The following is a 144179-nucleotide window of genomic DNA, read 5'->3' as shown; positions in this document are numbered from 1 at the left end:
CATACATGAAAGGGAATTGAAGAGAATAGGAGTTGTATGTGGCCACACCTCTTCAGCATGCCGATGTCAGTAGTGGGTGTGGAGCCCGACACCCTCATCTGCACATGGGTATGCCGATACTGCAAATCAATTTAACCCTCAAGCACTCCTTTTGTAAAATTTTTCTGGTTTAATTATGAATCACAGGCTTAAGCCCTGAAGAAGTGGGAGGCTTCCCCCTGAAACATGTTGACTTTATTTGATGCTCTTAATAAGCAACTTATACGACTAACCAGACTAGATGATCATCTTTACTAAGAGCTCTTAGCTCTATATTAGGGAGAAGTGAGGGTGGAGGCAACTCTGGCCTGACAAGTGGATTCTCCATCATGACAATGCTTCTGCACATGATGCGTTTTGCACTTTCCTGGCCCAGAAATCCATTCCCGAAATTCAACCGACCATCTTATTTCCCTGACTTTTGGCTGTTTACAAAATAAAAAGGGCACAGATTTGAGGACATTCTGGGCATCCAGCATGCCGCAGCAATGGTCCTGTGCAGCATTCCGGAAAACTAATTCTATGAATCTTACCAGCAGTGGCACAGTTGGCTAGAAAAGTGTGTCCCTTCAAAAGGAGACTGCTTTTGAAGGTGACAACATCAGCTAGTGTATATGCAAGCAAACATTTTTTTCACAAAACATTTCGGGAAAGAAATTGTCACACCTTGTACAATACAAGGTAGCTGCAGCACTCCTCTTCTTTATTAATCATTTAAGAATAACTAATTTCAATGTTGCTATAATAATATTAATAATAATAATAATAACAATAATAAATAATAATAATAGCAATAATAATTTATTAATTATTATTATTAATATTATTATCATTATTATTATTATTATTATTATTATTTTATTATCACTATTTTATTTCTATTTTATTATTATTATTATTTTTATTATTATTATATAAATATTGTATATTTTTGAATGCGGGTTCCAGTTGACACCATAAGTGTATGAATCACAGATGTATGATGGCATGCCTTTCATTCACATATATTTACTGTATATATATATATATATATATATATATATATATATATATATATACAGTATCCTATGAAAGTGAGTACACCCCTCACATTTTTGTAAATATTTTATTCTATCTTTTCATGTAACAACACTGAAGAAATGACACATAGCTACAATGAGTGTACAGCTTGTATAACAGTGTAAATTTGCTGTCCCCTCAAAATAATTCAACACACAGCCATTAATGTCGAAACCACTGGCAACAAAAGTGAGTACACCCCTAAGTGAACATGTCCAAATTGGGCCCAAAGTGTCAATATTTTGTGTGACCACCATTATTTTCCACCACTGCCTTAACCCTCTTGGGCATGAAGTTCACCAGAACTTCACAGGTTGCCACTGGAGTCCTCTTCCACTCCTCCATGACGACATCGGACCTTGCGCTCCTCCACCTTCCGTTTGAGGATGCCCCACAGATGCTCAATAGGGTTTAGGTCTGGAGACATGCTTGGCCAGTCCATCACCTTTACCCTCAGCTTCTTTAGCAAGGCAGTGGTCATCTTGGAGGTGTGTTTGGAGTTGTTATCATGTTGGAATATTGCCCTGCAGCCCAGTTTTTGAAGGGAGGGGGATCATGCTCTGCTTCAGTATGTCACAGTACATGTTAGCATTCATGGTTCCCTCAATAAACTGTAGCACCCCAGTGCCGGCAGCACTCATGCAGCCCCAGACCATGACACTCCCACCACCATGCTTGACTGTAGGTAAGACGCACTTGTCTTTGTACTCCTCACCTGGTTGCTGCCACACACACTTGACACCATCTGAACCAAATAGGTTTATCTTGGTCTCATCAGACCACAGGACATGGTTGAAGTAAATCCATGTGCTTAGTCTGCTTATCTTCAGCATCATCTTTAGAAGAGGCTTTCTTGTGCATCGTCTTTAGAAGAGGCTTCCTTCTGGGACAACAGCCATGCAGACCAATTTGATGCAAATAAAATATTTTCAAAAATGTGAGGGGTGTACTGGATACTGTATATCCAGTAAAGTGACTGGCCTCATGTGATACAAAGATGAAACAATTCTTCCTACATAAGATGTACCTTTTTATCTGCAGTATTCTCTTCTCTACAGCCATTCAACATCCAGAACACATAAATATACAGTGTGTCTGAGCTTTCAGAAAGCAGGGGGTGGGGAGCTGATGTTACTTTCTGCAGAGCTCAGTGAGAGCAGGGAGAGGGATATGCTTTGTTCATATTTTATGTCTGAGGTTTACAACACACTGGAAACCCACACATCACCTTTGCAAGATGGCTGAAGACTTTCAAAGTATGTCTGTACCAAATCCAAAGAAGCAACAACGGCAGCCATTCACACAGTTTGAAACTGGCAACAGAACTAATGATTCTAGGTGTCAGAGTTAGTCATGGGTTGGAAAAATCATGCATTAAGTGAAATCCTGAGCTACATAATCATCACCGGCTCAGAAAATATGGATAGCAGAAACAGTCAAGCAACCACATTTTTAAAAGGGAGCTAACAGCAATGGCAGCCATCATAGCTTCTTCTATTCACTCCTAGGGTCTACATTTCCTGTATGCTTACCTGGTGCCAGCAGCATAACTAGGCACTTGAGCAGTATGTCTGTGTCCAAGCAGATCGAGATCCAATGAGAGCAATGCAGCACAGTCAGCACACAAGGAGCCTTGCCTGGCTGGCAACACAACAATACCTGTGCACTCCCTATTTATCACATTTCCTTCTATATGTCACTCTTCATCTCACTTCAATGCACACGGCTGCTGCAATGTGCTTTCCTTTTTATACACTCCCCAACATAAAGAAAAACAGTTAGGGCCCTCTCCCAACAATGCTGTAAGCTGACACGTGTTGTATTAAACAGCCCATTCAAACTGAACAGAAGCACATGCAAAAATGGGGCATGCTACATTTGATCACAGAACAATGCACAAAACCGCATTGTGCGTATTTTTAAAAAAAAGCTAGTCCAATGAAAATGCTGGTAGATTCACTCTAGATTTTCCTCTTCAGGTTGAATGCTATTCATTCACAAAATAAATAGAGTGGTTCGGAATAATACCATAGTATGGCCACTAGAAGCATCTGAGGAGGATCATAGGAGCAAGCATCCTATCATCATCAGCTCCATCTAGTGGCCTCAGAGATTAAAATAGAAGTATTCGGCTCTGAAACATGCTGCCACACCCCTTGATCTGCCCGCAGCGTGTGATGTCACCACTGGAGTTTCCCGTGCTGTCATCCATGGTCGACTGCATTGGCAGGGTCTGTACTAGGGATCAACCGATTATTTAGCAAAGCCGATATATCGAGGGCCGATCTGAACTTTCCCCGATATATCAAAATCAGCCCCTGAGATTACCGACATTGCCGATATTTCAGGAAAGTGCTATACTGGAGTGATGCCTGCAGCTAGAGGCATCACCCCAGTACCGGCCTCCTTAGCCGACAGTCGGCTGTCTTGTAATGACAATCGATGCTTCTTAGAAGCCGCTCGGCTGTCATTACAAGGAGCGGGAGGGGACGTCCCCTCCTCCCGCTGTCTTCCGCGGCTCTTCCGGGTCTTCCGTCCCACCGGGAGACCCGGGCATCCTACCTGCACGGCCGCCGAAGAGAAGACCCGATCAAAGCCGCATTTGGCTCTGATTGGGTCTCCTTGTAAAAACCCGGAAGGTACCCGTCACAAAATTTTAAAAATGACAGCATTCAAAACAGCCAAACTTGGTGTTTTGAATGCTTTTAAGTGCAGAGGAGGGGTTTGGGGGTCTTTTAGATGCCCAGATCCCTCCACAACAGTACCTGTAAAAAAAAAAAAAAATGTTTTTAAATGTCCGAAAATATCGGCAGATATTGGCCGTTACCGATATGCGATGACCAAAATATCGGTATTGGCAATAAAAAAACTATATCAGTCGATCACTAGTCTGTACACAGCGTCAGATAAGCCCTAAGGCATGAGAAAGAAACTGTTGGCTTCTAAACACATTGCCACATTCCTTGATCTGCCCACAGTGTGTGATGTCACCAATGGAGTTTCCCATGCTTTCATCCATGCTCCCATGCATTGGCAGGGTCTATACACAGTGCCAGTTAAGCCCCAAAACATAAGAAGGAAACAATTGGCTTTGAAACACACTGTCACACCCCTTGATCTGCCCACAGCATGTAATGTCACCACTGGAATACTCCCTGCTGCCATCCATGCTCCCATGAATCACAAGGGTCTGTACACAGTGCCAGTTAGTGCCAGTTAGGCCCCAATGCATGAGAAAGAAGCCGTTGGCTTCTAAACATGTAGCCACACTCCTTGATCTAGCCACAGCGTGTGATGTCACCATTGGAGTTTCCCATGCTGTCATCCATGCTCCTTTGCATTGGCAGGGTCTGTACACAGTGCCAGTTAAAGCATTTGAAACGCTTAAAAAAACTAAGATCCTGTTCTTTTAAGGCATGAATACCAGCAAAGTGCTGTGCAATTATTCTCTTCCAGACTGGTAATAAACCTGGTTGATCCTGTCAGTTCCTGGGTCCCCCTGCCCCTGTGGACCAGGATAATCATGGCTGCTGAGCCCTGATTACTGTGGTCAGCATACGTGCCTCCGTCATCCGCATTTCTCGTCTCTCCTCTAACAGTCTCTCCCTCTCCCTCCCTGTCAGTATGAGAGAGTTTCTTCCCCTCCCACCACTATTCAGCTGCATAATGCAGCACATATCAATGTACCCCATGCAGATATGCTGCCATCAACAAATGTTTAAGTGAATGTTAGCAATAAAAAGGCTAAATACCATTTCTGACATTGCAGCTGTGCAGTCAAGTGATTCCCCTGTGCTGGCCAGGCCCGATCTATACAAAGAAATGCGAGGGGCAAAGATTCCCTCTACTGGCTGACTGACGCCACAGGGAAATTCCAGCCCCTCCCACTTCTCTCTATAGATGGAGGCTGGCCAGCACATTTAGTCTTTTCATTTCTTACAAACACTTACACTTTCGTTAATGGCAGCATATCTGCATGGGATACATGTAAAATCACATAGTGACTTTAGAAACACTTTAAGTCCCTTGGCATGAGAAAGAAGTTATCAGCTTTGAAACGCGTTGCCTCCATCCCTGATCCACCCACAACATCTGTTTTCCCATACATTTGTGGGGTTTGTAAACAGCACCAGGTCCTTCCACACATTGACAGCTTTACTGAGTGAGACTGGGGAAGACACCTGTTCCAGAAATGGGATTGCATTACATGCACTCCATGTGATTGGCCATTTTTCATTTCGATTTTATAATAAAGTTAACACTACAATATAACTGTGCCCGCTGGCTTATGTTCATCTTGATCTTAGTTGGAAATGTCCCCGATCTCTAAGAGCAGCTAGAGCAAGTGAATTGTAATGGAGCTGAACTAACCCTTGATGTACTGACCAAGGACTTTTATGGGCTTTTCTGTTTGAATATTTCTTAACCCTTCTTTATATCTTTTTGTTTGAGCCTTTAGGTCGTTTCTTGTGTCATTTTCTCATGTTTCATATTCATGGCTATAGAGGATTATATTTAAATAAAAGTTTCCTATGCCTGGAGTTCAGCTTTAATTCTAGTTGTCCTATAATTGTACCTTTATTCTGGTTGTCTTGAGAAAGCCAGTTCTGCTTCATACCTTGGCAATTTTAGATCTCTGTGAAATTACGGTCAGGCTGCCCCGGATATGGCTTATCCATCATTCCTCCTGTCCCTGTGTTGTTTATTTTTTATGTCATTCTGATTCTACTTCCACCTTAAAGTGGTTCTAAACCTCAAACATGAAATATGGACAAAGCATATGACTCTATAGTGTGTACTTTTCTCAATCCAGAGCACTAAAGGCGCTTTTCCACTGCATGGAACCGAACGGTTCGGCTCGCTTTTGTGCTTTTCCACTGCTGATACCGCATGGTACGGTGTAGGAACGGCTCGGTACGGTACAGCGGCGCTTTTCTACTGCATGGAACCGAACGGTACGGCTGTCAAAAACAGTACTACCTCGATTGTGGTTCCAAGAGGTACCATACCCGGTACCATATCCCACAATCCTTTGCATGCAGTCACTACTAGCCACTGATTGGTCAGAGAATCCCACCCACCCCGTTGTTATCCCACCCACTTAACTTTAGTACTACTTTAGTGGAAAAGCAAACCATACCGTACTGTACCGAACCGTTCCAACACCGTACCATGCGGTACCAGCAGTGGAAATGCAAACCGGGCCAAGCAGGGCTGCGTAGAGCCGAGCCGGTACTTGCAGTGGAAAAGTGCCATTAATGTCTTTTTTGTCTGCTGCTTCGTTCCTCTGCTATCAACATGAATCCCTTCTGACAGGTTTTCCTGACACCAAGAGATAAAAAGGTGAAAGGGGAGGGAGCTCCAGCACACAGCCTGTGATTGACAGCTCCAGCTCTGTTTCTGTGTGCTGTATGAAGGGGGGGCTGTCCCTTCCCTACAATCAGCTCTTACTGAACTCTGCAGGGTGTAACCTCAGGCCCCGCCTCTCTTTTCAGACTACAAATAAACATGTACAACTTATGTAGGGGAATTTGTGTCATCTCTGTATATCACCCAAGGCCAGTCATCTTACTGGATATATAGAAGCGTTTACAACCACTTTAAATCCAACAAGAATAATCCTCTTCTGTTCAAAACATAAAGTGACCTTAAAATTGCACTTCACATACATCAGTAGGGCTTATGATTGTATTACTAAAGCACATAATTACTTTAGGGTAGCTGAAGCAAGTTGGATAGAGAAGGTCTTATTTTTTGTCTGGAAGGCATCCAGCGTCACCAAGCCCTTTCCTTCCCAGCCTGACTGTCCCTGGCCATTTAATTCAATGGATTTCAGTTCTTTCAATCATGGAGGCTCAGCATCACTTGTGGGCATATTGATATTTGCATAACTCCTCCCACTGTTGGATTAGGGCAGAGAGTCTTGATAGGAGTACTAAGGAAGGGTGCTGCAATGTTTTCAGGAAGACCTGTACAGCCCCCTTCCAGCACCCCCACCAGCCATGGTCTGCCTCAATTACATAGACATAGGACTTGACAAAGTGGCCTCCACCTTGAAACGGTTTCCAGTTTGTGTACAGTCTGATCACTGGGAAAAAAAGAAACTGAGCAAATATCATCATTTTATTCATTCTACAGGAAATACTACATTTCAAGATACACTGTTTATTTTCGGTCACTGGAAATTGACCCCTTGGCAAGTGAGCTTACAGTCTAAATCTGACCTGCAGTATCTGAAATTATGTATTTACTTCAGGGCCTTATAAAGGATTGATATAATTGGGTGGAGCCGCCTGATGTGACTGAGGTTGTCATAATTAGATTTTATTATTAGGAAATCTTAGAGTATTATTGGAATGCCCCAGACTTGCCGAGTCACATATTTGAAGGAGTTTTATCAATGGAGAGATATTTGGATCATAATATACCATCACCGCCTACTGTATAACAGGTTAGATTAAGCACACGAGATCCTCTGGAACTGAGGCTGTGAAACGTGACTTCCTGCAGACGTGTAAGATATAAAAAACAATAGAACCTGACAGGATCAAATTTAAAGATGCCTTAGAAGACTGGTGGTCAACTTTCATTATATAGTGAGCCTTATGTCATGGACATGCAATAGTGTCTGGCAGCTTACCTTCTCCTTAATGTCTGCATGAGAGGCCAGAGTCTCCTTCTGGCTGCTTTTTATCATCTCTCCTCCCTGTTTGGCTCCACCCCAGGCCATTCCAGGAGGTCTATATTAACCAGTGCACTGCAGGTCTGCTTTGCTGTTCAATAGTATTTGTTAGTTTGTGTTCCTGTCTGCCGTGTGCTTCATCTACCTTTCTGTGTACCGACTTTGGCTCGTCTCTGACCCTCGTCTGCCTGTTGCCCTGACCTCAGCTTACCCATCACTATCCCTTGTGTCCTGAGTGGCTGCTTCCCCTCTCACCCTACGGAGCGTGACCCGGGGGACCCCAGGGGCCGCAACCTGGGCCCAGCTGCAGCCACGTCCATCCTCACCACTAGAGGCTCTGGTGAACACCTGCTGGGTCTTAGACTCCGCGCCCTGGGGAATCTTGGGCTTTAGGCTTCTGTCTATCCGCAGCAGTCAGCTATTGGGTTCACTACCTTGCGGTGCACCCCTGCCTCCAACAGGGTGCAGTTGTCACCTGGCCACAGGTGACCTGACACCTTAAGTGTGATCATTGACATCATCAAAGGGCCGTATAATATATTTAGTAAATATAACGCTACAGGAAGCTGTCGGTTACTGCAAACATACTATAGTAGATTGTCAGAGACTGCAGACATGCTACAGGAGATAGTCAGAGACTGCAGACATGATACAGGAAATGTTTAAAGAATGCAGACATATTGCAAGAGATGTCAGAGACTGCAGACATGCTACAGGAGATGGTCAGAGACTTCAGACATGATAAAAAAGATGTCAGAGACTGCAGGCATAGTACAGGAGATGGCAAGAGACTGCAGGCATAGTACAGGCGATCCTTAGTAGTGACCCTTAAGTGTGGTCAATGACATCATCAAAGGGCCCTATATTATCTTTAGTGAATATAACGCTACAGGAAGCTGCCAGTGACCGCAAACATAGCATAGTAGATGGTCAGAGACTGCAGACATGCTGCAAGAGATGATCAGAGACTGCAGACATGATAAAGGGGATGTCAGAGACTACAGACTTGCTACAGGAGATGGTCAGAGACTGCAAACATGATACCAGAGATGGTCAGAGACGGCAGACATATTGCAGGAGATGGTCAGAGACTCCAGACATATTACAGTAGATGATCAGAGACTGCAGACATATAACAGGAGATACTCAGAAATTGCAGACATGTGATGGTCAGAGACTGCAGACATACTACAGGAAATGATCAAAGATTTCAGACATACTACAGATGTTAAGAGACTGCAGACATATTACAGGAGATGTTAAGAGACTGCAGACATATTACAGGAGATGATCAGAGACTGCAGTCATATTACAGGAGATGGTCAGAGACTGCAGACATACTACAAGAGATCTTCAGAGACTGCAAACATACTACAGGAGATGGTTTGATGCTGCAGACAAGCTAGGGAGGTGGTGAGAGACTGCAGACACACTACAGGAGATGGAGGCGGTAGAGAGATATGTGGTCAGTAGACAGGAAAAAGGTCAGTCCTTGAGGCAGGCATGCAAAATAAACAGAAATAGGGATGGTAAAGAGCTAAAATGTCAGTCCAGGCAGCAGGCATAGATGCGGTTAGTAAACAGGCAAAGGGTCGGTCCAGGAGGCAGACAGAGAAATAAGCAGGAAACAGACAATGGGCCTGTTTAACTTAGGAGCTGACGGAAGGATAGACCTATCAAGGCATTAAGAGAAGCAGGTATGCCTGGCAAAAGAACACTTTTCTTATATTTTTTCCCACTGTGGAGATCTACTTCTAATTCCCACAGTTACAACAGGCTGTGGGCATCATTTAACCTCAAAGGACATCTTGTGGCAAAGAAGAGGTACTGCAAAGGACATATCTAAAGATGAGGGGGTGTCACAACCAGAGCTGCCTCTTTATTATCAATACTAGCATGGGCACCTTTTCTTTTTTATATACAAAAACTTTTTGGGCGGGAGTTGGGCTTTAAAACCATACATTTGGCTAGATGGGAAGTAAGGACTTTTAAAGAAAAAAAAATTTTGAAAAGAAGAAGACATTTATCAATTTTAGATAGTTAATAAACTTGGGTAAAGACAAGGGTCCTTTTATCCAGCCTCCTCTTACAAAATAAGAACCCGAGATTCTTGCCCAACCAGGTTTTTAACCATATTTGCGATAGTTTTTGATACAAAAATGTTATTCCTGGTAATGACAACATCTTCTAAGCTTTTATCTTTGTGATTTGTATCATTTGTGTATAAACACGTTGATCCTGTGATTGCTCTTAGTCCTTCAGGGCGTCGAAAAAACTCTTTAATCTGATGGTTTCTATCCCGCCTGTGAGATAATTGCACACAGATGTGGATGGTTCAGCCTTTCTATAGGATAAAAAAAAATATTTTTGTTGATCACGCCTGGCTTCTGGTTTTGGATGTACACCTTTTCTTTCTAGAACAATGGCAACTCTTGTATTTTGAATACATGGCACAGGAAAAAAATATATATAAGATGCACAGTGCTTTACCAGGGTAAATGTCTCCCAGTTAGAGTATGTATCTATTTTAAGGGGTCTAATAATAAAAAGAATTACTATAACCATTCATCCAGGAAATCTGCACGTCCATTCATTCTGTGTAAATTGGAAAAAAAGCAAATGTTTTTTATGCCATTTTCCCCATCTTGTTCTTTTTATTATGGTAAAACGTATGTTAATTTTATTATTGTAAGTAGTAAAATACTGCAGTATGGCCACTAGATGGAGATGAGCATAGGAAATGCATACAGCATGTCTTTGTAACACGAGATACAATGTAACAATTCTAGAGAGTGCTAAAGATAATTAACATATTGTAACTAAGGGTTATGTTAAATTGTATCTCTTGTTACAAAGGAATATAAACAATATTTCAAATACTCCTCAACTTTATCTAGTGGCCATAATGTGGCATTTTACTACTGCCCATAAGAAACCACATTTGTTCACAATAGAAAATAGCCTAAAAAAATATTATTTTTGCCCAATTCATACATAATAAATGGACATAAAGATCTAATGTACATTTAGACCCCTATGACTCATCATTACAATAATTGCTGTTCCCTTTGGAATACCAATAGTTTTCTTCAGGTGCCCCAGACATTCTGACTGTCAGATATTCTACTGAATGAACATGCAGGTGGTGATATGGGAACCCTTGTTTGTAATGAATGAAAGGAATTCTCAAACACATCCACTGCCTGTGCCATCTAAAGAGCATCATTGGCCCCTGGGCAAAGTAATGCACTGGAGCCACTATCACCCTGCATCAGGTGTCCCCATCACAGTGCCCCCTATTATCATGTTACCCTATCACAGTGCCTGTATGCATCACATTTCCCCCATCACAGTGCCCATATACTGTCCACATCACAATGTCCCGTTACATCATGTTCCCCAAAACAATATCCCCATATATCAGGGGTCATCCATCAATGTCCCATACATCAGGTGTCCTCCATTACAGTGTCCCCATACATCAGGAACCCCCATAACAATGTCCCCATACATCAGGTGTCCTCCATCACAGTGTCCCCATACATCATGTTCCTTCATCACAGTGTCCATATACTGTCCCCATCACAGTGTCCCCTTACATCATGTTCCCCAAAACAATATCCCCATTCATCAGGGGTCATCCATCAGTGTCCCTATACATCAGGTTTCCTCTATTACAGTGTTCCCATACATCAGGAACCCCCATAACAATGTCCCCATACATCAGGTGTCCTCCATCACAATATTCCCATTCATCAGGTGTCCTCCATCACAGTGTCCCCATACACCGGTTGTCTCCATCACAGTATGCCCATACATCAGGGGTCCCCCATTAACACCTCAGGTGTCTCTGTACATTGGGTGTTCCCCATCACAGTGTTCCCATACATCAGGGGTCCCCATCACAGTGTTCCCATATATCAGATATTTCCCATCACAGTGTTCTAGTGTTCTTATAAATCAGGGGTCCCCATCACAGTGTTCCCATACATTTGGGGTCCCCATCACAGTGTTCCCATACATCAGGGGTCCCCATCACAGTGTTCCCATACATCAGGGGTCCCCATCACAGTGTTCCCCTACATCAGGGGTCCCCTATCACAGTGTTCCCATATATCAGGTGTCCCCATTACAGTTTTCCCATACATCAGGGATCCCAAATCACAGTATTCCCATACATCAGGGGTTCCTCTATACATCAGCTGTCCCCTATCACAGTGTCTCCATACATCAGGTGTCTCCATATATCAAGTGTCCCAATCACAGTGTTTCCATGCATCAGGTGTCCCCATCACAGTGTTCCCATACATCAGGTGTCCTTCATCACAGTGTTTCCATACATTAGGTGTCCTTCATCACAGTGTTCCCATACATCAGGTGTCCCCATCACAGTGTTCCCATACTTCAGGGGTCCCCATCACAGTGTTCCCATACATCAGATATTCCCCATCACAGTGTTCCCATACATCAGGGGTCCCCATCACAGTGTTCCCCTACATCAGGGGTTCCCTATCACAGTGTTCCCATATATCAGGTGTCCCCATTACAGTTTTCCCATACATCAGGGGTCCCAAATCACAGTATTCCCATACATCAGGGGTTCCTCTCTACATCAGGTGTCCCCTATCACAGTGTCTCCATACATCAGGTGTCTCCATATATCAAGTGTCCCCATCACAGTGTTCCCATACATCAGGTGTCCCCATCACAGTGTTCCCATACATCAGGTGTCCTTCATCACAGTGTTTCCATACATTAGGTGTCCTTCATCACAGTGTTCCCATACATCAGGTGTCCCCATCACAGTGTTCCCATACTTCAGGGGTCCCCATCACAGTGTTCCCATACATCAGATATTCCCCATCACAGTGTTCCCATACATCAGGGGTCCCCATCACAGTGTTCCCCTACATCAGGGGTTCCCTATCACAGTGTTCCCATATATCAGGTGTCCCCATTACAGTTTTCCCATACATCAGGGGTCCCAAATCACAGTATTCCCATACATCAGGGGTTCCTCTCTACATCAGGTGTCCCCTATCACAGTGTCTCCATACATCAGGTGTCTCCATATATCAAGTGTCCCCATCACAGTGTTCCCATACATCAGGTGTCCCCATCACAGTGTTCCCATACATCAGGTGTCCTTCATCACAGTGTTTCCATACATTAGGTGTCCTTCATCACAGTGTTCCCATACATCAGGTGTCCCCATCACAGTGTTCCTATACATCAGATATTCCCCATCACAGTGTTCCTATACATCAGATATTCCCCATCACAGTGTTCCCATACATCAGGTGTCCCCATCACAGTGTTCCCATACATCAGATATTCCCCATCACAGTGTTCTTATAAATCAGGGGTCCCCATCACAGTGTTCCCATACATCAGGGGTCCCCATCACAGTGTTCCCATACATCAGGGGTCCCCATCACAGTGTTCCCATACATCAGGGGTCCCCATCACAGTGTTCTCCTACATCAGGGGTCCCCTATCACAGTGTTCCCATATATCAGGTGTCACCATAAATCAAGTGTCCCCATCACAGTGTTCCCATACATCAGGTGTCCCCATCACAGTGTTCCCATACATCAGGTGTCCTTCATCACAGTGTTTCCATACATTAGGTGTCCTTCATCACAGTGTCCCCATACATCAGGTGTCCCCATCACAGTGTTCCCATACATCAGGGGTCCCCATCACAGTGTTCCCATACATTAGGTGTCCTTCATCACAGTGTTACTATACATCAGGTGTCCCCCCTCACAGTGTCTCCAATGCATCCACATACCATCCAGTCTGTCATCCTGTACACTACATACATGGTCATATACATGGTCATCCACTGGCCTCAACAGTTAGCAAGAATGTACCTGGGTTCAGTTTAAGGCAGGCTCAGCTAACAATACGAACATTTGGCTGCTGAATCCAAACCATATTGTAGTTAATGGGAGCCGAATGTTAACAAAAAAAAAAAAAAAGCCATGACCATGTTCTAAGCTAATAGGCAAGGGATTGTCAAACAAATGGAGCTGGGCACTGCCATGGGGTACATGTACCAAAGCAAAATTGTTTTTTGATTATTTCATTTCAGTTTGACATTTACAAAAAAAAGTGCCAGTAAAACGACAGTTCCCGGCCTCTTCATTCTGTAAATAAAGCTGCTGGGGATTCCTTTCATTTCTACTAGACTAGAAGGTCTGATAAAATTTTTAATGGGGTAACCCCACAAAAAAAAAAGCAGCATGGGGTCCCCCCTCTAATTATTACCATGCCTTAGGTCTGGTAAAATTTTAAAGGAAACCCCATGGTCCTTTTCTAGGCTAATTGGCAAGGGATTGTCAAACAAATGATATGTGGGGCAGGGGCTGGGTACCTGACTTGGGGGACATGTACTAAAGCAAAAAAATAAATAAAACATTTTTAACTTAATTGTGCTAACATTTGGTATTTTAGTAATGTAGTAATGCTTAGGGTGAAACATTAAAATTGTATAAATCTATGAAATAACACTAACATTTACAAGAAATATGGTGTCAAAATGACATTTCCCGGCTACTTTGTTCCATTTGTAAACAAAGGGGCTGGGGGTTCCATTCATCTTTACTAGACCCTTATCCTATTCGAAGGTATGAATTTAGGGAACCCAATGCAAAAAAAAAAAAAAAACATTAAAAAATGGCATGAGCACCCCCCAATCAATCGTATATTTTGGGAAAGTGACTCTTTGGCCACTAATATTCATTAATTGAACCAATAATTGCAGCAGAATATTTTAAATACAGTTATTTTATTGAAAGCTTAAGCAGAAAAAATATATAAAGTGCAGTTAAATAATATATTGTATTACACAAACAAAAGATGATTTTTTCAGTTATTAGGGTTTGAGCTATTGGAGACTCCAGCAGCCAAAAGGGGTATAAGTAATGCATTGACTGACCTCCCCCTTTGGGGACACAGAATGGGTCTGATGCACTGGCCATTATACATGACGTAGCCCTTATTGCAAACGCAGCCAGGCTGGCACATCTGTGGGCAAGCCCTGCTGGTCTGCAGGTAGTTTTCGCAGGTGTCTTGGCAGTGGGAATTGCAGTCCGCCCACTGAGCGTTGGGGCCGCAGGAATTGCACTGGGTTTCGGGGATACAGGTGTTTGCCGTTGGCGTGGCCAGAACAAAGCCCGGTTTGCAGTAACACTCTGGCTGACAGCTCTTCAGACAGGGGATGGGCTGGTTTCCACAACTTTTTGGACAAGGTTTACATTGGTAAAAAATCTTATTGGGCTCACAGAAGGCATCTGTTCAAAAATGAAAAAGAAAAAACACATAAAATCAAATTGAATATTAGCAACAATAAAAATATTTATTTATTTATTATTTATTTAGTCATATACAAATTGAATTAGATAATGGGCCGTGTCCAGTTTGCTCATGTAGATTTAACATTCTAGTACCTTATATATACTATGACTGTATCACCATTGATGTTACTTTATGCCCATTTCAATCATAAAAACTCTTTTTAAGTTAAAAAAATTCTATATTTATATTGCTGAACACAAATGTACATTTTACATACTGTATATAAATATATGGTATATATATATATATATATATATATATCTCTTTATCTCTATATAGATATATATATATATATATATATATATATATATATATATATATATATATATACACAGTATCTCACAAAAGTGAGTACACCCCTCAAAGTTTTGTAAATATTTTATTCTATCTTTTCATGTGACAACACTGAATAAATGACACTTTGCTACAATGTAAAGTAGTGAGTGTACAGCTTGTATAACAGTGTAAATTTGCTGTCCCCTCAAAATAACTCAACACACAGCCATCTATGTCTAAACCGTTGGCAACAAAAGTGAGTACACCCCTAAGTGAAAATGTCCAGATTGGGACCAAAGTGTCAATATTTTGTGTGGCCACCATTATTTTCCAGCACTGCCTTAACCCCCTTGGTGAAAGAACGGCTGGCGTTTTGATACACTGGGGTACAGCTAATGTGGAAGCAAGATGTCAGGCCAGTACATAGCAAAAAAATGAATGAATATGTGAAGGCATTACCTACATAAGGAGATGTGGGGTAAAGTCCATAAAATGTAAAGAAGATGAGCTGTAGGATGAAAGTATGCACGAAGGGCCGCAGCTACACAGGAGTCAATCTGTAGACAAGGTAAAGCAAAAAAACAAGCGGAGCGCCTCTAAGTGCAATATGTTTAATGAAGAAATAAACATACAGTGTGAAGTAACTCACTAGATAAAAGGAAGTGAAGGCTCAAAAGCAACGTCCTGGGGTCAAGCTGTCCAATGGCTAATGCCGAGAGAGAAGAAGTCAAGATGGTACTATCCGGTGGATGGGATGGCGGGGAGATGCCGGCTCTTGCTTCCCCGGGACCGGACTCTCGAGGCAGGCTGTGACTCAGCGTCGACCGTGTGACGTAGGCAGGGTCAGGGTGCACACGACGCGTTTCAGAGCGTGCGCCAAGCTCGTGGGGAGCATGCACGCTCTTTCCTCAGGTGTAGATCCAGTTCTACACCTGAGGAAAGAGCGCGCATGCTCCCCACGAGCTTGGCGCACGCTCTCTCGGCATTAGCCATTGGACAGCTTGACCCCAGGACGTTGCTTTTGAGCCTTCACTTCCTTTTATCTAGTGAGTTACTTCACACTGTATGTTTATTTCTTCATTAAACGTATTGCACTTAGAGGCGCTCCGCTTGTTTTTTTGCTTAACCCCCTTGGGCATGGAGTTCACCAGAGCTTCACAGGTTGTCACTGGAGTCCTCTTCCACTCCTCCATGATGACATCACAGAGCTGGTGGATGTTAGAGACCTTGTGCTTCTCCACATTTCCTTTAAGGATTCCCCACAGACGATCAATAGGGTTTAGGTCTGGAGACATGCTTGGCCAGTCCATCACCTTTACCCTCAGCTTCTTTAGCAAGGCAGTGGTCATCTTGGAGTTGCGTTGTTGGTCATTATTATGTTGGAATACTGCCCTGCGGCCCAGTCTCTGAAGGGAGGGGATCATGCTCTTCTTCATTATCTCACAGTACACGTTGGCATTTATGGTTCCCTCAATGAACTGTAGCTCCCCAGTGCTGGCAGCACTCATGCAGCCCCAGACCATGACACTGCCACCACCATACTTGACTGTAGGCAAGACACACTTGTCTTTGTGCTCCTCCCCCTGGTTGCCGCCACTCACGCTTGACACCATCTGGACCAAATAAGTTTATCTTGGTCTCATCAGACCACAGGACATGGTTCCAGTAATCCATGTCCTTAGTCTGCTTGTCTTCAGCAAACTGTTTGCAAGCTTTCTTATGCATCATCTTTAGAAGAGGCTTCCTTCTGGGATGACAGCCATGCAGACCAATTTGATGCAGTGTGCGGCGTATGGTCTGAGCACTGACAGGCTGCCCCCCACCCTTTCAACCTCTGCAGCAATGCTGGCAGCACTCATACGTCTATTTCTTAAAGACAACCTCTGGATTAGATGCCGAGCATGTGCATTCAACCTCTTTGGTCGACCATGGTGAGGCCTGTTCTGAATGGAACCTGTTCTGTTAAACCGCTGTATGGTCTTGGCTACCGTGCTGCAGCTCAGTTTCAGGGTCTTGGCAATCTTCCTATACACTAGGCTATCTTTACGTAGAGTAACAATTATTTTTTTCAGATCCTCAGAGAGTTCTTTGCCATGAGGTGCCATGTTGATAACACCAAATTTAACACACCTGCTCCCCATTCAAACCTGAGACCTTGTAACTCTAAAGAGTCCCATGACACCGGGAAGGTAAAATTACTAATTGGCCCAATTTGGACATTTTTACTTAGGAGTGTGCTTACTTTTGTTGCCAGCGGTTTAGACATTAATGGCTGTGTGTTGAGTTATTTTGAGGGGACAGCAAATTTACACTGTTATACAAGCTGTACACTCACTACGTTACATTGTAGCAAAGTGTAATTTCTTCAGTGAAAGAAGAAATGAAAAAGTGAAAAATGTGAGGGGCATACCCCTTTGGGAGATATATATATATATATATATATATATATATATATATATATATATATATATATATATATATATATATAATGCACCTTTAAATACTAACAATTAAAAATAAATGATAATTGAATAAAATTACATTACTTTACAATATATTTTACACGTTGGGTGAAAATGTGAAGCCATTGTAATTGTTACAAAAAATGCACATAAGCTGTACATTTAATTGCTACTTCTATAATAATACTAATAATATAAATTATATTTGTTATGATGATGATTATTATTTGAGTTATTAAATTTTTTTTAAAAATACTGTCATATTAGATTTTAAGAAAAATAGAAAATAACTGAATAAAAATTACTTTACATTACATTATACTTAACGTGTTAGGTAAAAATGCTATTTAACAAAATAATAATAATAAATATATATATTTTTTTTCTACCTGGCTGTAAAGCTGCCGTCTCCTGTGAGGTCACAAACATAACACACATTTCTGAAAAAAGAAAATGTATGTAAATGATCAGTCTAGAACATCTTGTTACATTTTTCTCCTTGTTTCTGTTATAAATCAAAATAGCTTTCCATTTCTTTAACAATGGTTGAAGCTATGTGTTATATTTTAACATACTTCCTCAAATCATTAAGTCTTCTAATAAAAAATTATATATTTTCATTTTGATTTCTTATTTTAAAAAGAAATACTAACATAAGAATTCATTATATAAGATATTAGCAAATCTTTATTATATTATATATTATATTACAGGCATACCCCGCTTTTAAGTACACAATGGGACCAGAGCATGTATGTAAAACGAAAATGTACTTAAAGTGAAGCAATACCTTTTTTAATTTCCTAGGCAAGCTGGCCGGCCACAAATAGGATATGTTGTAGTCCTGGGTCCCTTCACAATGCTCCCTAAGTTTGGTATCCCTGTCACTTATGGTTTGGGAGTAGCGCCATGTCAAGCTGATCAAGATTTCCCATAGACGCCAATGTTAAAAACTGGGAGTAATGCCATGCCAAGCTGACCAGGCTGTGTCCTTACTCGCGAGTGTACGTAAAGTGAGTGTACTTAAAGCGGGGTATGCCTGTATATATTATATTAGCAAATATTGCAAAAAAATATATTTGGCAAAAAAAAAAAAAAAAGAAAAAGAATAATATGCTATAATTTATTCTTGCAAAACAAAATCAAATATTACAGATTTTAACAGTAAATCAAATTAGAAAGGGGTTGATTTACTAAAACTTGTGCAGCTCTGCATAGAAACCAATCAGCTTCCAGGTTTTTTTTTTTTTTGTCAAAACTGAATTGAACAAGCTGATGTTAGTAGCTGATTGGCTCCCATGTATAGCTGTACCAAATTTTGCACTCTCCAGTTTTAGTGAATCAACCCCACCATGTATTTGACACATGCAAATTATTGTTTTTGCATGTATATGGACAGCAATAGAAACTTGATAGAGGTCATAACTATTCTTTGTGTAGAAGAGAATGGAGTTAAGCCCTAACTAGCATGCATGTGGATAAAACATCTCACAAACAACATCCCTGAATACATTTGATGAGTAATGGAAAAACTGGTCCTCAAATTCTGTTACATCTGTCAACTTTGAAATACATTTAGAGATTGGTTTTCTATTACTTAAGTTATTTCCAGTCTTAGTGCACATGCTTTATCTGTCTCAACATGTAGGACAGGAAATTAAATGTTCACATTGACACCAGGTACATGAAATAGTAATTTAAATACATACATAAAAAAAAATAGAAAAAACAAGTTATAAAAAGGTAATTTATTTTTTGGTAAGGTATCTAGTTACTTATGTATCTATTTATTTATTTTTATTATTATTTTTATTTATTTATTTATTTTGCAGCTGGATAATATCCAGAACTATTATTTTTACGTCTCCCAAATAAAAAAATATATATTTAAATTTCAATATTTACAATTCAATATTTACAATATTTACAATATTTACAATTCATGTAATGGTCTATTTTCTATTACAATAATTGTTTTTAGTAGAGTTTAATATCTCTGGACATTTTTAATAATTAAAAAAATGTAAATATTAGACTTTTTAATAAGATTACAAACTATGGTGCAGAAAAGGCCACTGCAATGAAAAACACCTAACTCCCAGAAATTTAAATGCAATATTTTAATAAGATATAATTAAGAGTTAATTTTCTGTAATTAAATGAAATAGTTAATTTCTTTCAAACTATATTCAAAAACATTTTCTTTCCTAATGTATTTCCCCCTATTTTATTTCTTTACACTATGTGTGCTTAATTTTGTAAATACATAACTACATTAGCTTTTAATGATATGAAACTTTATTTCTAATTATAATAGCTGCAATGTTAAATACAATGTCAATGGTGTATTTTCTATTACAATAATTGTTTTTAGTAGAGTTTAATATCTCTGGACATTTTTAATAATTAAAAAAATGTAAATATTAGACTTTTTAATAAGATTACAAACTATAGTGCAGAAAAAGCTACTGCAATGAAAAACACCTAACTCCTAAAAATGTAAATGTAATATTTGAATAAAATATAATTAAGAGCTCATTTTCTGTAATTCGATGAAATAGTTAATTTCTTTCAAACTATATTCAAAAACATTTTCTTTCCTAATTTATTTCCCCCTATTTTACTTCTTTACACTATGTGTGCTTAATTTTGTAAATACATAACTACATTAGCTTTTAATGATATGAAACTTTATTTCTAATTTCTAATTATAATAGCTGTAATGTTAAATACAATGTCAAAAGATGATTTTTTTTTTTAAGCACTATGTTACTTGAATAAATAATTTTTACCCATGTATATGCCATAATTATCACTTGAATGTTTTTATGTATTTAAACATATATTGTTGTCTCAAGTACAAAGTTAGACCTACCAAAACACAGCTAAATAATTCTTATTCATTATATTTTTTATGTACTTACCAAGTGTTAGAAAGAGCTTCACGGCAACTGTTTTCATCATATTGACCTATGGATTGCAAGATTTTTTTTTTTTTTTTTTTAGATCATATGCATGAAAGTCCCAAAGTCTTATATTTTAAATGTAAATATTCCAAAACTCTTACCTTTTGAACGTCAATGTTATCCTCTCTCTCGGTTGTTTGACCTTCTTATGTGTTTTGAAGTGCTTTGAAGGTGAAGGATATTTATATGGTTAGGGAACATAGGTGTGGATCTCAATAAACGAAGGGATTTGTGAACATACGCAGACTGGGTGACATCATCACTGAGATCTATACATTTCTATGGCATCCAGCACTACACATCAAGGTTCTTTAAAAGAAGTCTAGAAAATTCCTGCCCTGCAGAATTTGGGATTCCTAACCACACCTGGTATACAATGAAAAAGTGATGTTAGGTAACTCGTGGATAAGTATTTTTTTTTTTTTTAAGTTTTACATTTATGTGACTGTAAATAGAGTCATTGTTTACAAAGAATATATGATTCTCAATAACTTTGAATAGGAGATTTGTCAGAACTACCAAATCTAAGCTCTTGGAATACATATCACTGTTCCCAACCATCCTGCCTGTATTTATATAGACTTTGGCCCAAAATTGTCCTTGGCCAGGTTATCGACTCGTAGGCTATTACAAGACATTCAAAAAGCCAATATGATTATATACAGTAATTAATAGACTCCTGAGAAGCTTACCTTCAGCTCTATACCATTGTATGCTAGATCATCATACATCCTGGCTGATTGGAGGCTTAAATGGCCTACTGATATATCCATCTTCTTATGGTCTATGACAGTCTTTCTCAACTTTTTTATACCATAGGAACTAGGGATCGACCGATTATCGGCAAAGCCAAATATTATATCGGCAAAGCCGATATATTGAGGGCCGATCTGCACTTTCCCCGATTTATCGGAATCGGCCCCTGAGGTTACCGATATTGCCGATATTTTGGGAAAGTGCTGTACCGGAGTGACGCCTGCAGCTAGAGGCATCACCCCATTACTGGTGTCCATAGCCGACGGTTGGCTGTCTTGTAATGACAACCGATGCGGCTGAGAAGCTGCTCGGCTGTCACTACAAGGAGCGGGAGGGAACCCGGGTCTCCTATCCCACCGGGAGACTCGGGCATCCTACCTGCATGGCCGCCGAAGAGAAGACCCGATCAAAGCCGCATTCGGCTGTGATCGGGTCTCCGAGTAAAAACCTGGAAGTGATGTCATGACATCACTTCAGGGTATTCGGCACCAGATTAAAAAAAAATTATAGCATTCAAAACAGCCAAACCTTGCTGTTTTGAATGCTTTTAAGTGCAGAGGAGGGGTTTGGGGTCTTTTAGATCCCCAGATACCTCCACAACAGTACCTGTCAAGTGAAAAAAAAAAAAACTAATTTTTTTTCAAATGTAAAAAAAAATATCAGCCAATATCAGCCGATACCGATATTTAATGGCCAAAATATCGGTATCGGCAATGAAAATCCGATATCGGTCGATCACTAATAGGAACCCTTCAAACCATTTTATAGGTCAGGTCACAGGGAACCTTTGCTAAAACCAAGTAATTGGTGGTCATTAGTAAAATGGCCCTTACATTGGTGGTCAGTGTGAAGAGTGACCCTCACAGTGGTAATCAGAATGAAGAACCTATAGAAAGCTAATGAGATCATTGGCTTCACACAACTGGCTCTGCCAAGTGGTGTTGGCCCCAGAACTATGCAGGCACCATCAAATGGTAGGTCAATCAACCACTGCCTTTGGAGGAAACCTAGTTGAAAATGGTTGGTATAGGGTGACTCAACCTTGGCTTTATAGGCAGCACTGCTGTTTTTTACAACACTGTGGAGGACTGAAGCTGGCCATTGACAGCAAAGGAGAGTCAGATATGAAACCCACTTGAAGATGTTTTTAGGTCTAGCTTCAAGAATAAACATAAATGCTTGAGTCACATAAGTGTTTGCACAGTGAAGCAAGAAAGAGGGAGCACCACATAGACAACTCCAACCATGGCTTACATTAACCCCTTCCTGCTGACCGTATATGCGGCCTATATGTGGCCTCATCTCATGGAAGTGAGTCTTTTTCCGTGGGGCCACAAATATCCCAGCACAGAGACCGGGCTGTCACCGAGACCCCCGGGTCTCGTACTAATGATCAGGACTTGGGATTTCTGGTTTTCGGTCACCTGATCGCTGTGATAGCCGCTGATTGGCTATGGAAGTGTCAGTCACTGTGAGACAGCCCCTTTGTTTACTTCTTCTTCTGAATAGAGAGGAAAATATTTTGTATCTTTCTCTCTTTGCAGGAGATGAAGCTGTAAATAAAAAAAAAAAAAGGGGGGAAAAATAATAATATTTAAAAAAAATAATAATAATAAAAATTAAGAAAAAAAAATAACAAGATCAAGGTTTGCCAGTTAGTATTAGGGTCAAGATCAGGGGACAAAGGTCAAGGTTTGGGTCAAGGTTAGAGTCAAAGGTCACGGTCAGCATATTTTGGGTACAATATATTTTTCCTTTTTTTTTATTTATTATTATTGTCAGTGTGTTTTTAGCAGGATAAAAACAATTCAAAATACGCACCATTTTTTCTGGGCCCTACTACGGGTGCAAACAGCAACTAATATACACATATGTGGTATTGTTGTGATCGTCAGAAGCAGGAGAATTTATTTTGGGTTGTTCATTGGTGGTAAATGATGGAAATAGTAAGAAATATACAGATACATTTTTTTTTTTTTTTTTAATGATTTTTTTTACTATATTTTTTCTTTGATAATAAAAAAAAAAAAAAACTGGAGATATCTATTACCATCTACCACCAAATGAAAGCCCAACTTGACCTTTGCAGAATTGTGCTTAAGCATTAACATTTGTTTTACTCTTAGGTGGGATGCGGTTAAGGAAAACCATGTAGGTCAGAAAAAGTTTATAACCTGTCAAGTTGCTATTTCCCTGAGACATGGTGACATCTTCAAGCTTCCATAGGCGTGAGATGATTGCTGGATCTGACCAGAGTTGGTTGGAGAAGAAGAAAACCTTGTCTACAAAAGAAAAGGACCCTTTTGCATTTTGACAGTGAGAGGTCATCATAAAATGAATTTTATCACTGGTGTATTTTAAAAAGCATTTCTTGTTACACAGTGGCTAAATGGTTAACTTGGTTATCTTATAATGTCCGTTTAACACATAAAAATGATAAGTTATGAACAAAAATAATATTTTATGGAGCTGAATGGAAAATAATTACAGGACAATAGTTTCTTTTGCCCTAGGTTTAGTTCATATAATGAATTTTAAATTCTTAAGTAATCACATAGAATTTATCTTTTCTCCACTGGATATGTCACATTTTACGCACGGCGGCACAGACACCCGACTTTTAGTGCAAGTGAATGACACAGGTCTAAACCATGTGGAGGATTCATATGTATCATTACATCACCTTCTGTCATTGTATCTAGCACAATCCAGATCCGTCCAGAGGATTCCCTCTGCTGTGAATAAGATGAGGGACAAAGGTGTAAAAAAAAAAAAAAAAAAAAAATCATATAACATTTTTATTTATTAAACTGACTGAGTCCCTCCCCCCCCCCCCCCCAAAAGTAGGCAGCAGCCACTCCCAAGAAATATGCATACAGGAGACTTCTTTTTTTTTTTTTAAACGAAATAATTAAAGAGAGTTTAACACATTTTTCTACCTTACAATAGTGTGCACCAAACTGCATCAAAATGCAGCTTAAACCATTTTTTACAATAAAAAGAACAACTCCTGCACATGCTGATGCACAACATATATATTTTTTATTTTTTTGTAAATAGGCACCTAACATCTCAAGCCTTCTGGATGCAGCCACCCCCACCATACTTACCTGAGTCTGATTTTGATCCAGAGCTTTGCATAAGAGCAGAGGCTTTCTCTGCTCTCTCCCTCCTCATAGGCTCAGAGGCAGTAGCGGGCTATCAGCTCTTGCTGCTGTCAATCACAGCCAACGAGAAGAGAGAGAGCAGATTGCTGCGTAGGCCCTCGGGGGGGGGGGGGGGCGGGACAGGAGGACAACTTTAAAAGCCCCCCAGGTTTAAAGTTAACCGTGAATAATAAGCCTAGAATTATTGCTAACACTTCAGCCTGCATGGAAATAAATAACATGTGATGTTTCCACATGTAGGCACCCCCTACATGTATGTTTACATGCATATGGGCGTGTACAGGGGGTGGGGTGGGCTCACATTTTTTGGTGGAATTTTTAAGTGCTTAGGTATAGCTTGAATGTTTTATAGACATGTTTTTCACTAAAACTTTTTTTATATCACATAGGGGGACAGACATTTTCTTTTTAATGGGACATTGTAGGTCTTTTAGAACCCTGATTTCACACCTGCCCTCCATTGAAGCGAATCAAGGGCAGATCATGCTTCGTTAGCCTTTTCTACAGGCAGGGTGCATTTCAGAAGAAACCAGAATGAGCGTTATACACCAAGATTAGTTATGGATCGACAAACTCCTCATTCATATAGTGATATAGTGATGGTGTCAGGGCCGAGTCTGAACCTGTCTTGCCATGTCTCTTCTTGCTGAACCACCTGGGATGCTAAACCGATCCCTGGACAAACCATTCGATAGTCTTACCTTGTTCCTCATGAACCTTGAACTCTTTGCTCCTCTCATGAACTTCCTACTTAAATCATGTCTTTTCACTTCCTGTTTGCCAGATTATTGTGCTCTCTCCAGCCAATACCACGCTGTTGTCACTCCTGTTGCCATCTGTACGTTCACTACCACTCATTACCGGTCTTTGGCTTGTTCCCTCCACTATGCTTCCGCTTGATTCCACCCTGTAACCACTCGCTACTGACCTTTGGCTTGTTTACTGACTAAGCTTCTGCTTGATCTATACCTGCTATACCTGCTACTGGACCCCGGCTTGCTCACCCCCTGGTTGGACAGTCCTGAGGACCATGACCTGGTACTAACACACAGCAAAACCCATCTGCACCATCAGGAGCTCTAGTGAACACCTGTTAGTGCTTAGATCCTGCACCTCGGGAGAGTATGCCTTATTCGCCAGGGTGACCTGCTTTTATACCAATTCTGCTGGTTGGTGGGAGCCTCTCTACTGCTATAGCTGCTGGTCTCCGAGCCTGACCCCTGACCATGACAGATGTACTATTATCACATCTAATCTTAATAATAATAATAATGCTGTTTTAGGTCCACTAATTTCTGTAAGTGTTCGACTGACTATTATTAGAAACAATAAAGTCAATGTTTTATCATTGAATTTCCAATGCTTTTTTTTTTTTTTTTTTATCCAAATCTCATTTGTTTTGGATACTGATATCAATCTTTTGTCAAATGGTCAACAAGAGGTGATTTATATTATATTAAATTTGATGGTCTCTTTATTTTGAAGACCATGGCACCTATTTACATGTACTCTACTTTAGCTAAAAATAACTATCTTTTCTCAGCCAGAGTCTTCTCTACGTAGAGAAGGTGGACGCCCATTTTAATTATCCTTTACTTTAACATGAGCTGTCCTGTTGTCTTGGCAAGTGATGTAACTGCAACAATCATCTGGAACTCTCTAATTTGTCTCTTGTAAGATCAGGCGGTGGGAAAATGTCCTTTTCTTTTTTTTCAAAAAATTGACAACGATTAGTCGCAACCTACAAGGATTGAATTTAAAGCATATGTAAACCCTAACAGTGAACTTCTCTGATTTCCTCTCTAGTTTGTTAAATGTAACACTGAAAGTATTTCCATAAGATCATGAGATCCTGCCAGAAATCTTGTGAGTTGATAACATCTCCCTAAATGTTATGAAGAAGAGTAGAAGGGGGTGGTATTCTGTTGTCCTTTACCAAGTTGGCAATACGGCTCCTCCATAGACACTGTATACAGTGAGTGAGCATTGTAACCATAGAAAAGGGTAGATGGGGGGGGGGGTGGTATTCTGAGGTCCTTTACCAAGGTGGCAATGCTGCTCCTCCATAGACACTATACAGTGAGTGAGCATTGTCACCAAGGAACAGAATAGAAGGGGGGGGGGGGGGTTGTATTCTGAGGTCCTTTACCAACGTGGCAATGCTGATCCTCCATAGACACTACATAGTAAGTGAGCATTGTCACCATAGAAGGGGGTATGGGGGGGTGGTATTCTGAGGTTCTTTACCAAGGTGGCAATGATTCTTCTCCATATACACTACACAGTAAGTGAGCATTGTCACCATAGAACAGGGTTGAAGGGGGGTGGTATTTGGAGGTCCTTTACTGAGGTGGCAATGCTTCTCCTCCATAGACATTATACAGTGAGTGAGCTTTGTCCCCATAAAACAGGGTAGAGGGGGGGGGGTGGTATTCTGAGGTCCTTTACCAAGGTGGCAAGGCTTCTCCTCCATAGATACTATACAGTGAGTGAGCATTGTCACCATAGAACAGAATAGAAGGGGGGAGGGGTGGTATTCTGAGGTCCTTTACCAAGGTGGCAATGCTGCTCCTCCATAGACATTATACAGTGAGTGATCATTTTCCCCATAGAACAGAGTAGAGGGGGGTGTTGTATTCTGGGGTCCTTTACCAAGGTGGCAATGCTGCTCCTCCATAGACACTATACAGTAAGTGAGCATTGTCACCACAGAACAAGGTAGAAAAGGGGAGTGGCATTCTGAGGTCCTTTACCAAGGTGGCAATGCTTATGCTGCTCCTCCATAGACATCATACAGTGAGTGATCATTGTCCCCATAGAACAGGATAGGGGGGGGGGTGGTATTCTGAGGTCCTTTATCAAGGTGGCAATGTTTCTCCTCCATAGACAGTATACAGTGAGTGAGCATTAATAAAAAACAAAAGAAAGATGCGCTTAGACTTGATAATTAATAAGTTCACTCAATCACTCAGGGTAAGCTGCTAGCACATATGTTGGATAAGACATAAATAACAATATTAAAAGATTTCGAAAGTGCAGCGCTAAATCTGATCAAAAAGTCCACAGAACTCTTGAATATAATAATAGATGGATGTGCGCCCAATCCGGTCAATCAGGCAGAAGAGCAGATGAAACCACCACCAACACCAAACACACTGCCTCTTATCCTATAGCCACATGAAAACGGCATAGAAGTATAGACCAACAAAATGGATATCCACAGGAGTATGAAAGCAACAAGCCTAGCTCCTTAATAGTAATAATCCTCCAAATGCACAGGGTATCCTCGTTGTTATCCAGAAGTGTGGAGATCCTAGGGGTACAAAGAAGGAATACTCATGGGGTAGTACGTTCAAATAGGCACAAATTTATTGTGTAGATCAATGAATACACTGAATACACTTCGTCCCAGAATACGCCTGCACCGGCCCAGCTCATCATGTCCAGTGCAGGCGCGTCATTCCTGCACAGCTTCTGGGCTATATATTTTCTTCTATAACAAGGTAAGTAAACAAAAAAAATTGGGATTATCCATTTCTTTTTCAGGTGACACAGAGCAAGCAGATGGCCCAAAGTGACTTTTGAGGGTGGAACTCCGCTTTAACCACTTGCCTACTGCCGCACGACTATTTACGGCGGCGATCAGCCCCTCACAGGCAAAGCGATGTAGGGCTACATCGCTAGCCTGTGAGGCTCTAGGGAGCAAGCGCGCGCCACCGGAGGCGCGCTCCCGCACGGTCACGGACTCTCCCGCGCGTGTGCCGGCGGACCCGATGTCTGCCAGGCACTCGCGATCGTCCGTTAAATCGGGAGAAAGGCAGGCGGCTAATGTAAACAAAGCCACCTGTCATTCTCCCCCTGTGTAAGAATGGTGATCAAACGGTTCTACTATGTAGGACCGTTGATCACTGTTCTTACACATCAAGCCACAGCCAATCACAGTAAGAAACACGCCCCTAGGGACACACATAGCCCCTCCCTCTCAAAAAAAAAGTTAACCCTTCACTGCCAGTGTAATTTTACAGTAATAGTGCATATGTATAGCACTGATTACTGTAGTAATGTCACTGGTAACCCCAAAAGTGTCAAAAATGTCAGTCAAGGGTCCGATCTGTCCGCCCCAATGTCGCAGACCCGCAAAAAAAATCGCAGATCGCCGTAATTGCGCGTTTAAAAAAAAAACAACAAAAATTACAAAAATGTTTCCCTTTGTTAGTAAACGCAATAGCTTTTGCGCAAACCAATCAAAATGCGCTTTTTGCGATTTTTTTTTACCAAACATATGGTTAAAAAAAAAAATTGGCCTAAAATGTTAAATAATTTTGATTTTTACATTTTTTTGGGGAATTTCATATAAAAAAATGCGAAAAATATTGTTATTTTTGCAAAATTGACGCTCTTTTTTTGTTTATAGCGCATGATAAAAAAATCGCACAGGTGGTCAAATACCACAAAAAGAAAGCTCTGTTTGTGGGAAAAAAAGGACGTCAAATTTGTTTAGGTACAGTGTCGCACAACCGCGCAATTGTCCGTTAAAGTCACGCAGTGCCGAATCGCAAAATAGGCCCTGGTCAGGAAGGGGGTAAAATCTTCCAGGGCTTAAGTGGTTAATGGCTGTGTGTTGAGTTAATTTGAGGGGACAGCAAATTTACACTGTTATACAAACTGTACACTCACTACTTTACATTGTAGCAAAGTGTCATTTCTTCAGTGTTGTCACATGAAAATATAGAATAAAATATTTACAAAAATGTGAGGGGGCGTACTTACTTTTGTGAGATACTGTAGATACATTTTAGGTGAAAAAAAGGCAATAGAGCCTTCCGATTTGTAAATGATGTGAAGAGCTTTTACTTTGCTAAATGTATCTCTATTATATCATAAATCATCCATTAAAGTTTATCCTAACAGATAATAAATGTGGGCATTATCGAAATTTCCGTGTTATTTTTGGTGGTTCAGACTCCCCAGAGGCTTCTGGGAGAAAGAGACCAATGGTTTCTCCAATGGCTGTTTTTGCTTTATATTTGCTTCTTGTGACTCCTGAGCAACTTTAGCTTGCTTCCAAGTTCCCCCAAGTTCCACCCCCCCCCCCTATCTTAGTATCCCTCATTTTTAATGTGAAGTGTCTCCAGATATTTTTTGCCCCTTCATCTCATCAGTCAAAACTGCCAGAAGCTTCCCAAATCATCCTGCGCAAATCTGTCTTGTTTGCTGCATTTTTTTCGAGCGTGGTTCATAAGTGTATTCTCACAAGAGCAAATGGTAACATCAGCATAGAACCGAAGTAGACTCTCAGCTAACGTGTTTCGAGGGACATGCCCCCTTCATCAGAGCATTAGGAAAATATACCTCCCAATCAGGAATTATCCCTGACACTGTTTTTATATGATTTTTTTTTTTTTTTTTTTACCAAAAATAAATATGATTTTGCACTCTTTTATCCAGTTTTGATCTGATGCTCCCTTCTGTATTCCTATGGATTGAAACATGTTATGTAATGGTGCACAACACGTGCACTTAAAATGTTCAATAGACAGACTCCTACAGTCCCACGTGCATGGTGTCACATATCTAACATGTTGCGTGTCTTTTTCCCACGCATTCCAGTAGTAAAATCACACGATGTGTTGCCTTAGATTGCTGTTTTGAGACTCAGTTGCTATGTGTTGTTAAGGCGGATCGGATATGTCATTTTCTTTAATGAAGTGGAACATGTTTTGGCCTGATTCCTGTGTCGTGCTATTCCTGGGTCATAAAAACTCAGAGTTTATTCCTAGACAGAGATTTACTAGTGATGAGTAATCCTACAAAAATCCCGGCAGACTTGTAGGCTAACCCAGTGACTTAGTAAAGAATGGAAACCAGTAGATTAAATTCCATCAACAGCATGAAACGTGCCAGCCGCCATGAGCAAAGTTTTAATCAAAGGACTATTCTTGGTGGATGTTACATAACAATACCTGGATTATGCAGACCTATAAACATGCAGAGGTCAAAAGGATTTGTATTCTGACCATCCAGTCCTAACATTTACACAGCTCTGCAACAGAGTACAGCCCTTGCTGGCAGGAGAGGGGGCTGGATTTTTCTCTGCTGCAGTTAGGTAACCCTTACAGGTCTTGTCCCTCCCCTTGGCTGTGTTTGGACAAATAAAGGAGAAGCAGTGGACTGGTGAGCTCATCTCTTTGTCACCCTGCTCTCTCCACCTATCAACATGTCCCTTGCACTGCAGCACAAGTGCTGCTTCCTACTTACCCAGCCTGAGCTCTGCTGTACAGGGACTGCAAAAAGCTAATACCAAGTCAGATTCAGGTACTTATACTGCTTGAATTATAGATAGACATTTAATGATGTATTAATGAATATGGATCTTGTGAACAGGTAGGTATAATTTGTTCATTAAACAAAAAACATAGTAAGCCTCAGTGGTAAGATTTACCTATTGACTGTGCCTTAAAACATCCATAAAAGTACCTGTGGCAGGAGGGGCAGGGGCAGACCGGCAACTTTCGGCCCAGGGGGCAAGTAAAAACCAGAGGCCCATGGTGCAGCAACTGGGCCCCCTACCATTTTCCCTCACCCCCTCTCCTAATCCTCCTCCTGACCCCCATTCCAAGCTGAAGCCCTGCTCCAGATTCTCTCTACTTACCAGCTAAATTTGGGTTCCCGACCTGGCCAGCAGGGGGAGATTGGGGGAGCTGGGGGATCTTGGTTGGGGCAGAAGAGTCTCCAGTGGGGCATGGAACCGGCCTCTGCTAAGACACAGTTTACACCATCCATGCTGGAGGGGAGGAGGCCTGCGATCTGTCCTTGTCTTCAACCCGCACTCAGTAGGTCAGCAGTGTGGACTTTTTGCTTCTTTTCACCAGGAATCCTTTAGACATGTCTGTGGCAGAAGCAGTGCAGCCTTTTTACAGGGCATCAGAGCAGCCCGGGGGGCAATTGCCCCCCTGCCCCCTGGCCCAGTGCTCCGCTGGGGAGGGGGGAGATAACATGCTCACCCTTTCTCGGGTTCCTCCCTTAGTTTTTAGGCAAGAGTGACATCATCATTTCCTAGATCAAGCATCACTAAATAGCGGACCGAATCTGTTCCAGGACTGAGTGATAGTCCTGTCTGGACCGCCACAGCCACACTATTCACCTGCGGGTGTGTCCTCTTTTCCTCCCGCCACTGCCACTGTTACCATCTGCACAGCAGGGCAGGAGGAGAGATCAGTCTGCATGGAAGGCGGGAGCTGCCCCGCTTTTAAAGTTATCAAGTGGTCAATCGGTTGCTATGACACAGGGTAGTCCTAGCAACCAATCACCCCCTTGTTAACAGGAGAAGCTGGGAAGCTCTCTCCCTTCATCCAGACTGATCGCTCCTCCTGCCCTCTGCTATGAAAAGTTTGACTGGAAGGGGAGGGGGTGGGATGATCACAATGATGTAAAGGTAGAGGGAATATATTGTTAAGGTGGGCTATGTAAAGATTGGAATGCTATAGAAAGGGGGACTGAGATGTAATGGAGGTGTTCCAATGTAATTGGGGTGCTATAATATAATCAGAAATTAAATATGATTGTTACACTCTAAACCAAAAATGGCGGAATAAAACAAAGTAATTTCAGTAGCGCAGGGATGGTGGTACCCCCATCAGCAATTGTAATGTTACAAAAAGCAACAATATGAAACAATGTGACTATCAAATGTCAAAACACTGTTGTTAACACTATGTGAAAAAGTCCATAAATAGTCAATAAAATCAGAACTTGGCTATTAATGCTTGTTATTGATTGGAATGCTCATCCAAGAGGGCAAAAAATTGAGTATTAGAGCATGCACCTTCACTCTCCACCACCAAAGTGCCAATGATAATACAGATGAAATGAAGACTCACCAGAACCATATGCCTACCCACTCTCATGGATAAGGCATCATCAGCATATCATCACAACTCTCTCCCGTCCAATACGCTATCCAGCAAAGACCACTTTTGACCATGTATTTGACCTTTGCTGGATAGCGTATCCTCTTCCGTCTTTCCCTCTCTCAACACAAATCTTCCCCCCAAATCACAACTCTTAGCATCCCCAAAATGTCCCCTCCTAGAACAATTCATACCCCCAGCTGTGCCCCAAATCCCCCCTCCCAACACAAATCCCCTTTACCAAATCTCCTTGTGACACCCCCCCCCCCCATACCACAATGCCCAGGGCAGCTTCCCCTCCTGCCCACCCCTTGTCCCAGCCCTGCGACCTTGCTACTGAGGTCCACTTTAGACACCATCCCATAGCTTTGCCTAGGCTGATATGATGCCATCAGTCCACTGCAAGCAGGAAGAAGCATTTTCTCAGTCTGTACATTGTAACTTTCTAGAAAGTGTTCACAAATGTCTGCAGCAATGGCTGGTCTGTGTCAGGCATTTGTGATCACAGCCGATAACTGAAGAGGCTCAATCATCTACATGACTGTGTCATCTCTAAGCTGGCATTTCGGTTCATGAAGTAGAGGGTGACCCTGGATGAGGCCTGAACAAAGATGGCGCCATCCTTCTGGAGAGAAAAGCAGATGAAGGCATTGTCAGAGGGGCAGTGTAATCTCTGAGAGCTAATAAACTCATATTAAGCATGCCGCATTTGGCATGAAAAGCATTTCTGATGACAGGTAAGCTTTAAGCAGTGATTAGGTGATGCTAAAACATTTGCAATTGCTCATATATCTCCTTACATTGTATTAGAAGAATGTATCAGTGTGATGGAAAGTGTTATGAATCAATGGTGAGTAGGATCCAATAATAACCAGACTTTGTATAATACAAACCCTGAATCCCCCCCGATCATTATGTATCACCGTCTCACTCTCTTTCTCTCTTTACGGATTAGTAAATTGGTGAAGATTTGATTTATATGACATGGAGGTGTATTTTATGGAGGAATATAAAGTGACACAGAGATGTGTGATTGAGAATATTAGATTTAATTAACAAAACACAAACCGCTTCCCTGGGCAACCAGATGATTGTTTTTTTTTTTTTTATGTATCTGCTTAGTTGTTACTTTGAGCCTAATTCACTAAAAGGAAGGAGAAGAAACGCTCGCTCCCCATTTACCTACTCCCATCCAGAGCAATTAGGACCTCAACTAGGCAAACCTGCAAATGTAAAATTACCACTAGATGCAACAGTGAATTCCGATTAGAGTATACCAATTCGCGATCGGGTTTCTATAACCGGAAATTCCTATAATCTGAATGAATATTACAGAGCAATGTCAGCTATTATGATTACATTTATTTTTTATGTATAGTTATGTATCTGTTATGTGTTTTAATCTTTAGATTTCCTATTAGAAGACTACAGAGCTAATTATCAACATTCATTCTTCATTCATCCTAAACTTTCAGGCATCTCTGATTGTACTCAGCACATTAGTGTAGTGGTCTATGCTCATGGACAAAGACTGTTAGGTCGTGAGTTCTAGTCCCAACCATGCTCACACACTGTGTGTTCACTGGTGATTGATTATTATTTAGCCACATAGTAATATCTTGGCTTAATCATTTATAGTTGCATGCACATGGGATAAACATTCATGTAGATGTGGTTATGGTAATTTGGCATTCGCAGCTGACTAAAATCCAAGTAGGTAATGCCTGGGATTTGAACCCATAGTTGCAGTACTAATAATACTAATAAATAGGAGTGCTAACCACTAAACCAGGGGTCCTCAAACTACGGCCCGCTAGGGTCCTGAACCCGGCCCGCCCACCGGGATTGGCATAGAGCTGACTGTCGGTCACTCACTGAAGCTGTAATATGCTTCAGAAAAGGGTGGACCCGGGATGCAGCCCACCCATTTGTGTGACAATAGCGAATGAAAATTTGCTATTGTCACATGGATCCTCCTCCTGGCCAATCAGATTGGCCAAAAGGCGGACCCATGCCATTGGCCGAGGAGGAGGCAGGAGGACTCGAGGAGACGCGGGGGACTGAGGAGAAGCCGCCCGCCACTGCAGGTAAGTGCACTGGTCTCTCTGGCAGTCTCTGCACGCTGGTCACTTTGCATTCAAAGGGGGCACGCTGTGGTCACTGGCATTGAAAGGGGGCATGCTGTGGTCACTGGCATTGAAAGGGAGACACGCTCTGGTCGCTTTGCATTGAAAGGGGGCACACTGTGGTCACTTTGGCATTGAAAGGGGGCACTCTGTGGTAACTGGCATTGAAAGGGGGCACGCTGTGGTCACTCTGGCATTGAAAGGGGGCACGCTGTGGTCACTGGCATTGAAAGGGGGCACGCTGTGGTCACTCTGGCATTGAAAGGGGGCCACGCTGTGGTCACTCTGGCATTGAAAGGGGGCCACGCTGTGGTCACTCTGGCATTGAAAGGGGGCACGCTGTGGTCACTCTGGCATTGAAAGGGGGCACGCTGTGGTCACTCTGGCATTGAAAGGGGGCACGCTGTGGTCACTCTGGCATTGAAAGGGGGCACGCTGTGGTCACTTTGGCATTGAAAGGGGGCACTCTGTGGTAACTGGCATTGAAAGGGGGCACGCTGTGGTCACTCTGGCATTGAAAGGGGGCCACGCTGTGGTCACTCTGGCATTGAAAGGGGGCCACGCTGTGGTCACTCTGGCATTGAAAGGGGGCCACGCTGTGGTCACTCTGGCATTGAAAGGGGGCCACGCTGTGGTCACTCTGGCATTGAAAGGGGGCCACGCTGTGGTCACTCTGGCATTGAAAGGGGGCCACGCTGGGGTCATATATATATATAAATAAAACAATAAGTATTGTTTTTTTTTGTGCACTACAAATTAAATATTTGCATTGGAATTTGTTCATATGTTTTACTATAGTGCAGCCCCCAACAGTGTCTGAGGGACCGTGAACTGGCCCCCTGCTTAAAAAGTTTGAGAGCCCCTGCACTAAACCATTGAGCTGAGCACAATTAAGCTTAGAATATCAGGTAGTACCATGCTTGATTAATTGACAAATCTCGCAAATACTAATAAATATATATATATATATAAATAAAGACAGTATTGAACATGTTTTACTGTGTAGTGTTTGCATTTGTGCAATCGCTTCCAGGATTCACCAGAGCTACATTTAGGTGACTAGTAGCATGAATGGGATTTGAACTTATGACCTAAGTGCTGCTAACCAACAGTGAGTGCCCTTTTACACTGATCATGACATGCAAAATATATATTATATATATATATTGCATGTTCAGTGTAAAAGGGCACTCACTGTTGGTTAGCAGCACTTAATTCAAATCCCATCCATGCTACTAGCCACCTAAATGTAGCTCTGGCGAATCTGTAATCTGTAAGCGCAGGAGCGATTGCACAGATGCAAATAGACAACACTACACAGTAAAACATGTTCAATACTGCCTGATTCAATTTTACAGATAATAATCTGTATAATAAACAGATGATATTCTTGACACCTGAAACTGATGTGGCAGTGGTAACTAGGTATTTGCCTTTTTAAGTATATACTTCATTTTCAAATTTAAGCCTATTGGAGGTGATGCCATCTTTGGGATTTGAACCCATGGTGAGGAGTACTTATAGGTAGGAGTGCTGACCATTAAGCTATCGGGATCAGCATAATTATGCACAATTACACACAACCCACAAGTAGTGGTGGTTTGTGGCCCGCGACAATGTTGCCACACACTGGGCAGCCAGCTGGGGAGGTTATGAACCCATGGTGATTATAGGTAGGAGTGCTGACCATTAAGCTATCTGGATCAGCACAATTACGCACAGTTACACAAGACACACACAAGACACACAACCCACGAGTAGTGGTGGTTTGAGGCCCAAAACAATGTTGCCACACACTGGGCAGCCAGCTGGGGGAGGTGCTGAATCAACACATAGCCACTCCCAATGTTGACCCCCCAAACCAGGAAGACTCCTTCCCCAACACACACACCTGTCCCTTTCTTCTGATTTCACACTCCCCCTTCCAAACATCCTCAAAATCTCCACACCCACTGATTCCCTCCCCACCACACTCCAAATTCACCCGACCCCAACTTCTGACACCCCTCCCCACACATGTACACCCCAGTACAACCCTCCACAATCTTACTTGCACCACACCTCCTTGCAAACCCAGTTTGCCCAGCCCTCCTTCCAAACCCCCTTGCCCAGGCCCCCTCTCACCTATGCTTCCAAGACCCTCAATATGCCCTCCCAACACAAGCCCTCCAAACCCAGCCCCTCACCTTCTCAGCCCTCACAACACAACCCTCTCCGGTCCCTACGCCATCTTCTTTCCCCTCACACCTTCACCAGCAGTGAAAAAAAAAAAAAAAAAAAAAAAAAAAAAAAAAAAAAAAAAAAAAAATCGCAAAAAGCGTATTTTGATTGGTTTGCGCAAAAGTTATCGCGTTTACTAACAAAGGGAAAGATTTGTCATTTTTGGTGTTTTTTTTTTAACGAGTAATGGCGGCGATCTGCGATTTTTTTTGCGGTACTGCGACATTGCGGCGGACAGATCGGACCCTTGACTGACATTTTTGACACTTTTGGGGGTACCAGTGACATTACTGCAGTAATCAGTGCTATATATATGCACTGTTACTGCAAAAATGACACTGGCAGGGAAGGGGTTAACAGTATTGGACAGGGAGGGGTTAAGTGTGTCCTAGGGGCGTGATTCTAACTGTGCAGGGACAGGTCTACTAGTGTAAAAACAAAGATCAACAGTTCTACATAGTAGAACTGTTTGATCTTCACTTTTACACAGGGAGAACTGACAGGTGGCTTGTTTACACAAGCCGCTCTGTCTTTCTCCCGCTGTAGCGGCGATCGTAGTGTGACCGGCGGACATCGGGTCCGCCAGTCACACTCCCGCACTCCTCCGTGAACGAGCCGAGGCGGGCGCGCGCCTCGGCGGGCGCGCGCCTGCCCGCTATTGGCTCTGGAAGGAGTGACAGGCGAGCGACGTAGACCTACGTCACTCTGCCTGGCCGGGGCCGACTGCCGCAGTAAATATACTGTGCGCAGTCGGCAAGCGGTTAAAAAAAAAAAAAAAATAAATAAATAACTTGTGCTTTTTGTCTTGTTAAAAATGCTGGAGAAGAAATGTCCCTGGCTTGGTAATGTAGGCCTTTCTACACAGGTGCTTTTCTGATTGCAAACTCCATTTCTACTCGCTAATCCCAATCCTCACAGAATGAAATCACAAAAGGTGACCCTTCTAAGGCCCCTTTCACACAGGCGGACCATTCAGATCCACCTGTCCCCATTTTTTTGGCGGATCTGAACGGTCACCCAATGCATGTCTATGGGGCATTGGATGTCAGCGGAGACATGTAGGCTGACATCCGATCCGTCAAATCTTGGCGATGGAAACCCTATTTTCCATCTGTCCGGCAGATCGGATGAGAACGGACAGACAGTCCATTCCCATCCGATTCCCCCATAGAGATGCATGGGGACCTGACAGCTGTGTCTCTTTGAATCTATGCTCCTGAAGAAGTGGTGCGTGTGGACCGCAAAACATGTCGGGCAAGGCCTCTGCACAGCTTTTTGGCTCTCTAGACCTATTGGTATAGAGAGATTTTTAATTATATGTGAATATAAAATTGATTGTCATGACAAATAAAAAATCAAGAGAATGTTTACCTCTTATCTATACATTTTTGAACAGGGCCATTAAAGTTCCCGCAGCATCCCCCCCCCCCCCCCTCTTGGGCTTTCTAGTCCCTTTTATATATTCTTGGATTAGTAAATTGGTAAAGATTTCCTTTATACGACGACATTTCATGGAGGAATATAAAAGTGACCCAGCAATGTTTGAGTGAGAATATTTGAACTTTATTAACAAAACAGCTTCCTGAGAAACCAAGATAATTGTTTTTACAATATATTCTAAACAAGTTTAGCAGTTTGCATCTGCTTAATTGCAACAGTGTACCTGTATCTGCTTTTTGCAACATTGTACCTGTTACAGTTAGTTTCAAGTTCCTATATCAATGGCGCCCCCTGCTGTTCAGTCACAGTACAACAAGATTTATTGGTACTTATACAGCTCAGTCAATTTACGTAAATATATTTATAGCAGTCACATCAGTCCCTGCCCCCCAAGGAGCTTACAATTAATGGCCTATATCATATACATACACAGTATATCAAAAGAAGAAAAAAAATATATATTTTTGACACTGCAGAGCCATTTGTGTTAAAAGCTATATTGATACAGAACAATACAAAACATGATCACATAGTCTTCATTGATAACTGACTCAATTTTTAGCTGCCTCCAGAATAGGAATAGATTGGAATAAAGGGGGCCTTTTGTTCCCATGAGCATGAGGCCAGATTGGACATACATACGAATGAATTAATGCAACTACTACAAGTACCAGTCTGCTTTTATCATAGCTTGCTGTAATCTTCTCCATAGCATGTTCTCAGAGGGAGGGTCAGCACTTTAATCTGTAAGGGTTTACTTGCAGGGGACACATTTGGTCTTATTACTCCCTTCCAGAAACGTGAATCCAGGCTTACAGAAACAGCCAATCATACACACCTGTATGCATGCCCGGCGTGGGGCCCTTTTGGCACACATCATGTCACATGGACTTCCACATGCATAATATATTTGATCCGGTGGGCACTCATCGTCACTGTCAGGGACTGAACATGTAAAACAAAAATTAGCATTAATGATGCAAATTTGAATCAGCAAGTTAAAAATAGACACACACTAATATATATATATATATATATATATATATATATATATATATATATATATATATATATATATATATATATATATATATATATATATATATATATATATATATATATATATATATATATTATACACACATACACACACACACACACACACACACACACACACACAGGAAAGTCTTCCTGTCCCCTGGGTTTTTTTTTTATTTTATTTTAAATTTTGTTCTCCAGGCTGCACTTCCCTGTAAATTCCTCTAGATGTCAGTATAGGGAGGGCTGAGCCATAAAATGTCTATAGTAGTGATCGACTTGATATCGTTTTTTCATTGGCGATACCGATATTTTGGTCATCACGTATCGGCCAATATTTTCATACATTTAAAAAAAAAAAAAATATATAATAATAATAAATAAAATTATTATTATTATTATTATCATCATCATCAACTTGACAGATACTCTTTTGGAGGTATCTGGGGGTCTAAAAGACCCCAAACCCCTCCTCTGCACTTCAAAGCATTCAAAATGCCAAGTTTGGCTGTTTTGAATGCTGTCTTTTTTTAATCTGGTGCCAGTACCCAGAAGTGATGTCATGACATCACTTCCGGGTTTTTGCATGGAGACCCGATCAGAGCCGAATGCGGCTTTGATCGGGTCTTCGGCAGCCGTGTAGGCTGGTTGCCTGGGTCTCCCGGTGGGACGGGATACCCAGGCGAGCCGTGGAAGGGGGGGTGGATGTCCCCTCCCGCTCCTTGTAATGACAGCTGAGCGGCTTCTCAGTCGTATCGGTCATCGTTACAGGACAGCCGAAGGTCTGCTATGGACGTCGTTACCGGGGTGATGCCTCTAGCGATCACTCCGGTACAAGATCTTTCCCAAATATCGGCAACCTCTGGGGTCGATTCAGATTTGGGGAAAGTGCATATCGGCCCTCGATATAAAATCGGTCAATCCCTAGTGTGTAGTAATCACAGACCTCTGCACAAGTATTGCATCTCTTATGACATGGTCGATAAAGAATGTGTTCTAACAGCGCAATGAAACATGCGTTTGGCCATAACTACAGCATGGGTTGCATACGATTCGCTTCATCTGCAGTGTGAATGGACAACATGCTGCATCCAAGGAAAAGCAACGCAGGACAAATGTGGCCTCAGAAAACTCACCTACACGGCACCATTAAAGTAGTTGGAAACTGGAAGACATGCATGCAAAAAAATAAAAAACACACGGCTACCAGAGGATTTGTGTGTCTGAAATCCCAAGATTTTACTAAATTAAAATTTTGGTAAATGTTGGTGGCTGCATCTCCACCTCGGCATTCACAGGTCCCCCTATCTGCCATGTGAGCTTTTGTGGCCCCGGGAGGTATTACCTTAATGTTACACACTGCGGCAGACACTACAAATAATCACATGGATACAAGACGATTTAAAAAGTTTAAGATTTCAAAATTTTGGTAAAATTCCAGTGAAGGTTGGCTGGATCTCCACCTGGACATTCACAGGTCCTCCCAATCTGCAGTGAGAGTGTTGGTGGCCCTGGAGTGATTACCTTAATGTTACACCCAGTGCAGACATCAAGGGGCCCCCGTATATTACCAATTTTTGGGCCCCCATTCAACTACTGGCCAAGGAGGAACACTCATCCCCTGTGCATTTATTGACATCTAAACCAGGGTTGCCAGAATCCCGGACAGTCCTGGTTTTGAATCACGTGTCCTGGCGGACTGAAACCCAGAAACAGCGAGACCGGGCTGTGGCTTCCCAAGTAACCAAGATAGCTGCACACAAATCTGTCACCGTCCGGGAGCTGCGGGCCACTGTCTGGGCAGGTTCAGCATCATTGGGGGGGGGGGGGGGGCAGGGCAATGATGTCAGCAAGATCAATTTGTCCACACCCACTGCAGGCTATGCCCCAGGCTGCTAAAGTGTTCGCGGTTTGGCTTGAGGAAAGGGTGGCAACCTTAACCAGATGTGTGCTCCCACCCAGCTGACCCACATCTAGTATAGATGGGGCCCCAAAGTCACAGAGGGCCCTTGTACAGCTATACAGTCTGCCCCGGGTTAAACCATCCTCTTCTTCTATAGAGGGATTGCATTGTCACACATACCTGGTACAGCATTTAGTAGTATGAAGGAGATGCCTGGAAGACAAAAATTTAATTTATGAAATCAATTAAGGAATATATGACCCCTCACCCTTTTAAACATCCCATTCAGTTTAAAACTGAAATGAAATGCAAAATATTTGTTTATAGATAAACCACAACACCCCCCCCCCCTTTTATAAGTAATCACGTTCCCTCTGTTCTGCAAAAGGAGCTCAGAGAGCTGGGGGGAGAGGGGAAACCACAGTACACCATCTTCCCAGTGATTGAATGGCTTTACCGCCAGTGAGTGGGGGGACAAGTCTGATCATTGGAAGAGCAGGCTGAGTTCCCAGCACAGCCAGACCACGCTGAGCTCTCATGCCTAGTGTAGACAGCTTTTAATAGGGAAGCAGAGGGACTGGCAGGAGCACCAGGGATTTTACACAAAGGAAGCAATAGAAAGAGGAGAATTTGCTATACAAGTACATGGTACAGCAGGCACATATCAGGAATAGGAGTTTGGTTGACATATTCCAGAGAATTTTGGATCCAGGAGGCAATAAATCCCAGCTCAGAGGGGGGGGGGGGGGAGGACTGTTGTGTAGAGGGTTTCGGCAACCAGGAAGGAGGGAGGGGTGTTATTTGACCCCAATTCTGAGATGGGGGGGGGTTATCCCCACAGATGCCAGTGGAGATGGGGCATCCATTAATACTCCCAGTAACTCTCACTCCAACACCAATGCCAGGGGAGGAGGGGGGGGGGTGTGATTACCTGACCCCAACACATGGGGAGAAAATGGGCCTTTAATCCCTCTGACCCTAATGCTGGGGGAGGGTTTTTTTTACTCCTGCAGACCCCAAATTCCTGAGGGGGAGGGTGTCTTTTATTACTCCCATTGACATAAATTCCAGGTGAGGGGGTGGCCTTTATTTAATCTACTGACTTTGAATCTGGGGAGGGGGGGGGGGGGACTGTTACCACTCCCACTGACACCAATGCTGAGGGAAGGAGATGTTACTACTCCCACTGACACCAGGGGGGGGGGGGGGAGAGGTTTTTTTATACCAACCGACACCAATGATGGGACGGGGGGGGATTTTTTTACTCCCACCAATATTGAGGTGTGAGGGGTTATTACTCCCAATGACAGCAATGCTGGGGGGGTGGATCTTGTTACTCCCGCTGACACTAATGTTGGGGGGGCATTTTTCTACTCCCACTAACAAGTGGGGTGGGGATTTATTACTCCCCCTGGCTCCAATGCTGGGTGAGGGGGATTTTATTACTCCCACTGACACCAGAGCTGGGTGGAGGGGGTGATTTATTGCTCCCACTGACAACAGGGGGGGGGGGGGAGAAACGATTTTACTACTCCCACCAACACCAGTGTTGGGGGGGGGGGGTTATTACTCCCATCAACACCAATGCTGAGGGGTGGGAATGTTTTACTCCCACTAACCCCAACTTTGGGGGGGGGGGGGGTTTAGACACTTTTTTTTCTTTTCATGCCAAATGACACTAGTGCTGGAGCCTTATTCTGACCACAGACCCATGCTAGTTTTTACTCCTACTGAGGCATTTTTTTCCCCTACTGACCCCTGTCCGACCCCCCCCCCCCCCCAAGCAGTTTGATGGACAGTGAAGTGGCCCTTGGTTTAAAGTTTGGGGCCCCTGGTCTAAAGAGATGACTTGACCATCATAGATAACCAGGATCACACATTTTATCACAAAGAGTGGAGCATTATGCAATAGATCAGTGGTTCTCAAATCCGGTCCTCGGGACCCACTAACAGGCCAGATTTTAAGTATTACCTTGGGGGATGCAGACTAGAATACTGCAATCACTGAGAAGCAAATGAGATCACCTGTGATGTAATTTAGTTATCTTGCAAACCTGGCCTGTTGGTGGGTCCCGAGGAACGGATTTGAGAACCACTGCAATAGATTATGATTAGTTACACCATGGATCTCAGATATACTGAGCCGGCTGATTTCTACTCACCAATTAGAGCCAGCAGGAATGCAGAGGACGACCCCATGATTACCAAAATGTTATCAGTTGTAGAAACAAAGAGAAAGGACGAGCCCTACAAATGAGACAGACATGCATATGAACATCCATACAACATTGGAAATCACACTCTGCAAATAAACCGGGATTCCAATAACTCCCCTTCTCTATAACAAAAAAGAAAAAGGGAGGTTTTGTCCTTAGATGCACTTCCAAATGCACCAATCCTGACCTTCAAATGCACCAATCCTGACCTTTTCTCAACCCTGTGTTACATTGCAGTATCACTGATCTCCTGCAGCCTCTTTGCAACCATTTCCTGCCTACATGGACCCTGACAACGGCCACATGGTGTTTCTCAGTGCAGGTTTCCTGACAGTGACAGCAGTGGACCTTGCCTGGTTAATGTGTGTAGAAAAAGCCTCTTGTAGTCTCCACCAGAAGCCCATGTGCCAGGTAGGGTTGCCCCCTTATCCCTTTAAACCAGGACACCTATGAATTACACAGGTTCGGAGGCTGATATAATGCATATAAAGGCACTGAAGCTGGACATACATGTTCAATTTGTTAGATTTACCAAAATCCATATACAGGCAGAGTTCATTTACCAAAAACCATATACAGGCGGAGGTTATTTACCAAAAACCATATACAGGCGGTCCCCGGGTTACAAACGACTCCTACTTACAAAAGGTAGGGAGACAACGGGAAGGGAGGAGAAATCTCCCCCTAGGAAGGGAAATTCACTCCTTAAGAGGTCATGGGAAAAATGTGTCTCCACTGAAGCTCTATCACCAATCCTTGTTTCCACAACAACCCCAAATCTTCAAATTCTAATTGTCAAAGGGACAGAAAGTGAGGTGAAATCTTCTGAACGGGGCAGAGGTAACTAGAACCTTCAGGGCCCCCGGTGCAAGAAACCATGAAGGCCCCCCCCCCCCCCCCGGACGTCTGGTCGTGGCCCTTCCCTTCAAGCCTAGGGCTCTTCCCACTGATCCTGGGGCCCTTTATTACAGTCCCGCAGTGGGACCCTTTCTCAAGTTCTGCAGTGGGCCCCCCCACAGTGGCGGAATGCCAGGGCCCAGCTGCAAGTGTGACCTTTGCGATCCTGGAAGTTCACCCACTGGTGTCAGTAGTTTAATTGTATTATTTTACAATGTCACTGACTATGACTCTGTCCATTCAGAAAAGGAAGGAGCTGGTAAATTACATATTTACCGACTCTTCCTGGTTCTCTATTGTGACACATCCCCTGCAGGAGGGAGCACAGTGGGGGGTGAAAGCACAGTGGGGAGTGGGGCAGGGGAGCACACAGGGGCCCAGAGCCAGCAGAACACAAGTGAACTGGATAGGAGGTGTGGCGGGGGCAGCATACAGAGGAACCAATCTCCTCCATTTTCCTTCTGCAGCTACAGAAGGACAGTGATTTCTCTACATGCTGCACCCACCGTCCCTCCTATCCAGGTGTAGGGGAGCCGCACAGGGGTACAGGGGTGTTAACCCTTCCCTATGCTATAACAAAAAAAAAAAAAAAAAAAAAAAAAGTTTTTTTTTTTTTTTTTTATTCTTTTGGCTGGGGCTACACATTTTAATTTTTATTTTAAATCTGTTCCAACTTCTGACTTACAAACAAATTAGACTTAAGAACAAACCTTCAGTCCCTATCTTGTTTGTAACCCAGGGACCACCTGTAATATAAGGTCATAGCAAAAACAAAAAAAAAAAAAAAAAAAAACACACACACCACACCACACACACACACACACCTTTCAATTGTATCATATTAGGCAGGCCTCAGTACTACATAGAAGGTAAATGTAAGGAAAAATTGTACAAAAAAAAAAAAAAAAAAATATGTCTAATGGGACAGCCTATGGGAGTTTAATTACCACCTTAGTCAGCCACAGAACCTATGGAATTAATGTGTCCTGGTTTAAAGGGATGAGGTGGCAACCCTAGCTGTCAGGGTGACAACACAGGAGCACAACTGGGAGCCAGGGACATAGCATGGTCATCTCTATACTGAACAAGGCCAACTCAACAGGGATTGTTTTAAACAAAAATCTGCAGATTTAGAAATATTAAAAGTGATGTTTGCCATTGCAAATCATACATTACCATGTTAAAAAAAAAAAAAAAAAACTCCATGATATAAAAAAAAAAAGCTGTAAAATAACACTTAGATAAATATATTTCAGGAATAATAAATTGATGAGTGAAGCCTTTGGCAAGACATTAGGGCACACAGACACCAACACTAACGCTGTGGCACTGACCTGTGTTGTAGTAGTCAGCAGATCCTGTAGCAGGTATGGCCGGGTTCAGGTTTATATAGGATTTGGGGTGGAGGTGTAACCAGAAGATGGGTGTGGCACAGTAATTAGTTCCCTGTTCTCTCCAAAACGTTATCAGTTGTAGAAACAAAGAGAAAGGGTGAGCAGAGAGGAGACACAGACATGCATATGAGCATCCATATTGCAATATATAACATGATTGTAATCAAACTCTGCAAACAAACTAGGATTATAATAATTCCCTATTGTATAAACAAAAGAAAAAAAAGAAAAAAAAAGTTTTGTCTTTAGATATACTTCAAATGCACCCATCTTCACCTTTTTTCATCCACTGATAAACTGCATTGTTGCTTACCTCCCGCAGCCTCTTTGCAGCCACTTCCTGCCTACATGCACCCCAACAATGGACACCGCCTCCGGGTTACGTTATCAGAGAGCCGAACGAAGCCGCATCAGCCGGCGGATGGGAGGGGGGATGGGTGACCCGGGCAGAGTCGCAGAAGGCGGCAGGAGGGGGGGTGTCCCCTCCCGCTCGCTGGGGTAACGATCAAGCGGATCCCGAGCCGCATCGTTTGTTACCGCCTGAAAGCTGGCATCGATGCGCTCTGGAGGTCCGGCGTATCTTGCCGTTATCGCACTCACAGCACCGGAGCTACCGAACCCGGAAGAGACATTGAGGGAAGATGTCAGCTGCCTCAGTGGTGTCCGGGCGACTGTGTCAGGACTTCGTTCTAAGGTAAGTATTTCCTAATGTGCTAGTATGTGATGCACCCTACACATTATGCTGCCATTGTCCTGCAGGGTTTGTTTGTTTTTTTGCCAGGTTGGTTGCCAACCAAAAGAAACCAAGGCACCTTGTTTTCCTTCTATTTCTGTGTGGTTACCTCTGCTCTCTGGGTTCTTCACTTTTAGGAGTCCCTGGAAAGCAGTCGGATAATATCCTAGAGCAAGGGTGTAGGAACCCACACAAATCTGGGGGGGACAGCATTTTTACTCGCCAATGATTGCAGAGTGCCACAGCATTGTACCCCAATGATTGCAGAGTGCCCACAGCATTGTACCCCAATGATTGCAGAGTGCCCACAGCATTGTACCCCAATGATTGCAGAGTGCCACAGCATTGTACCCCAATAATTGCAGAGTGCCCACAGCATTGTACCCCAATGATTGCAGAGTGCCACAGCATTGTACCCCAATGATTGCAGAGTGCCCACAGCATTGTACCCCAATGATTGCAGAGTGCCACACAGCATTGTACCCCAATGATTGCAGAGTGCCACAGCATTGTCAACCAATCAATGCAGAGACCAGCGTGCGTGCTCCCTTCAACCCAATGCACTTACCTGGCGGCGGCGGCTCGGCTATCGGCGGTGGCGGGAAGGTGAGCGGCTTCTCCCTCGTCCTCTTCTGCGGTGGGAACCGGCAGGTGGCCTCTCCTCTTCTCTGCGGCGGGAACCAGCGGGAAGGTGAGCGACGGTGAGTGACTGACACACGCACCGGCACCGCCCCCATTGCGACGTCAGCGATCGGATGTCCTGGATGATGATTGGTCCAGGCTGGAGACTGGACCAATCACAGCCAGGACATCACGAAGGTGGGGGTGGCCAAGCGCTCTTTCCTGCGCCCAGGTAACGCCCCCAGAAGGCAGCCAATCGGCGCCTTTCTGGGTCGTAAAACCCCACCCCCCCTTTAGCCACCACATAGGCCGGCGATGTACTAAACTGGGGGGGATTTCACCATACCTGTCCCCCCCGCATTATTTCCTGGGGGGGGGGATGTTTCCCCCCGTCCCCCCCCCCCCCCGGTTCCTACGCCCATGTCCTAGAGCAGTGTTTCTCAACCTTTTCTCAGTCAAGGCACCCTTTAAACATGATGGACAATCTCGAGGCACCCTTTAAAAATGATGGACAATCTCGAGGCACCCCATTCCAAAATGTAAAAAGCTATTCTAATAGTTTTACATAATGCAGCAACATCCACAAGACCAACTAGGACACCCAACGTTAGAGGTGATTTATTCTTCTAAAGCAAATAAACTTTTGAAAACTGGTACTGACTAGTATCCAAATGTTTCTCTTCTCCCTTGGTTTTTCTCCATCGCTCAGCTAATGTGACTCCAATGCTGATGGAGAGGGGCAGGGGAGGGTCAAACAAGGATGCTATGCAGGCGACCTCCTTATCAACTGATGATGCCATTGGTCATTAGGATGCCAGTGGCTGGTAGGTTGTAATGGTGAACAATGAAAACCTGTGGCTTTGTGTAACTAAAAAGGCAGCCTTCATCAACACGCTGGCTTGTATACAATTTTTGGGCAATTTTTAAGCATTTTGTCAAGGCACCCCTGAAGAAGTCTCAGGGCACCCCAGGGTGTCTGGGCATCCTGTATGGAAAAGGCTGTCCTAAAGGTTGTGCTAATAACCTCTAGTCCTTGTTATTGTAGTTTGACCTACTATATACATACATATTTGCCTATTGCTCAATACTATTGTCCCTGTCTTTTTTTTTTATGCTTCAAGCAAGCTCACAGTAAAGACAAATTCTGTGTTTACTACAATCTGTGTCTAATTGCTGTTTTATGAGTCCTAAAGAGGTGTTGGCAGTGGTGTGCCAGTGGAGAGGTGTGCCAGTGGAGAGGTGTGTCAGTGGAGAGGTGTATCAGTGGAGAGGTGTGTCAGTGGAGAGGTGTGACAGTGGAGAGGTGTATCAGTGGAGAGGTGTGTCAGTGGAGAGGTGTGACAGTGAAGAGGTGTGCCAGTGGAGAGGTGTGCCAGTGGAGAGGTGTATCAGTGGAGAGGTGTGTCAGTGGAGAGGTGTGCCAGTGAAGAGGTGTGCCAGTGGAGAGGTGTGCCAGTGGAGAGGTGTTCCAGGGGAGAGGTGTGCCAGTGAAGAGGTGTGTCAGTGGAGAGGTGTATCAGTGGAGAGGTGTGCCAGTGGAGAGGTGTGTCAGTGGAGAGGTGTATCAGTGGAGAGGTGTGTCAGTGGAGAGGTGTGCCAGTGGAGAGGTGTGTCAGTGGAGAGGTGTATCAGTGGAGAGGTGTGCCAGTGGAGAGGTGTGTCAGTGGAGAGGTGTGCCAGTGGAGAGGTGTGTCAGTGGAGAGGTGTGTCAGTGGAGAGGTGTATCAGTGGAGAGGTGTGTCAGTGGAGAGGTGTGCCAGTGGAGAGGTGTATCAGTGGAGAGGTGTGTCAGTGGAGAGGTGTGCCAGTGAAGAGGTGTGCCAGTGGAGAGGTGTGCCAGTGGAGAGGTGTTCCAGGGGAGAGGTGTGCCAGTGAAGAGGTGTGTCAGTGGAGAGGTGTATCAGTGGAGAGGTGTGCCAGTGGAGAGGTGTGCCAGTGGAGAGGTGTGTCAGTGGAGAGGTGTATCAGTGGAGAGGTGTGCCAGTGGAGAGGTGTGTCAGTGGAGAGGTGTATCAGTGGAGAGGTGTGTCAGTGGAGAGGTGTGCCAGTGAAGAGGTGTGCCAGTGGAGAGGTGTGCCAGTGGAGAGGTGTTCCAGGGGAGAGGTGTGCCAGTGAAGAGGTGTGCCAGTGGAGAGGTGTTCCAGGGGAGAGGTGTGCCAGTGAAGAGGTGTGCCAGTGAGGAGGTGTGCCAGTGAAGAGGTGTGCCAGTGGAGAGGTGTGCCAGTGGAGAGGTGTGTCAGTGGAGAGGTGTGTCAGTGGAGAGGTGTGTCAGTGGAGAGGTGTGCCAGTGAAGAGGTGTGCCAGTGGAGAGGTGTGCCAGTGGAGAGGTGTTCCAGGGGAGAGGTGTGCCAGTGAAGAGGTGTGCCAGTGAAGAGGTGTGCCAGTGGAGAGGTGTTCCAGGGGAGAGGTGTGCCAGTGAAGAGGTGTGCCAGTGAGGAGGTGTGCCAGTGAAGAGGTGTGCCAGTGGAGAGGTGTGCCAGTGGAGAGGTGTGTCAGTGGAGAGGTGTATCAGTGGAGAGGTGTGTCAGTGGAGAGGTGTGCCAGTGAAGAGGTGTGCCAGTGGAGAGGTGTGCCAGTGGAGAGGTGTTCCAGGGGAGAGGTGTGCCAGTGAAGAGGTGTGCCAGTGAAGAGGTGTGCCAGTGGAGAGGTGTTCCAGGGGAGAGGTGTGCCAGTGGAGAGGTGTGCCAGCGGAGAGGTGTGCCAGTGAGGAGGTGTGCCAGTGAAGAGGTGTGCCAGTGGAGAGGTGTGCCAGTGAAGAGGTGTGCCAGTGGAGAGGTGTGCCGGTGAAGAGATGTGCCAGTGGAGAGGTGTGCCAGTAAAGAGGTGTGCCAAAGGCTCCTGCAGGGGTAGCATTAAATAAGAAAGCTGTAAAATAACATTTAACCACTTGCCGACCAGCCCCTGCAGTTATACGGTGGCAGGTTGGCAGGTTCCCACGATTTCCATCGTTGTATCTCATACATAACATCACTTTGTTGTCAGAGTTCCAGATATAAAATGCCAATGAGGATGCCCAGGGCACCAAACACTCAGCTCTGTAATTAGTAGGCTGGCACGCCATGGTGTCTCAATGTCATTTATTTGGGCTCCTCCTTGTCCTTCTACTAATCCAAAGCCTGCAGCTGATTTTCTGCCGTCATCCTCCATTCTATTCCAGCTTTACAAGTCTCCAGGAATAATTTCCCGACATGAAACAATAAGCTGCAACAAGATAATTTTTTCCAAAAATCTCCAACTTTTATCATTAACCACTTCAATACCGGGCACTTTCACCCCCTTACTGCCCAGGCCAATTTTCAGCTTTTAGCGATATTGCGTTTTGAATGACAATTGCACGGTCATGCAACACTGTACCTACACCAAATTTATGTCATTTTTTTCACCACACATAGAGCTTTCTTTTGGTGGTATTTAATCATTGCAAGGTTTTTTCTTTTTTGCTGCACAAATAAAAAAGCCAGAAAAGTTTGAAAAAACAAAAAAGTTTGTTTGTTTATGATATAACAAAATAAATAGATATGTTTTTTCCTGCACTGATGAGCCCGCACTGACAGGCAATGATGAGGAGGCACTGATGGGGTGGCACTAATATGCAGCACTGATGGGCACTGATAGGCGGCACTGATAGGTAGCACTGATATGCAGCATTGGTGGGCACTGATAGGCGGCACTGATGGGCACTGATAGGTGGCACTGATAGGCGGCACTTGTGGGCAATAATGGACACTGGTGGGCGACACTGATAGATTGCAATGATGGGCACTGGTGGGCAGCACTGATAGATGGCAATTATGGGCAGCCCTGATGGGGAGGGCACTGAAAGGGTCCCTGAGCCCTGATTGCCATCCCTGGTGGCCATGAGTGGGCATCCCTGGTGGCCTTGGGTGGGCAATCCCCGGTAGCTCTAGTGGCACCCCCTAAGGGTCTGCACTGGTAATCAATGCTCTGGTTAGCAGCACAGACCCCCCCTGTCAGGAGAGCCACAGATTGGCTCTCCTCTACTCCTGCCTGTCAGACACGAACTAAGGAAAGCCGATCAATGGCTCTTCCTATTTACTATGTGACCAGCTGTGATTGGACAAAGCATGTCACATGGTAAAGAGCCTACGTCAGTAGGCTCTTTACCGAGATCGGGGATGCAGGGTGTCAGTGTGACACACTGCAGCACCGATGCAGAGTGCTGTATCCTGCTGGACGTCATATGACGGCAAGTCAGAATAATACAACCACTTTTGCCGCCGTCAATCTGCTATAGGGCGGGCGGGAAGTGGTTAAAACCGCTTTTGAGCTCCAATCAATGACTTTGTCTTATCTCCTATAGCCCAGTCTGCAGCCCAGGGGTCTCATGAGGTCCTCCGGCACTTTTACTGCAGCCCTGCAGACCATAGGCATGCGCAGGGAACAAACAAAGGAACAGACCCAAATTTAAAGATTGCATAAAGAAAAGAAGAAAAGGCACCACGTCCCAAATAATGCGTAGAAGGAAAAGGAATTGGGAGGGGCGTATGTAGGGGACTTTTTAGCAGGGTGCCAACATGAAACAATGTATTAGAAGCATGTAATATAAAAAATATATATAATTTTTATTGAGAAGACAAATAATTAAAAGATGTAAACTGTATTTCGACAGAGAAATCAGTATTACAGCAGAAATTGGTTTATAAAATCATATGCGTGTTAACATTATAATTGCATAAATACAGTACATTGTATTCTACACAGGGGTCTTTCCATAGCAGTTTGTAGACCCTATTACCAGCCAGAAGAATGTCCTGGTTAGCGTCTGTGTAGAGATGAATGATGCCCAGAACTGTAGCCCGACATGTTTCGCGGCAAAAGGAGGAGGAACCAAAACGGTCCGTAACACGGCCAAATAGGGAAGGTGCCAAAATGGCGTCCTCCGTGGCTGGTGTTGGTGGAAACAGCGTCTCCCGTCTCTGCTGATGCCGAGACGGGAGACGCTGTTTCCACCAACACCAGCCACGGAGGACGCCATTTTGGCACCTTCCCTATTTGGCCGTGTTACGGACCGTTTTGGTTCCTCCTCTGGGAACTTGGTCTCCACTACCCCGATCCCTGCCCTCAAGAGATCATTCCAAGCGACTTAGACTTAGACCTGTTTGAATAACCGCTTTGTTTTTGGTTGGCTCCCGTGCTCGCCCCCGGGGGGGACATACCTACCTTGCGGTCCTGACTCCAGGCTTGCGGTGCAGATAATTGCCTTCTTCTCAGTTATTGTATTGATGTTTGTGCAATCCCTCAACTGCTCCTGAGGAAGCGGCTTTTGCCGCGAAACATGTCGGGCTACAGTTCTGGGCATCATTCATCTCTACACAGACGCTAACCAGGACATTCTTCTGGCTGGTAATAGGGTCTACAAACTGCTATGGAAAGACCCCTGTGTAGAATACAATGTACTGTATTTATGCAATTATAATGTTAACACGCATATGATTTTATAAACCAATTTCTGCTGTAATACTGATTTCTCTGTCGAAATACAGTTTACATCTTTTAATTATTTGTCTTCTCAATACAAATTATATATTTTTTATATTACATGCTTCTAATACATTGTTTCATGTTGGCACCCTGCTAAAAAGTCCCCTACATACGCCCCTCCCAATTCCTTTTCCTTCTAGGCATGCGCAGGGGGTGTGCTGAGTGTGCCTGGGCACAACCTAATCACCCTGTGTGATGCAGAGGATTCTCTTACTGGTATTTCACCAAAGCCTCCCAACTGGGCTCCTAAGGAACCAACCTCTGCCCTACTGACACCAGTTGTTGTTTTTTACATTTATTTATCAGAGTGTGTGGGTAAAATATTGTGTGTGTGTATATATAATATATATATAAATATATATATATATATATATATATATATACACTGCTCAAATAAAATTAAAGAACAACTCGCATCAAGTCAATTAAACTCCTGGGATATTGATCTAGTCCGTTAAGTAGCAGAAGGGGTTGTTAATCAGTTTCAGTTGCTTTGGTGTTTATGAAATTATCAACAGGGCACTAGATGGGCAACAATGAGACAACATACAAAACAGAAAGGGTTTTAGAGGTGGAGGCCACTAAAAAAATTTTCCCTACTCATCTTTTCTGTTTTTCACTAGTTTTGCATTTGGCTAGGGCTGGACCCTATAGAGGTTGCACAGGCAGTCCAACTCCTCCAGAAGGTTTGCTGTGTCTCCCAGCACAGTCTCAGGAGCATGGAGGAGATTCCAGGAGACAGGCAGTTACTCTAGGAGAGCTGGACAGGGCCATAGAAGGTCCTTAACCCATCAGCAGGACCGGTATCTGCTCCTTTGTGCAAGGAGGAACAGGATGAGCACTGCCAGAGCCCTACAAAATGACCTCCAGCAGGACACTGGTGTGAATGTCTCTGACCAAACTATCAGAAACAGACTTCATGAGGGTGGCCTGAGGACCAGACCGTCCTCTAGTGGGCCCTGTGCTCACTGCACAGCACAGTGGAGCTCGAGTGGCATTTGTCACTAAACACCAGAATTGGAAGGTCCACCACTGGCACCCTGTGCTCCTCACAGATGAGAGCAGGGTCACCCTGAGGACATGTGACAGACGTGAAAGGGTCTGGAGAAGTCGTGGAGAACGTTATTCTGCCTGTAACATCGTTCAGCATGACCGGTTTGGTGGTGGGTCAGTGATGGTCTGGGGAGGCAAATCCATGGAGGGACGCACAGAGCTCTACAGGCTAGACAATGACTTCCTGACTGTCATTAGGTATTGGGCCAAAATCCTTGGACCCATTGTCAGACCCTACACTGGTGCAGTGGGTCCTGGGTTCCTCCTGGTGCAGGACAATGCCCAGCCACATGTAGTGAGAGTATACAGCCAGTTCCTGGAGGATGAAGGAATTGATACCATTGAATGGCCCCCCCACTCGCCTGACCTAAATCCAATAGAACACCTCTGGGACATTATGTTTCGGTCCATCTGACGCTGCCGGGTTGCACCTCAGTCTGTTCAGGAGCTCAGTGATGCCCTGGTCCAGATCTGAGAGGAAATACCCCAGGACACCATCCGTCATCTCATTAGGAGCATCCCCCCGACGTTGTCAGGCGTGCATACAAGCATGTGGGGGCCATACACACTACTGAGGACCATTCTGAGTTGCTGCAATGAAATTTCAGCAAAATGGACTCACCTGCTGCATCATTTTTTCACTTTGACTTTCGGGGTGTCTTTGAATTCAGCCCTCTGTAGGGTGATCATTTTAATTTCCATCAAAGGATGTGGCATCCTTTCCTTCCTAACCCATTACCCAGTCCATACCAGTATAGATCCCGACACATTACCCAGTCCATACCAGTATAGATCCTAACACATTACCCAGTCCATACCAGTATAGATCCCGACACATTACCCAGTCCATACCAGTATAGATCCTAACACATTACCCAGTCCATACCAGTATAGATCCTAACACATTACCCAGTCCATACCAGTATAGATCCTAACACATTACCCAGTCCATACCAGTATAGATTCCAACACATTACCCAGTCTATACCAGTATAGATCCTAACACATTTTCCAGTCCATACCAGTATAGATCCTAACACATTACCCAGTCCATACCAGTATAGATCCTTACACATTACCCATTCTATATAAGTATAGATATCCAGCATGATATTTTCCCCCATTGAGATCTGATGTGTTTTCAAAGTGTTCCTTACAGTTTTTTTGAGCAGTGTGTGTATATGTGTGTGTGTGTGTATATATATATATATATATATATACATACACTATATTGACAAAAGTATTGAGACGCCTGCCTATTCAAGCACATGAACATTAATGGCATCCCAGTCTTAGTCCGTAGGGTTCAATTTTGAGTTGGCCCACCCTTTGCAGCTATAACAGCTTCAACTCTTCTGGGAAGGCTGTCCACAAGGTTTAGGAGTGTGTCTATGGGAATGTTTGACCATTCTTCCAGAAGCTCATTTGTGAGGTCAGGCACTGATGTTGGACGAGAAGGCCTGTCTCACAGTCTGCACTCTAATTCATCCCAAAGGTGTTCTATCGGGTTGAGGTCAGGACTCTGTGCAGGCCAGTCAACTTCCTACACCCCAAACTCGCTCATCCATGTCTTTATGGACCTTGCTTTATGGACATGTCACGCTTTAAAATTGCGTACGCACGTGGAATGGCGCCAAACTATGGTACCTAAAAAAATCTCCATAGGTGACCCCTTAAAAGCTTTTACAGGTTACCAGTTTAGAGTTACATAGGAGGTCTTGTGTTAGATTTATTGCTCTCGTTCTGCCGTTCTGCACCTACATGATCCAACCTACTGTCATCTGACTTTAAAGATGTTTACATTAAAGTGAAACTAAACCCAGGAGCCTGCAATCACTATATCTGGTCTCCCCTGGACCCTGCAGTCACTATATCTGGTCTCCCCAGGAGCCTGCAGTCACTATATCTGGTCTCCCCAGGAGCCTGCAGTCACTATATCTGATCTCCCCAGGAGCCTGCAGTCACTATATCTGGTCTCCCCAGGACCCTGCAGTGCAGTCACTATATCTGGTCTCCCCAGGAGCCTGCATTCACTATATGTGGTCTCCCCAAGAGCCTGCATTCTCTATATCTGGTCTCCCACAGTAGACAGTACATGGAAATGCAATTATTTTAGTAAATATAAACTGCTAAATACATTTTCTCATCAGCAGTATATAGCAGTCTTGGGACTTCTAGCAGTGTCTGATTAAAGCTTGTAGGAGGAGTTGTCATTCTCCTCTGACTGTCCTATGAGGCTGCAGGACCCCAGACCCTCTGTCTGGACAGTGCTGATTGGCCCTGTGCTGATCACATGACTTCTCCCAAGAAAAATAAATAAATAAAACTCTCTAGCAATACCCACCAAACTGAGCATGTGCAGAGTGCCCCCAAGGCTCTGCTCTATCAGGAGATTGATTAGGGACTGCGAAAGAAGGGGAGGATCAGAAAAGACAGGGTCAAAAAGCCTTTTTTACACAATGCAGAGGATTAACCCCTTAGGTTCCACAGTGAGTATAACAAGCATACTTTACTGCATATACAGACTGATTTTATTGTTGTGGGTTTAGTAACACTTTAACTTACTGTCACAACACATTGCTTAACAACATTGTTACATTATTATTGTGTGATGTATTTAAAAGTGAAGCAATTGGGTGGACTCCCCATGTTATATGATAATGTAGCAGTGCAGAACACAATGTTCCCATGATATTGGCACATACAGTTTCTCACAGAAGTAAGTACACCCCTTACATTTTTGTAAATATTTTATTCTATCTTTTCATGTGACAACACTGAAGAAATGACACTTTGCTACAATGTAAAGTAGTGAGTGTACAGCTTGTATAACAGTGTAAATTTGCTGTCCCCTCAAAATAACTCAACACACAGCCATTAATGTCTAAACCGCTGGCAACAAAAGTGAGTACACCCCTAAATTAAAATGTCCAAATTGGGTACAAAGTGTCAATATTTCGTGTGACCGCCATTATTTTCCAGCACTGCCTTAACCCTCTTGGGCATGGAGTTCACCAGAGCTTCACAGGTTGCCACCGGAGTCCTCTTCCACTCCTCCATGATGACATCACAGAGCTGGTGGATGTTAGAGACCTTGAGCTCCTCCACCTTCCATTTGAGGATGCCCTACAGATGCTCATTAGGGTTTAGGTCCGGAGACATGCTTGGTCAGTCCATCACCTTTACCCTCAGCTTTTTAGCAAGGCAGTGGTTGTCTTAGAGGTGTGTTTGGGGTCGTTATCATTTCGGAATACTGCCGTGTGACCCAGTCTCTGAAGGGAGGGGATCATGCTCTGCTTCAGTATGTCACAGTACATGTTGGCATTCATGGTTCCCTCAATGAACTGTAGCTCCCCAGTGCTGGCAGCACTCATGCAGCCCCAGACCATGACACTCCCACCACCATGCTTGACTGTAGGGAAGACACACTTGTCTTTGTACTCCTCACCTGGTTGCCGTCACACACGCTTGACACCATCTGAACCAAATAAGTTTATCTTGATCTCATCAGACCACAGGAGATGGTTCCAGTAATCCATGTCCTTAGTCTGCTTGTCTTCAGCAAACTGTTTGCGGGCTTTCTTGTGCATCATCTTTAGAAGAGGCTTCCTTCTGGGATGACAGCCATGCAGACCAATTTGATGCAGTGTGCGGCGTATGGTCTGAGCACTGACAGGCTGACCCCCCACCCCTTCAACCTCTGCAGCAACCAGTATGAAAGAGTGAGAGCAATAACTCCAAATCTAACTCACCTGCTCCCCATTCACACCTGTAACACTAACGAGTCACATGACACCGGGGGGATTACACTTTGGGCCCAATTTGGACATTTTCACTTAGGGGTGTACTCACTTTTGTTTCCAGCGGTTTAGACATTAATGGCTGTGTGTTGAGTTATTTTGAGGGGACAGCAAATTTACACTGTTATACAAGCTGTACACTCACTACTTTACATTGTAGCAAAGTGTCATTTCTTCAGTGTTGTCACATAAAAAGAATAATATTATATTTACAAAAATGTAAGGGGTGTACTCACTTTTGTGAGACACTGTATATAGGGCAATTGAGTATCTATCAGTCAGTTCAGTATAGACCATACACTGATATCTACATATACAGTATCTCACAAAAGTTAGTACACCCTCCCATTTTTGTAAACATTTTATTCTATATTTTCATGTGACAACACTGAAGAAATGACACTTTGCTACAATGTAAAGTAGTGAGTGTACAGCTTGTATAACAGTGTAAATCTGCTGTCCCCTCAAAATAACTCAACACACAGCCATTAATGTCTAAACCGCTGCCAACAAAAGTGAGTACACCCCTAAGTGAATGTGCCCAATTAGCCATTTTTCCTACCCAGTGACATGTGACTCGTTAGTGTTACAAGTTCTCAGGTGTGAATGGGGAGCAGGTGTGGTAAATTTGGTGTTATCGCTCTCACTCTCTCATACTGGTCACTGGAAGTTCAACATGGCACCTCATGGCAAAGAACTCTCTGAGGATCTAAAAAACAAAAGAATCGTTGTTCTACATAAAGATGGCCTAGGCTATAAGAAGAATGCCAAGACCCTGAAACTGAGCTTCAGCACAGTGGCCAAGACCATACAGTAGTTTAACAGGACAGGTTCCACTCAGAACAGGCCTCGCCATGGTCGACCAAAGAAGTGTACTTGTGTTGCCAGCGGTTTGGACATTAATGGCTGTGTGTTGAGTTATTTTGAGGGGACAGCAAATTTAGACTGTTATACAAGCTGTACACTCACTACTTTACATTGTAGCAAAGTGTCATTTCTTCAGTGTTGTCACATGAAAAGATAGAATAAAATATTTACAAAAATGTGAAGGGTAGATACTGTGTACAGTGCATTGCGAAAGTATTCGGCCCCCTTGAACTTTTCGACCTTTTGCCACATTTCAGGCTTCAAACATAAAGATATAAAACTGTAATTTTTTGTGAAGAATCAACAACAAGTGGGACACAATCATGAAGTGGAATGAAATTTATTGGATATTTCAAACTTTGTTAACAAATAAAAAACTGAAAAATTGGGCGTGCAAAATTATTCAGCCCCTTTACTTTCAGTGCAGCAAACTCTCTCCAGAAGTTCAGTGAGGATCTCTGAATGATCCAATGTTGACCTAAATGACTAATGATGATAAATAGAATCCACCTGTGTGTAATCAAGTCTCCGTATAAATGCACCTGCACTGTGATAGTCTTAGAGGTCCATTTAAAGCGCAGAGAGCATCGTGAAGAACAAGGAACACACCAGGCAGGTCCGAGATACTGTTGTGGAGAAGTTTAAAGCTGGATTTGGATACAAAAAGATTTCCCAAGCTTTAAACATCCCAAGGAGCACTGTGCAAGCGATAATATTGAAATGGAAGGAGTATCAGACCACTGCAAATCTACGAAGACCTGGCCGTCCCTCTAAACTTTCAGCTCATACAAGGAGAAGACTGATCAGAGATGCAGCCAAGAGGCCCATGATCACTCTGGATGAACTGCAGAGATCTACAGCTGAGGTGGGAGACTCTGTCCATAGGACAACAATCAGCCGTATACTGCACAAATCTGCCCTTTATGGAAGAGTGGCAAGAAGAAAGCCATTTCTTAAAGATATCCATAAAAAGTGTTGTTTAAAGTTTGCCACAAGCCACCCGGGAGACACCAAACATGTGGAAGAAGGGGCTCTGGTCAGATGAAACAAAAATCAAACTTTTTGGCAACAATGCAAATCAATATGTTTTGCGTAAAAGCAACACAGCTCATCACCCTGAACACACCATCCCCACTGTCACACATGGTGGTGGCAGCATCATGGTTTGGGCCTGCTTTTCTTCAGCAGGGACAGAGAAGATGGTTAAAATTTATGGGAAGATGGATGGAGCCAAATACAGGACCGTTCTGGAAGAAAACCTGATGGAGTCTGCAAAAGACCTGAGACTGGGACGGAGATTTGTCTTCCAACAAGACAATGATCCAAAACATAAAGCAAAATCTACAATGGAATGGTTCACAAATAAACATATCCAGGTGTTAGAATGGCCAAGTCAAAGTCCAGACCTGAATCCAATCGAGAATCTGTGGAAAGAACTGAAAACTGCTGTTCACAAACGCTCTCCATCCAACCTCACTGAGCTCCAGCTGTTTTGCTAGGAGGAATGGGCAAACATTTCAGTCTCTCGATGTGCAAAACTGATAGAGACATACCCCAAGCGACTTACAGCTGTAATCGCAGCAAAAGGTGGCACTACAAAGTATTAACTTAAGGGGGCTGAATAATTTTGCACGCCCAATTTTTCAGATTTTTATTTGTTAAAAAAGTTTGAAATATCCCAAAAATTTTGTTCCACTTCATGATTGTGTCCCACTTGTTGATTCTTCAAAAAAAATTACAGTTTTATATCTTTATGTTTGAAGCCTGAAATGTGGCAAAAGGTCGAAAAGTTCAAGGGGGCCGAATACTTTCGCAATGCACTGTATGTATATTAAGGACACTAGATGGCCATAATACATTTTTTATACATCACGTTTTGTTATACTCTGGAGATAATTGGAATCCTTCCAGTGTCACCTATCTGATCTAATACAGTGTTCTCCACCAGTGGTTTTCAACCACCAGGCCATGGCCCTCCGCCAAGCTGGGCCTCCTTCCTCCTGGTAGGCTTGCCACCTCATTCCTTTAAAACCCAAAACATATTAATTACACAGGTTCTGGGGCTAATTTAATACAAAAAAGGCACTGAGTGAGTTTAATTAACACCTTAATCAGCCACAGAACCTGTGTATATAATAGGCGTTCCGTTTTAAAGGGATGAGATGGTAACCCTACCTCCTGGTCCTCCAGCTAGTTGCAGATCCCAACCTCCCACAGTGCCCCCTAGCTCCCATAGTGGCCCGTAGTGCTCCTCAACCTCTCATAGCACCCCAGGCTCCCTTAGAGCCCTCAGTCCCCACCATGGCCCCTAGTTCTTCTAAATGGTCCCTAGTTTACTGCAGAGCCTCCAGCCCGACCTAGTGCTTCCAACAGGATCCTGAAATGCCTCCCAACCCCTTCCCCCTAGTGCCCTTCAGTCTCCTACATTGCCCCATCTCCCTTCAGAGCCCCCATCCTCCACATTTGCTTCTTCCAGAAACCTCATCCTCTACAGGGCCACCAATCCTGTCGCAGAGTCCCCTAACCCCCTCCAGAACCCCCATCCCCCAACAGTGACACCCAGTCGCATTCCAGATTTTTTATACATATTTTGTATTCCAATCATTTTGTTTTATAAGTGTAACTTTTTTTTTTACTTTTTACTTTTGGGTCATGGAAGGTTTTGAAAGAATTTTTTGAGCCCTGGTGTCAATAAGGTTGATAATCACTGGTTCACTATTAGTTTGCTTTGCTGATGTTACTGCAATTTGCCATTGCAACTGCCATTTTGTTTTGCTGATGCTCAGACTAATAAAGAGTGACCTGATTAGGGTGTGACAGATTACTTAATACCATTGTTACATTATTATTGTGTGATATATTTGAAAGTGAAGAAATCAGGAGAACTTGTTATATGATAATGTAGCAATGCAGAACACAATGTCCCCATGATATTGGCACATAATGTACATATGGAAACTCAGGATGTGTAAGTTCATCACTATGAGATATTATGGGTCAGATTTGTATGTGCAGAAATGTGCAGAAATGAGAATAAATGGGTTTTCTACATATGGGTTTTCTACATATATCAAAAGGCACAAAATAAATCACATTCAAAGGACCCATCACCTAGCAATGATAATACATTAAGGGCTCTTTCACACGGGCGGTCCGATCAGATCCGCCTCTCAGTTTTTTAGGCGGATCTGATCGGATCCTCCATGCAGCTCTATGGGGCAGCGGGTGTCAGCGGAGGTCACCTCCGCTGACACCCGCTGCCATCCGCATCCGATCCTGTGCTGAAATCTGGACGGATGGAAACCCTATTTTTCCATCCGTTCAGTAATTGGATCGGAGGGGATCTGATGAGAGCGGACAAGCAGTCCGCTCTCCTCCGATCCCCCATAGAGGGCAGCGGGTGCTGAGACACCTCCCTCTCCGCTCTGCAAGCGGAGACGGAGCTGCCATCCGCCCGGCTCAGCGGGGATCGCGGATCGATCCCCGCTGAGCAACACGGATCCGCCTGCGGAGGCGGACCGTGTGAAAGAGCCCTAAGAGTTCTATTAAAGCACAATCACAATCTATATTGACAGGAAACGTAATCACGTTTTATTTAGTGATAATTGACTTTAAAACCCAGACAGTAAACTTATTTTGCAATAACACAGCTACCAAGTGTGAGAACAACATAAAACATGACATTAAAACATGTATATATATATACACGCACTGCTTAAAAAAATTAAAGGAACACTTTTTTTTTTTTTCCCCCAAAATTCTTTATTTGAAGGAAATACAAAGGCATACCATAAGCGCCGGTTCACACTACTGCAACGCTACTTCCCGGGGCGACCTCCGAGATCGCAGTGCGAGCAGTGCGCCGCGACCTTGGAGCGGCCACCACGGACTTCATAACATTGAAGTCTATGGCGGTCGCCTCCTGGTCGCCCCAAAGAAGCTCCGGACCCTTTTTCTAAGTCGGAGCGACTTTCTTGTGTCGCTCCTATTAGAACGGGTCCGCAGCTTCCCTATGGGAGGCGACCTACGGCGACCTGTGAGGCGACCAGGTCGCCCTAGTGTGAACCGAGGCTAAACCAACAATAGGTACGACAAAATAACAGGTACAGCGATCCAATAACAGAGTACAGATAGTTCAAACATCATATCCAAAATTAAGTATATAGCACTAACTCGTCTGCAGAACACATCATGGAGAGAATGTAGACCCTCAGTGAAGCCAGCGGCGAAACGTTTTATAGCTGAAGAGAGTGCGGGAAGACTGTAGGACATAGTCAGGGAGACCCCCCCCCCCCCCCCCACCGGCATCTATCTCGTGGCCGGCTACAGGGAAAGGGAGGCATACCCCAAGTGTCCCAGAATGCCGCGGCAATCACCGAAGGGCCCATGGCAGATATGCCCCTCAGGGGGTGTCGCACGTTATCATTCCAGGAAACTGACTAAGCTACATAAGAAGGAGCCAATGATATAATAGCCAATTCCTAGAAAAAATAAAGAGGAGAAGGGATTATATAGAGACGGTATGCTGAGAGCCGAGATAAAGAAGCAGAAGATACGGGAGATAGGAAAAGAAAGAGGGAAAGGGAAAAAAAAGAGGAGAAGGGAGGGGTGGGGGGGGGGGAAGGCAGACCCCACCTCCGCGGTCATCATCGAGCAAGCAACTCTTTGTATTCTGAAGTATACCTGCATTCATGCCAGTAGAACCAGCGTTTCAGAAACTTGTCCCGTGTACCGTGCTCAGTGGCCACTAGATCTTCCATTTCATTGAGGCAGGAAACCTTACGGAGCCACATAGCTACCGTAGGAGGCTGAGTCTGCTGCCAGAGCGGGGGGATGCAGCTTTTAGCCGCCGTGAACAGAATCGGCAGAATTGATTTCCGGTAAGACGCCTGCGGATATTCATGATGGTAAGGAACACTTTTCAATCAGAGTATAGCATCAAGTCAATTAAACCCCTGGAATATTGATTTGGTCAGTTAGGTAGCAAAGGGGGTTGTTAATCAGTTTCAGCTGCTTTGTTGTTAACGAAATTAACAACAGGTGCACTAGATGGGCAACAATGAGATAACCTCCAAAACAGAAATGGTTTTACAGGTGGAGGCTACAGACATTTTATTTTCCCTACTCATCTTTTCTGACTGTTTTTCACTAGTTTTGCATGTGGCTAGGGTCAGTGTCACTACTGGTAGCATGAGGCGATACCTGGACACTATAGAGGTTACACAGGCATTCCAGCTCCTCCAGGATGGCACATCAATACGTGCCATTGCCAGTAGGTCTCAAGAGCATGGAGGAGATTTCAGGAGACAGGCAGTTACTCTAGGAGAGCTGGACAGGGCTTTAGAAGGCCCTTAATCTATCAGCAGGACCGGTATCTGCTCCTTTGTGCAAGGAGGAACAGGATGAGCCAGTGGTGTATTTAGGTTTTGTGCTGCCCTAGGCCTGACTAAACTTGTGCACCCCCTAATTTAAATATGACCCACCCCTTCCTGTAAAGGCCACACCCCTTCCAGTTTCTGACCCGTTTTGTCATCTGTAAACCACAGACCACAACCACAGTGTATCAGTGCCCATCAGCGTAGCCTCATCGGTTCCCATAAGTTCAGCCTCATCAGTGCCCATCAGTGCAGCCTTATCAGTGCCACCTCATTACTTCCCATCAGTACAGCCTCATCAGTGCAGCATATCAGTGAAGCCTCATCAGTGGCCATCAGTGCAGCCTCTCAGTGTTCATTAGTGCAGCCTAAGATATTTGGACTTGTGTTTGCTGCCACTGATTGTAATTATAGGAATATTCCACTTATTTGTATAATGACTAGGATGTCCATAGTCATTATACAAATAAGTGAAATAATCAGTGACAGCAAACACAAGTCCAAATATCTTATAAGATAGGAGTAATCTTACTAACCCAGTGACATATTGCGATAGGACATATGAGATGAGCAGGTCCAAAATATTATTGACATCATGTACAATTAAAAGTCTTAATTGTACATGATGCAATTCAATATGCGAGGAGTGTAGGCGGAGCATTAGGCTGCAATGCCACAATTATTAGCATTGGGGGCCGTCGGGCCAGTTGTATGAAGCGTGGTTGGCGTCCTGCGGTCTGTCTGAATGTCCTCACCCGCTGGTATTAACATACTGGCAGGTAGCAGTGTGAGTGTTTTATGTGGGGGCCAGACTTATTTGCCTCCTGGACCCTGCTCTGTGGCCCAATTCGCCCCATAAGACTGGTACTATACTAAAAGTGTAGCGCAAGCCGGCGGGGACTCTTTTCATGCGAGAGAAGGAAGGAGGCTGGGGGTTTTTTATTCTTGTGCGGGGTGCAGCTTTTTTGCTGCCCCCCTGCAAAGTGCCGCCCTAGGCCTGGGCCTTGTTGGCCTAGGCCAAGATACAGCACTGGGATGAGCACTGCCAGAGCCAAACAGCAGGCCACTGGTGTAAATGTTTCTGAACAAACAATGAGATACAGACTTCATGAGGGTGGTCTAAGAGGCCTTATGTCCTCTAGTGGGCCCTGCGCTCACTGCCGGGCACCATGGAGCTTGATTGGCATGTGCCATTGAAAACCAGAATTGGCAGGTCTGCCACTGGCGCCCTGTGCTTTTCACAGATGAGAGCAGGGCCAACCTGAACACATGTGACAGACGTGAAAGGGTCTGGAGAAGCCATGTAGAACGTTATGATGCCTGTAACATTGTTCAGCATGACCAGTTTGGTTGTGGGTCAGTGATGGTCTGGGGAGGCATATCCATGGAGGGACGCACAGACCTCTACAGGCTAGACAATGGCAACCCGACTGCCATTCTTGGATCCATTGTCAGACCCTACGCTGGTGCAATAGGTCCTTGGTTCCTCCTGGTGCACGACAATGCCCAGCCTCATGTTGTGAGAGTATGCAGCCAGTTTCTGGAGGATGAAGGAATTGATACCATTGAATGGCCCCCCACGCTCACCTGACCTAAACCCAATAGAGAATCCCTGGGACATTCTGTTTCGGCACATCCGACGCTGCCAGGTTGCACCTCAGTCTGTTCAGGAGCTCAGTGATGCTCTGGTCCAGATCTGGGAGGTATTACTCCAGGACACCAACTATTATTTTATTAGGAGCATGCCCCAATGTTGTCAGGCATGCATACAAGCACGTGGGGGTCATACAAACTACCGAGTACCATTTTTAGTTTCTGCAATGAAATGGACTCGCCTGCTGCATCTTTTTTTTTACTTTGATTTTCGGGGTGTCTTTGAATTCAGCCCTCTGTAGGGTGATAATTTTCATTTCCATGAAACTATGTGGCATCTTTAGTTCCTAACACATTACCCAGTCCATACCAGTATAGATCCTAACACATTACCAAGTCCATATCAGTATAGACATCCAGCATGATATGTTTTCCCATTTGAAATATCACGTGCTGGACACACAAAAAGCTGTAGCTAGCGGCCATGTTGTTCAGTTATTATAGGATTATAATATATATAATAGGATATATATTATATATAATCATGACAAACAGCCGTGTCTTGTAGAACACTTACACATTGCAGCAGTGATCTTACCCCCTCCCTCCTCCTTTAATTCTTGGAATGCATAGGTTTTACACTTCAAAAGAGCTGTTATCTCAACTCAGAGACATCAGAAACCAGCGTTTAGGCCTGTAAACAGCTAAAGGAGTCCTGGCAGGATGTCTGGTTCTGCTGTCCAGGCCTATTGTAAAACTATGGCCAAATCGATTAAGAATACATAGCATGCCATAAAGGATACCCAGAACTAATGGGGATCATAAAAGGCAATCAGAGACCTCTGCCCAATCCACACATTCATAAACTCAGATGGGAACATGACACATTAATAATAAGTATATATTTGAATGAGAAATGTCATACTAAACGAATAAGGTCATACATGACCACACTAGCACATACAGAAGGGAAGATAGCTTTCAGATACTCCCTGGGTGACAAGTTTATATGAGCTCATTCTTAATCTTCACGCCATTTTTTGTACACTTTCACTATGGTAGCAGCACCATGATATTTGAAATATAATTACAGATATACCTACATACTTTGATCTACTATATATACTCTTTTTTTTACAGATATCCTCTCTCCTGCTGCTACACATACTACTTTTGGTTATTCCTCCTTACCCACACTCACCAGGTGGGAGACATATCCGGCCCATTCAGCCTGTACTATGTGCCCTCAGCTCCCGTGGGAGACATTTATGGCCATGCCCCATTCCCAGTGCCAGTATCTACTCCATTGCAATGTAAATGTTAGACAGTTGAGGCCAATGCCTCTTTGTTTCTTCTTTCCCCAGTCTTCATTCACCATTTTCTTATATGTTTTTTATAGATCAGACATCTACTCCTGATGAAGTGGTATATTCGGTCCACGATAAGCGTCGAGTTTATTGATGTTGTGACTATATCAAATTACTCCCATCAACATTTATCAATTGTATCCACTGTTGTTGCAATTACTTTTTTTTACTCCTGGAAATTGTTATGTTGGTTTTAATGAATATTGGACCTGAGAACATTAACTAGCCCCCTTTGCAATACTTTGCCAATGTACAATTATTGATTTTGTATGGTTTTTTACCTGTATGTATTTATCAATAAATGTGACTTCTTTTTCTGTAAGCCTTGCCACATCTCTCATTCAAAGTCCCAACCCTTTTCTCTTTGCATGCAAAGTAAATATCTCCTAAACAGTACATGTTTAGGAGATATTTACAGTACCTAGAGGTAAGCCTTATCATAGGCTTACCTATAGGTACAAGTTGTAGAGGAGGGTTTACTTCCTCTTTAAGAGCTGCTTCTCAGCCTTGAAAAACAATTACCGTATATACTCGAGTATAAGCCGAGTTTTTCAGCACATTTTTTTGTGCTGAAAACGTCCCCCTCGGCTTATACTCGAGTCAAGGAGAAAAAAAAAAAAAAAAAAAAAAAATTCCCTGGCCGCTCCGACGGGCTTAAGCTTTAAAAATGGCACCACCCGTCGCCGCTCGGGAATAGCAGAAATTATACGAGCGGCGAGTGCGCAATGACGTGTCGGCGCCGGGCAGCGCCATTTTTAAAATGAAGGCGCCTCTGGAACAGGTAAGTGACACTACCTGCCATTATGCAGGGCTGCGGGCACACTACAAGGGATGTAGTGCTGCGGGCATGGTCCACCTGTACCATGCCCACAGCACTGCATCTCCTGTAGTATGCCCACAACCCCAGATCCTCTTGTACCATGCCAGTACCCTGCATTCTCCTGCACCATGCCTGCCGCCCTGCATTCTCACCCTAGGCTTATACTCGAGTCAATGATTTTTCCCATCTTTTTGTGGTAAAAGTAGGGGCCTCGGCTTATACTCGGGTTGGCTTATACTCTAGTATATACGGTAAGACTTTTCTGAGAAAAACATGACCAAGGAGAGGCTGAATACAGTGGCCATGCTGGCACTGGAAGACTAGTGATTGAGAAGACTGAAATCAACCAGAAGGCGATTGAGGAATTTACAAGCCAGAAAGACAGGAGAGCAAAGTTTTCAAATAGTGCTACTGGCCCCAAAAAAAAAAAAAAAATAAAAAAAAATTATATAATAGCAGCTGAAAACCTATACCTATTCAAATCAATGGATGCTTTCACAGTGGGGTGGTGCGCTGGTGGGGAAAAAAAAAACAACCAAATGCCCCTCTCCATTGAAATGGATGGGCAACATTGTTTTATGGGCAGTTTTCAAGCACCTCAGTGTGAAAATGCTCTTACACACTTTATAAGAAACTGGTCCAGACACATGTGGACTATTCTGTCCAGTTCTGGTCACCAATCATCAGAAGGGATGTGCTGGAACCGGAGAGAGAGTCCAAAGAAGGGCAACTTACCCCAATTAGGGGTTTGGAGGACCTTAATTACGAGGAGCAATTAATTTATTCTCCTTGGAGAAGAGACATGATAGCGATTTACAAATACCTCAATGGCGATCCCAGCTTAGGTAAAAAAAAAAAAAAAAAAAAAAAAAAAAAAACTTTTAGTCTCAAGGATTGCAAGAGGACACGTGGCCACCCAATGAGATTAAAGGAGAGGCGGTTTAACCTTAAGCTGCATAAGGGGGTTCTTCACTGTAAGAGCAGTGAGAATGTGGAACCCTCTTCCACAATTGGTGGTAGAAGTGGGGAGTATGGCTACTTTTAAAAGACTCTTGGATGTGCATCTCCTAGATCACAACATTCAGGGTTATGGGAAATGATCAGGCCACTGACACACACACCCCTGTACAAGTTGAACTGGATGGACTGTTGTCTTTATTCAACCTCAACTACCATGCACAGCATGGGTGTCCAACCTGCAGCCTTCTAGCTATTGGGGGCGGGGGGGGGGGGGGGAACTACAAGTCCCATCATTCCTTTGCCTCTGGGAGCCACGCATGACGCATGCAACTGTCAGCCTTGCAATCTCTCACAAGCCCTGTAGTTCCGCAACAGCTGGAGGACCACAGGTTGGACACCCATGATGTCCAGTGTGTTGAATGATACTTCACTCATAATTATCAGTACTACAATAAAACTGATACCAATATTAAAACCACATTGCACTCAAATTTACTGATTCATGGTACATTTATTGCATTCTTGACTTAACATTTTCAGTATTTCATCTAGTAGTAATGATTCATAATCAGCTGATAAATGGCTACTAACAGTCCTGCATTACTAACAGTCCCATTTTTTTTTTTTTTTTAAGTTTGCACAACCCCCCAGGGCCGGTGCAAGGATTTTTGACACCCTAGGCGAAACTTAATTTTGCCGCCCCCATTGGCTCCGCCCCTGACTCCACCCCTTTGTCAGTGTTAAATGGTTTTATTTAACCCTCTAACTGCTACATCTGCAAGACGGCTTGTTCTTTTAAAAAACGATTGACTTACTAGTAGGATCGGTATGTGAAAACAAAAGCGAGAAAACCTAAAAGCAAGAAAGAAAACTAATGCAGGCACCCATCTAAGAACTAGTAAGCTGCAGTACAATAAATATTTTGCTTTACTTTACCACTTGCCGACCACCCGCCGCAGTTTTACTGCGACAGGCTGGCTAGGCTGCGCAAAACAACATAGCTCTATGTCAATCGTGCGTGTGGTGCTGGGGGCAAGCACGTACTGCCGTTGGTGCACTCCCCTACTAGGCAGCATGGATGCCAATCCACGGGACAGGCGGTCGTGAATGCAGATGGGCACCCGCAATTGTTCCCCACTGAGAGAGAAGAACGGTCGGCTGTTGTAAACACATCTGACCGTTCTTCTCTCTGGAATGATCACAGAGCCCCTGTGATCCTTCTATATAGGATCACATGTCTCTATGGTAATTTCAGAAGCCACCCCCCATACAGTTAGAATCACTTCCCTAGGCTTACATTTAACCCTTTGATCACCCTGGGTTAACCTCTTCCCTGCCAGTCTAATTATTACAGTAACAGTGCATATTTTTAGCACTGATTACTGTAGTAATGTCACGGGTACCCCCAAAAGTGTCAAAAATGTCAGTTAGGGGTCCGATCTGTCCGCCGCAATCTTGCAGTCCCGCTAAAAATCGCAGATCGCCGCCATTGCTAGTAAAAAATATATAAATAAAAATGACATAAATCTTTCCCCTAGTTTGTAGACGCGATAACTTTTGCGTAAACCAATCAGAATTCGCTTATTGCGATTTTCTTTTACCAACAATATGTAGCAGAAAACAAATTGGCCTAAAAGGATCAAAAATTTAGATTTTTAAATTTTTTTTGGGAATGTTATATAGCAGAATGTGAAAAATATTGTTTTTTTTTTCAGAATTGTCGCTCTTTGTTTATAGCACAAAAAAAAAAAAATCGCACAGGTGATCAAATACCACCAAAAGAAAGCTCTGTTTGTGGGAAACAAAGGACATTCATTTTATTTCGGTACAGTGTCGCATGACTGCGCAATTGTCAGTTAAAATAATGCAGTGCCAAATCGCAAAATATGGCCTGGTCATTAAGGGGGCAAATCCTTCTTGTCCAGAAGTGGTTAATATCACTTTAAGTGCTGGTTCACACTTGTGTGATGTCAGACATCGCATGCGATTCACACCACATTGCTGCCCAGGTCACATGCGATGTCTGTGTGATGTGATTTCAGCCATACAAACTGTAAGGCTGAAATCGCATCACATTTGCACCAAAATGGTGCAAGTCTCAATTTTTGGTCCACACTGGAATTGGATCGCATGGATGTTCACACCTATGCGATCTGATTCCTGCACCATTTCACAGTTTGCACTGCGATCTTTGAACCAATCTGGGGGGTGTCATTAACCTTACATTGACATCCCCAGCGATTCACAGATCTCAGTGTGAACCAGTGTGCAATTCTGGTGCAATGTGGGAACCGGCACTGAATCGCAGGGTTTCCTGCATTGTACCAGTGTGAATCGGGACTAAGGTCTGGTTCACATTTGTGCGATGCGGGAACGCTGTGAATATGCAGCCTGTTCCCGCATCGCATCTGCACCTCTGGCAGTTCACACTGCCATATGCGATACGCAGGGGGTGTCAATTAAATGTTAACGACACCCCCAGTTTGATCGCATATCGCAGTATGATCTGACAGTTCACACAGGATCAGATCGCACAACTGTGAACCACTGTGCGATCCGATCCTGAGGCATCTCAAAAAATGCCTCCTGTGCGAGTTTGCTGCGGATCCGCTGCGAATTCAGCCATACAAAGTGTATACAAAGTGCATGGCTGAATTCGCATCCGCACATCAGATCGCATGTAATGAAGGAGCAGTGCGCTCCGAATTACATGCGATCAGCGCATCCGCACAAATGTGAACCAGGGCTTATACATAGGGAGATGATGGGAAGGAGTTTATTAACATTAACAGAAAGGGGTAAAGGGATTTCCAGTACTGGCAAAGACAGAGAGAGAAGGGGGGGGGGGGGGAGGGGTGACAGGTAGAGAGGGGGAGGGTGGAGAAGAGAGAGGGGGGGGGAGAGGGGGGGGAGAAGGGTGACAGGTAGAGAGGGGGGGTGGAGAGGAGAGAGGGGGGGGAGAAGGGTGACAGGTAGAGAGGGGGAGGGTGGAGAAGAGAGAGGGGGGGGGGAGAGAAGGGGGGGGGGAGAAGGGGGGAGAAGGGTGACAGGTAGAGAGGGGGGGGTGGAGAAGGGGGGGGCAAGGTCTGGAGGGTCTGGTCAGTGAAGTGTTACCTCATGTGGAGTGATCCTCGGGCTCTTTCAGCAGTTTCTCAGTGTAAAGTGTCAGCTCGGCTTTTTAATCTTCCCGCCCACCTTCCTTCACAGACGGAGCTCAGCACACAGGAGGGGGAGGGGGGAGAAGAGATGTGTGAAGCCCAGGGCACGCTGCAGCCAGTGAGAGATACACAGAGAGTGACAGACTGTCACCTCTCTCTCTCACTCACTGATGATCATAGAAGCGCGGCACCGGCCGCCTCTGTTCTTCTCGCACATCGCAGACTGTCAGGGACTCGGAGGGGAGACCCTGATCAGTCTGCAGAGCCGAATGGAGAGGAGAGGGACATACTAAGAGGGGGAAATCAGCGGCAAGGCGCCCCACAGGCAGTGCGCTCTAGGCGATTGCCTAACTCGCCTAGTGGTAGCGCCGGCCCTGCAACCCCCCCCCCTCTACCAAAATAATTCAGCACCAGCCACCATTGCTGCCTTATCAGCAGCCCTAAATGTTCACATCCATGAAATACATCTTGCATTCCTCTATCCCAGAATGGAAATTTACATATAAGTGACTGGGCGCAGAATTTTCTACTTTAGTTTCATGCAGCTGAATGCAGTGCAGGAATGCTGAGATTTGTGCAGTTGCATGAACCTAATATATAGAATACGGCTGCATTCAGGTCCGTAAAATACTATGCACTTTTTTGCATCCATGTGCATGAGGCCAAATTGGTATGCCCAAATATTAAAACCCACGCAAATATTATTGCAACTACTACAAGTTTGTCTTCATCATAGCTTCCTATAATCTTCTCAGAGGGAGGGTCAGCACTGGAATGCTTTATTTGCAGGGGACACATTTGGTTTTGTTACTCCCCTCCAAAAATGTGAATCCAGGCTTACAGAAACAGCCAATCATACACATATCGATGCACGCCTCGCCTGGGCCGATTTTTTCACACATAATGGAACAGGGACTTCCACATTCATAATATATTTGATCCGGTGGGCACTCATTGTCAGGGACTGAAAATAAAAAACAGATAAAAAAAAAATGAATGCTGATATTCGGGACCAGTAAGATAAGCTTTGCAAATAGACATACATATAGGAGAGCACTTTAACCTGGAACGGTTGGGTAGCAGGAGACACATTTGGTCTTATTACTCCCTTCCAGAAACTTGAATCCCTTCTTACAGAAACAGCCAGAGATACACTGCTGGGTGCAAATTACATCTGGGTCCCTTTCACCACATGGAGAGTCACAGGCACTTGCACACTCATTATATACTTGATCTGGTGGGCACTCAGGAACTGAAAATGTCAAACAATAAAAAAGTATTAATGAGATTTTGAACCAGCAAGATAAAAGTTTGGAAATAGACACACTAGATTACCAAAAATATTGGGACACCTGCTTTTACACGCACACGAGCTTTAATGACATCCCAGTCTAAAGGCCCGTGCACACGATATGAAAATCGGAAGTAAAATTTCGTTTGACCTGACGATTTTCGGATTATTAGTATAGTGCATTCGACAGCTGATTACAAATTTTCAGATTACAAAAAACTGGATTTGCAGGTTATAAAATTAAAAAACGTCCAATTTTTATTTAATCAGTACAGTTTGTCAGAAAAAAAAAAAAAATCGTAAGAGCAAGACTACGCATGCTCAGAAATGAGAGAACACATACAAAACAATTCAACACGTGACATCACTTCTGAAGTTGAATTTTGTCATACGGGAATTTTCGTATGAAAGTAACCTCTTACTTTTGATACGAGACCAGCATGGAACAAAAAAAAAAAAAAAAATATGGATGAAAGAACGTTCGTTAATCTGATCGTGTAGCTTTAGTCTGTAGGGTTCAATATTGAGTTGGCCCACCCTTTGCAGCTATAACAGCTTCAACTCTTCTGGGAAGGCTGTCCACAAGGTTTAGGAGTGTGTCTATGGGAATGTTTCACCATTCTTCCAGAAGCGCAAATTGTGAGGTCAGGCCCTGATGTTGGACAAGGCCTAGGTCGCAGTCTCCACTGAACTCAATATTGAACCCTACGGACTAAGACGCTAATAAAGTTCTTGTAAAGGCAGGCATCCCAATAATACTTTTGGTAATATAGAGAACCTTCCTGACCCCCATTTGGTTTCCCAAGGCAACTCCTCTAGATGTCAGTATAGTGAGGGCTGAGCCATAAAAAGGTCTATAAGTAAGTTTCGTACTTTCTGTGTGTAGTAATCACTGCCCTTTGCACAATGATTGCGTCTTACGAAAGAATGGTTTTAACACAGCGTAATGAAACATGCAGTTGGCCTCAAAAATAATAGCAGGGATTGCATGCGACTTGCTTCACCTACAATCAGGGCTGGCCCAAGAATGAAATGCTGCCCCCACCCCAAAAAAAAAAAAAAAACCACGCCCACCAAAAGGCCCCCCTCCCAATAGAAGTGCAAGACTCGCCCGAACATTGGCTGCTGGCAGAGTCAGTGGGGGAAGGGATCTTTCATTGCTCTGTCTTCTGTGGCTACACCGCCCAGTGGCATACCAACAGGGGGTGTGGCCCGCCCCGGGTGCTATGCACTTGGGTGTAAGGCTAGTGTCCTGCCCGGCGCCGCCGGGCCGGCTTGCATCTCCGTGTGAAGGCAGCTGCAGTGTCACTGTGGCAGCTCCTTCAGTCCGTGCTGCTCGGGGGGGGGGGGGGGGGCATTCAGCGGCTGCAGAAGGAATAAGGAAAGATCAATTCCTGTATATGCAGCTTCCACATACCCCTCCTATACAACTTTTGTGCTCTCCAACCCCTCCCCCCCCCCCAGTGCTCTCCTGTATCATGTCCGCAGTCTCTGACCATCTCCTTTAGCCTATCTCCAGGGGCCCCTGTATATTCCCAATATTTGGACCCCCCCATTCAACTACTCGCCAAGGAGGAACACTCATCCCCTGTGTATCCATCGACATCTAGACAGAAGTGAACCCACATCTACTATGAAGGGGCCCCCCAAAGTCACAGAGGACCCTTGTAAAGCTGCATAAAGGTTATGCCCCATGGTATGCCCTCCCAGCCTCCCCTCTGGGTTACACCATCGTCCCCTTCTATAAAAGGAATTTATTTTATATACATACCAGGTCTAACACGTGGTCCTGCCTGTGTTCCTATGAAGGAGATGCCTGGAAAATAAAAAGCAATTTAATAACCAAATACAGCGACACTCTAAGCCCCGATTCACACTTATGCGAGTGCCGGGTTCGCATGTAATGTCGGAGCGCACTGCTCCTTCATTACATGCGATCGGCTGTGCGGTGCAAGTCTAGCCATACACTTTGTATGGCTAAATTCGCACCGCAGCCAACATGCACAGGACCCTTTTTGGAAGCCACATCAGGATCGGATCGCACAGCGGTTCACACTTGTGCGATCCGATCCTGTGCGAATTGCACGATCGCACTGCAATCAAACTGGGGGTGTCGTTAAGATTACATTGACACCCCCAGCGTATCGCATATGGCAGTGTGAACTTCCGGGGGTGCGTGTGCGATGCGGGAACAGGCTGCGGATTCGCAGCCTTCCCGCATCGCATAAGTGTGAACCGGACCTAAAGGTTTATTTATACATTTACCTTTGGGCCTTGCAGGCCAACCTATTAGGTACGTTTTTTTTTTTTTGTTCTCTTTTTTTACACCCAAAGTGGGGGGGGGGGGGGAACACCCATTAAAAAAAGTGTGGGGGGGGGGGGGGAACACCCATTATCTATATTTATTCTTTGAAAAGTTTTTTTGTTTTTTTGGGAGGGGCGCAATTCGTAGAGAAGCAGAATGGCAGTCTGCCTATGAAAAACAAGGCAGATCGCTGTTCTGCTAGTAAGGAAGATGGCGATCCCGTATTTCTGCTAAGCTGGAACAGATCTCTGCCTTCCTACAGAGCAACCATCCCCCACACAGTAGTCACTCCCAGGAAACACATTTAACCCTTTGAACCCCCTTCCCTGCCAGTGTCATTAGTACAGTGACAGTGCATTTTAGCACTGATCGCTGTATTGGGGTCAATGGTCCCCAAAAAAAAAAAAAAAAAAATATTGACTTCTATTATGAGAAGTCCTTTGCAAGCCGCGATGAAGTCTTGCTGCATGGGGGACTTAAGTCGCCCAAAGTCGGGGCGACTTTGAGTCGTGGTAGTGTGAACCGGTATAACGTTAGAATTCCATACCCCGTGGAGAAACCATACCCTCGTCACTTCCTGTGGGAAACAGCTGAGCAGCGCAGCAGTGCGCATGCTCAGAGCCCCGGATACCTAATTGACAATCAAAGAATTTGAGAAGTGCGCATGCTCAGAGGTTAGGAAAAACTCACGGCACTCTGTGAAATTTAATACTTGCGGCGGGTACATTAAAACACTTCGGGTGCAACATAAATAAATCATGTCCTCTCCTATCGCTGTAACATCCCTCATCTCCAGTAATAAATATAAAAGCGGCGGCGGGTGTATGAGACGTAAATGTGACGGCGATCGCAGCTCCGTGATCCGCTTTTATATTTATTACCGGAGATGAGGGATGTTACAGCGATAGGAGAGGACATGATTTATGTTGCACCCGAAGTGTTTTAATATACCCGCCGCAAGTTTAACTACCGTGAGAAATCCATACCCTCCGTAGCGGAACCGGAAGTGACGAGGGTATGGTTTTCTCACGGGTATGGGTTTTTCACGGAACACCGGCTCTAAAATCATTTCTACTCACCAATTAGTACCAGCAGGAATGCAGAGGATGGCCCCATGATCTCCAAAACTTTATCAGTTTCCTGAAACAAAGAAAAAATAAAATAAAAAAAAATACAAAATAAAAAGAGAAAGGATTAGCACTACAGAGGAGACACAGACATGTATGTTATTTGGATGTTTATAATCAACAGGATTACGCTTCAAAACAAACTGGGATAATAATAATATTATTGTTAATATCATAATTACATTATTATCCCATGTGACAACAAAAGAGCACAACAGAGCCAGGGAAAGAGCGTTGTCACCCCCATAACAGCAAGTGCCTGAACAAGGCATGCTCAACAGGAATTATTCTAATAAAATCTGCAGATTTGGAGATATTAAGTGATTTTTTTAAAGTCAGTGCCAAACATACATTAACATATTAAAGCATAAAAAAAAAAAAAAAAAGTAAAGGGTTTCCGCGCTAATGGAAAAAATTAAATATATGACTGCAGCCTACCTCAAAATATAGCAAGCTATATTTAACAAATATGGGGGGAGTGGAGGTAAGTGGCGCTGTCTGAAATAGGAAATATAAATATATTGGTGGGTCAATTTATATTGTGTAATAAATAGAATAAAATGTGTTGAAATATTAAATACACAAAGTAAAAAGTGATATACAGTGAATAATTAAAAATATAAAGAGTGTTGAAAATTATTAAATATTTTTGTGAAAGTAAAAGTGTATAAAGTTATTCCAAAATAAGTGTCACAAAAATAAATAAATTCTGTGTGTAACAACCAAATGTGTAAAACTGAGCCACTTATAAATTCAATAAAGGTGATACATTGTTGCATAAATAAATTAAATATTGTTAAATTACAGTGCTCTTATTCAAGTGCATACATCTGCTAGTGATCAGAGGTAATATAGCAATATTTAAATTAGGTGAATCAAATTATAAAAAATCAGATCATATGCAATGTCCCAGCAACTTGCGCAAAAAGTTCAAAAAAATTAAAAAATAAAAATATATAAAATATAAATAGTGCCACAAATACACAATCAGGTGTAAATAAGTCCCAAAATAGAGAGGAGGGAAAAAAAATGTCAGGAGGAAGTGGATTCCAGGGATTCAGAAGTGGTGGGGGTGCTCAATATGGAAATAAGTGCTCCCCTCCTATTGATCCCGCACTCACCACTTTTTTTTTTGAACTTTTTTCGCAAGTTGCTGGGACATTGCATATGATCTGATTTTTTATAATTTGATTCACCTAATTTAAATATTGCTATATTACCTCTGATCACTAGCAGATGTATGCACTTGAATAAGAGCACTGTAATTTAACAATATTTAATTTATGCAACAATGTATCACCTTATTTATTGAATTTATAAGTGTGTTTTATAAGTGGCTCAGTTTTACACATTTGGTTGTTACACACAGAATTTATTTATTTTTGTGACACTTATTTTGGAATAACTTTATACACTTTTACTTTCACAAAAATATTTAATAATTTTCAACACTCTTTATATTTTTAATTATTCACTGTATATCACTTTTTACTTTGTGTATTTAATATTTCAACACATTTTATTCTATTTATTACACAATATAAGTTGACCCACCAATATATTTATATTCCCTATTTCCTATTTCAGACAGCGCCACTTACCTCCACTCCCCCCATATAAAAAAAAAAAAAACCTCATATGATACAAATAAAGCTGTAAAATAACATTTAGATTAATATATCTCAGAAATAATACATTTACCAGTGAAGTCTTTGGTTAGGAGTTAGAAAAATGAAATCATATAGACCCAGCACTAACCTGTGTGGTGTAGCAGTCAGCAGGTCCTGTATCAGGTATGGCCGGGTTCAGGAGGATTCTATAGGATGAGGGGTGGAGGTGTGATTATATAGGAGATGGGTGCGTCACATTAATTAGTTCCCAGCTCTCTGCTTGTGGGATTTGCATTAAGCACCAATGAGAAGCCCAGAGCACCGAACACTCAGCTCTATAATTAAAGGTTGCAGGCTATGATGTCTCAATGTCATTTATTTGGGCTCCTCCTTTTCCTTGCATTCATTAGATAAGAAATTCAGCTGACCTGCTTCTTCCATTCCTAATGGGCCATACACACTATCCAATTTCCTTTGGATTTATTCCTTTAGATTTACCAAAACCATATAATATGAGGTCAAACCTAAACATTTTAAATGTGTATGCAGTCAAGCAGGCCCTCGCACTATATAGTTGAAGGTAAATCTAAAGGAAATCTACCAACAAAAGTTGTATAGTGTGTATCCAGCTTAACTCCATCCTATCTTTACAAACCTCCATAAAGAAATTCTGGCCGTATTTTGCTTAAAGAGGAAGTACAGTAAAGTCCGTAAATTTATTTTATTTTTTTTCCTTAAATGAAAAGTAAAGGCGTAATGTGCTAGTATGCATCCCATACTAGCACATTATGTGACAGTTACCTCCAAACAAAGCCCTCGTCATCCCTCGCTGGGATCTTTGCCCGTCTTCCTTCTGGGTCTGCGGGACTCCAGCTGTGCTACTGGCCAGAGCCACCGGTCATGGAACAGGGCTCTGAAGAAACGGCACGACCGTTCCTTCAGAGCTCATAAGCCGATGACGTCACATACAGTAAATATCTCCTAAACGGTGCAAGTTTAGGAGATATTATTTACAGTACCTATAGGCAAGGCATTTATTTTTCTCAGAGAATAGGTGCAGGAACTCCCCCCTTCTGAGTCACCCCTTGTCTCCATCCACTACCCACCTCTGAGCACTGTTTCTTGGTTCCACCCCCTACCCACCTCCCACACACAACAAAATACCTCACCCAGCAACAAAAGATCCACCCCAGCAACATTTGACCCCCTCCAGTAGCAACTACGGCTCTCCCAGCAACCAGTATCAATAGATAAGCCAAAAATAGACCTCTACCTCAACAACGCAAGACACCCCAGCAACAATAGATCCACCAGCAGCAACAATAGACCCTCACACAATAACAGATCCTTACCAGTCACAATAGATCCCCAAGCAGCCAGCCTCAAGAGACCCTCCAACAAACCCCACACCCCTTGCTATTACATACATTCAGTGCTGGAACTGCGTTGCCCCACATACCTGCCTATAGGTAAGCCTTATTATAGGCACAAACATTATAGGGGGGTTTGCTTTTGATTGTCAGCTCCACCTAGTGGCCATAATGCAGTATTTATACCAAATCATGGAACTGACCTGTCGCCAAATTCGCCAATTAACCAAATTAAAATAACAAAAAAGACATGTATGAGGGGATGTGAAACGATGTGGTCAAACCAACACTGTGCTACTATGTGACATATCCCTATTAACCACTTACTGACCGCTTGCCACATATATACTGCGGCAGGCTGGCTCGGCTGCTCGAATCGCCGTACCTTTACAGCGATCCATGGGAGCACTCCTGGGGGCCAGCGTATGCCGCGTTACCACCCCCCCACTAGGCAGTGGGGATGCCGATCCACGGGACCGGACGGCCGCTGTTGTAAACACAGCTGACCGTTGTTCTCTCTTAAATGATCACAGAGCGCCTGTGATCCTTCTATATAGGATCACAGGTCTCTATGATCATTTCACAAGTCCCTCCCCCCACTGTTAAAAAACACTCCCCTAGGCTCACAATTAACCCTTTGATCACCCCTGGGTTAACCCCTTCCTTGCCAGTGTCATTATTACGGTAACAGTGCATATTTTTTAGCACAGATTAATGTAGTAATGTCACTGGTCCACCCAAAAGTGTCAAAAATTTAAGTTAGGTGGCCAATCTGTCCACCGCAATGTCGCAGTCCCACTAAAAATCGCAGATCGCCGCCACATTACTAGTAAAAGTAAATAAAAATGAAATAACTCTTTCCCCTAAGTTTGTAGACGCAATAACTTTTGCGCAAACCAATCAAAATACGCTTATTGCTAATTTTTTTTACCAAAATTAGGTAGCAGAATACAAATTGGCCTAAAAGGATGAAAAAAATAGATTTTACATTTTTTTTTTTTTTTTTTGGGAATGTTATATAGCATAAAGTGAAAAATGTTGTGATTTTTTTTTTTTAAATTGTTGCTATTATTTTGTTTATAGCACAAAAAATAAAAATCGCATGGGTGATCTAATACCCCCAGAAAAAGCTAAATTTTTTGGAAAAAAAAGGACATCAATTTTAAGTATAGCGTCGCACGACCACGCAATTGTCCGTTAAAATAATGCAGAGTTAAAGAACAAATTGGCCTAAAAGGATGAAAAAAATAGCTTTTTTATCTATTTTTCTAGGAATGTTTTATAGCAGAAAGTGAAAATATTGTTTTTTTTTTTTTCTTTTTCAAAATTGTCGCTATTTTTGTTTATAGCGCAAAAAAAAAAAAAAATTGCACGGGTGATCAAAAAAAGCTCTATTTTTGGGGGAAAAAGGACATCAATTTTATGTACAGCATCGCCAAATCGCAAAAAATGGCCTGGACATTAAGGGTGCAAATCCTTCCGGTGTTCTAAAATTTTCTCGGACCCGTGAAAAAATCGGACCTCGTCACTTCCGGTGATAGGAGTCTCAAGTGCGCATGCGCATAAGACATTATCTTGGTTTGGTAAACTTATAACACATAGCGGGCAGCTGAATGAGAGGAGGCGGGGGTTAAGGTGGGACGGAAGACACCGCCGCGTCATCTGCAGAGCTGAATAGAGGAGGCGGGAGAGGAGGCGGGACGGAGGTGCGGCCGTGTAATAAATGCAGGACTTTAGCGACTCCTTGTTTTATTATCTTTAGCAATTATCGTATTATTTATCCTTAGGATTTCATTACATTTACTATTTATATAATACAAAATAAGAAATACTAAATGTAATGAAATCCTAAGGATAAATAATACGATAATTGCTAAAGATAATAAAACAAGGAGTCGCTAAAGTCCTGCATATATTACACGGCCGCACCTCCGTCCCGCCTCCTCCACCAGCTCTGCATATGTGTCCTCCGTCCTCCGTCGCACCTCAGCCCCGCCTCCTCTCAATCAGCTGTCCGCTCTCTGTTATAATTTTGCCAAACCTCGAAAAATGTCTTCTGCGCATGCGCACGGACGACTCCCATCCGCTGTTTTGTGATGCTCCATCACCGGAAGTGACGAGGTCCGATTTTTTCACGGGTCCGACAAAATTTTACAACACCGGTCCAGAACTGGTTAATAAGTTGGATTTCCTTTTGATTGTCAGCTCCATCTAATGGCCATAATGCAGTATTTATATCCAATCATGGAACTGACCTGACGCCAATTACCCGAATCAAAATAATAAAAAAGACAGCGCTGTATGAGGGGATGTGAAAAGATGTGATCAAACCAACACTGTGCTACTATGTGATAAATCCCTAATAAACCCTTGTGGTGTCTAAACAATCTTACAATGTTACTAATAAACTAGAAGAAACTTTGTATCGTAAATGAAACATAATCATCCAACATTCCAATGTGCAGAGCCTTTAAAAACATGTATCAAAAGTAAAAAAAATATATAAAAGTAAAAATGTTCTCAAAATCATTAACCACTTAAGCCCCGCAAGATTTTACCCCCTTCCTGACCAGGGCCTATTTTGCGATTCGGCACTGCGTGACTTTAACGGACAACGACGCTGTACCCAAACGAATTTGACGTCAATTTTGCAAAAATAACAATATTTTTCACATTTTTATATATGAAATTCCCCCCAAAAAATGTAAAAATCAAAATTTTTTACCATTTTCGGCCAATTTGTTTTATGCTACACATGTTTGGTAAAAAAAATCGCAAAAAATGTATTTTGATTGGTTTGCGCAAAAGTTATTGCGTTTACTAACAAAGGGAAAGGTTTTTGAAATTTTTGTTGTTTTTTTTTAACACGTAATGGCGGCGATCTGCGTTTTTTTTTTTTTGCGGGACTGCGACATTGCGGCGGACAGATCGGACCCTTGACTGACATTTTTGACACTTTTGGGGTTACCAGTGACGTTTCTACAGTAATCAGTGCTATATATATGCACTGTTACTGTAAAATTACACTGGCAGTGAAGGGGTTAACTTTTTTGAGAGGGAGGGGTTATGTGTGCCCCTAGGGGTGTGATTCTAACTGTGATTGGCTGTGACTACTAGTGTAGGAACAGTGATCAACGGTCCTACATAGTAGAACCGTATGATCACTATTCATACACAGGGGAGAATCACAGGCGGCTTGTTTACATTAGCCGCCTGCCTTTCTCCCACTCTAACGGACGATCGCGAGTGACCGGCAGACATCGGGTCCACCGGGCACACGCGCGGGGGGGTACATGACCGCGCGGGAGCGCGCCTCCGGCGGCGCGCGCTCACTCCCCAGAGCCTCACAGGCTAGCGACGTAGCCCTACGTCGCTTTGCCTGTGAGGGGCGGACCACCAACGTAAATAGTCGTGCGGCGGTCGGCAAGTGGTTAATGAGCAGGCCATTTTTTGCGATTCGGCACTGCATGACTTTAACGGACAATTGCATGGTCGTGCGACGCTGTACCCAAATAAAATTGATGTTCTTTTTTTTCCCCACAAATACCGGTAGAGCTTTCTTTTGGTGGTATTTGATCACCTGTGCGATTTTTATTTTTTTGCACTATATACAATTACTTTTTACATTCTGCTATATAACATTCCCCAAAAAAAACAAAAATTTTAAAATCAAAATGTTTTCATCCTTTTAGGCCAATTTGTATACTGCTACATATTTTTGGTAAAAAAATAAAAATAAAAAAAAAATTGCAATAAACGTATTTTAATTCCTTTAAAGTTATCGCGTCTACAAACTAGGGGAAAGATTTGTCATTTTTATTTATTTATTTATTTATTTTTTACCAGTAATGGTGGCGATCAGCGATTGCATCTACTTGCAGAGTGCCCCAAATCGTGGTTAGCGCCGAAAAAATTGTTGGTTCAGTTCCCATTCTGCTGGGTCTAGTTGTCTTCTGCTCAATAAATACACTAGGATATTGTTTGTTCCTTTGATATGGACCACTGTTACTGACAACAGGTAGGTCTCTGCCCAGGATAGAAGAGGGTGAGCAAGCCTCGTCAGAGGTTTTGACCTGGTGCCTCCATGATGATTGATGTAGGCCACTGTGGTGGCATTGTCTGATAAGATCAGGACATGCTTCCTTGATACCAGATCCTTGAAGGGTAAAAATTCTGGATGTACCTATCGGTTCTCTTAGGTTTTAGGAAGCCTCTGATAAACGGAAAATTGATATCAAATACTTACCGTAATTTTCCTTTCCTGATGGACTCCATGGCAGCATACGTTCGGGTAGGCTCCGTCTCCTCTCCTACCTCATAGGACCCCACTCCCATAAATCTTTGCTCCCTTTCAGCATCAGTGTTCTATAACTAGCCTACTCAGGAATTGGGAGGGGACTCCTGCTGCCATGGAGTCCATCAGGAAAGGAAAATTACGGTAAGTATTTGATATCAATTTTCCGTTTTCCTGACAGACTCCATGGCAGCATACGTTCGGGAAATAACTCGCTATACACTCCCGGGTGGGAAGATGCTGAACAAAGAAAACTGAAGATAAGGCAGCAGGTTCAACACAGTAATGTGTAAGAAAGGTATTCACAGATGACCAAGCGGCTGCTTTGCAGATCACATCAGGCGCGACGTGTTTAGAAACTGCCCAGGATGTAGCAATGCTTCTGGTAGAATGAGCTGTAATCGCCTCTGGGGGAGCCAAGCCTTTTGCTCTATATGCCCATTGTATAGCCTGGACAATCCATGCAGCCACCGCTCTTGAAGATGCACGTGAACCTTTCTTATTCCCGTGGAGAAGAACAAACAGGAAATCCGATTGCCGGAAGGAGGATGTGGCCTCCAAGTATTGATTCAGAGTATCTCCCACATCTAAAGGATGGACTAAGGATTCTTCACTTGTTCTGAAGGTGGGCAGAACTATCTCAGAATTTTCGTGGAAGACAGATGTAACTTTAGGGTTTGACTCCAACATAGGGATTAGGACCACCCTGTCCTGAAAAAAGGTCAGAAAAGGCTCTTTGCAGCCCAAATTGTGTATCTCTGAGACCCTCTTGGCAGAGGTGTTAGCCACCAGAAATACCGTCTTCAACGTAAGCTCCCTGATGGACATGAAAGCCACCTCTTTCGAAGCAAAGAAGTCCAGGACCAACGGAAGATCCCATTTCGGGAATCTAGGTTTTCTCTGAGGCCTGAGCCTGACTGCGCCCTTAAAAAACTGTTGGATCAGTTGATGTCTTGCCCACTGAATTCCGGTGAAGGCTGAGATGGCAGAAACTTGCACCCGGAGAGAAGGAACCGAGAGGGACAGATCTAGCCCAGATTGTAGGAAACTCAATACTTGCTGAATGGTAGGTGCCCCTGCTGGACCCAGACTTTGGGCTTGATGACTCAGAAACCTTGCCCAGATTCTCTCATACACTCTGTTGGTGCTAGCCCTCCTAGAGCTCATAAGAGTGAGATTTACCTCTTCTGGACATCCGAGGGCCTCCAGCCTCTCCCTCTCAAGAACCAGACCTTGGGGTGTAGACACGCAGGGCACGGATGTAGAGTAGGCCCCTGCGATAGAAGGTCTGGCCTGAGAGGCAGAGGGATCGGATCCCTGAAGCTGAGAAGGGACAGCAGAGGAAACCAAGGCCTGTTGGGCCAGAAGGGAACTATCGCTATGACCTCTACTTCCTCCATCTTCAGTCTCCGAAGGAATTGGAGTACTATTGGCACCGGTGGAAAGGCATAGGCAACTTGGAAGTTCCAACTGTCCGTGAGGGCATCCACCCCGAAGGCTCGAGGATCTCTGAACCTCGTGTAATACCTCTGAAGTTTTTTGTTGTGTGGACTCGCAAAAAGATCCACCTCCGGTGAGACTCCTAGAGACAGAACCCAATTGAACACCTCCTGTTAGGAATGCTTCCTGAGCACACTGATGTGCTGTCATGATTCTGCAATCCAAAGGGTTAACCTAGAGCAGACTGATTGCAGTAATTGGCAAACAGGCTGCCTTATTTAAACAGCTCAGAAGCACTGTGTCTTCGCTGTCTTGTCTGCAGCTCTTCCTGTGTTCCTGAAGCCTGCTTCCTGTTACCTGTTTGATATCCGTTTGACCTTTGGCTTGTTCCTGACCTTGTTGACCTGCTGCCCGTCCTGACCCCCGGCTTGTTTGACCATTCTCTCGGATCTCCCTTGTCTGCTTATCTGCCTTCGGATCTTGACCGGTTTCTCCCTTGGTGGGGCGACCCTGAGGACTGCGACCTGGTATCCACACGCAGCAAAGTCCATCCTCACCACTAGAGGCCCTGGCGAAAACCGGTGGATACTTAGATTCCGCACCTCAGGTTAGCCTGTGTCACTTACCTTGGGGGGTCCCGTCTAAGCTCCGCCCTCCAGCACCAGTGGGGCCTTCCTCTGCCATCAGGCTACCACTTGTATCCCTAACAGTACAAGACAGCCATGACGGAGCCTGCAAGAGAAGCCTCACCGTTGGAAGAGATCTGCCAACACCTCGCAACCCTGTCTCAAGCCGTAAAGTCGCTTCAAAACGGCTACACACAGCTAGAGGAACGGTTGCGCTCTACTACCCTTCAGGGGGGTCCTCCTGTATTATCTGCTTCCTCTCCTGCTGCAGCACCCTCTGGACCTGCTTCTGGCCCTACCGTAGTGATGCTGCCACCAGAACCTCGAGTTCCTGCTCCAGAAAAATATTCCGGGGATCGCGGTAAATTCCGCGCATTTCGCAACGCCTGCCAGCTGTATTTCTCCCTGCAACCTCAAACCTTTTCTTTGGAGACCACCAAGGTGGGGTTTGTTATCTCCCTTCTCCTAGGCGAACCCCAGTCCTGGGCTCATCGGCTCCTTGAAGAGGGCAGCCCCCATTTAAACTCCTTACGGTCATTTTTTGAGGCCATGGCACAGCTCTATGATGACCCGCAGCGATCCTCCACCGCAGAAACTGCGCTTCATGTTCTTCAGCAGGGTCGCAGGCCCGTAGAAGACTACGTCACTGACTTCCGCCGCCTCAGTTCCGATACGTCCTGGAACGAAGCAGCACTCCGGTATCAGTTCCGTCTCGGTTTGTCGGAAGGACTGAAGGACGAGCTGGCGCGGGTAGGTGTCCCCGACGCCTTGGAAGATTTGATTTCCCAGTCCATTCAAATCGACCGGCGGCTACGGGAACGCAGAGCAGAACGATCTCCGCAGCAGTTCAGACCAGCCTGGACGCTACCAGTTGCTCCTCCTGCATACTTTTCTTCCGCTGGGTCAGCTCCTACCAACCCTGCTCCTGCTGGAGTCGCCTCAGATACGCCCGAACCTATACAACTTGGGATCATACGGCCTGCTTTGTCCCCGGAGGAGAGACGCCGTCGCCAGTTGGGTAACCTGTGCCTGTATTGCGGTGAAGCTGGCCACTATGTGCGCTCCTGCCCGGCAAAATATAATAAGTTCCTGCAGGCCTTACCATCCAGTTCTGTGGCAACTGTTACCAGTTCCTCCCACCTAGCCTTTCCTGTGTCATTACAGCTTCAGGAAGGACCCGTCCCAGTTACAGCAATCATTGACTCGGGAGCCTGCCGTTGTTTCATTGATCGCTCGTTCGCCCTGCAACATGGCGTACCTCTCCGGCTCAAGACCCAGGACCTCACCATCTTCCTGGCTGATGGCTCCCACATCAAATCCGGGCCCGTGACCCAAGAAACTTTTCCCCTTCCTATGGTCTCCTCCTCCGGCCATAAGGAACTGATTATCTTGGATGTTATCAAATCCCCCTTATTTCCCATTATTCTGGGATTACCGTGGTTGCAAGCACATAACCCACAAGTCAATTGGATCACAGGCACCATCCAGTTCCCATCTCTGTACTGCAAGAATTCCTGTCTACCCACTCCTCCTGAATTCCCCAAGACTCTGTTCTGTCTTGAATCTGAACCTGATGTATGTTCTGTGGTGCCCAAAGCATACCATGATTTCCTGGATGTATTCAGCAAACGGGGAGCAGAGACCTTGCCCCCCCACCGTCCATATGACTGCCCCATCAACTTGCTCCCAGGAGCCGAAATCCCGTTCGGCCGGATCTACCCACTTTCTGAACGTGAGCTGGACGTCTTAAAAAACTATGTAGACGAAAGTCTGAAGAAGGGGTTCATCCGTCCCTCTACCTCTCCAGCAGGGGCAGGTATCTTCTTCGTAGAGAAGAAGGATCACACTCTCCGACCATGCATTGATTATAGGGATTTAAATAAAGTTACTATTAAAAACCGTTATCCCCTTCCTCTAGTCCCCGAACTCTTTCAGAGACTCAGATCTGCCGTCTTGTTTACTAAGCTGGATCTTCGTGGGGCGTACAACTTGGTGCGCATCCGGGAGGGCGACGAATGGAAGACTGCTTTCCGCACTAGATTCGGACATTTCGAATACCTGGTAATGCCATTTGGCCTTTGTAATGCTCCTGCCACGTTCCAACACTTTGTGAACGACATCTTCAGGGATTGGTTGGATATCTTCGTCATCGTATACTTGGATGACATCCTAATCTTCTCAACATCCCTAGAGCAGCATCGCGAGCACGTTCGAAATGTCCTCGGTCGCCTTCGCCAGCATGGTCTCTACGCCAAGGCCGAGAAGTGCGTTTTTGAGCAGAACAGTATCCCGTTTCTGGGGTTAATAATTTCCACAGATGGAATAGAGATGGATCCTCAGAAGGTCTCTGCCATTCTGGACTGGCCACCTCCATCAGACAAAAAGGGAGTACAGCGCTTCGTTGGCTTCGCCAATTTTTATAGGAGGTTCATTAAGGGGTTCTCCAACATCATAGCCCCTATTACTCACCTTACTAAGAAGAATGTCCGCTTCCAGTGGACCCCAGAGGCTCAGTCCGCCTTCTCGGTTCTTAAAAAACATTTTACCTCTGGCCCTATCCTGAGTCACCCGGATCCTGCCTTACCCTATCTCCTGGAGGTAGACGCATCGGAAGTTGCGGTCGGGGCAGTCATCTCCCAAAGACAGGGAACTAAAGACTTAACTCACCCAATAGCCTTCTTTTCCCGGAAACTCTCTCCTGCGGAGAAAAATTATGATGTCGGGGACCGGGAACTCCTGGCTATCAAAGCCGCTCTCGAAGAGTGGAGATATCTACTGGAAGGAGCATCACACCCGATTCTTATATTTACCGATCATAAGAACCTTGAATACTTAAGATCTGCAAAACGACTTAGACCCCGCCAGGCCCGATGGGCACTCTTCTTCTCCAGATTCTCGTTCCATATTACCTATCGGCCCGGGTCGAAAAATGTCAAACCGGATGCCCTGTCCCGGATGTTTGATAATCCTAAAGAAGATTTGGTACCTGACACTATCCTGTCAGAGAAAAACTTCCTGCTCCTGCTCACTAGCCTGAAATCCCATCTTGAACAAGCCTCTGCCAACATTTCCGGTCCTCCTGGGATACCCCTGTCACGCAAGGATGGTTTGTTGTGGGCTAAGGACAAAATCTTTGTCCCAGAGGGAGTCAGAGTTTCGGTTCTAGCTGCCTGCCATGACCACCCTCTGGCTGGCCATTTTGGCATTCATAGGACCCTTGACCTTATGCAACGCACCTTCTGGTGGCCTGAAATGGAAAAAGACTGCAGAAGTTATGTGTCTTCCTGTGTTTCTTGCTCCAGGAGTAAAACCACCAGAAGTAAGGCGTGGGGTCTCCTCAGACCACTCCCCATCCCTGACCGGCCCTGGCAAACTATCGCCATGGACTTTATCGTGGAACTTCCACCTTCGGCCGGGTGCTCCGCCATTTTTGTGGTTGTAGACCGGCTTACTAAGATGGCCCACTTTCTACCCCTCAAAGGTACCCCCTCTGCGAAAGAAACTGCAGAAGTCTTTATTAGGGAGATCGTGCGACTCCACGGGGTACCCAAGAACATTATCTCGGACAGAGGGGTACAGTTCACGTCACGCTTTTGGAGGGCCTTGTGTAAGCTACTAAAAATTGAATTATCTATGTCTTCAGCTTACCACCCGCAGACGAACGGGCAAACAGAGAGAACGAACCAGACCCTGGAACAATATCTCCGGTGCTTTACCACCTTCGTCCAGGACGACTGGGTAGCATTACTACCATTTGCGGAATTTGCCTTTAATAATTCACGACATTCTGTCACCGGCCAATCTCCCTTCTTTGCCAATTATGGGTTTCATCCTTCCTTTCTGCCCGACTTCCCATCTGATTCCGGAGTGCCCGCAGTTCAGGTCACCATTGGCTTCTTCACGAGTAACAACAAACTTCTGCAGGTCACCTTGGCCAAGGCTCAGATAGCATCCAAAAGAATCTTTGATGGGAAAAAGAGGGGAGAACTGATTCTCCAACCAGGTGACAAGGTCTTTTTATCCACAGCTAACCTCCGCTTGGCATGCCCATCCAAGAAGTTGGCTCCCAGGTTTATCGGCCCATTCCCTGTTAAAAGAAGACTCAATGCCGTGTCCTATGAGTTATCCTTACCTGATACCCTACGGATCCATCCTGTGTTCCATGTCACTCTTTTAAAACCCGTAGTTCCCGACGCCTTCCCCGGCAGAAGCCCTGGACCTCCGGAACCAGTGATGGTGGATGGCGACATGGAGTACGAAGTTGAGGCTGTACTTGATTGCCGGAAAAGAGGTAACCAGCTTCAGTTCCTTATTAAATGGAAGGGTTATGGGCCGGAAGAGAATTCATGGGAAACTGAGAGTAACATTCATGCCGGAGACCTGATCCAGGCGTTTTTTCTTGCCCATCCTCAGAAAAGCAGTTTGTTGGGCACCCGGAGTTTGCCTTTAAGGGGGGGGCAATGTTAGGAATGCTTCCTGAGCACACTGATGTGCTGTCATGATTCTGCAATCCAAAGGGTTAACCTAGAGCAGACTGATTGCAGTAATTGGCAAACAGGCTGCCTTATTTAAACAGCTCAGAAGCACTGTGTCTTCGCTGTCTTGTCTGCAGCTCTTCCTGTGTTCCTGAAGCCTGCTTCCTGTTACCTGTTTGATATCCGTTTGACCTTTGGCTTGTTCCTGACCTTGTTGACCTGCTGCCCGTCCTGACCCCCGGCTTGTTTGACCATTCTCTCGGATCTCCCTTGTCTGCTTATCTGCCTTCGGATCTTGACCGGTTTCTCCCTTGGTGGGGCGACCCTGAGGACTGCGACCTGGTATCCACACGCAGCAAAGTCCATCCTCACCACTAGAGGCCCTGGCGAAAACCGGTGGATACTTAGATTCCGCACCTCAGGTTAGCCTGTGTCACTTACCTTGGGGGGTCCCGTCTAAGCTCCGCCCTCCAGCACCAGTGGGGCCTTCCTCTGCCATCAGGCTACCACTTGTATCCCTAACACCTCCTGATGGAGGGACCATTCGTTGTTGTCCAACTGGAATCTGGACAGGAAGTCTGCTTGTGTATTCAATACCCCCGGGACAAAGACCGCTGAAAGGTTGGCCAGGTGTTGCTGGGCCCAAGACATAATTGGATCTGTCTCCTGGAGTAGAGACATGCTGCGGGTTCCACCTTGCCTCTTGACGTATGCCACTGCCGTGGTGTTGTCCATTCTGATTAACACTGAGGCCCCTTGAGTCAGATGGTGAAAAGCCTGGAGGGCTTTGAAGGCGGCTCGTAGCTCTAGGATGTTGGACACCACTCTGTGACTGGCAAAATTCCACCTGCCCTGTGCCACTTCTGACTGGCAGTGAGCTCCCCAGCCTGTACTGCTGGCGTCGGAGGTTATCGTCACCCACGAAATTGGAGCAATAGAGTGGCAGTTGGTTAGATTTGCACGGTGTAGCCACCAAGGAAGACACCCCTTCATGAATGGTGTTAGATAAATAATCTGTGACAGGTTCTCTGTCGTCCATTGGTGGAGAAACCCTTTCTGAAAGGGTCTCAGCCTCCACAGAGCCCACTTCACCATGGGTGAGGTAGCCACTAGAGTCCCTACCACCTTTAGACACTGACGAGCAGTGAGCTGGGAGCCAGCGAGGGCGAGAGCCACCCTGCTCTGGACCACTGGAATCTTCTCCTCTGGTAGAGATATGGTGCAATTCACCGTATTGAACAGTGCTCCGAGAAAAACCGGGGACTGCGTGGGCACCAGATGGCTCTTCTCCAGATTGAGAATCCACCCGAACTCTTGAAGAGTACGAATCACCTGCTCCAGATGTAGCAGTAGCTGGGACCTGTCCTGGGACAGAAGAAGGAGATCGTCCAGGTAATGATGTAATCTGATACCTCTGGTTCTGATGAGAGCCACGATTGCCAATAGCGTCTTTGAGAAGGTGCGAGGCGAAGTCGAGAGCCCAAAGGGAAGACATGTAAATTGCATGTGGACATGATTGACAGCAAATTGGAGGAACTGATGGTACTCTTTTGCCACAGGAACGTGGAAGTACGCATCTTTTAGGTCTATTGATGCCAACCAATCTCCTGGGAGAACCGAGTGCTGTATTGTAATTAGGGACTCCATCTTGAACCTCTCTCGACGTATAGATCTGTTGAGATAAGTTAGATCTATTACCGGGCGCCAAGTGCCGTTCTTTTTCTGGACAAGAAAAAGAGGCGAATATACTCCTTGACCCCTTTCCTCTTCGGGAACTAGTACGACAGCTCGTTGATCCAGTAGGGTATCTACATAACTGAGAAGAACCTTCTTCTTTTCTGCTGCAGGAGGAAGGGAAGTTGCTATGAACCTGGGTTTGGGAACGTTGTTGAACTTCCACGAGTGCCCTTGCGACACAACCTTCAGAACCCAGGGATCCTGGATTGAGGCCGCCCAGACGTCCCGAAATTGGAGCAAACCTGGCCCCTACCGGAACAGACTGGACGGAACAAACCACAAAAGGATTTGGTGGCCTCCCGGTCACCGGACGAAGAGCCCTTGGGGCCTTTCTGAAAGGAGGACTGTCTTGACTTCCAGCTTCTCCCATAGGATTTTCCTGGTTTGTAGCTGCGCGCTTCCCTAGAACGATTAGTGTTTTGCCTCCTTGGGAAAGAGCGCTTCTGATTGCTTGGGCGTTTATCCTGGGGAAGGAACCCAGATTTTCCACCCGTGGCCCGGGTTATGGCTGCATCTAGTTTATTCCCAAAGAGGGAAGAGCCCTCAAAGGGAATCCTACACCAAGCCTGTTTAGAGGCAGCATCGGCAACCCAGGGCCTAAGCCAAAGGGCACGTTTGGCCGTAACAGAGGCCAGCATAACCCGGGCCAAAAGGCGAATAGTATCCAAGGAAGCCTCCCCCAAGAAGCCCGCAGCCATCTTCAGCTCCTGTATAGGAGAACTTTGGAGCACTTCCTCCGAAACTCCACCGAGAGTATCTTCGAGAGCATTAACCCAAACCTCCATGGCCTTGGAAATTGTAGCCAAAGCCATTGCTGGCTTACAGGCCATGCCGGCCGATAGGTATGCTCGCTTAAGATCAGCGTCAATCCTCCGATCCAAAGGATCTCTAAATGATGCTGTATCCTCCATTGGGAGAGTGACGTGTTTCGCCAGACGCATCACTGCTGCATCCACACTAGGAGATGACTCCAGATATTTCACCTTTTCCTGTTTAAAAGGATAGAGCTTCGCTACTTTAGTGGTCATGGAATTTTCCCTTTCCACTTTGCTCCATTCTTCCGACATTATGTCTCCCAGTTCCTCTAGAAATGGGAAATTTAAACGCTCTTTGCATAACTGCTTGAAATACTTCTTCTGCTTAGGAGAAGAGACAGCAGGATCCTCCCAGTCAAGGGCCTCTCTCACCGCTTTAACTAACGGAGACACGAGGGAAAATTCGAATCCAGTACCAGAGTCTTCCGAATCGGAATCGGACTCAGACGGGAGGATGGATGTATGGCTGGGTTGGGAGGACTCGAACGGATCCTAAACCGACAACTCTCTGTCAGGAGAGCGTGACGGACCTGCAGAAGTGCTTGGCTTATGCAATTCAGCAAGAGAGTCCTTTAAAACTCTGCGTACCACCTCCTCAATATGTTTGTCCGATTCTTCCCTTTCACCCGTAGCTTGGGTATAACAGGGTTTGCACAAAGAGGAACCATCTGGTATCAGGGTGCGGCAACCCCAGCATTTTTTCCCCTGCGGGCATTCTGAGCTGCCATGGTGCGAGGAGGATTGGTGCTCACGTCCCCTGCTGTGGGAGGAGCTGCGCTTAGACTTAGATGAGGAGCGCTGGTGTTGCGTATTTGCATGACTATGTTCGCTGCGTGAGCGGGGCTGTTGATCAGACCTAAGAGAGCTGAGACAGACATATACAACAAGCCATAAGAAAGATGAAAGGAGAAACAGGGCATTAAACTGTTAAAACCAGCACGTACCTAGAAAGAGCAGGCTGGCCACTGGGGGGCGGCGACGAGTCCATTGCTAGAGTAAACTCAAGATGCACTAGTTAGGAATAGGAATCCTAATAGGAAGGAGGACACTACCATCAGTCCCATTACCCAGAAAAACAAGACCCCCAGGGGAAGAAATACTCTTACCTTAACCACAGGACCGGAGTCTCGGGGAGGCTACCGATATGCCGACCTTCCCACCAGCTCCGGTCTAACCCTAAGTTTAAATAGACCGCCGGACCGTGACACGCCGTATTGCGCAACCGCGCGTGACGTCAGACCGCACCACTGCGCATGCGCGATGACTCTGAAACAAGGAGCGTACTGCGCATGCCCAGAAGCGCCGAACGACCCGGAAGTAGCGGCAAGGACCGTGGCGGCGGCCAAGAAACGCCATAAGTAAGTACTAAGCCACAGAACTAGCGAAACCTGAGCAATACTGACATAAAACACCCTAGACACGAGCATAGACAAGAAAAGCCATTGTAAACAAGAGACAAGCATAAAAATGAGGAAAAAGAAATGGTCCCATATAAGGGCTTACCACCCTCCGATAGCATAACCGAGTCCAGGAGACGCAACACCGGATTGTACCTTCAGGCAATAAAGGGCCACCCGCAGCAGCAGGGCTCTCTAGGCCAAACCACACAGCTCCAGCTGAGGGTCTCTTCCATTGCCCCCTGCATACCCCGCTAAGAGCCAGGGCTTATCGGAGACTCCAAAACTCAGTCTGCCATCGATATACAGGACCAGATAGTAGGAACATCAGACATATGTATGAGGAGGACGAAAAAAGAACACTGATGCTGAAAGGGAGCAAAGATTTATGGGAGTGGGGTCCTATGAGGTAGGAGAGGAGGCGGAGCCTACCCGAACGTATGCTGCCATGGAGTCTGTCAGGAAAGTCTGTTTTCCAGACTCCTTGTCTGACATGTTGGCCTATATGACCTCCCCATCCTGTAGCACTTGCAACCATAGTGATGTGGGTTTGGGTGGGTGGGAGGGAACCAGATTTTGATTGTGTTTCTCATCTGTTCCGACGAAAAAAAAACGTTTTTTCTCCAGTTCCAGCTCAAAGAGCAGGTTGCCATTGAAAAGAATGTTGCATTTTTTTTTTTTTGGAAGCATAATCCCCTTACCCTGTCTTTAGCCAGAAGGCCACCCTGGCTGCATTAACAATCCCCGTTGTGCGTGCCGAGATCCTTACTGCTTCTGCTGAAGCGTCAGCCATGTACGCTACCCCTTTTTCGACAAGAAACATCAAGATGAATGCATCTTCTGTACCTGGTATCTTTTGTAGGTGAGTGCGAAGTTGTTTTAGCCAAAAGGATACAGTTCTGGCAATGCAGGTGTTAGTTAGGGTGAAACCAGGCTGTGCCTGCTTCGTAGGCTCGGCATAGTGGTATGTCTTTTTTCTTGTCCATTTGGTTCTTCAGGAGGCCCACATCCTCGAGGGATAAGTCAGACTTTTTGGAGACCTTAGCCAGCCAGGCATCCAATTTTAGGCATTTGATCTGGACCTTTTGTTGCTCTTCAAATGGGAATCTTCTCTTCGGGACCTTTGGAAAAAAAAGAGTTTGTTTTCTGGGCTTTTCCATTCTTTGTTTATAATATTCTTGATGGTGTGATGGACATAAAATGTTCTGTGTTTATTTTCCTGTAAGCCCCTAAATAGCTGATCTTGTGGCGTATCTGAGGGTGGCGTATCAGAAGTCTGTCCAGGCTGTCCTCTCCCCCCTTGGGATAAGTAAACCAACAGTTCCGGCAGCTTCCCTACAACACAAAGGGGTTTAACTCCTGCACTTTCACTATCCCCCCCCCCCTCATTCCTCCTCCTGTCTTACCGGTAGAGGGCTGGGGCTCCGCAGCTTCTGGTATGGCTTTTTGGTCCTCCCCGATTAGGACCGCCTGGGAGGAGAGGCAGCACGCTGGGTCACACCAAAAACCACCGCCATACTGGCAGGCAGAGCATGTATAAATAAACTAAGGGAGGGCTGTCCCGCCCCATCCTTCCTGAACTCTATCCCCAATCAGTGGCCTCCACCGCCTCCTGTGGTGGAACTGCCCTATTCCAAGATGGCTGCAGCCCAACTTCCTTTCTCTGCACCATCTTGATGAGGTCACTTCCATAGCAACGGTCCTATTCAGTGTGCAGCATGGGGAGAGAAGCCAGCGTACCCAGCGGGATGACAGACAGTCGGGAGTCATCTCCTGAGGACTCCCGTCTCTTCACCTGACCCTCCCAGCACCTCTGTCTAGCAGCAGACTTGATGCAACTACATTATCTTCAGTACACTCTCTAGCATCCCCTTCACTTACACCCGTCCACCGACTCCTCTAGGTGAAGGGATGGCCCCTCTTCAAGATAGGCCCATTGACACAGGTCTGTACTCACTGTATGCAGAATCAGGTCCTTCCAGTGTCTCCCTTCTAGTCAGTTCTGCAGGACATCCAAGCTTCAGTTCCTCTCTGACTCTCCAGCCCTCAGGTTGACCATCTGAGGCCGCAAAGCAAATTCTACAGAGGAGGGCAGCTGCCCCCTCCCTCCGGGACTCCACTCTCCAGCTGAAAGACCTTAAGCACATGTCCCTGGCATTTATACAGTATCCCAGCATGCACCAATGCACTTTCCACTACCAATCACCAGGGCTGTACTAAATGCCTGTGCACTCATTTGTCAGGTTTCCTCCTACTGTACAAAATGCCTCCCTATTGGACAAGTGTGAAACATTCAGACAAGCAAAGTTGCACCTGAGCACACCTCACTAGCAGATCCTCTCTCTGGTAGACAGAGAACAATTACCTGGCAATCTCTGTGGTAAGCAGAAAAGATCCAAAACTATACTCTCTCTCTAGCACCTACCCAGGAGGGTGCTACTGAAGTTTATGGTCCATAATCAGATCCACCAGGGTTGAAGCCCGGGACATCTAGCCATGAGGGACCAACATTTTTCAAATTTTCCCCTACTACCCTTGTGTTGTTATATAAACTTCTCAAGTCTGATTGTGTCCCCCATTTAACCGGTTGCCGACCACCGCACGACTATATATTACTGTGGCGGTCAGCCCCGGCCAGGCAGAGTGACGTAGATCTACGTCACTTGCCTGTCACTTCCTTGTGAGCCAATAGCGGCGAGCGCGCGACCGCCGCAGCTCGTTCACAGGGAAGTCAGTGCGTGTGCACGGCGGACCCGATGTCCGCCGATCACTCGCCGATCGTCGGTGCAGAGGGAGAAAGTCAGGCGGCTGATATAAACAAGCCGCCTGTCATTCTCCCCTGTGTAGAAACAGTGATCATACGGTTCTACTATGTAGGACCGTTGATCACTGTTCCTACACCTCAAGCCACAGCCAATCACAGTAAAAAGCACGCCCCTAGGGACACACTTAACCCCTCCCTCCCAAATAAAGTTAACCCCTTCCCTGCCAGTGTCATTTTACAGTAACAGTGCATATGTATAGCACTGATTACTGCAGTAATGTCACTGGTAACCCCAAAAGTGTCAAAAATGTCAGTCAAGGGTCCGATCTGTCCGCCGCAATGTCGCAGTACGGAAAAAAAAAATAAAAATTGCAGATCGCCGCCATTACGTGTTAAAAAAAAACACCAAAAATGACAGAAATCTTTCCTTTAGTTAGTAAACGCAATAACTTTTGCGCAAACCAATCAAAATACGCTTTTTGCTATTTTTTTTACCAAACATATGTAGCAGAAAACAAATTGGCCAAAAATGTTAAAAAAATTTTGATTTTTACATTTTTTTGGGGGGGAATTTCATATAAAAAAAATGTGAAAAATATTTCTTATTTTTGCAAAATTTACGCTCTTTTTTTTGTTTATAGCGCAAAAAGTAAAAATCGCACAGGTGATCAAATACCACCAAAAGAAAGCTCTGTTTGTGGGAAAAAAAGGATGTCAAATTTGTTTAGGTACAGCGTCGCACGACTGCGCAAATGTCCGTTAAAGTCACGCAGTTAAAAAAATAAATAAAAAATCGCAAAAAAAACCCTGGTCAGGAAGGGGGGTAAAATCTTCCGGGGCTTAAGTGGTTAAGCAATCCATTCCTGCAATGTGGGAGGGTCTGTAGAGACTTCCAAAAGAGTAGATCCTTAAGTTAAGGACATATCTAATTAATAATACAACATTTCTCCCACTGGTTTTGAAACAGGGCGGCTCAAAGGTCCTTAAAAAAGTCTTACATTTTGTTTATATTCTGTAGACACCCTGTGATAGATTTACTATGTGATGTATGTGGGATTAATAAGAAGAATATAAATCTTAAGGTCCTATTTTGTTTATGGAGAACAATCAGTATTTGCAGAGACTGTCACTCTTCTAATGATCCACATGATCACAGCAGAAGCTAAGACCTTGAAAAACCATTAAGGCTTTTCTGGGAAAAACATGACCAAGGAGAGGCTGGATGCATTGGCCATGCTGTCACTGGAAAAGAGACTGGTGATTGAAAAAAACTGAAATCAACCAGAAGGCGATTGAGAAATTTCCAAGCCAGAAAGAAAGGAGAGCAAAGTTTTCAAATAGTGCTACTGGCCAAAAAAAAAAAAAAAAATATATATATATATATATATATATATATATAAAATAGTGTCTGAAAGCCTATTCCTATTAAAATCAATGGATGCTTTAACACTGGATTGGTGCACTGGTAGGGGGGAACCAAACTCCCCTCTCCATTGAAATTAATGAGAAACATTGTTTCATGGGCAGTTTTCCAAGCACCTCAGTGTGAAAAGGCTCTTACACTTTATAAAACACTGGTCCGGCCACACCTGGACTATTCTGTCCAGTTCTATTCGCCAATCCTCAGAAGGGATGTGCTAGAACTGGAGAGAGTCCAAAGAAGGGCAACAATACCAATTAGTGGATTGGAGGACCTTAATTATGAAGAGCGGGGTTTCAAGCGCTTACTTTATTCTCCTTGGAGAAGAGACATGATAGACATGATTTACAAATACCTCAATGGCGATCCCAGCGTAGGTAAAAAACTATTTTGTCTCAAGGATTGCAAGAGGACACGTGGCCACACAATGAGATTAGAGGAGAGGCGGTTTAACCTTAACCACTTTACCCCCAGCCGCCGCAGATGTACTGCGGCAGGCTGGCTCTTCCAGGCAAAGTCCCGTACATGTACAGCGCTCACCTGGGAGGAGCTAGGGGGCGAGCACGCACCGCCGGCAGCGTGCTCCTGCCCCCGCTCGTCAGCGGGGAAGCTGGCGCGAGTGTCAGGCGGTTCTGATGGCCGCCGACCACTCGCGATCTCCCCCCCCGCTGACAGAGAAGGACGGACGGCTGCTGTAAACACAGTCGTCTGTCATTCTCCCTGGGATGCCCAGAAGCTGTGGAGGGATGACGCGCGCGCACCGGAAGTGACGTCGGGGCCGGTGCAGTGCATTGTGGGACCAAAGAAGACGCCGAAGAGGATCGCTCTGGCTTCAAGCTGCCCACACCTGAGATGGCAGCGCTGGAGAATACTTTTTCAAGGTAAGTATTTCTCCTAAAAGGTAAGTGCAACCCGGGACAGATCAGAGGCTAGCCATTGTGGAATGTACTAGCCCTGACTGTCCCGGGGGTATTTTTTTTTTACATTTTATTCCCAGGGTGGAACTCCGCTTTAAGCAGCAAAATCTTCCGGTCTTAAAGTGGTTAAGCTGCGTAAGGGGTTCTTCACTGTCAGGGCGGTGAGAATGTGGAACTCTCTTCCACAATTGGTGGTAGCAGCGGGGAGTATGGCTACTTTTAAAAAGACTCTTGGATGTGCATCTCATAGATCACAATATTCAGGGTTATGGAAAATGATCAGGCCACTGACACACACCTGTACAAGTTGAACTGGATGGACTGTTGTCTTTATTCAACCTCAACTACTATGTAACTATGTACAGTGTGTTAAATGATCACTGAAAGATTGTATTAACATGCCTTATTACATTTCATATATATTTCAGCTTATGCCCATTCTATGATGAAATACGGGCCCTTGCATTTACATAGTAACGAGCTAGACTGACACCCATTCATCCACCCTGGACAGCAGACAGCTATATTTTGCATTTAGACGACATGTTAAACCACCTGTCCATTCATTTGAACACTTGACAGTTGGACATTTTGCATAGAGATTACTGACACCACCCATAAACAATTGACAATTGCTTACATTAACACATGACAACTGAATGCAGACGGGGCGACTCTGCCACAGGACACAGATTCAGATACGGGAACACCTCATATTGACACAGATGCATGGCGAAAGCAAAGGCCCTTTCATGTACTGTTCTGTCCGATATGTGCTATTGTTAAATTGACTGATGAATTGTAAACCAGTTTGGAGCAGTTTTTCCCGCTCAAAACATGCCTTAAATATGAGCGAAACTTGCAATAAAATCAGTTGTGACTGCGCTAAGTTTGAGTGCTATGTGTCGTCATAACTCCCGGCCGGATGAGGGGAAATTCACTATCTATTGGGGGGTTAGCAACTGAAGGGCTGTATATCATCTTGTAATTGCCTCCTGACGAGATATGAGCTAACAATCACTTCACTCAGAATTATCAGTACTACAATAAAACTGATACCAATACTAAAACCACATTGAACTCAAATTCACTGATTCATGGTACATTTATTGCATTCTTTAACAGTTGACTTACATTTTCAATATTTCATCTAGCAGTAATGATACATAATCACCTGATAAAATGGCTATTAACAGTCCAATTTTTTTAGTTTGCGCACCCCCACCCAAATATTTTAGCACCAGCCACCACTGCTGCCTTATCAGCGGCCCTAAATATCCGCATCCATGAAATACATCTTCCTTTATCCCAGGATGACATTTACACATAAGTGACTGACAAGGGGTGCAGAATTTTCTACTTTCGTTTCATGCAGCTGAATGCAGTGCAGGAATGCTGAGATTCATGCAGTTGCATGAACCTTATATATAGAATACGGCTGTATTCAGGTCCATAAAATACGATACACTGTTTGCCACATTTTTTACATCCATGTGCATGAGGCCAAATTGGTACGCCCAAATATTAAAACCCACACATATATTATTGCAACTACTACAAGTATTGTCTTCATCATAGCTTCTTATAATCTTCTCCATAGCAGGTTCCCAGAGGGAGGGTCAGCACTGCAAGGCTTTATTTGCAGGGGGCACATTTGGTCTCGTTACTCCCCGCCAGAAACGTAAATCCAGGCTTACAGAAACAGCCAGTCATACACATATGCATGCAAATCCCATCTGGGCCGAGTTTTTCACACATAATGGAACAGGGACTTCCACATTCATAATAGATTTGATCTGGTGGGCACTCATTGTCAGGGGCTGAAAATAGAAACAAAATGATGAATGATGATATTTGGGACCAGTAAGATGAAACTTTGCAAATAGACATACATATAGGAGGAGCACTTTTTAACCTGTAAGGATTGGGTTGCAGGGGAAACATTTGGTCTTATTACTCCCTTCCAGAAACCTGAATCCAGGTTTACAGAAACAGCCAGAGATACACTGCTGGGTGCAAATCACATCTGGGTTCCTTTCGCCACATGGAGAGTCACAGGCACTTACACACTCCTTATATACTTGATTTGGTGGGCACTCAGGAACTGAAAATATCAAACAATAAAAAAGTATAAATAAAAATATATAAATCGAATATAAGTATATAAGTATATAATATATTATAATATAATATATAATATAAATAAATAAAAAAAGTAATAAAAAGTATTAATGATATTGTGAACCAGCAAGATAAAGTTTGGAAATAGACACACTAGATTACCAAAAGTATTGGGACACCTGCTTTTACACACACATTAGCTTTATGACATCCCAGTCTAAAGGCCCGTACACATGATACGAAAATCAGAAGTAAAATTTAGTCCGACCTGTCGATTTTCGGATTATTAGTATAGTGCTTTCGACAGCTGATTACAAATTTTCGGATGACAAAAAACAAAAAAAAAACTGGATGTGCAGGCTATAAAATGTTTTATTGTACATCAGTCAACACAACATCTGATTTTCATTTAATTAGTACAGTTTTCGTCCAGAAAAACAATAAAATAATCGGACGAGCAAGACTACGCATGCTCAGAAATGAGAGAACACATACAAAACAATTCAACACGTGACATCACTTCTGAAGTTGAATTTGGTCGTACGGGAATTTTCGTATGAAAGTAACCTCTTCACTTTCGATACGAGACTAGCAAGCAAAAAAAAAAAAAAGGGATGAAAGATTGTTCGATAATCTGATCGTGTGTACTTGGCTTTACTTTGTATTGTTCAATATTGAGTTGGCCCACCCTTTGCAGCTATAACAGCTTCAACTCTTCTGGGAAGGCTGTCCACAAGGTTTAGGAGTGTGTCTATGGGAGTGTTTGACCATTCTTCCAGAAGTGCAATGGTGAGGTCGGGCACTGATGTTGGACAAGGCCTGGCTCGCAGTCTCCACTCCAATTCATCCCAAAAGTGTTCTGACCTCAACCCGATAGGACTCCAGGCCAGTCAAGTTCCCCAATGTCTTTATAGACCTTGCTTTGTGCACAATGTTGGAACAGGAAGTGGCCATCCCCAAACTGCTCACTGTGGGGAGGGGGGTTTCGGGGGTGAAAGGTAAGTGCCTGCTGTCACCCTGTGCAGCCTTGTGTTTGTGCTGAATAGGTGGGGGATGGGGCAGCTGCATATAGAGGAATTGATCTTTACATATTCCTTCTGCAGCCGCCGAATGCCTGATTCCCCTCCTCTCCCTCCTGCAGGCATTCAGCGGCTGCAGAAGGAATATGGAAAGATCAATTCCTCTATATGCAGCTGCCACATCCCCTTCCTATACAACTTCTTTTGCTGTCCCCCCAGTGCTCTCCAGCCCCTCCACCATCACTGCTCTTAACAAACCTCCCCCCCCCCCTGTTCTCTCCTGTAGCATGTCCGCAGTCTCTGACCCTCTCCTGTATCATGTCCGCAGTCTCTGACCATCTCCTGTATCATGTCCGCAGTCTCTGACCATCTCCTGTATCATGTCCGCAGTCTCTGACCCTCTCCTGTATCATGTCCGCAGTCTCTGACCCTCTCCTGTATCATGTCCGCAGTCTCTGACCCTCTCCTGTATCATGTCCACAGTCTCTGACCCTCTCCTGTATCATGTCCGCAGTATCTGACCCTCTCCTGTATCATGTCCGCAGTCTCTGACCCTCTCCTGTATCATGTCCGCAGTCTCTGACCCTCTCCTGTATCATGACCGCAGTCTCTGACCCTCTCCTGTAGCATGTATGCAGTCTCTGACCCTCTCCTGTATCATGTCCGCAGTCTCTGACCCTCTCCTGTATCACTCTCTGACCCTCTCCTGTATCATGTCCGCAGTCTCTGACCCTCTCCTGTATCATGTCCGCAGTCTCTGACCCTCTCCTGTATCACTCTCTGACCCTCTCCTGTATCATGTCCACAGTCTCTGACCCTCTCCTGTATCATGTCCACAGTCTCTGACCCTCTCCTGTATCATGTCCACAGTCCCTGACCCTCTCCTGTATCATGTCTGCAGTCTCTGACCCTCTCCTGTATCATGTCTGGAGTCTCAGACTCTCTCCTGTAGCATGTCTGCAGTCTTTGACCCTCTCCTGTATCATGTCTGCAGTCTCTGACCCTCTCGTGTATCATGTCCGCAGTCTCTGACCCTCTCCTGTATCATGTCCGCAGTCTCTGACCCTCTCCTGTATCATGTCCGCAGTCTCTGACCCTCTCCTATATCATGTCCGCAGTCTCAGACCCTCTCCTGTATCATGTCTCCAGGGGCCCCTGTATATTACCAATTTTTTACATAGTTACATAGTTACATAGTTAGTGAGGTTGAAAAAAGACATCAGTCCATCCAGTTCAACCTATGATGTGTGTGTGTGTTTGCTTTTAACCGTACATTGTATACCCCTGTATGTTGTGGTCTTTAAGGTGTCCATCTAATAGTTTTTTGAAACTATCAATGCTCCCTGCTGATACGACTGCTTGTGGAAGAGAATTCCACATCCTTACCGCTCTTACAGTGAAGAACCCCTTACGCACTTTAAGGTTAAACCGCCTTTCCTCAAGTTTTAGTGAGTGGCCACGTGTCTTATTGTATCTCCTCTCTCTGAATAGTTTGTTCCATTTTTGGACCCCCATTCAACTATTGGCCAAGGAGGAATACTCATCCCCTGTGTATTCATCGACATCTAGACAGAAGTGAACCCCCACCCACATCTACTATGAAGGGCCCCCCCCCCAAAGTCACAGAGAACCCTTGTAAAGCTGCATAAAGGTTATGCCCCATGGTATGCCCTCCCAACATCCCCCCTGGGTTACACCATTGTCCCCTTCTATAAAAGGGATTTATTTTATATACATACCAGGTCTAACACATGGTCCTGCCTGTGTTCCTATGAAGGAGATGCCTGGAAAATAAAAAGTAATTTAATAACCAATTAAATACAGCGACGCTCTAAAGCAGGGATCCTCAAACTACGGCCCTCCAGCTGTTGCAGAACTACATATCCCATGAGGAATTGTAAGACTCTGAGATTCACAGACATGACTAGGCATGATGGGAATTGTAGTTCCTGAACAGCTGGAGGGCCATAGCTTGAAGACCCCTGCTCTAAAGGTTTATTTGTATTTTAATTGTCCATTTACACCTTTGGACCTTGCAAGAAAATAAATTGGAGGTCATTCCAACATTTTATGTCACACTGTATTTCAATTGCAATTTTTTTTTCTGGTTCTGGAGTCCAGTGGGGAATGTGGGGAATGCCTGGCTAATAAATAAAACGCCCAAAAAAATGCCCAATAAACACCTACAACAAAAACGCCCAGGTGTAAAAAGGAGAGGAGCCATATCTCTGTGCTACTAAAAATTCTAAGAAAAATTATCTTTTTTTCTGGTTCTGGACAAACAATCTTTTTTTTTATGGTTCTGGAGTCCAGTGGGGAATGCCTGGCTAATAAATAAAACGCCTAAAAGGAGCGGAGCCCTATCCCTGTGCTACTAAAAATTCTAAGAAAAATTATCTTTTTTTTCTGGTTCTGGAGTCCAGTGGGGAATGTGGGGAATTCAAAAAAATTGCAATTGAAATACAGTGTGGAATGACCTCCAATTTATTTTCTAGGGACTCTGCTAATATATATATATATATATACACACACATACATATATCAAAAACTAATAAAAAAGAAATCTTAACTTTATGGTTTAGTGTCTTGTGGGTGGGTGTGTTTTTTTTTTTTTAGTACAAATTGAAAGATGATGTTACACTGAGAATTGTAAAAGAATCGTTTCGGGGGAGGAGTTATAAAATACTCTAAACCAGCTGACTCCATTGCTAGGGGGAAATGTTATCACTCCCACTGACAATGATAGGATGAACTTTCATTACTCCCACTGGGTTTGATTTCTTCCACTGACACCAATGCTGGGGCATCATTTTTATTCCAAATTCTTATGCTGGGGCATCCCCCCATCCCCCCCCCCCCCCCTACTGACCACAATCCAAACCCCCATAGTGTTTGATGGACAGTGAAAGGGCCCTTTGTTTAAGTTAGGGGCCCCTGGTCTAAAAGAAAAAAAATTTCACCATCATAGATAATCCTGATCTCACACACAGTGGAACATTGTGCAATATATCATTATTATTAATGATGAGGTGTGATTGCTGACACCTTGGATCTCAGGCTGAGGAATCGAATATTCTGAGCCAACTTCACTATAAATCATTTCTACTCACCAATTAGTACCAGCAGGAATGCAGAGGATGGCACCATGATTACCAAAACTTTATCAGTTTCCTGAAACAAAGAAAGAAAAAAAATAAATAAATAATATGGATGAGAACAACAGAGGAGACACAGACATGAATGTTATTTGGATGTTTATATGCAACAGGATTACTCTTCAAAACAAACTAGGGTAATATTATTATTATTATTATTAATAAATTATTAATTTATTTAACCTCTATTTATAAAAGTCCATTCACACTGCCGCGACTTGTGTGCCCTCAAGTCGCCCCAAGTCGCTTGACATAACAAAAGCAATGTTAATCAATAAGAGCCGTCTTAATTGGCACTACTGAAGTCGCTCCGACTTCAGAAAAGGGTCCTGTACTACTTTGAGGCGACTTGTATCCGACTTGTCCCATAGACTTCAATGGGAGTCGCCTCCTTATCTTATTTGAAGCGACTTGTGATCCGACTTGCCATGAAGAAGAAGGAAATTTATTAGCCAGGCATTCCCCACTGGACTCCAGAACCAGAAAAAAAAAAGATTGTTTGTCCAGAACCAGAAAAAAAAAAGATTGTCCAGAACCAGAAAAAAAAAAGATAATTTTTCTTAGAATTTTTAGTAGCACAGGGATATGGCTCCTCTCCTTTTACACCTGGGCGTTTTTGTTGTAGGCATTTATTGGGCATTTTTTGGGCATCTTTGGAGGCAGGCATGACATCTGAACTTCTGTATAGGGGTATATATACACACACACACATATATGAAAATGATTTGCAGGCATAGGGCTCCGCTCCTATCACACCTATATGTGTGTAAGTGTATATATACATATATGTGTGTGTGTATATATACCCCTATACAGAAGTTCAGATGTCATGCCTGCCTCCAAAGATGCCCAAAAAATGCCCAATAAACGCCTACAACAAAAACACCCAGGTGTATCCCTGTGCTCCTAAAAATTCTAAGAAAAATTATCTTTTTTTTTCTGGTTCTGGAGTCCAGTGGGGGATGTGGGGAATGCCTGGCTAATAAATAAAACCCCCAAAAAATGCCCAATAAACACCTACAACAAAAACGCCCAGGTGTAAAAAAGAGAGGAGCCATATCCCTGTGCTACTAAAAATTCTAAGAAAATTTATCTTTTTTTTCTGGTTCTGGACAAACAATCTTTTTTTTTCTGGTTCTGGAGTCCAGTGGGGAATGCCTGGCTAATAAATAAAATGCCTAAAAGGAGCGGAGCCCTATCCCTGTGCTACTAAAAATTCTAAGAAAAATTATCTTTTTTTTCTGGTTTTGGAGTCCAGTGGGGAATGTCTGGCTAATAAATAAAACGCCCAAAAAATGCCCAATAAACACCTACAACAAAAACGCCCAGGTGTAAAAAGGAGAGGAGCCATATCTCTGTGCTACTAAAAATTCTAAGAAAAAATATTTTTTTTTTCTGGTTCTGGACAAACAATCTTTTTTTTCTGGTTCTGGAGTCCAGTGGGGAATGCCTGGCTAATAAATAAAATGCCCAAAAAACGCCCAATAAACGCCTACAACAAAAACGCCCAGGTGTAAAAAGGAGAGGAGCCATATCCCTGTGCTACTAAAAATTCTAAGAAAAATTATCTTTTTTTTCTGGTTCTGGACAAACAATCTTTTTTTTCTGGTTCTGGAGTCCAGTGGGGAATGCTTGGCTAATAAATAAAACGCCCAAAAAACGCCCAATAAATGCCTACAACAAAAACGCCCAGGTGTAAAAAGGAGAGGAGCCATATCCCTGTGCTACTAAAAATTCTAAGAAAAATTATCTTTTTTTTCTGGTTCTGGACATGTTACAGAGCTGAAACTTCACAAGTACACTTTTTAGACCCCCCAGACACTAAATCCAAACAAATCTAATTTTTTTTTTTCCAATAATTTTTTCAATAATTGGCTCTCTATCAAAAACGTCAATTTTTAAGAACTTTTTTTTTGTGTGATTGAGCATGACCCAGAACCATCATATTCTGATTGGCCAAATACAAGTCACCCCTTATGAGGCGACTTAGAGGTCGCGGCAGTGTGAACCGACTCTGAGGCTTGTTTGTATATCTTTTTTGAATTTGCTCAATAAAGCACTTTATTGTGAAAAAATAAATAAATAAATATTATCATAATAATATTATTATTGTTATTATTAATAAATTATTGTTAATATGGTCATAATAATTACATAATACCATATTACAATAATAACAACATTATTATTATCCCATGTGACAACAAAAGAGCACAAGGGAGCCAGGGACACAGCGTTTTCACCCCCATAACAGGAAGTGCCTGAACAAGGCATGCTCAACAGGGATTATTCTAATAAAATCTGCAGATTTAGAGCTATTAAGTGATTTTTGTCAGTGCCAAACATACATTACCATGTTAAAGCGTAAAAAAATATATATATATATGTTATATATATATCATATGATACAAATAAAGCTGTAAAAATATCTCAGAAATTAAGTCTTTGGTAAGGGTTAGAAAAATGAAATCATATAGACGCAGCACTAACCTGTGTGGTGTAGTAGCAGTCAGCAGGTTCTGTATCAGGTATGGCCGGGTTCAGGAGGATTCTATAGGATGAGGAGTGGAGGTGTGATTATATAGGAGATGGGTGCGTCACATTAATTAGTTCCCAGCTCTCTGCTTGTGGGATTTGCATGAAGAGCCAATGAGGAAGCCCAGAGCACCGAACACTCAGCTCTATAATTAGAAGGTTGCAGGCTATGATGTCTAAATGGCATTTATTTGGGCTCCTCCTTTTCCTTGTAATAATTAGATAAGAAATCCTGCAGACCTGCTTCTTCCATTCCTAACTCCATCCTATCTTTACAAACCTCCATAAAGAAATTCTGGCCGTATTTTGCTTGAAGAGGAAGTACAGTAAAGTCCGTTGTTTATTTTTTATTTTTTCCTTACCTGAAAAGTAAAGGCATAATGTGCTAGCAGGGCCGTTTTTAAGGCAGGGCAAAAGGGGAAGCTGCCCTGGGCCCCATCATTGTTTGGGGCCCAAAGCAGCTGCCTTATATATGCCAATTATCCCAGTTTAAATTCCTTTGTCCCAGGCTGTATCCCAATATCTCACTGTGAAGTTCTGTTACTAATGCTGCCCAGCTCTGCTCTATTGCCACGTGCAGGGGACTCATCTGCAGACCCTGTGTTTACATATAAATAACCTGCAATGCTATGTAAATTGTGTGGCATTAATATGTAAATAGCCGCGGACCAGCTGCATTGATATGTAAATAGAAGCAGCATTCATATGTATATCATGACCCCCTGAGGTCATATCCACCTTCACTTCTGCTGAATGCTGCCCACTGGGGTGATAAAGGGGCATGCTTGAAAGTCCTACCTACAACTGTGGTCATTAAGCCTACCATCAGCCAGTTCAGCAAAGGTAAGCAAATTGGAATTGGAACCCCTTTTCAAAACACCATGGTGGCACAGCACCGTGAATTTTGGTGGATGTAAATACGTACATCTCAGCAGATGCGTGAGGGTGTCATTAACATTTAATGCCACTGCTATGTACCAGCTAAAGGACAGCATGTTTCTGTGCTGTCAGGAAAGCAATTTTGCATGCATTCCTGACACAAGAAATGTGAATGCAGGCTAAATGTCTCAGTGGTCAGTGTAAATCTCATTACATTGGGGCTTGGTGTACAATCCTTTCATTCACACTAGTGGCCAGTCTGAATATCCCCCTTATATTGGTTGTCACTGATCCTATCTACCCCTCAGTATTGCCACTGATCACAGCCCCCCTCCCCAGCATTGCCACTGATCCCAGGAGTCCTAGTATCCCTATGAGTTTTATATCTATTGATGGGTCCCCTCACCTTCCCAGTCCATGGTGTGCAGGCAAGCAACCAATCAGTGGGCAGTAATGATGTGCACTAACCTCTTGCAACCAATCATTGAGCTGTAAGGATATGCAGTAACCTCTAGCAACCAAGCAGTGATAATGTGCAGTAACCTCTAGCAACCAATTAGTGAGTGTTAAGTATGTCCAGTACCCTCTAGCAACCAATCGGTGAGCAGTATTATTGTACAGTAATCTCTAGAAACCAATCAACAAGCAGAAGTCATGTGCTGTAACCTCAAATAAACAGTGAGCCATAATGTGTGCTATAACTTCTAGCAGCCAGTCAGTGAGTGGTAATGATACACTGTAACCTCTGGCAACCAATCGCAATTGCTGCCTGATCTGATTCATTTAACTCATTTTGTGTGTCTCAGAGCAGGCGGAGAGTGAAATTGCATGGGGGGGCCCAAGAAAATGTTTGCCCAGGGTCCAGTCAATATTAAAGACGGCCCTGTGTGCTAGTATGCAGCGCATACTAGCACATTAAGTGACAGTTACCTCCAAACAAAGCCCTCGTCGTCCCTCGCTGGGATCTTCACCCGTCTTCCTTCTGGGACTGTGGGACTCCAGCTGTGCTACTGGCCGGAGCCACCGGTCATGGCACAGGACTCTGAAGAAATGGCACGGCTGTTCCTTCAGAGCTCATAAGCCGATGACATCATTGGCACGGTATACAGTAAATATCTCCTAAACGGTGCAAGTTTAGGAGATATTATTTACGGTACCTATAGGCAAGGCATTTATTTTCCTCGGAGAATAGGTGCAGGAACTCCCCCCTTCTGAGTCACCCCTTATCTCCACCCACTACCCACCTCTGAGCACTGTTCCTTGGTTTCACCCCCTACCCACCTCCCACGCACAACAAAATACCTCACCCAGCAACAAAAGATCCACCCCAGCAATATTCGACCCCCTCCAGTAGCAACTACGGCCCTCCCAGCAACCAGTATCAATAGATAAGCCAAAAATAGACTTCTACCTCAACAACATAAGAAACCCCAGCAACAATAGATCCACCAGCAGCAACAATAGACCCTCACACAATAACAGATCCTTACCAGTGACAATAGATCCCCAAGCAGCCAGCATCAAGAGACCCTCCAACAAACCCCACACCCCTTGCTATTACATACATTTAGTGCTGGAGGTGCCGGAACTGCGTTCTCCCGCACACCTGCCTATAGGTAAGCCTTATTATAGGCACAAACATTATAGGGGGGTTCACAACCTCTAATAAGTTGATTTCCTTTTGATTGTCAGCTCCATCTAGTGGCCATAATGCAGTATTTATACCAAATCATGGAACTGACCTGTCGCTAATTAACCAAATTAAAATAACAAAAAAGACATGTATGAGGGTATGTGAAACAAAGTGATCAAACCAACACAGTGCTACTATGTGACATATCCCTATTAATCACTTGCCGACCACTTGCCGCATATATACTGTGGCAGGCTGGCTCGACTGCTTGAATCACTGTACCTCTCCAGCTCTCCACGGGAGCACTCCTGAGGGCCAGCGCATGCCACGTTACCACCCCCCACTAGGCAGTGGGGATGCCGATCCATGAGACTGGCGGCAGCAATTGCCGCCGGGCACCCATGATCGCTCCCCTCTGAGAGAGAAGGACGGCCTCTGTTGTAAACACAGCTGACCGTTGTTCTCTCTTAAATGATCACAGAGCACCTGTGATCCTTCTATATAGGATCACAGGTCTCTATGATCATTTCACAAGCCCCTCCCCCCACAGTTAAAAAACACTCCCCTAGGCTCACTATTAACCCTTTGATCACCCCTGGGTTAACCCCTTCCCTGCCAGTGTCATTATCACAGTAACAGTGCATATTTTTTAGCACTGATTACTTTAGTAAGGTCACTGGTCCCCCCAAAAGTGTAAAAAATTTCAGTTAGGTGGCCAATCTGTCCACCGCAATGTCGCAGTCCCACTAAAAATCGCAGATCGCCGCCACATTACTAGTAAAAATAAATAAAAATGAAATAACTATTTCCCCTAAGTTTGTAGACACAATAACTTTTGCGTAAACCAATCAAAATACGCTTATTGATAATTTTTTTTTTTACCAAAAATAGGTAACAGAATACAAATTGGTCTAAAAGGATGAAAAAAGTTGATTTTCTTTTTTTTTTTTTTTTGGTGGGGGGGGGGGGGGGGGTTGGGATTTGAAGAAGCCTCTGATAAGTCTGTTTTCCAGACTCCTTGACTGACATGTTGGCTTATATGTCCTCCTCATCCTGTAGCACTTGCAACCGTGGTGATGCGGGTTTGGGTGGGAGGGAACCAATTTCTGCCCTTGGATAGAGTGTTCTTTCAATTACTTTTTTTACTGTCTGGGGAATGGGAATCTCTTCTTCCAGTTTCCCTGTACGGCCATCCCAATTGTTTAACAGAGGAATATTGAGTGCTCTCATGTGAAGTTGGGCCCACAGAACCACCGGTAGAGATGCTGACGTGAGACCCAAAAGTGACATGACATTCCTCCTCATTTACCTATAGCGCTTGCTGTGATAAATAATGAATAAATATACATAAAATTATATATAACAGTAATCCGTGAAAAAGTCTATAAACGTATAATAAATAAATAGGCGATCAAGTCCATATGTGAGAATAATTATGTGTAAATAAATAACAAATAGTCCAATATAAAATGTCAGAACAGTTAATAAATAGATAAAGTGCCGATATTCCTTCTTGTCTTCTTCCCAATATTTTGTGACCCTTCACCGTGAAGAATAAGTGAAATTCAGACTCACCAGAAGACGTGGGTCCTGTATGCCTTACGGCATCAGGACCTACCTTGCTTTGGAGACAATCTCCAGATACAGGGACGTTCCTCCTGGCGGACCCGGATAACCCTTCCCTGGTACCGATAAACGTTGCTGGCTCACTTCAGGGGGTTCCAGCACAGCTCAGCATATCGGTGATCCTCCTGTGTAGGGGTAGCTCCAGCCACGGGGTATAAGGGACAAAAGAAACTCGGATAGTGCAATATTGTATGTAAAACAGATTTCTGAAGACGTCTAGCCAATGACGAAACGCGTTAGGTGAAACGCACGTTGTGACGTCATACGGCGCTCGGTGGAACGCAATCCAGAAGTACCGCTCTCCACTGTTTAGCCCACGTGTATGACGGCGCGTCTGCATATGCATGGATTGCTTTTTTCGTTGGTTTATTACACCAGTTAGGATTTTATCACCATTTGATCGTTTGTAGTGGCTTTTATTCAACTTATTTTTGGGACTGCATGTATTTTGGAGTGAACCGGGAGTGTGCAATAAAAAATCTGTTTTACATACAATATTGCACTATCCGAGTTTCTTTTGTCCCTTATACACCGTGGCTGGAGCTACCCCTACACAGGAGGATCCCCGATCTGCTGAGCTGTGCTGGAACCCCCTGAAGTGAGCCAGCAACGTTTATCGGTACCAGGGAAGGGTTATCCGGGTCCGCAAGGAGGGACGTCCCTGTATCTGGAGATTGTCTCCAAAGCAAGGTAGGTCCTGATGCCGTAAGGCATACAGGACCCACGTCTTCTGGTGAGTCTGAATTTCACTTATTCTTCACGGTGAAGGGTCACAAAATATTGGGAAGAAGACAAGAAGGAATATCGGCACTTTATCTATTTATTAACTGTTCTGACATTTTATATTGGACTATTTGTTATTTATTTACACATAATTATTCTCACATATGGACTTGATCGCCTATTTATTTATTATACGTTTATAGACTTTTTCACGGATTACTGTTATATATAATTTTATGTATATTTATTCATTATTTATCACAGCAAGCGCTATAGGTAATCGATTTTTATTGATTATTTCTTCCACATTCTGCACTAGCACTTTCTATAGCAGCTGCTACTATAAATATTTAGAACACTTATTTGTTTACAATTTTTTATATATATTTATTTAATATATTGATCAATACTGAGTTATTACACTTTCACTTAATTGAAGTTACAATCTATCACTCACCATATGACTAGGTTCTTACTTATTAGATCCCTCCTTGGCGCAGGTTATATACCTACCTTAGGTATATATATTTTTTCAATTCCTCCTCATTGCTTGATGTGAGGAGATGATTTGGTCTGTAGTGTTGATCAATTTGCTGATCTTGTCTTCCAGTAGGATGGCCTTCTGAATGGTTGTGTCGATAATGTACCCTAGAAAGGTTGCTTTATGAGAGAGGACTCAGTATATTGTAGTGTGTTAGTGCACATTTAACGCAGTATATTTCAGTGCGTTGGTGCAGGTTTACTGCAGTATATTGCAGTACGTTATTGCATGTTTACCGCAGTATATTGCAGTGTGCTATTGCACGTTTACCACAGTATATTGCAGTGCATTATTGCACGTTTACCGCAGTACATTGCAGTGCGTTATTGCACATTTACCACAGTATATTGCAGTGTATTATTGCACGTTTACCGCAGTACATTGCAGTGTGCTATTGCACGTTTACCACAGTATATTGCAGTGCATTATTGCACGTTTACCGCAGTATATTGCAGTGTGCTATTGCACGTTTACCACAGTATATTGCAGTGCATTATTGCACGCTTACGGCAGTATATTGCAGTGCATCTACTTGCAGAGTGCCCCAAAACGTGGTTAGCTCCGAAAAAACTTGTTGGTTCAGTTCCCATTCTGCTGGGTCTAGTTGTCTTCTGCTCAATAAATACACTAGGATATTGTTTGTCCCTTTTATATGGACCACTGTTACTCACAATAGGTAGGTCTCTGCCCAGGAAAGAAGAGGGTGAGCAAGCCTCGTCAGAGGTTTTGACCTGGTGCCTCCATGATGATTGATGTAGGCCACTGTAGTGGCATTGTCTGATAAGATCAGGACATGCTTCCTTGATACCAGATCCTTGGAGGTTAACAATGCCCAATGTACCTCTGTCAGTTCACTAAGGTTTGAAGAAGCCTCTGATAAGTCTGTTTTCCAGACTCCTTGACTGACATGTTGGCTTATATGACCTCCTCATCCTGTAGCACTTGCAACCGTGGTGATGTGGGTTTGGGTGCATGGGAGGGAACCAGATTTTGCCCTCGGATAGAGTGTTCTTCCTCTTCCACCATCTCAACGACTTTTTTACTGTCTGGGGAATGGGAATCTCTTCTTCCAGTTTCCCTGTACGGCCATCCCAGTGTTTAACAGATGAATCTGGAGTGCTCTCATGTGAAGTTGGGCCCACAGAAGCACCGGTAGAGATGCTGATGTGAGACCCAAAAGTGACATGACATTCCTCCACATTGCTTGATGTGAGGTGATGATTTGGTCTGTAGTGTTGATCAATTTGCTGATCTTGTGTTCCAGTAGGATGGCCTTCTGAATGGTCGTGTCGATAATGTACCCTAGAAAGGTTGCTTTTTGAGAGAGGACTCTGTTGGATTTTTCACCCCAGAAAGGTGAGAAATTTTTCATCAGTTCGAAGGTTTGTCAATACTTCCTCTCTTGTTTGACCATAAATCATGAAATCGTCTAGATAAGGTATGATCTGCACCCCCTTCAGCCTGATCCCCTGCATTACTTCCGTCATAATCGTGGTGAATAAACATGGTGCTGATACTATGCCGAAGGGCAGAGCTTAATATTGACTTGCACCTTCCTCGTGGATGGCAATTCTCAGATATTTCTGGTGGTTCGGATGAATCGGAACGTGTAGATATGCATCCTTCACATCCGGTGTTGCTAGGAAGGCCGAGTCTGGTAGAATCGATCTTCTTGAGAATATGGTCCCCATTTAGAATTTTCTACAAACAATAGCTTTGTTTAGGACCTTCAGATTTAAGATTAATCAATGTTTTCCTGATGCCTTGGTTCTAAAGAAAACGTGGGAGTAAAAACCTGATGCCCTCTGCAAAAGACGTACTTCTGTTATGACTTTTACCTCTAGTAGTTTCATGATGGCTTCCAACATGGCCTTCCTTTGTTGAGGGAGTCTCGAGAATTTGGTTGTTAGGAATTTGTTTGGAGATTTTGTAGCAAATTCTATCTCGTATCCTTGACTGCTGATATGCAGATGTAGCACCCTCCTAGGTAGGTGCTAGGTAGGTAAAGCCTAGTGTCTCCATCTGCTTATCAGGGGAGCCTGATTATTAGTTTTGCCTGTTGCATATGTCCATGTGTGAATCATCTGGCCTGAGGGAGTGTCCCCACTGTATCCAATAGGAGAGCCTGTTGAACAGTGGAGGAAACCCAGCCAGTGACACACAGGCTTTTGTAACTATCTCAGTGGTTTGGCACAAACAGTGGTGCATCCTGGGATATGTTATAAAAGCCAAGGGCACATGTGGCAGGGCGTCTTTGGGCAGCAAGCCAGGTCCCAGAAGGAGGGTGAGATTCGCCTCTCCTTCTGCAGCTGTGGATGGTGGTGGATGGTGGTCACAGGCGGTCGGCCTTGTGAGCCAGGAGTGTGGAGCTGAGCCAGGAGGTCCAGGAAAGCTGACTAGTGGAGTTGGAGGCAGATAAACCTTGGGAAAAACAGTGTCCATGAGTACCGGGAAGCTTGACAGGGGTCTGCCCAGGAAGGGGAGAGTCAGAGGACAGGTCAGCACACACACAGCAAGTGAGAAAGGGGGTACCAAGTTAGAACCCTGAAGAGTAATTCAAGCAGGAACACATTATCTTTACTTCAGTGGCAAGGTGAAGCAGCGGCCTTGCCGCACACTACAGCTAGTTGTCCTCAAGATTGTGCATAGTTCATAGTTGGAGTATCCCACTCATTCCTTCTCCTATCCCAGTTCCAAATAAAAACACAAAAACCAACATCCCCTGAATTGATTATTGACTGTGCCAAGGACTTTCAATTCTATTTGTCTGCTATCAGTTGCTAAGGGTAACCCAGGGGAATCCAAAAAGTGTAATTCTCAGCAGTCCTTTAGGGGGCAGTGCTACACAGAATAAATTGGTTTGTGCAGAATTTCTGCCATTGTGGGAAGAAATGTTGAAGTCTTCCTCTCACTTTCCAGTTGGCCTCATTTGGGTTAGCTCATAGTTGAGGTACTGGGGAACAGCACATTAGTTTTACCTCTGTTCTTGTTGAACACCGACTTGCGCTAGGAATGGGATTTCTCATCGATTGTGTTTCTCGTCTGTTCCGACTAAAAAAAAAAGTTTTCTCCAGTTCCGGCTCAAAGAGCAGGTTGCCATCGAAAAGAATGTTGCACATTTTTTATTTTTTTTGAAGCGTAATACCCTAAGACTCCGTACACACTGGTCGCCTGACAGGTCGCCTGACAGGTCGCCGTAGGCGGCGCTGTGCATCCTGGGTCTGCTCTGCTCACGTCACTGGTTGCTAGATGCCAATCGGGCTGGCCTTCGCAACCAGTGTGCACTGCAGTGCAGACTCGAGCCACGGCCGCCGCCGGAGGAGAGGAAGCAATAAGGGGGGGGCCTAGGGCCGACGGATTGAACTGAACAGGGGGGCCCTAGACCACCAGGGACATGCCACCATCCATGTGGGGCCCCTTGGCAAGTGGGGTCCCCAGGCAACCGCCGGGCATGCCCAGTGGAAAAGACGGCCCTGCGCCACCGGCAGCGCGCTCCCGCCCCCGCTCGTCAGTGGGGAAGCTGGCGCGAGTGTCAGACAGCTCCGATGGCCGCCGGCTACTCGCGATCTTTTGATGTAAACACAGCTGTCTGTCCTTCTCCCTGAGATGATCACAGAGACCATGAGATCCTGCTATAAAGGATCGCATGTCTCTATGGTCATCTCACAAGCCCAACCCCCCCACAGTTAGAATCACTCCCCTAGGCTTACATTTAACCCCTTGATCACCCACAGGGTTAACCCCTTCCCTGCCAGTGTCATTATTACATAGTTTGTGAGGTTGAAAAAAGACATCAGTCCATCCAGTTCAACCTATGATGTGTGTGTGTTTGCTGTTAACCGTACATTGTATACCCCTGTATGTTGTACATTGTATACCCCTGTATGTTGTACATTGTATACCCCTGTATGTTGTGGTCTTTAAGGTGCCCATCTAATCGTTTTTTGAAACTATCGATGCTCCCTGCTGATACGACTGCTTGTGGAAGAGAATTCCACATCCTTACTGCTCTGACAATAAAGAACCCCTTACGTATTTTAAGGTTAAACCATTTTTCCTCTAGTTTTAGTGAGTGGCCACGTGTCTTATTGTATTCTCTTTCCCTAAAAATTTTTATTTTTTTTTCCCAAAAAAAAAAGTTTGTTCCTTATGCTAGGGTCCTCACCAGTACAGTATTTGTACATTGATATCATATCCCCTCTCAAGCGTCTCTTCTCCAGAGAGAATACGTTAAATGCCTGTAGTCTTTCCTCATAGCTGATATCCTCCATTCCCTTAATTATCTTTGTTGCTCTTCTCTGGACTCTCTCCAGTTCCAGCACATCCTTTTTTGGATGCACTGTTATTACAGTAACAGTGCATATTTTTTAGCACTGATTACTGTAGTAATGTCACTGGTCCCCCCCAAAAGTGTCAAAAATGTCAGTTAGGGGTCCAATCTGTCCGCCGCAATATTGCAGTCCTGCTAAAAAAAAAAAAAAAAAAAAAAAATCGTAGATCGCTGCCACTACTAGTAAAAAAAAAAAAACAAAAATGACAAAAATCTTTCCCCTTAGTTAGTAAACGTAATAACTTTTGCGCAAACCAATCAAAATACGCTTATTTTATTTACCAAAAATATGTAGCAGAAAACAAATTGGCCTAAAATGTTAAATCATTTTGATTTTTACATTTTTTTTTTGGAATGTTATATAGCAGAATGTGAAAAATATTTCACATTTTTCTGTTTATAGCAGGGGGGGGATGGAATCGCAGAGGTGATCAAATACCACCAAAAGAAAGCTCTATTATTGGGGGGGGGGGGGGACACGTCAATGTTGTTTGGGTACAGCGTTGCACGACTGCGCAATTGTCGATTAAAGTCAGGCAGTGCTGAATTGCAATATAGGGCCTGGTCTTTAAGCAGCAAAAATCTTCCAGTCTTAAAAATGGTTAAGCTGCGCAAGGGGTTCTTCACTGTCAGGGCGGTGAGAATGTGGAACTCTCTCCCACAATTGGTGGTAGCAGCGGGGAGTATGGCTACTTTTAAAAAGACTCTTGGATGTGCATCTCATAGATCACAATATTCAGGGTTATGGGAAACGATCAGGCCACTGACACACACCTGTGCCAGTTGAACTGGATGGACTGTTGTCTTTATTCAACCTTAACTTCTATGTAACTATGTACAGTGTGTTGAATGATTACTTCACTCATAATTATCAGTACTACAATAAAACTGATACCAATTAGGACCTTAATTATGAAGAGCGTCTGTAATTGCTTGATTTATTCTCCCTGGAGAAGAGACGCCTGAGAGGGGACATGATAGCAATTTATAAATATGTCAATGGTGATCTCAGCATAGAAAAAAAAAGCTATTCAGTCGAAAGGATTGCATGAGGACTCGAGGGCATACAATGCGATTAGAGGAGAAGCGTTTTAACCTCAGGCAACGTGGGGGGTTCTTTACTGTTAGGGCAACAAGATTGTGGAATTCTCTACCACAAGAGGTGGTTTCTGCGGGTAGTATGGTGGCTTTCAAAAGACTCTTAGACTTACATCTCAAGGATCAGAACATTCAGGGGTATGAGAGATGATTGCAGCCACACACACCTACACAGGTTGAACTGGATGGACTATTGTCTTTATTCAACCTCACCTACTATGTAATACTAAAACCACATTGAACTCAAATTCACAGATTCATGGTACATTTATTGCATTCTTTAACAGTTGACTTAACATTTTCAATATTTCATCTAGCAGTAATGATACATAATCACCTGATAAAATGGATACTAACAGTCCTGCATTGCCAACAGTCCAATTTTTTTCAGTTTTTGCGCACCCCCCCCCCCCCCCCCCCAAATATTTTAGCACCAGCCACCATTGCTGCCTTATCAGAAGCCCTAAATGTCTGCATCCATGAAATACATCTTGCATTCCTCTATCCCAGAATGACATTTACACATAAGTGACTGTCTAGGGGTGCAGAATTTTCTACTTTAGTTTCATGCAGCTGAATGCAGTGCAGGAATGCTGAGATTTGTGCAGTTGCATGAACCTAATATATAGAATACGGCTGCATTCAGGTCCATAAAATACTTTACACTTTTTGCCACATTTTTTACATCCATGTGCTTGAAGCCAAATTGGTACGCCCAAATATTAAAACCCACACATATATTATTGCAACTACTACAAGTATTGTCTTCATCATAGCTTCCTATAATCTTCTCCATAGCAGGTTCCCAGAGGGAGGGTCAGCACTGGAAGGCTTTATTTGCAGGGGACACATTTGGTTTTGTTACTCCCCGCCAGAAACGTGAATCCAGGCTTACAGAAACAGCCAATCATACACATTTGGATGCACGGCTGGCGTGGGTCACTTTTGGCACACATTATGGAACAGGGACTTCCACATTTATAATATATTTGATCCGGTGGGCACTCATTGTCAGGGACTGAAAAAAAAAAAAAAAAAAAATGAATAATGAAATTTTGGACCAGCTAGATAAACTTTGCATATAGACATACATAAAGGAAAGCACTTTACCCGTAATGGTTGGCTTGCAGGGGACACATTTGGTCTTATTACTCCCTTCCAGAAATGTGAATCCAGGCTTACAGAAACAGCCAGTGATACACTGGTCGGTGCACATCAGGTCTGGGTTCCTTTTGCCACATGGAGAGTCACAGGCACTTCCACACTCCTTATATACTTGATCTGGTGGGCACTCAGTGTCAGGAACTGAAAATGTCAAACAATAAGTATTAATGATATTTTGAACCAGCAAGATATAGTTTGGAAATAGACACACACTATATTGCCAAAAGTATTGGGACGCCTGCCTTTACACACACAAACTTTAATAGCATCCCAGTCTTAACCACTTAAGCCCCGGAAGATTTTACCCCCTTCCTGGCCAGGGGGTATTTTGCGATTCGGCACTGCATGACTTTAATGGACAATTGTGCGGTCGTGCGACGCTGTATCTAAACGAATTTGGCGTCCTTTTTTTCCCACAAAACAGAGCTTTCTTTTGGTGGTATTTGATCACCTGTGCGATTTTTACTTTTTGCGCTATAAACAAAAAAAAGAGCGTAAATTTTGCAAAATTAGCAATATTTTTCACATTTTTTTATATGAAATTCCCCCCAAAAAAATGTAAAAAAAAAAAAATCAAAATTTTAACATTTTCGGCCAATTTGTTTGATGATACATATGTTTGGTAAAAAAAAAAAAAAAAAAAAAAAAAAAATCACAAAAAGCGTATTTTGATTGGTTTGCGCAAAAGTTATCGTGTTTACTAACAAAGGGAAAGATTTGTCATTTTTGTTGTTTTTTTTTTACGCGTAATGGCGGCGATCTGCAATTTTTTTTTGCGACATTGCGGCAGACAGATTGGACCCTTGACTGACATTTTTGACACTTTTGGGGTTACCAGTGACATTGCTACAGTAATCAGTGCTATACATATGCACTGTTACTGTAAAAATACACTGGCAGTGAAGGGGGTTAACTTTTTTTGAGAGGGAGGGGCTATGTGTGTCAATAGGGGCGTGATTCTAACTGTGATTGGCTGTGGCTTGAGATGTATGAACAGTGATCAACGGTTCTACATAGTAGAACCGTATGATCATCATTCGTACACCGGGGAGAATGACAGGCGGCTTGTTTACACTAGTCGCTTGACTTTCTCCCTCTCCCCCGACGATCGCCGAGTGACCGGCGGACATCGGGTCCGCCGGGGGTCCGTGACCGCGCGGGAGCGCGCATCCGGCGGCGCGCGCTCACTCCCCAGAGCCTCACAGGCTAGTGACATTAATATACGTCACTTTGCCTGTGAGGGGCTGACTGCCGCAGTAAATCTACTGACGGCAGTCGGCAAGTGGTTAAGGGCCATACACACTAAGATTTTCTGAAGACTTTTTCCTTCAGATTTACCTTTTCTATGTAGTGCAAGGGCCTGCCAGATTGCATACAAATTGAAAGTGTTTAGGTTTGACCGCATATTATATGGTTTTGGTAAGTATAAAGGAAAAAGTCTTCAGAAAATCTCATAGTGTGTATGGCCCATTAGTCCATAGGGTTCAATATTGAGTTGGCCCACCCTTTGCAGCTATAACAGCTTCAACTCTTCTAGGAAGGCTGTCCACAAGGTTTAGGAGTGTGTCTATGGGAATGTTTGGCCATTCTTCCAGAAGCGTAATAGTTAGGTCAGGCACTGATGTTGGACAAGGCCTGGCTCGCAGTCTCCCAAAGATGTTCTATTGGGTTGAGGTCAGGACTCCAGGCCAGTCAAATTCCCCAACGTCTTTATTGACTATGCTTTGTGCACAATGTTGGAACAGGAAGGGGCCATCCCCAAACTGTTCCTACAAAGTTGGGACCATGAAATGGTCCAAAATATCTTGGTATGCTGATTCCTTAAGGAGGCCCCTTCACTGGAACTAAGGGGCCAGGCCAAACCGCTGAAAAAAAAAAAAAAAAAAAAAACCCTCACCATAATCTCCCCTCTATTACATGATTTGGACCAGTGCACAAAGCAAGGGTCATAAAGACATGGATGAGCAAGTTTGGGGTGGAGGAACTTGGACAGGCCTGCACAGAGTCCTGACAAAACACCTTTGGGATGAATTGGAGCGAGAACTGTGAGCCAGGCCTTCTCATCCAATATCAGTGCCTGACAGGGCCAGCCCTGGAAATAATTTCCGTTATGATCCGATTCTTAGTAGCGTGGAGCTTAGAAGTAGGACACAGATAGACTGACAGACACCACTCATAGCAACAAAGAAGCTGGGGCCCGGGGCATGCTGCACACTGACACTGGCAGGTTACAGAAGGAAGCTCCTCTGTTCTCCTCTGATGGTCAGGGCCTGGGGGTGGGGCAACACAAGCAGTGAGCACTTGATTGGTTGATAGGACGCCCGGCCAGCAGTCCTACCAACCAGCGGGCAGCGGCGGGGGAGGTGAATCAGTGGATGTTTCCTGTAACTGCGCTGCCACTGTGGACCCTGCAAGGACCTCTCACGGTCACAGACACCAGTGTCCGGCAAGGTGTCCAACCATACACGATCGCTGAAAGCGACCCCAGGGCCAGCGGCCTGCCGGGAAATTTCCCGTTATCCCGGTAGGCCAGTCCGGCCCTGGTGCCTGACCTCACAAATGTGCTCCTGGAAGAATGATCAAACATTCACATAGACACACTCCTAAACCTTGTGGACAGCCTTCCCAGAAGAGTTGAAGCTGTTATAGCTGCAAAGGGTGGGCCAACTCAATACTGAACCCAGGCATCCCAATACTTTTGGTAATATAGTGTGTATATAGGAGAACCTTCCTGATCCCAATTTGGTTTCCTCGGGCTGCACTACCCAGGAAACTTCTCTAGATGTCAGTATAGTGAGGGCTGAGAAATAAAAGGTCTATAGGCAAGTTTTGTACTTTCTATTTTCTGTATGTAGTAATCACTGCCCTCTGCAGAATGATTGCGTCTTACGAAAGAATGTGTTTTAATACAGTGCAATGAAACATGCAGTTGGCCTCAAAATAACAGCAGGGGGTTGCATATGACTCGTTTCGCCTACAATCAGGGCTGGCCCAAGAATGAAATGCTGCCCCCATCCCCAAAAAAAAAAAAAAAAAAAACCTACACACACGCCCACCGAAAGCCCCCCCCCCCCCCCGTTCCACCCAATAATAGCGCAAGCCTCGCAAGCTGTGCCTGAACATTGGCTGCTGGCCGAGTCAGTGGGGAAGGGATCTTTCATTGCTCTTTGTCTCCTGTGGACCCCCCCTCCGTTAGCACACACCTGTGCTCTTCGTGTGTGCTCGGGTGTTTAACAGCCAGTGTTAGACTGTGTGCGGGCACCCTCGCGCCCGGCAACTATGAGCGTGCGGGTTGAGGACAGCAGGGCGTTCTTTTTATAAAGGCAGCAGAGTGGCCGCCCCTGGATGACACACAAACTGCTGGAAAAAATGAAAACAGAAAAAAAAAAAATAATTGGGCGCCAATTTGCCGCCCCTCTAAAATGGCTGCCTGGGTCCAATGGACCCATGGTCGGGCCAGCCCTGCCTACAATGCGATTGCATCTCAGTACAACCTGCTTCATCCAAGGAAGAGAAATGCAGAACAAATGCGGCCTCAGAACTCTCATCTACACGGCAACCATTAACCACTTGCCGACCGCCGCAAGTACACATACTGCGGCGGTCAGCCCCTTACAGGCAAAGTGACGTATGGGTACGTCACTAGCCTGTGAGGCTCTGGGGAGCGAGCGCGCGCCGCCGGAGGCACGCTCCTGCGCGGTCACGGACCCCCCCGCACGCGCGTGTAACCGGCGGACCCGATGTCCGCTGGTCACTCGGCGATCATCGGGGGAGAGGGAGAAAGGCAGGTGGCTAGTGTAAACAAAGCCGCCTGTCATTCTCCCCTGTGTAGAAACAGTGATCATACGGTTCTACTATGTAGGACCGTTGATCACTGTTCCTACAGCTCAAGTCACAGCCAATCACAGTTAGAATCACGCCCCTAGGGACACACATAACCCCTCCCTCTCAAAAAAAAGTTAACCCCTTCACTACCAGTGTAATTTTACAGTAACAGTGCATATGTATAGCACTGATTACTGTAGAAATGTCACTGGTAACCCAAAAAGTGTCAAAAATGTCAGTCAAGGGTTCGATCTGTCCGCCCCAATGTCGCAGTCCCGAAAAAAAAAAAAAAAAAAAAAGCAGATCGCCGCCATTACGCGTTAAAAAAAAAAAACACAACAAAAATCTTTCCCTTTGTTAGTAAACGCGATAACTTTTGCGCAAACCAATCAAAATACACTTTTTGCGGTTTTTTTTTTACCAAACATAGGTAGCATAAAACAAATTGGCCGAAAATGTTAAAAAATTATGATTTTTACATTTTTTTTGGGGGGACTTTCAAATTTCAAAATGTGAAAAATATTGTTATTTTTGCAAAATTGACGCTATTTTTTTGTTTATAGCGCGTGAGGGAAAAAAACAAAAAAAAAAACAAAATACCCCCTGGTCAGGAAGGGGGTAAAATCTTCCGAGGCTTAAGTGGTTAAAGTTGTTGGAAAGTAGAAGACATGCATGTGAAATGCAAAAAAAAAATAAAAAATGCATTTATACCAGAGGATTCATTTCCAAAATTAAGATTTCAAAATGTGGTGAATGTTGGTGGCTGGATCTCCACCTCGACATTCCCAGGTCCTCCTATCTGCTGTGAGAGCATTTGTGGCCCCGGAGTTATTACCTTAATGTTACACCCAGTGGCAGCCATCAAGGGGGTTCCTGTATATAACCAATTTTTGGGCTCCCATTCAACTACTCGCCAAGGAGGAACACTCATCCCCTGTGTATCCATTGACATCTAGACAGAAGTGAACCCCCACCCACGTCTACTATGAAGGGGCCCCCCAAAGTCACAGAGGACCCTTGTAAAGCTGCATAAAGGTTATGCCCCATGGCAGGGGTCTTCAAACTATGGCCCTCCAGTTGTTCAGGAACTACAATTCCCATCATGCCTAGTCATGTCTGTGAATGTCAGAGTTTTACAATGCCTCATGGGATGTGTAGTTCCACAACAGCTGGGAGGCCATAGTTTGAGGATCCCTGCCCCATGGTATGCCCTCCCAACCTCCCCCCCTGGGTTAAACCATCGTCCCCTTCTATAAAAGGGATTTATTTTATATACATACCAGGTCTAACATGTGGTCCAGCCTGTGTTCCTATGAAGGAGATGCCTGGAAAATAAGTAATTAACCAATTAAATACAGTGATGCTCTAAAGGTTTATTTGTATTGTAATCTGTACATGTAATGTATTGTACATCTTTGGGTCTTGCCCGCCAACTTATTATATCCACGTCCATTTTTATTATTATTATTTCTTCTTTAAAATGTTTTTTTTTTTGGAGGGGGGGGGGGGGCAATTATTCGCAGAGAGGCAGAATGGCGGTCTGCCTACGTAAACAAGGCAGATTGCCGTTCTGCTAGTAAGGAAGATGGAGATCTTGTGTGTCTGCTAAGCAGGAACAAAGATCTCTGCCTTCCTACAGTGCAACCATCCCCCACACAGTAATCACTCCCATTTAACCCTTTGATCACCCCTGATGTTAACCCCTTCCCTGCCAGTGTCAGTACAGTGACAGTGCATTTTTGTTTTAGCACCAATCACTGTATTGGTGTCACTGGTCCCCAAAAAGTGTCATATTTGTCCGCCGCAATTAAATACAAACACACTAAACAGTAAAGTTAGCATCATTTTTATGGTACAATTGAAGGATGATGTTAAACTGAGAATCATGAGAGAATAGTGGGGGGAGGGGGGAATACTCTAAACCCATTGACTCCAATTCTAGGGGGAAATTTTATCACTTCCACAGACACAATGATAGGAGAACTTTCATAACTCCCACTGGGTTTTTTTTCCCCCACTGACACCAATGCCTGGGCATCATTTGGACCTCCGGAGGTGATCATTTTTACTCCAGCTTCTTATGCTGGGGCATCTTTTTCCCCCCTACTGACCACAATCTGAACCCCCATAGGGTTTGCTAGACAGTGAAATGGCCCTTTGTTTAAGATTGGGATCCCTGGTCTAAAGAAAAGACTTCACCATCATAGACAATTCTGATCACACACAGTGGAGCATTGTGCAATAGATCATGATTATTAATGATGGGTGATTGCTGACACCTTGGATCTCAGTCGGAGGATATACTGAGCCGACTTCACTATAAATCAGACTTTATAAATCACTTCTACTCACCAATTAGTACCAGCAGGAATGAAGAGGATGGCCCCATGATTACCAAAACTTTATCAGGCTCCTGAAACAAAGAAAAAAGGATGAACACCACAGAGGAGACATAGACATGAATATAATATACAGCGTTATTGTAATTACACTCTTCAAAACAAACTAGGGTCTCGGTCCCTCTGTCTCAGTCTCCCTCTCTCTGTTTCGGTCTCTCTCTCTCTATCTCGGTTTCTCTCTTTCTCGGTCTCTCTCTCTCTCCCTCTCTGTCTCGGTCTCTCTCTTGGTTTCTCTCTGTCTCCACCTCGGGCTCTCTCTCTCTCTCTCTCTGTCTCGGTCTCTCTGTCTCGGTCTCTCTGTCTCGGTCTCTCTGTCTCGGTCTCTCTCAGTCTGTCTCGGTCTCTCTCAGTCTGTCTCGGTCTCTCTAGGTCTGTCTCGGTAGGTTTCTCTTGGTCTTTCTCTGTCTCGGTCTCTTTCTGGGTCTCTCTCTCGGTCTCTCTCTCTCTTGGTTTCTCTCTGTCTTTCTCTGTCTCTCTAGGTCTCTCTCTGTCTGTCTCGGTCTCTCTCCGTCTGTCTCGGTCTCTCTCTGTCTTTCTCTGTCTCGGTTTCTTTCTGGGTCTCTCTCTCGGTCTCTCTCTGTCTCTCAGCCTCTCTCTCGGTCTTTCTGGGTCTCTCTCTCTCTCGGTCTCTCTAGGTCTGTCTCGGTCGGTTTCTCTTGGTCTTTCTCTGTCTTGGTTTCTCTCTGGGTCTCTCTCTCGGTCTCGGTCTCTCTCTAGGTCTCGGTTTCTCTCTCGGTCTCTCTTTGTCTCGGTCTCTCTAGGTCTGTCTCGGTCTCTCTAGGTCTGTCTCGGTCGGTTTCTCTCTGTCTTTCTCTGTCTCGGTTTCTCTCTGGGTCTCTCTCTCGGTCTCTCTCTGTCTCGGTCTCTCAGCCTCTCTCTCGGTCTTTCTGGGTCTCTCTCTCTCTGTCTCTCTCGGTCTCGGTCTCTCTAGGTCTGTCTCGGTCGGTTTCTCTTGGTCTTTCTCTGTCTCGGTTTCTCTCTGGGTCTCTTTGTCTCGGTCTCTCTCTAGGTCTCTCTCTAGGTCTCTCTCTAGGTCTCTTTGTTTTTCTCTGTCTCAGTTTCTCTCTGGGTCTCTCTCTTGGTCTCTCTAGGTCTCGGTCTCCCTAGGTCTCGGTCTCTCTCTAGGTCTTTCTCTGTCTTTCTCTGTCTCGGTTTCTCTCTGGGTCTCTGTCTCTCTCTAGGTCTCGGTCTCTCTCTAGGTCTCTCTCTGTCTTTCTCTGTCTCGGTTTCTCTCTGGGTCTCGGCCTCTCTCTAGGTCTCGGCCTCTCTCTAGGTCTCGGCCTCTGTCTCGGTTTCTTTCTGGGTCTCCCTCTGTCTCGGTCTCTCTAGGTCTCTCTCTGTCTCTCTCTCTCTCTCAGTTTCTCTCTGGGTCTCTCTCTGTTTCTGACTCTCTCTGTCTCGCTCTCTCTCTCTCTGTTTCGCTCTCTCTCTGTTTCGGACTCTATCTCTCTGTCTGTCTCGGTCTCTCTCTGTCCGTCTCCCATTACAGTAATGCTGACCCCCTTCCCTGCAGCCTCTTTGCAACCACTTCCTGACCACATGCACCCCAAAAATGCCTGCATGGTATTTCTCAGGGTAGGATTCCTTGCCTCTGTAATGTACAGCAGGAACCCCACACTGAGAAACACATGCTGGGCCTGGCCTGTGTAATGTGTGTAGAAACAGCCACTTCTAGTCTCCATCAGAAGCCCATGTGACAGGGTGACAACATAGGAGCAAACTGGGAGCCAGGGACAGAGCGTTGTCACCCCCATAACAGGAAGAGCCCGAACAAGGCATGCTCAACAGGAATTATTCTAATAAAATCTGCAGATTTAGAGATATTAAGTCACTTTTATGAGTGCAAAACCTGTTAAAGCTTAACAAAAAAAACAAAACAAAATCTCATATGATACAAATAAAGCTGTAAAATAACGTTTAGATTAATATATCTCAGTAATAATAAATTGATGAGTGAAGTCTTTGGTAGGGAGTTAGAAAAATGAGTTAATATCTAGACGCAGCACTAACCTGTGTGGTGTAGTAGCAGTCAGCAGGCTCTGTATCAGGTATGGCCGGGTTCAGGAGGATTCTATAGGATGAGGGGTGGAGGTGTGATTATATAGGAGATGGGTGCGTCACATTAATTAATTAGTTCCCAGCTCTCTGCTTGTGGGATTTGCATGAAGTGACAATGAGGAAGCCCAGAGCACCGAACACTCAGCTCTATAATTAGAAGGTTGCAGGCTATGATGTCTCAATGTCATTTTTTTTGGGCTCCTCTTTTTCCTTGTATTCATTAGGTAAGAAATTCAGCTGACCTGCTTCTTCCATTCCTAGCTCCATCCTATCTTTACAAACCTCCATAAAGAAATTCTGGCCGTATTTTGCTTAACGAGGAAGTACAGTAAAGTCTGTCATTTATTTATTTATTTCCCCTTACCTGAAAAGTAAAGGCATAATGTGCTAGTATGCAGCGCATACTAGCACATTATGTGACACTTACCTCCAAACAAAGCCCTCGTCGTGTCTCGCTGGGATCTTCGCCTTTCTTCCTGCTGGGTCTGCAGGACTCCAGCTGTGCTACTGGCCGGAGCCACCGGTCATGGCACAGGGCTCTGAAGAAACGCCACGGCCGTTCCTTCAGAGTGCATGGGCCGAAGACGTCATTGGCACGGTATACAGTAAATATCTCCCCTAAACGGTTTGAATTTAGAAGATATTTATGGTACCTATAGGTAAGCCGTATTATAGGCACAAACATTACAGGGGGGTTTACAACCTCTAATAAGTTGATTTCCTTTTAACTGTCAGCTCCACCTAGTGGCCATAATGCAATATTTATACCAAATCATGGAACTGACCTGTTAACCAATTAACCAAATTAAAATAACAAAAAAAACATGTATGAGGGTATATGAAACAATGTGATCAAACCAACACTGTGCTACTATGTGACATATCCTTATTAACCACTTGCCGACCGCTTGTGGCATATATATTGCAGAAGGCTGGCTCAGCTCCGCGAATCGCTCTACCTCTACGGCGATCTTCGGGAGCACTCCTGGGGGCCAGCGTGTGCCGCGCTACCGCCCCCACATAAGCAGCGGGGATGCCGATCCACGGGACCGGCAGCTGCGATTGCTGCCTGCTGAGAGAGAAGGACGGTCTGCTGTTTAAACACAGCTGACCGTTGTTCTCTGAAATGATCACAGAGCGCCTGTGATCCTTCTATATAGGAACACAGGTCTCTATGGTCATTTCACAAGTCCCTCCCCCCACAGTTAGAAAACACTCCCTTAGGCTCACAATTAACCCTTTGATCACCCCTAGGGTAACCCCTTCCCTGCCAGTGTCATTATTACAGTAACAGCGCATATTTTAGCACTGATTACTGTAGTAATGTCACTGGTACCCCCAAAAGTGTAAAAAATGGCAGTTAGGGGTCCGATCTGTCCGCCGCAATGTCGCAGTCCTGCTAAAAATCACAGATCACCGCCACTACTAGTAAGAATAAATAAATAAATAAATATGACATAAATCTTTCCCCTAGTTTGTAGACACGATAACTTTTGCGCAAACCAATCAAAATACGCTTATTGGAATTTTTTTTAACAAAAATAAGTGGCAGAATACAAATTGGCCTAAGGGTGAAAAAAATGTTTTTTATTTTATTTTTATTTTATTTATTTATTTATTTATTTTTTGGGGGGGGGGGGAATGTTATATAGCAGAAAGTGAAAAACTATTAGGTTTTTTTCTTTTTTTTGTAGAATTGTTGCTATTATTTTGTTTATAGCGCAAAAAATAAAATCCGCACGGGTGATCTAATACCCCCAGAAAAAAAGCTCTATTTTTGGGGGGGAAAAAAGGACACCAATTTTATTTGGGTACAGCATTGCACAACCGTGCAATTGTCCGTTAAAGTAACGCAGTGCAGAATCGAAAAAAAAATGGCCTGGTCATTAAGGGGGCAAATCCTTCCGGTCCAGAACTGGTTAATACGTTGATTTCCTTTTGTTTGTCAGCTCCACCTAGTGGCCATAATGCAGTATTTATATCCAAATCATGGAACTGACCTGTTGACAATTAACCAAATTAAAATAATTAAAAGACAGCGCTCTATGAGGGGATGGGAAAAGATGTGATCAAACCAACACTGTGCTACTATGTGATAAATCCCTATTAAACCCTTGTGGTGTCTAAACAATCTTACAATGTTGCTAATAAACTAGAAAAAAAAGTTTGTATCGTAAATTAAACATAATCATCCAACATTCCAATGTGCAGAGCCTTTAAAAACATGTATCATAATTAAAAAAAATATATATACATAAAAGTAAAAATGTTCTCAAAATCATTAACGTGTCAAAAAAGGCTCTTTTGATTTTGAGAACATTTTCACTTTTATACATTTTTACAGGATCTGCACATTGGACAGTTGGATGATTATGTCGTGTTTAACCACTTAGCCCCGGAGGATTTGGCTGCTAAAAGACCAGGGGGGTTTTTGCGATTTTTTACTGCGTGACTTTAACAGGCAATTGCGCGGTCGTGCGACGCTGTACCTAAACGAATTTGACGTCCTTTTTTTCCCACAAACAGAGCTTTCTTTTGGTGGTATTTGATCACCTGTGCGATTTTTTGATCATGCGCTATAAACAAAAAAAGAGCGTAAATTTTGCAAAAATAACAATATTTTTCACATTTTTTTATATGAAATTACCCCAAAAAAAATGTAAAAATCCAAATTTAACATTTTCGGCCAATTTGTTTTATGCTACATATGTTTGGTAAAAAGAATTGCAAAAAGCGTATTTTGATTGGTTTGCGCAAAAGTTATCGCGTTTACTAACAAAGGGAAAGATTTTTGTCATTTTTGGTGTTTTTTTATTTTTAACGAGTAATGGCGGCGATCTGCGATTTTTTTTTTTCGCGGGACTGCGACATTGCGGCGGACAGATCGGACCCTTGACTGACATTTTTGACACTTTTGGGGTTACCAGTGACATTACTGCAGTAATCAGTGCTAAAAATATTCACTGTTACTGTAAAAATTACACTGGCAGGGAAGGGGTTAACTGTATTGGAGAGGGAGGGGTTAAGTGTGTCCTAGGGGCATGTATTGGAGAGGGAGGGGTTAAGTGTGTCCAAGGGCGTGTTTCTAACTGTAGTGGGACAGGTCTCCTATTGTAAAAACAGAGATCAACGGTTCTACACAGTAGAACCGTCTGATCTCCATTTTTACACAGGGGAGAATGACAGGCGGCTTGTTTACATAAGCCGCCCTCCTTTCTCCCGCTCTACCGACGAACGTAGTGTGACCGGCGGACATCGGGTCCGCCGGTCACCCGCGCGGACTCCTCCGTGAACGAGCCGTGGCGGGGGCGCGCGCTCGCCCTCTATTGGCTCACAAACCGGTCACAGGCTAGTGACGTATATATACATCACTTTGCCTGGCCGGGGCTGACCGCCGCAGTATATCTACTTGCGGCGGTCGGCAAGCGGTTAAAAGCTAAGCTCAACTTTTTGGGCAGAATTTCACTTTTTCTTTTTCACGTGTTGTCATTTCTTTGCCAGCCATCCCAACATCCCAACATCCTTTTCTCTCACTCACCTCATCTATGAAAGTTTTGAGTTTTCAGCTCTTTTATTAGAATTTTTGAAAATGCTTTCTGATTCTATAATTTCCTGTAGATCATGTGACATCAAGAAAACTGGATATTCCATCATGCACTGCATTTTGCATTAGGCACCTTACACACGATACTCCTGTTAGAGCATCTACGTTTAATTGTAATGCGCGCATTTTCGCGCTTACGCGCTCGCGCAAATGCGCGTAATTGCGCGCAAATTTATTCTAGCGTTCTGGATATTCAATTGACATTTTGGGTCATTTGAGCGCATTCGGGCGTTTTTGCACAAACTTTTTTGCGCGTTTTTGCGCGTATCAGGCGCAAATTACTGACCAAAAATGCGGATTTTTCTATTTTGTTCTTACTGAAGAAAACGCGGCGCTCATTTACACGGCTGTGTGCATAGGCACATTAAGAATGAATGGGCTCTATTTTAGCTCAGAAAAAAAAACCGCTGCACTGAGCATTTTTAAGCTGCAGTGTGCAAGAGGCCTTACAGAACAGGGTGTGTTTTATACTGCGTTTTTTTGATGCATTTGCAGCTCATTTGCCGCATGGCAAACGCATGCCTGTCACCTTCAAAATTTTATGACCATGCAAGAACGATACGTTGGGCTGCCCTACATAGGGCAAGTTAGCTCATGGGACATTTTTGGCGGGTTGCGGTTTGCACATTTTTTACTGATCGTTTTGCTGCGTTCGTCGTTTTTCTTTTTAATGCGATAATGTGTGTTTACTTCTGCATTTGAGGTGCCATTAACAATAATAACTTTAAGTGTATAAATAGTTATTTACTATAAAATTTGATTGGATAATCTTTGTATGATCTCCTTTATATTTACCAAAACTATATAATAGGAGGACACAGTTATTGGTAGATCTAAAGGAGGAGACATGTGTGGCTCATTTTGTTCCTAATTGAAATTCTGACAAATTTTTCATTATTCAGGAGCTCAGATGTTTCCAAATTACAATAGTAACAAATTTGTACCAAAATGAAATAACAAAACTAAAAAAGATTTGAAAGCTAATTAGAATTTGAAATTTAATTTGAAAACAAGAATAGAAAATAAAGGAATAGAAAAGAATATAATAGAATGAAGGTAAACAGAGCTGAATATAAAATAAAGGAATAGAATGTAAAATAATATAATATATAAAAAACTGAAAATAGAATATATCACAATGGAAAATAAAATAATAGAATATAGTAGAAAAGAATAGAGTAAAACGGAACAGATTAGAAAATATCAGAATAGAAAAAAAAGAAGAGAATAGAGTAGAAAAGAATAGAGTAAAAAATAGAACAAAATAGAATAGAAAATAATAGAATCAAATAGAATAGACATTTAAGGAATAGATTAGATTAGAATAGAAAAGAATAGAAAAAATAGAATAGAACAAAACAAAACAGAATATAACCATCTTCTGAAATTCAGATTTAGAATAGAATAAATTAGAAAAGAATACAAAAGAACAGATTGGAAAATAAGAGAATAGAATAGAAAACCCTATAGACTAGAATAGACTATAATATAACTGTCTTTCTAAATTCAAATAAAATGAATTTGAAAAGAATCAATTTGATTGGAATAGAATAGAAAGAATAGAATAGAAAATAATGGAAAATAAGAGAATGGAAACTAAAAGAATGCAAAAGAAAAGAAATAACAATAAATCAGAATAGTTTAGAATACAATAGATTAGAATGAAATAGAAAGAATATAACCGTCTTTCGAAATTCAAATTTTGAAAAGACTAGCTGAGAATAGAATAGAAAAAAACAATAGCATAGAATGAGATACAATGGAATAAAATAAAATAGAATATTTAAATTTAGATTTAAATCAAATTTGAATCAAATTTGAAAATGAAAAAACAAAACGAATGGTGAAAATGGATTTAAGGCATTAAACTAAACAAAATTATTTAAAATAATGAATCGAAACAAAACACATGGTTTTGTTCTGCACATGTCTATAAAGGAGATTGTATAATCAGATTGCATTGTGTATGCTGAGCTTTTACAGACTTCCAGGGACACTCTTCTCCTGTTTTCAATACTACAGCTCTGCTCCACATAGGCTGTTATGTGATGATCGCTCAGCTCCTGCACACTCTGCCAAATGAGCGATCAATGCAAGGAAAAGATAATGTAGAAAAAAAATTGGGTGCTGTGTTTTCAGTGAGAATGGTGATCACTGATTGCATTGGAAAAGCGTGAAACTAAATAGGTGGGTGAGAGCAATCTCCTGGAGAGAGGGGGGGGGAGGGCAGGTACATCTGGTGAATTCGTTCCTTCTAACGGTCTTCCTGCATCGCAGCGTGTGCCATTGGCTGTTTCTGTAAGCCCGGATATGTGTTACACACTGAGGGTGATAAGATCCTCTGCATCCTTAAAAAGGAATGCCCCCCTGTTATGAAACCATGAAACTCAAGCTTTATAAATTAAAGGCTAGGCAGAAGATGACAGGAAGCAAATATAGATACAGATTCTGGTACTTAACCACTTCCCGACCACCCGCTGCAGTTTTACTGAGGCAGGGTGGCTCTCCTGCGCAAACCAACATAGACCTACGTCGGTCACGTGCTGGAAGCTAGGGGGCGAGCGCACGCCTCCGACAGCGCGCTCCCGCCCCCACTCTGCAGCGGGGAAGTCGATGCATGGGTCAGGCGGCTCCCATTGCCACCTGAAACCCGCGCTCGCTCCCTGCTGAGAGAGAAGAACGGTCAGCTGTTGTAAACACAGCTGACCGTTCTTCTCCCTGAAATGATCAAAGAGCGCCTGTGATCCTTCTATATAGGATCACATGTCTCTATAGTCATTTCACAAGCCATGCCCCCCCCCCCCCACAGTTAGAATCACTCCCCTAGGCTCACATTTAACCAATTGATCACCCATAGGGTTAACCCCTTCCCTGCCAGTGTCCTTATTACAGTAACAGGGCATATTTTTAGCATTGATTACTGTAGTAATGTCACTGGTCCCCCCCCAAAAGTGTCAAAAATGTCAGATAGGGGTCCGATCTGTCCGCTGCAATGTCGCAGTACCGCAAAAAAATCTCCCTGAAATGATCACAGAGCTCCTGTGATCCTTCTATATAGGATCACATGTCTCTATGGTCATTTCACAAGCCACGCCCCCCCCAGTTAGAATTACTCCCCTAGGCTCACATTTAACCCATTGATCACCCACAGGGTTAACCCCTTTCATGCCAGTGTCCTTATTACAGTAACAGGGCATATTTTTAGCACTGATTACTGTAGTAATGTCACTGGTACCCCCCTAAAGTGTCAAAAATATCAGTTAGGGGTCCAATCTGTCCACTGCAATGTTGCATTCCTGCATAAAAAAAAAATCGCAGATCGCCGCCATTACTAGTAGAAAAAAAAAAACAATAAAAATGACATAAATCATTCTGGCAGTTAGTAGACGCGATAACCTTTGCGCAAACCAATCAAAATACGCTTATTGGGATTTTTTTTTTTTTTTACCAAAAATATGTAGCAGAATACGAATTGGCCTAAAATGTTAAAAAATTTAGATTTTTCAATTTTCTTTTTTTGAGAATGCTATATAGCAGAAAGTGAAAAATATTGTTATTTTTTTTCATAATTGTCGCTCTTTTTTTCTTTATAGCGCAAAAAAATAAAAATCACACAGGTGATCAAATACCACCAAAAGAAAGCTCTATTTGTCGGAAAAAAAGGACATCAATTTTATTTGGGTACAGCGTCGCACAACCGCGCAATTGTCCGTTAAAATAATGCAGTGCTGAATCGCAAAATAGGGCCTGGTCATTAAGGGGGCAAATCCTTCCGGTCTTAAAGTGGTTAAACAAGCTGTGTGTATTTATACGTATATACAGTATATATTATATATATATATACACACATACACACAAATTCACTTCCAGACCCCCTAACGTACATTTACATTACAGGTTTGAAGTGGTTTACTGGGATCATGGCTGAAGCAGTCAGCCATAACCCCGGTATTTTTGGGTTCTACATTGTGTTTTTTTTGCAATAAAATCATTAGAATGTATTTTTTTTCCAAAATATTGTGTTTAAAAAACTGCTTTACAAATACCATGTGACATGAAAAATTTCAATGACTGCCATTTTATTCTCTATGGTCTCTGCTAATAAAAATCTATATATAATTTTTGGGGGTTCTAAGTAATTTTCTAGCAAAAAATAATGATTTTGATTTGTAAACAAAAAGTATCAGAAGAAGACCTGGTTTTAAAGTGTGTATGTGTATGTGTGTGTGTGTGTGTGTGTGTGTGTGTGTGTGTGTGTGTGTGTGTGTATATATATATATATACACACACATACATACACACAGTATCCAAAAAAAAGTGAGTACACCCCTCACATTTTTGTAAATATTTTATTCTATCTTTTCATGTGACAACACTGAAGAAATGACACTTTGCTACAATGTAAAGTAGTGAGTGTACAGCTTGTATAACAGTGTAAATTTGCTGTCCCCTCAAAATAACTCAACACACAGCCATTAATGTCTAAACCGCTAGCAACAAAACTGAGTACACCCCTAAGTGGAAATGTCCAAATTGGGCTAAATTAGCCATTTTCCCTCCCCGATTAACACTCGTTAGTGTTACAAGGTCTCAGGTGTGAATGGGGAGCAGGTGTGTTAAATTTAGTGTTATCTTTTTCACTCTGGAAGTTCAGCATGGCACCTTTCTGAGGATCTGAAAAAAATAATTGTTGCTCTACATAAAGATGGCCTAGGCTCTAAGAAGATTGCCAATATCCTGAAACTGAGCTGCAGCACAGTGGCCAAGACCATACAGCGGTTTAACAGGACAGGTTCCACTCAGAACAGGCCTCGCCATGGTCAACCAAAGAAGTTGGGTGTACGTGCTCAGTGTCATATCCAGAGATTGTCTTTGGGAAATAGATGTTGCCAGCATTGTTGCAGAGGTTGAAGGGGTGGGGGGTCAGCCTGTCAGTGCTCAGACCATACGCCGCACACTGCATCAAATTGGTCTGCATGGCTGTCGTCCCAAAAGGAAGCCTCTTCTAAAGATGATGCACAAGAAAGGCTGCAAACAGTTTGCTGAAGACAAGCAGACTAAGGACATGGATTACTGGAACAATCTCCTGTGGTCTGATGAGATAAACTTGCAGCTCCTCTGTGTCTCAGCAATGGGTCAGCTTTGTGGAAAGAAGAGCTGGGAGTAGATAGGAAAACCTCCATTACAGTGTTTGAAGGAGACTTTGGGGGAACCCAATCTGGTCGCCAGTGAGAGGAAGCGTTTGGATATGATCGGTCCTTTCCTGCCACTGTTTTCAATATACTCTGGGCATGTTTTGACCCTGTGGGGTCTGTCTAGTTGGTAAGAGTACCCTATTATACTGCTCGGTGGTGGTCTTTCCTGTTTTGCACCCCTCCATATCTACAGTTTATGTGGACTCTGCCAGTACACTTGGGACTTGCTTTTTCCTGTTTACCAGCATTTCTTGTGTACTTTGGACTAGTGCGACACCATTCCATACCATTTTATCGAAGATATAGTTCTCTTGTCTTTTTGTGTCAGCTGCTTTCCTTTAATAGAGTTTCTGGTATTGACTATAATGGTTTTTATATATGTTATTACCAATGATCATAGCGCAGCAATTTTACCACATTTATCCACTCACAACAGGCCTCGCCATGGTCGACCAAAGCAGTTGAGTGCACGTTTTCAGCGTTATATCCAGAGGTTGTCTTTGGGAAAGAGATGTATGAGTGCTGCCAGCATTGCTGCAGAGGTTGAAGGGGGGGGGGGGGGGGGTCAGCCTGTCAGTGCTCAGACCATACGCCGCACACTGCATCAAATTGGTCTGCATGGCTGTCGTCCCAGAAGGAAGCCTCTTCTAAAGATGATGCACAAGAAAGACTGCAAACAGTTTGCTGAAGACAAGCAGACTAAGGACATGAATTACTGGAACCATCTCCTGTGGTCTGATGAGATAAACTTATCTGGTTCAGATGGTGTCAAGCGTTTGTGGCGGCAACCAGGTGAGGAGTACAAAGACAAGTGTGTCTTCCTACAGTCAGGCATGGTGGTGGGAGTGTCATGGTCTGGGGCTGCATGAGTGCTGCCGGCACTGGGGAGCTACAGTTCATTAAAGGAAACCATGAATGCCAACATGTACTGTGACATACTGAAGCAGAGCATGATCCCCTCCCTTCAGAGACTGGGCCGCAGGGCAGTATTCCAACATGATAACGACTCTAAACAAACCTCCAAGATGACCACTGCCTTGCTAAAGAAGCTGAGGGTAAAGGTGATGGACTGGCCAAGCATGTCTCCAGACCTAAAGCTTATTGAGCATCTGTGGGACATCCTCAAACAGAAGGTGGAGGAGCGCAAGGTCTCTAACATCCACCAGCTCCATGATGTTGTCATGGAGGAGTGGAAGAGGACTCCAGTGGCAACCTGTGAAGCTCTGGTGAACTCCATGCCCAGGAGGGTTAAGGCAGTGCTGGAAAATAATGGTGGCCACACATTGACAAAATATTGACACTTTGGGCCCCATTTGGACATTTTAACTTAGGGGGTGTACTCACTTTTGTTGCCAGCGGTTTAGACATTAATGGCTGTGTGTTGAGTTATTTTGAGGGGACAGCAAATTTACACTGTTATACAAGCTGTACACTCACTACTTTACATTGTAGCAAAGTGTCATTTCTTCAGTGTTGTCACATGAAAAGATAAAAGAAAAGCTACAAAAATGTAAGGTGTGTACTTACTTTTGTGAGATACTGTATGCACTTGTTTTTTCCTGCAGGAGGTGGAGCCTCTCTCTCTCTCATGTGACCTTTGTGGAAGAGGATTTGGGAAATAAATTCAAGCAACAACTTAAACCGCATTTTTTCATTTACCCTCCGTGGGTACTTGTAAATGTCTTCTCATGTCTTTTGATTTTAAAATATTTTGGCTTAAATATTGTAGATCCTTTTTTTCCTCTCAAGCAAAAGCTTTTTATTGAGCAAAAGAAAACAGAGCATACATGGCCCAGAGCAAAATAAAATCAGAAGTACTGCAAGTATTAACAATTGTGCATTCAACACAGTTTACATCCATTTACATATACTAGTCTTCATCCTATCTCCATTTACAAACCATTTTTTTTTTTTTTTTAACCACTTGCCGACTGCCGTCAGTAGATTTACTGCGGCAGTCAGCCCCTCACAGGCAAAGTGACGTATATTAACGTCACTAGCCTGTGAGGCTCTGGGGAGCGAGCACGCGCCGCTGGTGGCGCGCTCCCGCTCCCGCACGGTCACGGACCCCCCCGCGCGTGTGACCGGCGGACCCGATGTCCGCCGCTCACTCTGCGATCGTCGGGGGAGAGGGAGAAAGGCAGGCAGCTTGTGTAAACAAGCCGCCTGTCATTCTCCCTGGTGTAGAAACACTGATCATACGGTTCTACTATGTAGGACCGTTGATCAGTGTAACTACACCTCAAGCCACAGCCAATCACAGTTAGAATCACGCCCCTAGGGACACACACAGCCCCTCCCTCTCAAATAAAGTTAACCCCTTCACTGCCAGTGTATTTTTTACAGTAACAGTGCATATATATATATATATTTATAGCACTGATTACTGTAGAAATGTCACTGGTAACCCCAAAAGTGTCAAAAATGTCAGTCAAGGGTCCGATTTGTCCGCCGCAATGTCACAGTACCGCAAAAAAAATCTCAGATCGCCGCCATTACGCGTTAAAAAAAAAAACAACAAAAATGACAAAAATCTTTCCCTTAGTTAGTAAACGCAATAACTTTTGCGCAAACCAATCAAAATACGATTTTTGCGATTTTTTTTTACCAAACATATGTAGCATAAAACAAATTGGCCAAAAATGTTAAAAAAATTTGATTTTTACTTTTTTTTGGGGGGGGAATTTCATATAAAAAAATGTGAAAAATATTGTTATTTTTGCAAAATTGACGCTATTTTTTGTTTATAGCGCGTGATCAAAAAAATCGCACAGGTGATCAAATACCACCAAAAGAAAGCTCTGTTTGTGGGAAAAAAAGGATGTCAAATTTATTTAGGTACAGCGTCGCACGACCGCGCAATTGTCCATTAAAGTCACGCAGTGCCGAATCGCAAAATACCCCCTGGTCAGGAAGGGGGTAAAATCTTCTGGGGCTTAAGTGGTTAAGAATCACCATAGAGTCACTTCAGGTTCAACACCATTGAGTCATCAAATATGCAGTTTGGTGGCCTCTCCCCTATAGAAGTGTACTACTGTCCCCACAGGGCTTGCTGTGGGATGACTTGTTGAGCCTCCTCGGATTACCTGCAAACAGTCACTTAGGGTACAGTTCACAGATTCATCCTTACTCCCTATGGCATGTCACTCAAACAGTCCAGGGGTTTTGTTTTTTGGTATGTTTTGTGGAACTTGGATGGGAAAAGGGAATAGTGGGATACTCCAACTTGAACTATTTACAATTGATAAGGACAACTCACTTGACCTCACCAGGATTACTTGCAGTGGCGGCTGGTGCTCAAGATTTTTTTTTGGGGGGGGGGGGGGCGCAAAAAGAAAAATGTAATAGGTATTGCTTTGCGGCAAAAAATGCGGTAAAAAAATTGCGTGACTTTGAGGTCATGGTACAGGCATGGCACAGGTGATGGTATAGGTATGGCACAGGTGATGGTATAGGCATGGCACAGGTGATGGTACAGGCATGGCACAGGTGATGGCACAGGTGACGGTATTGGCATGGCACAGGCGACGGTACAGGCATGGCACAGGCGATGGTACAGGCATGGCACAGGCGATGGCATAGGCATGGCACAGGTGACGGTACAGGCATGGCACAGGTGACGGTATAGGCATGGCACAGGCATGGCAAAGGTGATGGTATAGGCATGGCACCGGTGATGGTACAGGCATGGCACAGGTGATGGCACAGGTCGGCTTCAATCACTTACCTTCTGACGGCGGCAGGATTCCGGGAACCGTCCACGGCGCTGCTCGTCTCATCCTCTTCAGTCTTCTGTCTTCCGATCAGTCCAGGTAGCGGGAAGCGGTGACGGTGCGTGACTGACGCACGCACCAGCACCGCCCCCATTGCGACGTCAGCGATCGGATGTCCTGGATGATGATTGGTCCAGGCTGGAGACTGGACCAATCACAGCCAGGATATCACGAAGGTGGGGGTGGCCAAGAGCTCTTTTATATTCTGTAGACACCCTGTGATAGACTTACTATGAGACAGAGGCGTAACTAGAACCTGCAGGGGCCCCGATGCAAGAAACCATGAAGGCCTCCCCGGACCCCTGGCAGGGGACCTTCCCATCAAGCCTGGGGTGCTTCCCATTGATCCTGGGGCCCTTTACTCTCGTTGTGGGGCCCTTTATTACAGTCCCACAGCGGGATCCTTTCACAAGTTCTGCAGTGGGCCCCCTTCCTGCCATCTTGGGGCCTCCCCACGGTGGTGGAATTCCAGGGCCTGGTTGCAAGTGTGACCTTTGCAATCCTGGAAGTTCACCCACTGGTGTCAGTAGTTTTTATTTTTTGGTATTTGAATTGTATAATTTTTTATCACACAATGTGACTGACTATGACTCTGTCCATTCTGAAAAGGAAGGAGCTGGTAAATTACATATTTACCGACCCCCTTACTGGTTCTCTATTGTGACACATCCCCTGCAGCAGCCGGGAAGCACACAGGGGCCCAGAGACAGCAGAACACAAGTGAACTGTATAGGGGGGAGCAGTGGGGGCAGCATACAGAGGAACCAATTTCCTCCTGCAGCTAAGGGAGGAAAAAGGTGGACAGTGATTTCTCTACAAGCTGCCCCTCCTATCCAGGTGCACAGGGGAGCTGCACAGGCCCCCTGGAGCATGGGAGTCGAGTTGCAATTGTAACCCCTGTAGTTACACCCCTGCTATGAGAGGTTTTCCATGCCAAGTATGTCGGATTAACGGGACGAATATATCTTAGGGCTCTTTCACACGGCCGCTCCGTGTGTCCACAAATCATCCTATTTTTTGCGGATGATTTGCGGACATAATGTAAGTCTATGGCATTGCGGATGTCAGCGGAATACCATCCGCTGACATCCAATTTTCCTCTTTTCAGTTCTGTTCCTTTTTTTGGAACGGAACAGAACCCTATTTTTCCTCCGTTCAAAAAAACAGAAAGGAAGGAAAATCGGATGTCAGCGGTGTCATCCGCTGACATCCGCAATCCCCATAGACTTCCATTAAGTCCACATATCATCCGCAAACAGATGGGATGATATGCGGACATACAGAGCGGATGACACAAATGTCATCCGCTCCGTGAAAAAAAAAAAGTCCCGCAGTGGAGCGACCGTGTGAAAGAGCCCTTAGGGTTCTATTCTTTACTGAAATATTCAAGAACAACAAAAAAAAGGGCATGAGAAGAAGACATTTACCCATAGAAGATAAATGAAACAAATGCAGCTCAATTTGTTGCAAATATTTGTTTTAGGCCCCATGCACACGGGGCGTTAGAAAAAACGTACGTCAAAGTTAGTTCTGACGCCGGAAAAAGCAGCTGTAAAAACGTGCTTTCAGTAGCTTTTTCCATTGGCGTTATTGCACGTTTTGCCACGTTGCTTTTAGCAGCGTTTTTTTTTCTTCCATTCAAAATCAATGGTTCCCTATGGGAGCCTATTGATTTGAATGGAGGTCGCACCGCAACACCGCAAGTCGGATCCGACTTGCGGGGCGACTTGCGCTGTGAGAATCTTGAGGGGGAACTCCACGCCAAAATGGGAAAAAAACGGCGTGGGGGTCCCCCCCAGGGTTCCAAACCAGGCCCTTCGGGTCTGTTATGGAATTTGAGGGTAGCCCCATGCCGAAAAAACGGCATGGGGTCCCCCCCCCAAAATCCATACCAAACCCTTATCCGAGCATGCAGCCCGGCAGGCCAGGAAAGGGGAGGGGACGAGCGAGCGGCCCCACCCCCCCTGGACCACACCAGGCCACATGCCCTCAACATGGGGGGGGTGTTGGTGCTTTGGGGCAGGGGGAGCTCTGCACCCCCCACCTCAAAGCACCTTGCCCCCATGTTGATGAGGACAAAGGCCTCATCCCCACAACCCTGGCCGGTGGTTGTGGGGGTCTGCGGGCAGGGGGCTCATCGGAATCTGGAAGCCCCCTTTAACAAGGGGGCACCCCAGATCCCGGACCCCCTCCCTATGTGAATGGGTATGGGGTACACTGTACCCCTACCCATTCACCCCATAAAAGGCAGTGTATGGAAATAACGACAAGAGACGTTTTGGAAAGTTTATTAAAAATCTTCATCCGACTCTTCTTGTCTTCTCCTCTCCGGGGTCTTCTGCTCTTTTGCTGTCCGCCCTTCTTGTCTTCTCCTCTCCGGGGTCTTCTGCTCTTTTGCTGTCCCCCTCTTCTTGTGTTCTTGTCTCCGGGGTCTTCTGCTGTCCCCTCTTCTTTTCTTCTCCTCTCCGGTCTTCTGCTCTTTTGCTGTCGGCTGTCGGCTGTCTTCTTCCTCCGGTCCTCCTCCGACGACGTCTCCGCTGATTATGCCTATCTCCGGTCTCTTCAGCTTATTATATAGCCATTAGGGGCGTGGCCCCGATGACGTCATCTGGAGGCCCCGCCCCCTCATGTCACAGATGACGTCATATGTGACATGAGGGGGCGGGGCCTCCAGATGACGTCATCGGGCCCACGCCCCTAATGGCTATATAATAAGCTGAAGAGACCGGAGATAGGCATAATCAGCGGAGACGTCGTCGGAGGAGGACCGGAGGAAGAAGACAGCCGACAGCAAAAGAGCAGAAGACCGGAGAGGAGAAGAAAAGAAGAGAGGACAGCAGAAGACCCCGGAGACAAGAACACAAGAAGAGGGGGACAGCAAAAGAGCAGAAGACCCCGGAGAGGAGAAGACAAGAAGGGCGGACAGCAAAAGAGCAGAAGACCCCGGAGAGGAGAAGACAAGAAGAGTCGGATGAAGATTTTTAATAAACTTTCCAAAACGTCTCTTGTCGTTATTTCCATACACTGCCTTTTATGGGGTGAATGGGTAGGGGTACAGTGTACCCCATACCCATAGGGAGGGGGTCCGGGATCTGGGGTGCCCCCTTGTTAAAGCGGGCTTCCAGATTCCGATGAGCCCCCTGCCCGCAGA

The 144179-nt window shown here is 44.2% G+C and overlaps 1 protein-coding gene and 1 long non-coding RNA gene across 2 annotated transcripts; one reads left to right on the top strand and one right to left on the bottom strand.

Annotated features, from left to right (window-relative positions):
• Window positions 1-14653: 14653 nt before the first annotated feature.
• LOC309569025 (zonadhesin-like) lies at window positions 14654-20873 on the bottom strand (the record flags this gene model as incomplete). Its single annotated transcript, XM_082274786.1, has 3 exons — window positions 20805-20873; window positions 18270-18320; window positions 14654-15078 (listed from the first exon to the last, which is right to left on the bottom strand). The coding sequence occupies exons 1-3, from the start codon at window positions 20842-20844 to the stop codon at window positions 14654-14656; spliced, it is 516 nt and encodes a 171-aa protein (XP_082130912.1). The 5' UTR covers window positions 20845-20873.
• An 18246-nt stretch (window positions 20874-39119) lies between these two features.
• Window positions 39120-120333, top strand: LOC309568059. The gene is made up of 2 exons (XR_014225991.1): window positions 39120-39396; window positions 120113-120333. It is a non-coding gene; the product is annotated as an uncharacterized lncRNA (long non-coding RNA).
• The last annotated feature ends 23846 nt before the right edge of the window (window positions 120334-144179 follow it).

The sequence above is a fragment of the Pelophylax lessonae genome (genome assembly GCF_965119305.1).
Source record: "Pelophylax lessonae genome assembly, chromosome: 12".
In the NCBI taxonomy this organism is placed as follows: Eukaryota; Metazoa; Chordata; class Amphibia; order Anura; family Ranidae; genus Pelophylax; species Pelophylax lessonae.
Note: the sequence above shows the minus strand (reverse complement) of the source record. Positions and strands in the feature narration are given on the sequence as shown.